The sequence below is a fragment of the Pleurodeles waltl genome, chromosome 12 (genome assembly GCF_031143425.1).
Source record: "Pleurodeles waltl isolate 20211129_DDA chromosome 12, aPleWal1.hap1.20221129, whole genome shotgun sequence".
NCBI classification, from domain to species: domain Eukaryota; kingdom Metazoa; phylum Chordata; class Amphibia; order Caudata; family Salamandridae; genus Pleurodeles; species Pleurodeles waltl.
The window spans coordinates 438,328,664-438,472,842 of NC_090451.1; positions in this window are offsets into that span (position 1 = coordinate 438,328,664).

Below are 144,179 nucleotides of genomic sequence, written 5' to 3' on the forward strand. Positions count from 1 at the left end.
GTTTGTATTTTGTATTTTAACAAAGTGAACTTATAACATACAAATTTGTTAGAAACCATGTATTGTATTGATAGCAAAGGGAATACAAGGGCAAAATTTAAGTTTTAGTAAAAGTACGCTTATAACATGAGACACTAGAGTACAAAGACATTTCTTTTGTAAAGAAAGTTTATGTGGTTAGGACATACATCTCAAAATATCATCCGCATAAGCAGACAGTTTAATTTCTTGAGTACCATGTTTAAAAACTGATATGCCAGGGTTGCAGGAAATTTGTTCTAGGAAGGGTTCCAAACATAGAACAAACAATAAAGGCGAGAGGGGGCAACCTTGTCTACTACCCCTGTGCAAATCAAAGTAAGAGGAAAAATGGTCATTAAAAACACACTTGTATGCAGATTAGAGATACTAATTTTACATAAGAAATTAATTTAGGGCCAAATCCAAATCATTAAAGGAAAGAGAACATGTACTGTCAGTTAATACAGGCAAACGCTTTTTTTTGCATCAAGAGATAAAGCTGCACGATGAGATTTCACACTGACAGCTTGGCTAACAATATTAGAAAGCATTCTGGCATTGTTAGCCGCAAGCCTTTCTTTAATAACACCAGATTGATAATGATTTGACAAGCATAGGATCAACAGAGTCTAAGAGTGAAGCTAGGATCTTAGTGAATATGATAATAAGGGAAATGGGTCTGTAATTTGTGCAAAATTTCCTCTTTTTATCAGGTTTCGGAATAATAGTTATCAAGGCTTCCAAAAAAGAGCCACCACCTTAAAATTGATGATAAAGGAGTTAAAACGTTCTTATAGCTTGGGTGCAAAAGTAGAAGAAAATGATGAAACAAGCTCAATATATAACCTATCCATACCAGGAGCTTTCACTCTCTTCCAATATTTAATGGAATTTAAAATTTCTTGCAATGTAATATTTGCCATTATGTCAATACATTCATCAATGGGTTTGGGTGGTCTAGAGATACCACAGAAGAACTGTTGAGTATTAAGGGACATATTTATGAAAGGTTTGTGCCACGGTTGTGCCAACTGTTTGATGTATCAGCAGCACAAACACTACTCCATCTATAAGATGACACATTTGCCCAAATGTGTCATTATTTTAAGATTTGCGTCAGACAAAAGCTGTGCTTAAACCAGCTGCACCGCACAGAAATTAAAATCTGCAAGGTAGGCGTCACCTGGCAAAATATTATGGAAAACTAACAGTGATATTTATAGATATGGCAATGTGTAGTGCGTCGTATGGATGCAGCATGCAAAGCTTGATATGCGCCAAACTTTCCGCGCATTGGTAACCCAGGCACAGGAACTGACGCAGTGGCTGTGGTATAAAAACCTGAACATCCAAAAAACACTTTGGCAAGCTCAACTACGCCATGGAGGTGGTGATCCTACAGCTCGGTGTTACAAGAAGACCACCACATAGGCAGTGAAGGAGGAGGGAGCGTGTGTTCTGCCAGCGCTTATCAACCTCAGGGAGGATGAGGTGATAAAATTCTATAGGCTCAGGAGGAGGTCCATCAAAGAATTGCTTCAGAAGATTGAGCCAAGTATGCTGCCACCAACTGCTAGGCCCTCCAACATTCCCCCAGGTGAAATTGATGGCTGTTGTTCACATGATTGCCTCTGGGTCATTCCAGGTCAGAACAGCAAGAGTGGCAGGAATATACCAGGCATCTTTGTCTGCCTTCTTGATCACTGTCCTGGATGCCATCATTTGCCTCGCACCCCAGTACCTCCTCTACCTCAAGACACAACAACAACCCATGGAGACCAAGCAAGGTTTCTGTGCCATGGCAGGTTTCCACATGTCTTGGGTGGTATGGCTTGCACACATGTGCAGTTGGCTCCCCCAGAAGAAACTGCACACCTGTTCCGGAATAGAAAACTTAAGTACTCCATTGATGTCCATGCCATTGTGGATCTTCTGGGGAGCATCACCAATGTGCTTACAAAATACCCGCAAAGTGCACATGATGCCTACATCTTCAGGTGCAGCATCATTAATGAGCGCTTCCAGAATGGGCGATATGGGAATAGCCTACTTGTTGGTAAGTAAATCTGAAGTATACAACACACCAATACAAATGTAGAAATGTATGATAGAAAACTATCTCTGTGTCTGTCGATGGAGTTAGGGGCATCTGTATGAGGAGTGTGCTGCAAACGTGCATCATGCATCATGGTACATGTGTAATGCAAATCCCTAGATCTGATAAGTCAAGACACACAAAGCAACTTTGTGTGGTTTTGAATGGCAAACCATTTTGGGCTAATGCAACCCTGTGCAACATGCTGTGTTGCATTTCTGTGTGCCAGGGAGATGTTCCATATGTGGTGGTGGATGGTTCCATTAAACTTCCATCGTTCATGATGTATATCATGTTTACTAAACAAGGGTGACCTGGGAATGCATCCAAAAATTAGATCCCCCAGCTGATGTGTGAGAAGGATAACTAAATGTAGTCCCTGAAGTCACAACGGCTTCCTATGTGTGCTGTATGAGGCACACATACATAGTTCACTATGCCGCATAAGGTTATTTATTTGCAGGAATGTGTCCCTTCCTGCACAAAGACAATCATGCCTGCAACACAGGCACCCTTGCACCTTGGTGCAAGGGTGTCTATGTATGTGCTAGACAGCACATGGTGTGCCAGTACAGGGTGAAAGGACAGAAATATGCTGTTTTGCAAAAGTACTGTGCACTACTTCCCTTTCCAAGAGATGCAGTGCAGCTTAGATAGGTGACTTACAGAAATGCACTGTGCCACTTTCATAATTATCTGGCCACTAGTGTCATGTGCATATAGTGGGAACAACATAAAGCAGTATCTAGCTAATTATTTCCTCCACTGACATTCCCTCACTAATCTGTAAATATCAGTAGCTTCAGAACATCTGTGAGCAGTAATGGTTCATTCCACTCTGTGTGAATGGACTGAACCACATCATCTACACTGTTCAACAAATCACATCAAATTCCCTGTGTATGCCAGAGAAGTCCATATGAATACAAAGGCTACACAATAGATAAGTGGGAGACGAGCAGCTCTTCAATGGTGTACCTACTCTTGGTATCGGTCAAAGTTCCACAAATTCAATAATATGATAACAAATACCGGGAAAAGGAATAAGTGTATCACACATGGCAGTATACTTGTGTGCTGTACCAAGTTTCCAGAGCAACACTAGAAGACGTCTGTTCAAAATCCATGTGTGGCATGCAATGTAAGTGTAGGTTCCAGAAATGTATACATTTCAATGTTGGGTAACTTTGTGACACCAACAGTATAAAACAGACATATGTCTCAGCCATACTGACAGTCTAGCTATACATGCACACATAGGTATTGAGTCACATTGAAATATGTAAGCGACGCAATAGCTCACCAGTTTGTAGTGTAAGTTGCCCAGATGAAAAGCATATGAATACAGCAATGTGAATCTCACAAAGCCTAACACAGTTCTATCAAGCATGCAATACATCAGTCATGAACATAGATTAAAATATAACCTGTAAAAGGCATCACAGTGTACTCAGGATACATATGTCAACATTTCTTGGCCACAGCAGTGTTGGCAGATTCAGGGCATAGAAAAACAGAATCCACTACAAGTTAGAGCCATATGCTTACATGTGAGAAACCAAAGTATTGTGTGCAGGTGCAGGCTTGTAGTAGGCAGCTACTTGTAACAGCATCAGTGTGTCCCATATAAAGATAGCCCACATTGCAAGACCTATGTGTAAATCCATGTGCATCATGATACCTTTTCTGTCAAAAATAAATAGCTGAGGCTGACATATTGTTACATGTTTGATGTTTGAAAGGCACCACATGTATGCACCAAATTCACATGCTAAAGTAAGTGAACAATTAAGCGGTTGTGTCTATGTCATGTAGGCCAGCAACAACATCATTGGTTTTACATGGACATATGTATGTGTGAGTGTCAAACATGTTGGCAATGTCACAACCTACCCAGGGAGAACCAGCTTGCCAAAAATCTGATCAATAATCCATCACTTTACACATGTAGTGCTTGCACATAACATAGAGAGATCAAGAACCTCTCAAAATACCAATCACAGTAAGCCAATAGATAAATATGAATGTCAGGATGTACAAGTATCCAAAGTCTCAGGGCATGCTCATCGCTTATCACATTCTTTTACAGAGAGAACTGGAGGAGACATGTGTAAGCCAATGCCCAATTGTATATGTAGCACATACTGCTAAATACTGTAAGAAATGTGTATGAGTATTGCAATAGACATAAAACATGGACAGGAATGTCACTGTAACAATGATCAAATACATTGACAATTGTAATTTCTTTTTTACTTTTAGCTGACTAAGGATATGGGGCCAGATGTAGGAAACTGTTTGCGACTCGCAAACGGCAAAATTTGCCGTTTGCGACTCGCAAAACGCAGTTTCCTATGCAGAAATGCATTTTGCGAGTCGGAACCGACTCGCAAAATGCATTTCCGACTCGCAAATAGGAAGGGGTGTTCCCTTCCTATTTGCGACTCGCAGTGGGATGCAATACCATTTGCGACCGCGTACGCGGTCGCAAATGGCATCGCAGTTACCATCCACTTCAAGTGGATGGTAACCCACTCGCAAATTGGAAGGGGTCCCCATGGGACCCCTTCCAGTTTGTGACTGGACCCAAAAATATTTTTTCAGGGCAGGGAACTAAAGGTTTCGTTTTTTTTTAAGTGCAGCTCGTTTTCCTGTAAAAAAAAAACTGCTTTATTTAAAAGCAGTCACGAACATGGAGGTCTGCTGACGACAGCAGGCCTCCATGTTTGCGAGTGCCTATACTCGCTATGGGGCCGCAATTTGCGACCCACCTCATGAATATTCATGAGGTGGGTCAGTGCGACCCCATAACGAGTCGCAGTCGGTGTCTGAGACACCGTACTGCATACCAAATTGTGAGTTGCAATTTGCGAGTCGGATGGACTCGCAAATTGCAACTCGCAATTTGGTTTGTTGCTACATCTGGCCCATGGTCCCCAGCCATGGGTCATGACCCCAATTACACATGTGTGGAAGTCCGGTTCCGACGCCTCAACGCTTTAGGGGTGATTGCTATACTCACTCCTGTGGTCTTCAAGATTATCCCAGTATGTGCCATCCTCCATAACATCTGTGTATGTATGAATGTCCCTTGGGAAGTGGACCATAATGAGCAAAAACCAATGGAGGAGGAAGAGCATGGAGGAACAATTAAAAAAAACGGCGGGTATGCGAAGATGTGATCACATTGTCTTTACTTAAATTAATTTTACCTTGATGGATCATTTTTCTGAATATCATAGAAATGCTCAACGTGAACATAAATGTTTGAATTCATTCTTTGTGTTGGCTTTTGTGTCACAGTCACTGTAAACATCAAGTCAACCACATCTCCTCCACTAGGAGTAGGCCTCAACATGTAACAATTATGTCATCAGACCCGTTGAGACACATGGGGCCATGCTTCTAATCAATCAATCCACCTATACAGAAAATCAATGTGATGAAGTGTACTGAATTAAAGTGACAGGTCAGCCATGCCATATTTTCAGTTCCAACATGATCATCATTCGACTCATACACTTAAACAGTGCAGAGCTGCACAGCTAGCAGTCTTGCTGTATTCTGAAACAGCAAAGCGTGTTCCACATGGCATACAAACTACCATACCTGAGACAAACCTCCCATTGTAGTGTGCCTCACCAATGCGTTAGCATTTAGAATGTCAGTACTTTTCAGGAACTAATGTTGTTGCAGACACCATCAGAGATAATGAGTGACAATTGTCACGGACAAAGGCCAAGTGTCATGTGAACATGTAAAAGCTGTCACTTGTAAAGAACACAGACATGCATCTGTGGCTATCCTCAAAATACAGCACATGACCCAATTCCTGGCTACATTGTCACATATACCACATCATGTTACAGTAGATAAATCTCACATTTGCAGTGCATTGCACAGCAATGCAATGAGGAACAAATACTTGTAAAACAAAATTATGAGCAGATGGTATTGTATTGTGAGTAAATAGCCAGAGAAGTATGACATTGGAGATGTTTTATGCAAACATCTGAACACCTGACACATACAGAGATGCCAAAAGTTTGATTTCTCAATGTCAAAAGTCAGAAAAATTGCATGTGTAGACACACTAACTTATTGGACATGGTCAGATAGACCAGCTTTGCATGGCAAGAGTTGTTTAGCTCTGACCTGAGTGTACAAGTGCATAGTTGAGTAGATCACACATCTTGTATCATCCCAAAGTGGAAATGTGATTACAGTGTGTGCCATTACATATGCCTGTGTCAGGGATTGTTGTCTCATTGGGCCAGGAGGACCATACAAACACCTTCCTTCACAGTAGATGTACGGCTATGAACGTTGACAGGGGTAAGACAGAGATCATGTTGTTTGGCAGCATAATGTTAATTGAACATCAATAGTGGAAATGACCATATGACCCTGGTTCACTGCATTGATGCCTAATGGCTCACTCACCTATTCCAAGGGGCTGTGTCACACTCATCCCTGACCAGCATCAGCTTTTCAAGAATATGTGTGCATGATAACACCATGTGCAGAACACATGTGCCTGTACAAGACATACACAATGCAAAGGGTGCAATGTGGAACAATGTGCACATCCTGCGAATGTGTGCTACAAAAGTGTGTTCAACTTCAGACCCTCTAGCACAGTCCAAACTGAGTGTAGTTCCAAACATTGTGCAATGACTGTGAGTGTGTGTGCTGCACATCATGATGTTTGTTTCTGTGTTACATATGTGGATTACAGTATAGTTTCCATAATGTCCTGTGACTGTAAACAGAGGGGCATATAATGAGCACGGCAACACAGTCCTGCTTAGATAGTCTCCATACTGCACCACTATGTATGAAAGCAAATTGTAAGAAATGTTCTGTATCTAACTTATTTGTAACAAAACATACCTTTTTCCCTGTGCTGGTGCTGTATTAGCTGCTTAGGTCCAACATGGGCACACTTGCACCATAAGGCAAGGATGCAACTATGACATTCAGGAATGTATGTGAGCATGAAGGTGCATCTTCCTGCTAACCAGTATATCCTGGGAGCCATATTCTACCATCTATGTTTGCTGCCGAATGAAACACACATAGAAACATTAAGTATGGAGGATCATTTAAGATCTAACTCCATGTAATACCACTCCTAGGAAGGTCCTAGTCACTGGTGCAATTCCAGGTTTACCAGGTGTTCTATGTTCGGTAATGCATATATAACCATCATATGTGAATGGTTACCCACATGTAACGGTCAAGGAGCCTCTCTCTGGTGCAGAGTAAGGCAATGCAGTGATTTGCAATATATTGTGTCACTTATGATTAATGATACTTGTCTGGGCTACTCAAGCTGGCCTTGTTAGGTTTAAACTATAGACAAATAGACATGCATAGCACATCTACCATGGTTCATTGGGCATGCGCCACACATATTGGTTCAGACACATAGCCCTGACTGCAGACGTGTCTTTCCATCCACTTTACATGTGGAACTTGGCTCACTTTGTTTGCAAACACACAGCTGCCTGACAAACACATGTGCCGTATTAGAATTACACCATACCTTTTTGAAAAATCCAGTACAACTGTAAGGTGGCTGGCACAAATACTGTAGTATGAGTGAGCCATCCTGTCCCTGTGCTTCCATAATTGTGTGTTACATCTATAACACATCTTATTGTGGGATTCTTGAGAGATTGAATGAATAAAGATATTGAGCAGATTAGGTATTACAATACCATTGCACATAGGCCCCAGGAGCAATATTCACATGACTGTGGAGGACATTCAGGTGTGTATCCTGGCAACAGCTGTGACACCTTGAGTGTGATCGTATTCCTGTTTTGCTGTGCTTCCATGTTTCTTGCTGTTTCCCTGGCTGGGTGAATAGGAATGCACATACTATCCTTGAGCCCAGACTTACTCCAGGTCCCATGCGCCAGCCCACCAGTCATGAAGTGATGGGGGCATGAAGTATTGACACCCACCCAGAATCACCACCTGGACACTCCCCTCTGTCACACAGACCTGCCAAGTGGTGCCAACTCAATCCACTGCTCTGCAAACTGACATGCAACACTGGGTGCATTAAAGCATTTATGACATAATTTCTGCATCACCACAGGCACCTAAGTCTATTGCAGCCTATTTTAAACTTGAAAATGTCTCTATACATTACAATAATTACTTGATTCCCACCACAATAAATTGTCACTCAAGACGAAACACATAATAAGATATAATGTCACACATAAGCACACTATGACCAATGAAATGCCACACATAAACTTTTAATTTATCTGCTATAAATCCAGGCAAAAGAAAGTGTGCCCAAGGTGTGATTTCCTGAATTTGCAGGTCAAAGCCCAAGCATCACCCCTGTTGCACTGTGCATTGCACCAGTTGTGCCGGTCATAAACTGCGCATCACCACAAATGCCGGAAAAAGTGCTAATATACTGCATTCATCACGCAATGGCAATTTCATTGTGTCATAAAAACAATGCATTTGACGAAAAGGGGCCGAATTCACACAGAAAATTATGCAATGGGTGTGGCATGCTGCATACTAAGAAGTGTTAGGTCACTTTCACTTTCTCTTACTTTCAGTTTGTGCTTGGTGTTGGAGGTGTTATGAGAGTGGCTGGTGTTGTGGTTCATTGTGCTTTTTGGTCTTCACTGTGTCTGCTCTGTCCCTCTTTTGTGTTTACTGTTGGCATGTCAGAAAAGGGAAGGGTTAAGAACTTGGCTGAGGGAGAGTTTGGGGGACCTGCCATGTTGCTGGCCCACCATGTATGAAACATGATGGCTTCAGGGCGTAGAGTCAGCCAGGTTTACCCCCACAGGAACATAAGGACCAGTGGGAGAGGGTGCAGTGGCACCTGTCCAGGGTGTTTGTAGTGGAGTGCACAGTCCACCAGCTAGAGCACCGATGGGCTAATGAGGTGGGCCAAGAGTCTAATTTGGTACACCACCTTAGATAGGAGATTGGTGGTCCTGAAGGTATGTATGCCTGTTCCAGCTGAATTTAGTTGTGTAACTATCACAGTATACACATTTGCTAAATTTGTAATGGACAGTTCATCTACTGTGGTGTCACATAATTTCTTGTGTAAATCTGTGAAATTGCTATGTTGCTGCAGTAGGGACATGTTGTCTGATATGTGGCGTCGAAATTTAAAATATATAGGCTTGCATTATGAAACATGACCTGATTTCACATAGGTGTTTGTGCAGCGCATTACGGAAACATTTTTAAAATTGGCACATGTGATTTGTAAAGAGGAATGTAAGGGTCAGTCTCCTATGTGCTAAACCTTCTTGTGTGTGCTTACCTATTCTACACACATATAGGTTTTAACATGAAACTGGGAATTATAATTTATCATTTAGGTGGCCCTTACAGGACAAAGATGCTTTGCAGCTACTCAGCACTCTGTGCACCAGTGACATTAATAGTCTGATATTGTCCTTACAATGATACATAGGGCATATATCTGGCTTTTCTATACCAGCTCTAGTTTGCCTGGCCTAGGGTCAATGGTTTTGCCATGGTGCAAGCTGGCGTGAGATGATGCTTCCCAGCAGTACACAAAACATTACATGACTGAGGCATGCTTCATCCATGTGATGTGAAATATCTCTGAGCGTCAGTATACGCCTCCCTCTGTCATGTAAGGTGACAAGATGCATCACATACATACAGACAATGTATACATATGTGTTCAACATGTTGAATATACCAGAGCATTGGGATGTCACAGTACTGTTATTGATATATGGACAGTGTGTTTTTGCAGTATTTGCAAAGCAATGTTCAAATTATTGTCCTGTAGGCAGACCTGCACCATATACCAGCACAAAGTTGAGACCTTCATGGACCTCAGTGCTACCAGTAAGTGTAATTAGTACATGGTTGTAGCTCTCTCACGTTTGTGTGTGATCTATGATAGTTGCAACATTGTGATATGTATGGGGTTTTATCAATCGCCTGTAACCAATTTACAGCCAGTTTACAAACACAACTGAAGTTGTACACAGTATAACGGACAAGAAATGATGTCAATGTGCATGTAGGGACAGTGAATGGAGGCCCACATGAATCATGCATCTTTATCTGTTGGGGTAATGTTTGTTCACATATTGTTTGGATACGTATGGCACCTGCACTATCACCTGGCACTAAATCTTCTAGTGTTTGTCACCCAAAACACGGCACAAACTTTACAACCTATGGTTCAACATATGTTACAGCAAAGTGGAATGAGCTAGGCTGAGCTTCTCTGGACCCGGTATGCTTGACTATGTCCATATTTGAGCATGAGACTGGTGCTGATGAGGTGAAACACATTACCCAGACTGCGTTACCAATAGTTTACATTCTCATGTAATCAGAATTACAGTAAGTGTGCGTCCAAATGCAACATATACCATTGTTGTTTTGTATCATACTATGCTCTTACATGCTGCATACGTTTAACCTCACCTGCAAAATGAGTTCAGTGTGAAAGACTATAGGGGTGATCACACATTAATGCAGATCAAGGACTAAAATGTTTTTGTGATCCATACCTGTTCAAGTAGCTATGTGTGAATTCAAATGTCCAACTTGGACAAACTTGTATGACTGTGTTAGCAGGCCTTGAATCACAAACCAACAATTCTTCCTATGATAGATGCTGCAAATGTAGATAGGGCAAATGTAGATAGGGCAAAGTTAGTTCTAATCATTAAGTAGAGTCATGACAGAGGACATATGCTAATGCAAGATGTGTTGCTGTAAGGGTGTTTACACATTGTCAGTGGGAATTTTTTGTTGCACAACACTTATCCTGAGGTGTGGTTGCTGTAATCCAGCCTCAGGGGTTACTGAGCATCCCTCAGATTAGTCCATATCATATATATGTAAAATGGGGTGACATAGGAACAATTACTCAGATGCCACGGAGGCTGTTAGGATGTTGGACTGCCACTCTTTTTACCATGTTGTTGGATAATTCATTATCAGACTGCCTGACTGATGCATAATGTGAGTACAGATATCACATGGCAGGGTATGGACATTTGGCTTGGCAGGTCGTGACAGGATGTAAGGAATCATACCTCAGTGCAACCAGATTTGGTTGGAGTACATTGGGTACATGTTACAAGTGTGCACATGGAAATGCAATGAAATGCCTAATTCACAGCCATATCTACCCTGTGCCCCATTTCTGGGAGGCATTCATACAATCGCAGGGAGTTGGTAATTTTGATGGTTCATGGAAAGGACCACATGCAGGTATACAGCCCATTACACTGCTCACCTACTGGTGGTGTTCCTTCTACTATCTAGCACCAACACTGTCACCCTTGGTTCATGGTGCAAGGTTTCCTGCAAAATACAGCACAAAGTACAAAGGAGAATTGCCGCATGCACACTCAAACTCCTGATATGCATAGCCTTATTTGTAATGTGTGTCAAGGAAAGCAGCCATGTGTACAGACACTGTGATTTGTTAAGACCACCATGCCATTGGTACAACTGTGTGCCAGAAGCTATATGTTAGGGTTCTTGGTATTTCCCTGAGTCTATATTGGTGAAGAGTACAAAAGGTATGTTTTACTGAAAGTACTTACCAACCCTCCATATATGTTTTGATTACCTGGCACAGAGTCAGTCAATGCAGGCTGTACTTGCTTAATATAACTCATTTCAAATGTCACATGTGTGATTAACTAACAGCAACCCCAGTTGCATGCTGCGATACCAACACCAAAGTGTTCATATGTGGTCCCTGTGTCCATTTCCATGTGGCCACAACATCATGCTTGCGAATCAGGAATGCTACAGTTAGAAGTAAATTTGTGTTGATATTGCCATATCGTGTACCTACATTGCCAGCACTTGGGTAAATTTGCCTTGTGAGATTATTAAAAGTATATGTACAAAAGGTGTATTCTTTATTTCTCTTTCTCCATATTTAATTTCGGATGGCCTGCCACATGTAATAGTCTGCAAATGTAAGCCTATTATTGCAGACATCATGTACATTTTCAACTTTAACTGATATGTATTTCCTTTACCTCCCCAGACAACATGACAGCTGAAGAGGTTAAACAATATTACATATGTTTAAAGTGCTACTGCCACATCTGTTATGTCACAAAGGGGTACAAGAAGATGGTCATGTTGTATGAACAAGGAAAGGTGGATAGAACCTGAAGTGCAGCCAGATGGGAACACCAAGGCCAGTCGAAGGCCAAAACACAACAAGAGGGTGACCAAATCCGACAGATTCCAGGACCATCGCCTGCCCATCAGGTGCCAGCCACACAGGCCATACAAACAAACCCCACCATTGGCTCCTTATTTGAAGCACAGGCTCTTAAAGACCTACAGGATCTAAAAATACAGATGACAGCCATTAAGGGGCAGCTGTCAAGCCTACGTGCCATAATGCTGACACTACAGAAGGCAATGGAGTGCATTAGTGCACAAATCTGACTCTCTGACATTTCCCTTTCCCCATTATTTAACTTTTTTTTATAGTTATACTAATTTAGGCATAGTGTTCGTCAGGATTTAGGATAGATATAGTGTAGATTAGTGTAATTTTCTGAAATATTTCTTAGATGGTAGTATTAAGTGTATTTTTAGATGAGTAGAGTTTTAGTGGGGGGTGATGTTTAGTGTCTGTTTTAGAAAGAAAGGGGTGGGAGGGGTTTGTGCATGGTAGTCAAGATAATTTAGGACAAGTTAAGATAGTTTAGGGTAGACTTAAGGTTACTTCTGATAGGCTAGGTAGGTGTAGGTAGTTTTAAATAAGCTAGTATAGTGTAAGGTTGTGATAAGTTTAGTTAGGGGTGGCTAGATTAGATTTGTGTTATAAAAAAAAATAATTTCAACTTTCACTTTTTCATCATCATTTCTTAATTATGATTTGCTAGCATGGAGTAAATTGGGTTGAGTACATGATGTGGGTATTGACCTGCTGGGTTGGTAGGTAAGTGTTGTTTTTTCAGAGGCCTACGGGGAATTGATAGTGTTCATGACAAGTGAGTCAAGTGTGGTGACTTTTAGAACATCAGACACTGTAAATGGGTCTCTTTCTGAAAATTATCTCACAGCACAACACAGGCAGCATACTACTGTTACACTGTGTGAAAATGATAGAGCAAGTATAGTTCGTATATTTTTAGCAATACAGATTCCAAGCTGCATTGGGACACACTGATGCCTGCCTGTTGCGCATCACCCTTGTGCAAATGGCTGATTGTTGTTGGCTGGTTTCCAATCATGAATGTATCTACACCTGCAAATAGACTACTGACAGTGCACCACAGTCAACAATATTTGAATGTCAATATTCTAATTGTATTTTAGTTCCTTTGTTTAAGGACTGCAGCTTGGCAGCAAGTGTTGGTACGAGTGCACGCATGAGAAAAATTTTGTCTTTTCCAAATTATATTCAGATTTAGGGAACTTATGGATCAAGTGCGTTGAGTTGTAGCCTGCTGATGTGTGGTTTGAGAATATTGAGTATCCACACCTGCTCTTAGACCCTCCATCATCATTGCCATTGACTACTTGGTAAGTGTTGCACTACATGCAGTTCACATTGGATAAATACTTTTGTTGATTTGTGCTCATAGGTGTCCCATGACTTCTTCACCTGGGAAGGTGATGGTTTATGCTCTGTCTCCCATGCAGCATTATGTGTGTGCAATGTAACATAGATGTAATGTGTGATTACTCTAGCACTCAAAACATATAAGGCCTCTCAGGGGCAAAGTTACACATTTGCTGTACTTGCCCCAAAGTAGCATTGATCAGTATTTACCCGTTGACACTGTCCCCTAACAGTAAGTGTGTGCATTTCTTGCATACTGACATACAAGGTATTGGATTGACCTTGTGCAACCTTGTGTGGTACAGGTATGATGCTAATTCTGAAGGTGTATATGCATGACTAGCTGCCTATAGTTAGTGCACATATGATATTTTATGTACTTTAGGATCTCTTCACTGTGAACATTGAGGCTATCATATGTGTTTGATCAAGTTGCTATGTCACTGAGGTAGAAATATGTGGATGAGTGCAACTGTGTTATTAGCTCTCATGGCTCACGGACCCCATTTTAGAAGGTAGACGTTTGTGTGTTTATTTTGAGCTTTTCACTGTGTGTCAGTCAAGTACCTGAAACTTATTGTCATACCCTGGCATTCATTTGGAAATTAATGCATTCCTCAATATGCCATTGCAGTGGATGTACTTGTTGGTGAATATCCAAAGAGAGCATGAATTAGTGATTTTCGCTCACTTTCCTTGAGATGCTATGAAGCGAGTTATCTTAAAACACATCCAATATGGTATAAGTATTCTGTTCATCAACAAACATTCAACACTCTGGTTTATAGTAGTGAATTTCCTTACAATATTTGGGTGGCTCAGCATGAGCTTTCTTGCAGTGTTTGCTGAGAACAACAACAACAATGATAGTGAGCAAAGGATGTCCAGACAGAGTCCATTTGAGGCACTTGTCATGTGACATGTAGAGGTGCGAAGTATTTCAGTGAGGAGGTACAAATTGCCACTTGGGAAGGTAGGCCTCTTCAACAGTCTACAAATGGATAAGATTAACAGGTGCACAAACAAAAAGGGGCAGTACTGGATGACAAAGAGGGTGCCATGATGGACACATGACCACCGGGGAACTGGCCAGGGGACACAGACAAGTGTTACCTGATAGTTTTCTAACACAAATTGGAGAAGTCCACATCTTCCTCCTCTGATGGGTGTTGTGCCTCCACTGCAGTTTGGGGTGTTTGTTCTGGAGGAATCTGAGGCACACACACATCTGGGATAGAAGATGTGTGTCCCTCGTCCCTCCCAGCATTGGTCTGTGCCAGTAAGGAAGGCAGCACAGCACTGACAATAGTCTGATGGTTTCTGAGCAATGCAACAATGTCTCCATGGAGGGCACCAGTTGTTGTTGCTATGTAGGAGTTTAACTTGTGTTCCATAGATGCCATGATGTTATTGATGGTCCTCAGCCTGGTGGCAACCTCAGTGGTGTCAGATGTTGAGACCTCTTGTTCTAGCCTCTGCCCCATGACACCAGCAATATGAGCTAGGGACTCACCCATACTATAGAGGCAAGTGTAGGTTCCTTTAAACGCCTCAGGTTATCTTTTTGTGACTGAGGCATCTAAGGACTCCTTCTAGGGTGCCCGCTACGGTCTCCACCCCATCCTGCACCTTATCATCCATCTATTGCTGGACTCTTACTCCTTGCCATTGGAAGACAGCTTGGGGGTCCTTGAAGTCTGGCGCTGGGCTTGGACTGGCAGATGGGATGTTTTCTGTGTGTGGCGGTTCATCTGGAGACCCTGCAACACTGTCATCCCTTGCCATGTCCAAAGAAGGAGATTCCATGGAATCCAGGAGTTGCTTGAAGGTGTCATCATCCATGGGGGTCAGGATTTCATCACCAACAGGTTGGTCATCCCGGACAGGCTGCTGGACAGGAGGCGTTGTTTTTCCATCTGCAAAGAAATTGTAATATGTTAATGATGATCTATGAAAGATGTTGCAAATGTTAATTTTGATGACAAACATTATTATCATTCGCTTTATTTTACACACAGATTGATGTGTTGAACATCTGTTACTAACAGTAAATAAGGAACTGTGACCCTGTCCAGTTTTAGCTTTGCACATAGCAATATCTGCACATTGTACATTCAAACACTGTGTGACAATGGGACCATTATTGTGCCATTGTTGGAAGGTGGGTTTTTTCTAGCATGGTTACCCCATTTTTTGTCCTGTTTGTCAGTGTCTCACTGGGATCCTGCTAGTCAGGACCCCAGTGCTCATAGTTTGTGGCCTATATGTCAGTATGTTTAATGTTTTGTTAGTATGCTTGACTGTGTCACTGGAGTCCTGTGAACCAGAACTCCGGTGCTTATGCTCTCTCTGATTCCAAATTTGTACTTACATATTGGTAACCCAGTATTCCACTACAAACTGGCATACTGAACCCCCCCCTTATAAGTCCTTAGTATACAGTTCCTAGTTACCAAGAGCATAGGGGTTCCAGGAGATCCTTATGGGCTGCAGCATTTCTTTTGCCACCCATAAGGAGCTCATACAAACACTTCTTCAGGACTGCCATTGCATCCCGAGTGCAATAGTGTAAGCACTATTTCACAGCCATTTCCACTGCACCAGTTAACTTATAAGTCACCTATATATATATCCTTCAGACCCTGTAGGCTAGGTGCAAAGTTACTGTGTGTGAGGGCACCCCTGCACTAGCAGAGGTGCCCCCACGTTGTCTAGGACCAATTTCCTGGACTTTGTGAGTGCGGGTACACCGTTATAAGTCTGCACTACATATAGGTCAACACCTCTATGTAGCTTCACAATGGTAACTCTGAATATGACCATGTGAGGTTTCTAGGCTTGGGATATTGTACTTCCAATCCGATTCTGGTATTGGGGGGCCAATTCCATGCACCCTGGGGGCTCCACCATGGACCCCCAGTACCACCAAACCAGCTATCTGAGGTTTTCACAGCAGCCACAGCTGCTGCCACCTCACAAGCAAGCTTCTGCCCGCTTGGGGCTTGGGCAGCCCAATCCCAGGAAGGCAGAACAATACATTTACTTTGGAACAGGGGTATTACACCCTCTCCCTTTGGAAATAGGTGTTACAGGCATGGGAGGGGTATACTCCCAGAGCCTCTGGAAGTGCTTTGAAGGGCACAAATGGTGCCCTCCTTGCATAATCCAGTCTAGACCAGTTCAGGGACCCCTAGTCCTTGCTCTGGCATAAAACTGGACAAAGAAAAGGGGAGTGACCACTCCCCTGTCCATCACCACCCCAGGGGTAGTGCCCAGAGCTCCTCCAGAGTGTCCCTGGTGTTAGCCATCTTGGATTCCAAGGTGTTGGGATACTCTGGGAACATCTGAGTGCACAATGCCAGCAGGTGACGTCAGAGACCCCTCCTAATAGGAGCTTACCTGGTTAGGTGACCAATCCCCCTCTGAGGACTATTTAGGGTCTCTGCCCTGGGTGTTTCCTCAGATTTGGTTTTGCAAGACTCCAGCAGGAATCCTCTGCAACCTCTGCTTCACCGTCTACCATTGGATCAACCGCAGAACTGCTCCAGGAACTCTACAACTACAACAAAATATCTAAGATGGCTACTGAAACTCTGCAACTTCAGCTCCTGCCAGCAACTGCAACAGTTTCCAGGTTGTCCACGCTCTGAGGACTGGCTGTCTTCATCCTGCACCAGAAAGTCCGAAGGAATCTCCCGTGGAGTGACGGAGTCACTTCCCTGCTGGGTCCCCTCTCCTGATGACGAGTGTGGACCTTGGAACACTGGTGATGGACCGAAGCGACCCTGACTGTCCAAAGGTTCCGCTGTCAAAAGTTGGTGGAGGTAAGAGCTTGACTCTCCGAGCCAGACCGTAACCCTGTGTACCACGTTTTGCAGCTCCTAGGGCTTCTGTGTGCTTCTCCAAAGAGTCCTTTGTGCACAGCGTAGCTCAGGTCCTCAGCATTCTATTCCGTGACACTCAGCTTCCTGAGTTGTTTTCCGGCAGCGTGGGATCCCTTTGTGTAGTGCTGCGATGACCGTGATTTGCAACTCCTTTGTCCCCTTGTCCTGGGACTCCTGTGAGTGCTGCCTGGGCTTCTGAGGACTCACTGAAGTTCTGAGAGCCCCTCTGTCTCCTCAGTCTGAGTTGAGAACCCAAGGTCCCTCCTTGGTCCCGGTAGTGCCTTTTCCCTACAAAACATGTTTCTTACGCGAGCCAAGGCTTGTTGGCAGAATCCAATGAGGAAAACCAGCCTGCATTCTGCTACGCGCTGTGGGACATCTCCTGTACCAAGCAGGAACCCGCAGCTGTCTTCTTCGGTGTATTTCTGACTTTTTCTTTTAACAAGAGAATCCACTTTTGCACCCTCATCCGTGTGAGCAGGGGCTCCTGCTACTCCTGGACTCTTCAGCTGTACTTGGACTTGGTCTCCTCTCTCCACAGGTCTTCAGGTCCAGGAATCCATTGTTGATATCTAGCAGTCTTGCTTGGTTTTTGCATAATCCTTTATCACTACTCCTAGTGTGTTCTGAGGAAACTTGCTGTACTTTACTCCTGTTTTCCTGGGCTCTAGGGTGAGGTACTTTACTTACCCTTGGTGTTTTCTTATACTCCCAGTGCCCCTCTACACACTACTCTTGCCTAGGTGGGAAACCGACATTCACATTCCACTATTTTAGTATATGGTTTGTGTTCCCCCTAGTCCCATTATAGCCTATGGTGATTTTCACTGTTTGCACTATTTTATGACTGTTTACTTACCTGATTTTGGTTACTAGTGTATATTTTGTGTAGAATACTTACCTCCTAAGGGAGTATAGCCTCTAAGATATTTTTGGCCTTGTGACACTAAAAATAAAGTACCTTTATTTTTGGTAACACTGAGTATTGTCTTTCTTGTGTGTGAGTACTGTGTGACTACAGTGGTATTTCAAGAGCTTTGTCTGTATCCTAGGTCAGCCTTGGCTGCTCTACCTACAGCTACCTCTAGACAGCCTGGCTTCTAGACACTGTCTACATTTCACTAATAAGGGATAACTGGACCTGGTACAAGGTGTAAAGTACCTTAGGTACGCACTACAAACCAGGCCAGCCTCCTATAGTCATAGCACACTTTGCAAGGAAGTTAACACAGCTTGCTGGCCTGTCCGGACTGTAGGGTGAGTGCATGTAAGGGCCACATTTACCATGTTGTTGGATTTATTTTCATATCACTGCGATACTGATGTAAGTTTCATTTATTGACACTACTACTGAGAACATTACTTCACTCTCAGCTCCTTATAGTGGAGAAGTATGGCTCAAGTGGAGAAGTGTGGCTCAAAGGTTAGAGCGGCAGACCCTGATGCAGAAATCTGGCCTGGGACCAGGGTTCAATTCCCGCCTCAGCGGGTCTTGGGCTCAATTTCCTTGGACCTGATAATTCTTGCATTGGTGCCTAATCTAATTTATGGGTCCCACTCTGTAACTCTGGGCAATAGCTTGCTTAATCTCCACAACGGCCCCAACAGCGCTGGGATGCCTGGCTTCACCTTGGAGATTGTCCAGGAGTGGGCACCTCACAGGGAAAAGCCAGGAGGGATTCCACAGTGGTATGCGTACAGCGCCTTGAGACCCTAACAGGTGAGTAGTGCGCTATACAAGTACGAAGTTTACAGTTTATAATGCCTTACAAGGTGATGTTAGTGTTGCTGCTGTTAGCTGTAATTAATTCTCTCCATAGATTGTCTGTTCCCTGATGCTCAGCCAGTGTGCGATGTCATGGGATGTTGATAAGTGTCCGTAACGGTATCAGTTAGAGAGAGTGGGCTGGACAGTAAGGATGTTGTTCCTGGTGGAGTATTTACCATATAACTTGTAACCTGTAACCTAAGCTATAACATCTTCAATACATCTGGAACTTGTTGATCTGCATGGACTGACTGCCTGACTCCTGCCTACCAAGAAGGAATCTTTTATTTACAACAGTTAGTTTAGTCCTCTATCTGCCTTTCTCACAGTACGCCACACCGATTTGCCTTGCATTGCTGTATTGCATGGAATGTATGCATTCATGTGGCCAAGTGCAACAACTCCACATAGCAAGCTGCCTTGATACACTACAGGAATGTGTAAGGGCATGCACTTGCAATGTTTTAATTATTTCTGTTTACTCCTATGATTTCCTAGTACACACAAACTTCTCCAGATTCCAGACCAATAAGCACTGTGACCCATCTCATCTTTGAAGGGGCTAGGTACCATCATACTTCTAGATATGCAACCACTGAAGCTCACCCCATTTTGTCATTACCCAAGAGGTCTCTCTTACAGATTTCTTCACTTGGTCCTGCTCAGTTGTACCTGTGCATGAATCCTCTGTTAATCATAATTTGGGCCAAGGGCCAGGACTTACTCCCACACAAGGAAGACACCCAGCTCATACACTGATTCTCAGGAGACACAGACATAACCTACATTACTTACAGTATACAATTGTCAACATGCCTACCTGTATTTCAGAGCTATGGCTCATGGTAAACCTCACAAGAGAAAGTTGTGATACTAATCTATAACATTTACCTACTATGGTGGCCCATATGACTACGCCCAGACACCTCAGCCTGCAAATATTCCTAAAACCTACCCATCATCCAGGACACCTGGCTCATCTTGTCACGGTTTTGGGCGGGTCTGATCAGGACTTTGGTTGGGACACCCCTTGAGGTCACCGAATATCCTAAAGAGGTAGTGTACTGGGGCAGAAGAGCAGCTAAAGGCATACACGAAAGGACAGCTATGGACAGGCACAGGAAACAGGAAAGTAAAAGCAGAGCAACCCTTGTGTGAACAAACAGGAAACAGATTACTAATGGACAAACATGCTGGGGTTGTACACAGAGTAAGGAGCAGAACCTCCCACAGTGACAGGGAATGTCAATGCCTCTGTGCAGTTTGCTCTTACAGATAGTCACCCTGCCAACCCCATAGAAAGAAGGCAGCAGAAGTGATTCTGTCTCTGGGACCTAGAGCACAAACAAGGATAGTACTTACATACACAAGACACGCTCTTGTGGGTCCATCTGGAAACACACTGGTGGTTCCTGAGAAAACAGCAATAGCACACTGTCACTGTTAGGCACGAAACACAATGTATAACACTAGACAAGGATGGGGGCTGGAATTGCCTCCTGGAAACCAGGAGCCAACCCCAGTACAAAGGAGGACACTTATACACAGGGGAAAACTGATAGAACACTTACCAGATACAAATAACCAAGAAGAAATGGAAACAGAAGGGAACAAACTAAGAGGCACAGGCAAGAACTGGGAACAGGCTCAGGCTGAAGCAAAGGCAGGACTAGGACTTGAAAACAGGATGCAAACCTCTGGCTGGAACAAATAGAAATAGGACTGGGGAACTGAGAGCAGGCTCTGGCTGGAACAGGCAACGACAGGGCTGGAATACAGGATGTAGAAATAAGCAGTAAACAGGACTGGGAAACAGAGAGCAGGTGCAGGCTGAAACAAGGCAGGAGCAGGATAGAGAAACAGGGAGCAGGCCCTGGAAGAAACAGACAGGTACAAGGCTAAGAGATAGGGAGCAGACTCTGGCTGGAACAATCAGGAACAGGGAAGAGAAACAGGGAACAGGATCAAGCTGGAATAGAACAGGAACAAAACTGGAACACCATCCGATAAGGGGTCTGTAACACAAAGGAACCGAACACCAATGCACGACAGGGATCTTGAGGAAATGGCTGCTTCTAAGCAGTTCCAAGCTGGGCTGCACAGGAGAGGTCTCAGGTGTGTGTATTTTCAGACACTTACAAGTCCTGGAGGAGAGGATCCGGTGAAAAGGAGCAACTGTACTTCTCCCATAGAAAACAGTGGGAAACAGAATCCGGGCTTTCCTGACTACAGGCTGTGCATTATGGGATTTGCAGTCCCAGGAAGCAAATGTAGTACTACACAAGTATACCATGGCCAAAAGAGAAACAAACAGGAGTCAGCAAGGGACTCTAGATAACTGTTCAAGGTGATTCCCAGGCTTCCGACAGTCCCCGTACAGCACCCCCTAGAGGTGGGACGACAGAGTCGTAACACATCTTGTCACTTGATAACTCTCTGTTTAACATCCTCCTTCTGCTTTGACATATGTAGCATAGTCTTTTCTGCTTAAGCCTCCCTCCTGACACCTGCTACGCCTTCTGGCAGACCTGCATCATATGTCAAGTGTAATGCACTAATGCCCTCTTCTACGCCATCCTTTCGCAGCTACTACACAAGTGGAACACTATCAAAGAGCAACAGTGCATGACTGTCACTCAGGCTGTCTTCTAGCACAAACTTCACCCCTCTCTTACTTGAGATCCAATGGCTCCCCACTCATACACTTTGCCAGTTCAATGTGCTCAGCCACACCTACATGGCACTACACTACCAGGGACACACCAAGCTCACACACCATCTATGCTTCTGACAAACACTCATGGGCCGCTGGTATGCGTCACTTGCATTCACCCTCACCCCCAATTTCAGTTTGTTCAAGACATAAGTTAGTGTGGTCTCTAACATGGCAGACAACACCTGTAAGCTCTGACCCATCACATCAAGACAGCAGTGTGCAATGTGGTTTCATGCTAATGACTGCACACATGGCTCATCACATGATACTACTTGTAGATACTCCACATAGTGAAGCCCTGAATCCCATCTCAAGTGAAAAGGTAATCATGTGGCAACCCCATTCCATTCCATTGGTTCATAATCTACTTTTGGCTGCATAGCCCCAAGAGAAAAACATTTGCCTCATTGTGCAAGGGGACATCCATTGTCACAGCAAGGTTTGGCAGGATTCTCAAGTCCATGCATGATGTGCTGCCCCAGTCTATTTTTTTTTGCTTTGTATTGTGGGACTTGTAGTTCTGGTCACTCATGTTAAACATTAGACCGCAGGTTGCAGTATTCAAAGGCCAACCTAGACTGGGACAGCATATCACACACATGGACTTCAGAAACTTGGCAGAGTGGGCCTGGACTGGACAAATTGTTGCTGCTCAAAAAGATTGCATTTAGGGGATGTATGGGTCGACATGTTAGATATTTGTGTCCTTTTCCTTGCACACAGCACAGTGCAGCTCAGCAAAGTGTGTTGCTGCACTGCACTGCATGACCTATTTAACCATATTGTTCATTGATGGCACTTACGCTGTAGATCAGCTTAGACCTCGACTGCAGCACGGTCCTGTCCAGAAACTCCTGCCACAACTCAGTTAGGATGAGTGACGCCGCCGGCCTCCCAATGGGTCAAACTCTTCCTGGTCCTCTAGTCCTCTTCCAGTCCTCATGGCTACCCTCAGATTCTTGGCTGGATTCTCCTTGGTCCGGCACTTATAGTCATACCACCTTTTTTGAAGCCCTGACACTGTTCTTTTTGCTTGGCCAACACTGTTGATCATATCAACTATGGACTACCAAATGGCTTCCTTTTTCCCTAATGGCATTTTGGAGGTGACAAAGCAAAGGTGTTCATTTTTTGTCACCTCATCTATTAATATTTGGTTCTCCTTCTCACTGAAATTGCTCTTCCTCTTCCCCTGGGCTTCTCTCTGGACATCTTCGCTGGTGTGCTCGCTGATCCCTCCATTTCTTCCTTTTGCTGGACTGCGATTTTTTTTTTTTATGTGTCATTTTTTAGGCTTTCTGATGCACAACGCACTCCTCATTTGCGCCATGTAAGGCATTTTTTATGTGCCGCAAATCAGATTTGCTTCACATTTGGGGCAGAGGCCTTATGACACTGTGTGCTATCCTTCCCACCAATGCATCAGCATTTTTGATGCACCCTGGGACCTTACGACATGGCGCTTCACACCAGATATATAGCGCATCCATCTTGCTTCAAACTGTCATGACGCAGCTCAACTTTTTCTGATGCATCGGTGCATTACTGCAGCGATGCATCATTTCTCATAAATCCGTCCCTAAGTGTACATAAGAAGGTATCTTCAGTCTGATGTGCTTCATAAAATGTTTGAAAGGATTTAAAAATACCAGCATTACAGACTGATAAACTATTATTTAATTCATTAATAATATACCCTATAGCTTTACTTTTGGTTTTAATTTTTAAATGATTTGCAAGCATTTTACCCGCTTTGTTCTTTCTGTCGTGAAATTTAGACTTAACTTTAAGCAGCATATTACAACCTTCAACAGTTTCAAGCCTATGTCAATCGGATTTAGCTTTTATCAAATCAAGTAACAATGAAGAAGTAAAAAAACTGTGCTCAAGTGATTTAGTTTTATGTACAAAATTGTTGTATTGGCTATTTAAACTCTTTTTCTTTTTTGCTGAGTAAGCAATGACAAAAACTCTAAAAGAAGCCCAATTATTAGCAAAAGAGGAATCAGCAGGATCATTGAGGTGGATGAATGCTTGTATAAAAACATTAGCTTCAGACAGAAAGATAAGGTCAGATAGAAGAGAATTATTAAATCTCCACCTATTATCTTTGACTGAACAGTAGAGATGTCTAAAGAGGCCAGTACTGGGGTAGGGTCAGAGAAACAAATGAAACCAATCATAGTGTACAATAGATAGTATCACTTTAGTAACTAAAATGTTATCAGTTCTAGATTTGTTGTTATGAACATCAGAAAAAAAGAGAAAACTTGATTTTCATTATTACTGGTGCTCCAAACATCAAATAGTGTCTAGTCAGGGGTGCAGTTTAAAAGGCCTTATATGTTTTATCTAGTTTACATTTTTATTTATATTTGGATTGTGTGCAGGAATTGATCTAACAATTGCCTAACCTCTTTGCTGCCATGCCTTTCCCCCTCAGGTGCCAGGCCTCTTTTTGGCTATTTTGGGCAGTTTGCTCATAACGTTTTATCCACATATGCTATACAAGCCAAATTTGCGTCCTTTTTTTAAACATCCTAGGAATTCTAGAGGCACCCAGAGTTTGTGGGTTCCCCTGAAGGAGACCAAGAAATTGACCAAAATACAGCGAAAAGTGTTTTTTTTTTTTTTTTAATGTGAAAAAAGGGCTGCAGAAGGAAGCTTGTGTTTTTTCCCTGAAAATGGCATCAACAAAGGGTTTGTGGTGCTAAAATCACCATTTTCCCAGCTTTCAGGAACAGGCAGACTTGAACCAGGAAACCACATTTTTCAACACAAGTTTGGCATTTTACTGGGACATACCTCATCTTTACTATATTTTATTAATTTAGCGTCCTTCCAGTTAGTGACAGAAATGGGTATGAAACCAATGCTGGATCCCAGAAAGCTAAACACTTCTGAAAAGTAGACACAGTTCTGAACTAAGCAAGGGGTCATTTGTGTAGATCCTACAAGGTTTTCCAACAGAAAATAATGCTGAAATAAAAATATATTGAAATTGAAGTTAAAAAAACAGTCATTTTTCTCCACGTTTTACTCTGTAACTTTTTCCTGTGATGTCAAATTTTCAAAAGCGATATACTGCCGGACTCTTCTGATTGTGGGGATATATAGGGCTTGTAGGTTCATCAAGAACCCCAGGTACCCAGAGCCAATAAATGAGCTGCACCTTGCAATAGCTTTTCATTGTATACCGGGTATACAGCAATTCATTTGGTGAAATATAAAGAGTGAAAAATAGGGGTCAAAAAAACCTTTGTAATTCCAAAATGGGCATACGATAAGCTGTTGAGAAGCAGTAGTTATATGCACAGCTCTGAACTTTGGGGTCCCCATGCTAGCATGTGAATTACAGGGCATTTCTCAAATAGACGTCTTTTTTACACACTATCTTACATTTGGAAGGACAAATGTAGAGAAAGACAAGGGGCAATAACACTTGTTCTGCTACTCTGTGTTCCCCCAAGTTTCCCAATACAAATGGGGCCTCACTTGTGTGGGTAGGCCTAGTGCCTGTGGCAGGAAACTCAACATGGACACATCACATTTTTACATTGAAAGCTGATGTGATTTTTGCAAAGTGCCTAGCTCTAGGTTTTGACCTCTTGCTCAGGCGGCACCTAGGGAAACCTACCAAACCTGTACATGTTTGAAAACTAGACACCAAGGGGAATCCAGGATGGGGTGACTAGTGGGGCTGTTACCAGGTTTGCTACCCAGAATCCTTTGAAACCTCAAGATTTGGCAAAAAACACTTTTTCCTTACATTTCGGTGATAGAAAGTTCTTTAATCTGAGAGAAGCCACAAATTTCCTTCCACCCAGCATTCCTCCAATTCTCCTGATAAAAATGGTACCTCACTTGTGTGGATAGGCCTAGTGTCTGCGACAGGGAATGCCCCAAAACACAACGTGGACACATCACTTTTTCCCAAAGAAAACTGACCTGTTTTTTGCAAAGTGCCTAGCTGTGGATTTTAGCTTCTAGCTCATCCGCACCTAGAAAAAACTAACAAACCTGGACATTTCTGAAAACTAGACACCTAGGGGAATCCAGAATGGGATAACTTGTGGTGCTCTCACCAGGTTCTGTTACCAAGAATCATTTGCAAATCTAAAAATTTGGTTAAAAAAAAGCACTTTTTCCTCACATTTCGGTGCTGCAAAGTTCTGGAATCTGAGGGGAGCCACAAACTTCCTTCTACCCAGTGTTCCCCCAGGTCTCCCGATAAATATGGGACCTCACTTGTGTGGGTAGGCATAGTGCCCGCAACAGGAAATGCCCCAAAACACTATGTGGACACATCAAAATTGTCGAATACATAACTACCTGTTTTTGCGGGTGAGGGACCTGCATTTTTGGTCCTGGGCTCAGCAGCCATCTAGGGAAACCTACCAAACCCAGATGTTTCTGAAAACTAGACACCTGAGGGAGTATGAGAAGGTGTGACTTGTGTGGATCCCCCAGTGTTTTCTTACCCAGAATCCTCAGCAAACGTCAGATTTAGCTAAAAAATCAAATTTGCCCCATATTTCTGTGTGGGATCACTGCACCGGCACAAATTTCCTACCACCCAATGTTCCCCTCAGTTTCCCGTTAAAGATGATACCCCACTTGTGTAGTTAGGCCAGGTGCCTGTGACAGGGAAGAGTTAAAAACATGTTGAAATTGAGGGGAAACCAAAGCTGGTCCAAAAGGACAGTTTGGAAAAAATGTTTTTAGGCTGACAAGCGGGGCAGAATTTTTATTGGTATAGATGTGACAATGCTGGGTGGTAGGAATGTTGTGGCTTCCTGCAGATTCACTAAGGTTCCATCACAAAAATGTGGGGAAAACATGCGATTTCAAGCAAAGTTGGACGTTTGCAGGGCATTGTGGGTAAGAAAATGGTGCGGGTGCATGTGAAACACACCACCCTGGAGTCACCCAGACGTTTAGTTTTCAGATGTGTCTAGGTCTCGTTCATTCTTCTACATGGCAGCATCCCAAAGTCCAAAAAGTGCAGTCCTCACCATTGTTGGTGGGACAATTCTGAGAGTTAGACAAGCTCTCATAGCCCAAATGTAAAACTGAAACCCAAAATAATCAAATGTCCCCATGCTTGCCGTTGGGATAAGATCTTTTAGTGTGTGGGGGTGAGCTGAAAGACTGTTACCCCTTTATTGTGGGTGGGGGCATAACCATGCCTACACTGGGTGTTAGCCACTACCCCACTTTTTTTTTTGTAATCCCTGGCATCTAGTAGGCTTTCTGCCCCCCGGGGAGTGGATCAGGGGTAATTGCCCCATCTGCCTTCCAGAGGGCACAACAACTTTGTCCCCGTTTATTTGTGGTGGGTATGGCCAGTCTCCCACCCTCTTTTTTTGAAAAACAATCTTCCCTGGTGTCTGGTGGGCTTTCTGCCCCCAAGGAGTGCAGAAATGGGCAACAGTAATGTGACCCCTTGCGGAGCGACCCTTGCCCAAGGCGCTGCTCCCCCGAACAAAACACACATACACACACAACAATCCCTGGTGCCTACCAACCCGGGGGCAGATGGGCCTAATAGGAATAGGCTGCTCTGCACCAAAAGGGGACAGAAATGGCCTAAAATACATTTGCCCCACAGGGGAGGGACCCTTGCCTAAGGGGTCGCTACCCATCTCCAAAAAATAAAAAATGAAAAAATCCCTGGTGCTAAGTGGTTTCTGGCCCCCTTGGGGCAGATGGGCCTATTTAAAATAGGCAAATCTACTCCCAATGGGAGCAGAAATGGCCTAAAATAAAATTAATTTGCCCCTCAGGGGTGCGACCCTTCCCCTAACGGTCGCTCCCCTTGCGTGAAACTGACATACAAATTAAAATCTCTGGTATCTAGTGCTTTCTGACCCCCTTAGGGGCAGATTGGCCTAAGAAAAATAGACCAATCTGCCCCAAGGTGGGCAGAAATGGCCTAAAATAAAATGACCCCCAGGGGAGCGACCCTCTGTAAATAAAACAAAAAAAACCATCCCTGGTGCCTAGTGGTTTCTGCACCCCTTGCGGGCAGATCAGCCTAATTTAAATAGGCCGATCTGCCCCCAAAGGGAGGCAGAAAAGGCCTAATAATTAATTGCCCCCAGGGAGTGTCCCTTATACATAAAGAAACATGAAACAAAAAAAACAAAAAAACTTCAAGATTGGGCTGCAGAAGTGCTCACAGAGGCTTTTCCTTTCCTTTCATGCCTCTGCCTGCCCCCACCTCCTGGTCAACTCTTCCGCATCTCGTTGGAAGCTCATGGAGGTGACCTCTGATGAGGTCCGATTGCACGCTGACATCATCAGACGTCACTGGGGGGGACTGGGTGTGGAAGGGGAAGTGATTCCCCTTTCATCCTGATGGGGAGGGTGTGGGTGGGAGGCCCACGGGGAGGCCTAGCTATCCCCCTGTGGGCCAGGTGCAGAACAAGCTGTTCTCGTCTTTGGCACACAGCAACAGCTTACCCCAGGCACCCTGGAGATTAAAGTCACCAGCAATAATAACACTGGGATTGGAGATATTTGCAAGCTTTATCTTAATAGTATTCTAAAATTCAGGATTTGATTTAACTGGATCATAAACATTAAACAAAGTTAAGTGCTGGCTGTCTAGAGTGACATTAACAAACAGCCATGTTGCCATCACAGCCACATTCTGTAGAAACACCTTGTTAGTTCAGTAGCATATGACATGGAATAAAATCCTGTCCTTGCAATCAATCGCAGGTGTCAAGGATACCTGACCAACCCACTGGCTCTTCAATTTAGGAAACCCAGCAGAATAACAATGTGTTTCTTGTAGAAAGGCAATTTCACATTCAAGATTAGAAAGATGAGAAATTACCTTTGGTCTTTTAATGGGGAGTCAAAGTCCACAAACAATTCATGAGACAAAATTATACATACAGGACACATTAGGAAAAAATAAAGGAGCAATGTTGATAATCTGCAGGAAAGGGGAAAAGGATATTGTAACAACATAGGCCTAGGAAACCAAGGCAAATACATTTGAAACATAATTGAAGGCAAATATTAAAACACATTCATAAAAAGAAGAGAGGAGAAGAAAGACAATTAAAAAAGAAGAAAATATACAAAAGGAAAAAAAGAAAGAGAAGTAGATCAGGGATAAAAACTCAGACCTGGCAACACAAATAAACAAGAAGTGAAAAAGACGTGTCAGCACTCTGACAAGAATGACAACAGAGCAAAAACAAATTGTGTAAACATTAAAACCAAATAAAGGGTAGACATATTGAAAATCATCTTAAAGTTTCAAAACACTAGTCTCCATTGCTCGAAAATAAACATTGTAGAGGAGCACTTTGTGTTTAGTGAGCACAGATGGAGGATTCCATAGCATATGTTTAAATGTCTCATCTGGGGTCTCAGGGCAAGACATTCTTTTCATCTGACATTGGTTGTATGAGAAATATCTTGCAAGATTAATTGATTTTGACCAGACCATGTGACTGTTTTTTTTGCTTTAGCTGCTTTCAAGCCACGAAAATCTGTGAATTCCATAAAAAACATTATAATGCCTTGAGGTTTTCCTGGTGGAGGATTAGGTTTACCCAGATGATGTTCATGGTACAGTTTAAGAGATAAGGAGCAAGGAAGACTGCGTAGGTTGTGAGAAATTCACGAAGATTAGGACCCACAACAGCCTCTGGCAGACCACTTAAATGAAGATTATTGCTGTGACTCCTATATTCCAAGACTTAAGTATGCAAGTTAACTTTGGAGATTTCTTGTTCAAGGAGAGGAATCCTCACAGTTGTATGCTGTAAAGAGGTAAGATGCTGTTCCATCTCAACCATCCTGCCCTCCATAACAATACAACAACCTTCAATTGCAACTGCTTATTTTAAAGTTCCTCAATCAAGGTCTTATTTCTGCCTGCCCTCTATGACAGCAGTAAGCACCTCCTTCAGACCCCATGCCTCAGAATCTGTTTCTAGAATCTTCATTAAAGTCTGCCTCTCTGCATCCAAAGCTCACACTTGCTCCAATGCCTTCAAATAAATGACCTTCTACCTACAAATAACAGCTGGAAGCAGTGCTTAAATTGAGCAGGTGGTTTCCGGTTCTCAGCACTGGTGCTTAATTGTCAATCCCAGGACCCTTGACTGCCAGCCACATTGTGCTGCTGCTTGTCAAATGGTTTGATCAACACAACAACAGTTGTTAAATAGTATATATATATATATATATATATATATATATATATATATATATATATATATATATATATATATGTATAAAATGTCTAATATGTGCCTCCCAAAGTGGTAAAAATTGTTTGGGTGGCAGGTATTAGTCATTTTTAATATATGGAATGTCTAAGTAGTGCTGTGGGTGGTGCAAGCTGCAGTGATCTCCGGTCAAGGGCCCTGACACTTATTTCTTTACAAATTAAGTACTGGCTGGAAAACACCCCATGACTCCTCACTTGGATACCTACGTGTCTTATTTCACCTGCAGGGAGTTAATGGTTTTGGCCCAGATTCTCTATGTAGCTCATTACCTATTTGTTTCACTATGGGAAAATCGTATCAGTTGAGCTGAGAAAGGCAATTATGGTGCTGTGCTGTTGAGCGTCTGTTTTCAAGCAGTCAGACTTGAATGTAATCTCTAGGTTGCAGTATATATCTTATCAGTATCTAAAAAATGTAATTTTAGCATCCATACTTGCTAAATCACAGTGCTTGCAATGCAGATGGGTGTTGCAAGCAGCGGCACGCGGGTTGATGTTTCATAAACGACTCCCAACATACATGTCTGAGTACAGAAAATAATCTAAGGGGCAATGGACTGCTTTTCTTTCCTCTCCCTTCCACTCCTCTTGTTCTGAGATGCTCCCCTATGTGTTTATGCTCCACAACCTTTGCTTGTATTTGTTTTGTGGACTATAGCCTTTCTGAAATTAACTGTGATTTGTTTGATGAGGAGTACAACACTGTAAAACATAAAACAAGAAACCAAACAAAAGGTAGATTTTTTTGTGCCTTGCAATACCTCCATAAATAAAAAAAAATGCCAGTGCAACTTTTATTGCATAGATGGCTTGATCCATACCACAGTAGTGGAAATACATCAGTACTTTAAAATTACTCAGGCTTACAGAACTCTTAACTGCAGGGCTGCAGACATTTACAAAAATAGCACATTCTTAGAAGGTCTATTTCTGATCAGAATATTGTTGGGTAAGGAATGTCCTCATGCACGTTTGCTATCCCAAATAGAAACATACCATTCATAAATCCATATATGAAGGAGTGTTCTTTACTTAATTCGAAGGATTGTAAAATAAAAACTGGGCCGCTGTGCAAAGATATTGCAGTAAACACACTGTTTAAAGCTTGTGATAATAATTCACATTGAGCTTTTGAGTTCTTGAGATCCATATACAGAACCATTGCAAGTCCTCTGTCTGCAACACATTTGAATGAAGTTTATGAAAATGAAACCATTTTATCTACCACTGTTAGAAAGTGGTTCTCTGGTTGGCACAGGTATGCACCTTGTCCAAGCAGGGACCACACTCCTAGTCAGGGTAAGTCAGAGACACACTTAAAGTTAACCTGTGCTCACTCTCTGGTAGCTTGGCATAGAGCAAGTAGGCTTAACTTAAGAGGCAATGTGCAGAGTCCTGGTGAAACACTTAAAACAGTAAAACAGTTTAAACACCACACAAATAGACACCACACCTGGTTAGATAAATAGAGCTGAGCTTCTTTTTATGAGTAAAACTAAAACAAAATGACAAAAATCCAATAGGTAGAATTTGGGATATGATTTTTTAAAGATTAAACTTAGTTATAGTGCTTAGAAGCATGCATAAATCATTAACCGGAACTATCTGGTCGCACTCGACCGGGAGAAAACCAAAATTTCAGGCCGACCGCGATGGAGCACGGTTTGGATAGAATCCCAGACGAGTCCTGCTGAAAGCTTATCTTCTCAAAAATTAAGCCTAGAGTTCCACTCGTGGAGAAGATGTCCACCAGGTGCAAGGAAAGCGCCATTGGCGGTGGTCTGTGGGCACGAAGAGTCAGTTGGGCGTAGCGTAGTGGATGGGCAGACTAGATCCTTGTGGTCATGAGCGGCAATGATTGCTCCTGGAAGAGACTTGTGGTGGCTCGCTCTGAATCTTTGTGTGAGCAGTGCAGTTCCAGAGCGAGTGAGGCTATTTGCGGTCATGAAGAGCCCAGAAGCTTGATCTCAGAAGCCACAAAACCACTTTCAAAGTCCCGGGACTGGAGGGGAGCCTCTTGTGTGTCAAGAGGTGGCTGAAGACAGGTCCAGGAGCTATAGCAGATCTGTTGGAAGTCTTTTGTGTCCCTGTGATTTCAGAAGAACTGGAGGCAAGCCAGCAAGCCCTTGGAGTCAGTCTGGTTATGGGTTGGAGAGATTCAGGTCCAGTCCTTCTTACTATCAGCATGCAGAAGATCAGGACAGCAGAACAGGAGTCCAGCACAGTCCAGAAGAATCCAGCAGAGTGTCTGTCCTTTCAGCAGCAGAGCAGACCTTCTTCCTTGTAGCGTATCCTAATGTCCAGAAGTGTACTACTTTGTAGGGTTAGAAGTCCAGTTCTTCTACCCAGTGGTGCTTTTGGAGTAGGGGTGACTTCAAAGAGGGGGTTTGAAGTGCACACAGGTCCTCTCTTACCTGCCCCGGCCCGAGACACAGTACAGTGGGGTTTGCAGCTCTTTTTGTGGGGACAGGCACAGCCCTATTTAGGTGCAAGTGTCAGATCTTCCCTCCTATCCAGCCCAGTATGGCCAGCCACCTAGGTGATGTCTCATCAGGATGTGATTGACCCATCAGGCACACCTCTTTTCCCTTTGTGTGTGACTGTTTAGAGGTAATGCACAAAGCTCACCTGTCTCCCAACCCAGATGTGTATTGGAGGCAGGAAACAGGCACACAGGGCTTAAGAGCAGGAAAATGCCAACTTTCTAAAAGTTGTAATCATAAATCTAACTTTACCATTAAGGAGGATTTATTATTACAAGCCATTATGTACAAAACACGACAGTCCTACTCCTTCTCAATCAGGAATTACATTTAATAGTGTAATAAGCAATCCCCAATGTTATCCTATGAGAGGGGTAGACCTCAAAGTGGTGGAAAATGAATTTGGCAATTTTTCACTACCAGCGTGTGTAAAACTAAAAAGGATAAGTCCTGCCTTTTTCTTACACTGCACCCTGTCCTATGGGCCAACCTTAGGGGTGTCTAATGTGTAATAAAAGGGGGGTTTAAGGGTTTTAAATGACAAGACAACATGGCAGTGACAACTGCACAGACAGGCCCTACAGTGGCAGGCCTGAGACATGTTTAAAGTGCTTCTTAAGTGGGTAACGCTGTTACCACCGAAATTTCACTAATTAATATTCATGTATTTTGAATGTTAAATCTGCATAGAAAATGAGTTCATGTAGAGAAATAATACATGACTTTAAAAATGTACCTACTTGAATGACCACTGGTAATCACAAAGTGTCTTCATTAGCTGTTTATTAATGTAAAATGTTGTGCTCATGTTTGGATTAATGTAGTACTATATCATATTAATGGTCATGTATTATGTATTTGCTTTGTTATTCATAGGTTTTAATTTAGCGCGGTCTTGGGCCTAGTTACACTGCCTCATGTCAAGTTGTATTGCTTGGAGGTATCATAAAATGGCTGCTTAGAGGATTAGATTGTAATTTTCCATTGCATTGACCGAATGCTAGTGGCTAAAATTCTTTCCCATGAGAACTGCTTGCTAGAATATGTTATACTAGTTATTGCTACTTTGTAAAACTTAGAGTGTGTAGAGGTGATGTTCCCAGGAACTAACAATGGATGCACTGACTTGAGTATAAGCTGACACAAATTTGTTACCTGACGAGCCTAAAGATCGGGAACGGGAGAAGAGCAGCCAATCATCGACATGTGAACGACAGATTATTAATATCTTAGATTTGAGGTTCTACTTTCATTGGACTAAACGTAAACGTACGATTCTTTGACCAATAGCAACATGGGAAGAAGTTTTAGGGAATCTAACTTGGCCAGAATGCATCTAGAGGAGAAACGCCATTAGCCATATTCTTTCCAAACTGCACAGAGAGACATTCTCATTTTTCCTAACTTTGTTGCCGAGAAGCGACATTCTATTATGTCCGTTCCTGAGACATTTCTATCTTGAACTTTATATCTGAGTCCCGATGCCATACTGACGAAACAGATGTCCAGTTGACAAAGACTGTCGTAGCTTGCTGAACCATACTGAGACAAGGTATAAGACTATGTTACTGATTGTCATGTCCATTTGCTCTTGTTTTTAGGTACCAACCACTAATTTTGACAGAGTCATAGTTAGATGTTTTCCTAAATTTGTGTTGACTAAATTGTTTTACATGAAGCCCAAACATGCCATTCTAACCAGGTTAGTTAGGATACTCATTGATGATGCTTGCTAAATATTAACAACAGTTGATGTATTTTCTTTTCTGAATCTAAATGTATGCTATTTCTATTGCACAGTTATTCTTGCTATTGATTTGTACTGCAACTCTAGAATGTGTAGTGATCCATGCTTTGGCTACATTGAGATTCTTTAGAAGATTTGATCAACCAGTATTGTTTCTGTATTTTTAGCATTTGATTCTGAGACTGAGTTACGTGATATTAGCATTGTTAATATAGGGAAATAAACATTGGTGGTTATTCATTGCCAAAGGGGTCATGATGTGTCGAAATTACTGACTCCCAAGATTATTGATGTTATTGAATGGTATTGCTACTGATTGTTATTGAAACTGAGTCTATTGGTGGCAACTACTCTAAGCGCAGTGAAAAACTCCATCGAACCTCTAACGCATCCCCTTATAAACTAATGATAACAAACCAAATGAGGTCAGATGCGCTAACAACACTATCAATGCTGCAGGCCGACCAGTAGTATTTAATTTACAGGCCCTGAGCAAATATAGTGCACTTTACTAGGGACTTGTAAGTAAATTAAATATGTCACTTGTGGATACACCAATGTTACCATGTTTTAGGGAAGTGAGCACATACACTTTAGCACTGATCAGCAGTAGTAAAGTGCCCAGAGTCAGAAGGCCAACAAAACAGATCAGCAAAAGTGAGATAAGGCAGGCAAAACGTTTGAGGGAAGATCACTTTAAGGTTGTCAGGCCTAACAACCACACAATGTTTGACGGAAATAGACACTGAAAAAAATTGATGTAACCATTTTAGTAAAAGTCACTGAGAAACGCTATTAACAAAAATAAAAATGGCCTGATTTAGAGATTTGCAGAGGATTTAATCTGTCACGAATATGGCAGATACCTTGTACAGTTTATTACAAAACCATTATATCATATGGAACTTGTAATAAGGTAGGTGGGATATCCGCCACATTTGAGATGGAGTAATCCATCCGCCAAATTCTAAATCAAATCCTAAATTAGTGATATCATTTACAAAACAGTGGAAAAGTCAGATTTAGAGATCTGTGATAATGGAAAATCCTTTCATCCATGGATGAATAGTTGAAGTTGGAAGGTTTATAGTATGGTGAATGCTATTCTGCTAGTAGATTTACCTCTGGATTGAGCACTTTCATTAGACATTAGATGATAGACCCTCACCAAACAACTGTAAATCAGGCAGTATGTGCTTCCATTGCCAAGAGAAAGCTCAGGTCGACTTACTAACTTGTATGGTGTTATGGTCTTGCCCTGCTGTAAAAGGTTAATAATAATTAACAATAATAATAATAATAATAATTAATAATAATAATGACAATACCTTTATTTCAATTGAAACCATAAAAGCATACAGCAATGTAAAACATTAGAAATGAACAGTACATGATAAAATATTTGTTATGTAAAGGTTAAACATTCATTAAAACACTGCTGGTGACATATAGTGGTCACACAATGCTCCATTGCATCACTGACTGTCTCCATATCTATTTCATAAAATTGAGTAATCAAAAATAACGATTACACAGAACCCCAGTATTTTTGTTACATCTACTTTTAAGCCTCTGCAGGAGAAAGTCAAGTGCAAGGCATTGAGGAAAGACAGCTATCTCCTTAAAGCAACTTTAAAAGAGCCTGCAGACCTAGGGGTTTTAGTGTAAAAACATTGCAATAGCATGTTGTCCTCTAGGGCTTGCTAAATCCTGCAAGTCAGGGATCAACTACAAGGTGCAGAGCAAACTGCAGTGATCTGTGTGATACATACCATAAACCACGTTTATAAACAGGAGGAACAGGCAAGGTAGACAAGGCCTTGGTAGATCCGCCTAGAGCCATTGGAGAAGATTCTTACAATTTGTTCCATAATATTTGACCTTATAGTTCAGCTCCAATGCAGGAACTTCTATACCGCACACACAGTCTTCTTCTTAGTTTCAGCATGTCTAAGTGCAGCAGAGCACTGTCTTGTACCAACCTCCCTATAGATCAGAACTAACCAATGTTTCCTTGGGCAAAAAAAGCCAGGGTAAAAAAAGAAGTAATGCAAAAGAGTTTTGTCTGTCTGCAGGGATACTGGACACACAGTGCTCCGGTAAAGGTACTCCTCCACTTGTTACAGAAAGACTTGACAGGAAGGGTGCCAAACTTTAACATGATGTAAAGTTTCCTAGCTAAATGAGCTAAGATACAGTTAAGGTTTTCTTCAAACTTACAGTAGTTCTCAAAATCCATAAAATCTACAGAAAGGGTTCCTAAATTCTTACAGCTGACTTTCAGGCACCAGACATGAGCCCAGTACAATTCCTTCACACAAGCCTTAACTAGAGATTGCAGATGAAACTCAGTACCCCAATAGTCACCTAAGCCCAGTTTTGTCAGTGATGTCTTATAGTTACTTATCCATTTTATCTTGTTCCCCCTGTCCATGTCAACTATGTCTTTAAAGGTTTTGTAATAGTCATCCAGACCCGGTGTTGACCTCAGTCTCTGCCAGTATGCAATAGGTCTACGTTTTGCCTTGCTCGAGGTGGACGTTACACCAGTGTCCCACAATAAAGGGAGAGTTGGGGTGCTCTGAAGTAAATTCAAAAGTGATTTTAAGAAATTGTGTTCAGCAGAAGACAGGGATACTAACTCAATGTGACACCACAATACAGCTCCTTACAGAGCACTCCTTACCACCTTTGCCTCATAAATGTTAAGAGCAGTTGATATCTGCCTAGTAATAAAGGAATTGTCCATCCTTAAGATCCCTGAAGCATAATGAGACAAACTAAGGCAACGTTTCTGAATTTGGGGAAGCCAGGAAATAGTTGAAGGAAGCATGATGCCCAAGTAATCGAACTCAGACACCCTTTCCAATTTGCAACCACAGGTTAATGTCATACTTCAGTGTTTTTCTTTAGATAGTTCTCCCCAGTCACATCCATCTCAAAGTTATATCCAGTGACAGAGTTTCCACAGTATCACAAAGTCTCTGTGAACTATACATTGGAGAGGGTTTGAAGAAATGAGAAAACTTCTATTAAGATGCAGCACTTTTTAATGTGAGAGAAGTGTTTTATCCAGGCTAGTACAGGAGCCTAGTACCATTATGTGGTTGTCTCTCAAAATTCTTCATTGCCTTTGTTGGGTGCTCTGGACATAAAATTCACAGCAATCACCGAAGGTTGTTTCTAAAGAGTGGACCCTGTGGTCCTGAAAAATCGTTAGGGTATTATGACCAGTCCTCAGCAAACCACTAGATTGGTGGGCTCCAATGTCTCTTTTACCCCTGCTGCACACAGACTTGCCACAGATCCTGAATGATTCGGTTTGGGCCGCTCAGCTCGAAAACATCACATTACATACAAAAAGTAGCAAAATGATACAGACCTTTAGTTTCTGTCAGAAGACATCTGTCTCCACTGCTACATTAAACAAACATGTCTCTTCCAGAGAAGGGAGATGTAACCACTTGCATTCCTTGGAGCCAGAACCTTCTGAGAAACATCTGATGACGCAGAAAAGAAGGGTCCAACATATATTCACATATTGTATAATCAAAAGCATATCATGTGGTGTGATTTTAGTAAAGAAAATAATGAATGAGGGAAATTGTGCCCTCGGGGTAGTTCGCCATCATTGTAAACAAGCTTTATTAATCATGAAGAATTGAAAATTGTAGTAATCCGTCATAATTGCAAATGTATGCCATGATTTCTTGGTTGAAGCTGTTTTGCTTAGCTTAAATTTAGTAGAGGCTTTGGCCTAGTTGCCTGGTCTCAAATTCTAACTGTGTGGCTTTTTCCTTGAACTAATGAAACATATATTCTTGCTTGAAGTTGTATTTTTCCAGCAGAGATGACTAATACACTTATCTCCAAGGTTTCGTACTAGGCCGGTTTCATCCCCTTTGATACAAGGTCAGTCTGCAGGTGCGGACAATGAAGATACAGATACCAAAATAATTGGCAAACCATGTTACAACTTGTGTTCCAAGGCTCCAAGGACAGTGTATGCATAAATGAGCTCTAGTAAAAAGACAATTTTCATTGGACAATTTGAAGCCAACCTATGAACCCTCCAATGGAAGACCCTGCAGAATTTGGAATGTTTCTTACTCAAACCCACTGGACAAAGAGAAGTCAGCCATTTTCCTTGATGCCAATTTGAAGCCAGATGCCAGACTCCATTTTGGACGACACCCTGATGCCCTTTTCTCTATCTGAGAGAAAGAGACTTTAAGAATTCTCACCCTAGAGACTTTAACTTTGATTTGCCCCGTCTTGCCCATGAAGTAACTTTGCCCCATTCTCCTTGCCGCTGCAAGGAAGCTTGCCCTTAACTTTGCCCCTTTGAAATTTGTCCCAGGCTGATCGAACCGGTACCTGAAGGACGAAGACTTTCTTGAATGCTGATTGTATTTGGTAAATATGAAAGGATAAATGTATTATGCATTGTGTTTTTCCTTTTAGGTACCAACTGCTATTTTGATAGGGCCCAAGCTAGAAGTTTTCCAAATTTGTGTTGACTAAATTCGTTTTGCATGAAGTCCCACATGCCAATGCTAATTAGAGGTTAGTAGAGGGATTCATTCGATGCACCATGTTAATTTGAAATCTTGTTATGCTGACCAATGTATGAAATTAGTCAAATACAGTTAGTCATATTAGTAATTTGCATTGCGATAACTGAGTGTATTATTATTCAGATTTTACGTAGATTGCGTTTCTTCCGCCGCTATGGCCAGCTAGTAATGTTCATATACATATATCATTTGGTTTTGAGACTTATATACATTGTGCTAGCTTTGTTAATATAGGGAAATAAATTCACTAACTTTTAATAAACTGGTGTGGTTATTCATGACTGAAAGGTCATGGTGCGTCGAAATACCAACTGTTATTGATTTCTGATGTGCTATATTGATCTATTAATGGAGTATTGATTACCGATTGCAATGGTTATCGATTATTGATCTGAGTGACCCGACTATTCTAGGATGAGGAGAGCCCGACTCGGTTAAAAGATTCACCGACCTCCAACGTGTCCAGGTACAGGTAATTTATAAGGGCTGGACGCATTATCACATCCCTACTACCTGATCTAATTAACACCTTGATTAATTTCCATAGCTATAACTCACATGTCAGTAACGTCTTAAACATGGTTATGAATACCTTTTGAATTACTACCACAGATATTGACATTATTTTGTGGTGTCTATCTGCCCGAGCTAAAGTAACAAGGCTTAACCTTCCATAGAAATATATAATAATTTAGAAACAAGAAAACACCGTAGTAATGTCCGATTCACACGTTTCAGATAAAATCACTTGACTTTAAAAGATGGTTTATCTTTCTAGTGGCACCAGGGAGATTTATCAATATACTTTTAACCCAATTTGGTGATTAGGTGACACATTGTCCTGAAGACATCTGTGAAATCTGTGCCCGAGAGCTTACAATGGTTCAGCCCCCTCTTAAAGTTAGTGCAGCTTTCTTCCAGGCCATTGCCCAAATGCATAGTTACACTTTTAAGGTGCCCTTACAGTGCCTGTGGCCATGGCTTCATGTGGTAAACAAGCGGAATCTGGACCTTTCTTTGATGAACTTGCAAATGTGACATGTGGTTCTAGTCAAGGTTTGCAGGACCAAACTGTCAGATAGTTTTGTTGGTTTGTTTTATGTTTTGCAAAAGTGAAACCTCTTGAATCTCATGATGCATTAAGTCGTTTCAGTGTGCATGGTAACCCCATTCCCCCCCATCCGCTCATAAACAATATATTCGTAGGGCCTACCTCTGACTGAAGGCGTTTTGAAACAAAATAATCGTAAGGACCTTTCCAGTGCTGAAATGTTCCTATACGTGAATTTCAGGTGAAAGGCAATTCAAATCAAAGGTAGTTTATAATGTGAACTTTGTTCCTATGAAATGTTGGAGATAATTGTGTTGGTGACTAAAATACATCTGGATGCCTACTCGAGTGGTTGGCTGATGTGTATTTACATTTGCTGGTTTGGTTAGATTCACCACAATGACCAGAGCTACTTTTACTTTGTGGTTGGGTGAAACATCTGCTTTACATTTCTACAAAAATGACTATGAAATTGCAAGGTCTGAACTACATTTTGACATGGTGTTTAAATAAATGGAATTGTATTGTAATTGCACATATGTAGCGTTTTCTGCGCCTGACGTTGAATCGCCTTACGGCTGAAAGCATACTTCAGTGAGTTCATCCAGTGGTTATTGGTGATTATTGTTAGTTATTTTGAGGAGTTGTGTGTATTCAATTAATCCATCCCATGCATTTACTCGAGTTTTGTTTGTGGTATGTTAAATTAATAGGAGCTAGATGTGATTATTAATGTAAGCCCATTCAATTTGTTGGTCGAATGAGTTGATATGGTGGAGAAGATTAGTTATTGTTTTGTTGCAGTGATATGGTTTCAAAGAAAGAGAGACTGTGATTTACCAGGGCAAATGTGGGCAAGTTACAGAAATAGAACAATAAATGGTTTTAAGGTCGGTTTTCATGCAGATTTTAGGAATATTGTTGGAAGATGGTTTTTGAGATGACATGCAATATGAGGATGTAAGATTGTAGGAAGTGATAATGTTATTTGGATGTGACATAGCTTATTGTACAATAATATCTGTATACATTCACTGTTCCCATGTGGGTCCTCCAAGCACCCACCCAGTCTTTCTTTCTTCCCTTGGTCAGAGCGATGGGCACATTCCAGCGGCGTGTCTAGGGAAAAGAGTAACCCCCCTAGCAAAATCAGTTCTGGGACAAATTCCCACAACAGCCTTTGGTGCCACCCTAGTTACTTAGACAGTGACAGGTCTATGTGTGAATTACATCTGTCTGTGTCAGGGGCTGACACACTGAATCTTGTACAGCCTGCAGCCACATCACCCAGGCCACCATGTAAGGAGGAGGTCACACTGCTCCTAGCCAAGGCCCTTTTGCTACCTTTCCTGAGAGCAATTCACACGTCCCAGCAGACTGTCACATGACAGTTGGAGATTATCTCTGAAAGGGCCATGAGAGGCTTTAGCAAAAAATGCAAGCTTTCTAAAAGTATATTATAATGAGGGCAACCCGACAACATCCTGAGAGCTTGGTTTTCAGACTAATGAAGGTAATGTGCCAACAATTGTTTTACAGTCTCAAAAAATAAAAAAATAATTCTGGATTGTAAGTTCCAATATTGTGGCAGTGTAGAATTAAACTGGAGGCAGAAATGCCAAGCTACTGATCATAGGAATTATCCAGGATAGGAACATGCGTACACAACACTTGATTTGACAAAAAATATATACATTCTTTGTGCTCAGAATTGATAATTCAGAATATAGGGTACATAAGCTATAAACCCTGCATACATAAATCATGTACAAATAGAATAGCATTAACTTATTTCATTTTTACTACCATAGATTAATGTATGAACAGTCCACTCTCTTTATGTATGTAATGAGTCCACTGTGTGCATTAATTCATCTAGGAATAGAGCAGGTTTATGCAACAGTATGTAGACAAGCACATGCCCGCAACAAAATTATACATCACCTTGCCCCAAGCGCTTAGTAAGTCATTTAAGGGAAAATGAAAACAATGTATTACTGAATAAATATGATCAGGGGTGGGTATTTTATGCTATGTGTCAATGAGAAAAGCCACACAAATAAGGTAGTGGGCATCAGCAGCGGCTCCTCCGCTTTGGAGGAGGTGCGTCACCCCTCTACCAGCAGCAGCTGCTGCGAACCCTTAACAACGAAATGATAATAAACATGTTTATTATTGTTTCTTTGTTAAAGGGGGCGGTCATTGGGGTCTTGGGCACTCTGTGCTCTCTCCAGCCTGGCACTGTGTTGCCAGGCTGGAGAGAGCAGGCACAAGTGCCCAGTCTGCCTGGGAGCGCCATGACTGGGAGCTCTGGCCAATCCTAATGCTGCTTTGAGCAGTGTCAGGATTTGACACAAGAGAGGCTGGGAGGCTGGGAGCCTGTGCCTCCTCAGGATGAAGGCAAGGCTACGAAGCAAGGCAGGTATGTTTTTAAAATAGTTTTTTTATATCTATTCCCTCGCCCACCCCTGTGCGCCGCTCTGCCCCTTCACCACACAGCGAGCCACGTCTGGTCGACATGCATTTAAGCATCCACACCTTCAGATAAGGGAAAATAAGTTATCAAACACAACACTAGTGAAGAATTCAAGGGATTTGTCTAAATGGGCCGCTCTCCAAGTAGCAAGCAGTCATCAAATTTCACAGAATCCCAAGCAATGCAGGAAATACAGATTATCTCTATCTTGAAGTGCATAATGTAAAATGTTTCCGACATTCAACATATAGTTGTTAGAAATGGGGTCTCTAGTTGGCAGTCGGTTTGCATCCTGTCCAAGTAGGGACCCTCATCTAGTCAGGATAAGGGATATACCCGCTCAGATAACCCCTGCTCACCCCCTTGGTAGCTTAGCACGAGCAGTCAGGCTTATCTCAGAAGCAATGTGTAAAGCATTTGCACATAACACACAGTAATAGGTGAAAACACTACAAAAGGACACCACACCAGTTTTAGAAAAAGCAGCCAATATTTATCTATATAAAACAAGACCAAATACAATAAAAAATCCAACATACAGTAATACAAATATGAATGCTGCAAGATGTACTTAACAATGCAGTTCCTTGAAGTCGATAACTCCACCTGGGGCTATCACGGCGTCGTGAACAACAAAACCAAAAGTTCAGGCTGACCTCGGCGTCGCGAGCCAGCTGCGGTGTCGGGAAGACCCACAAACAGTACCTTGGATTCGCAGGGAGTCGTGATCCTCGCGGTGAGCTCCGGAGAGTGGCGTCGCTGGCATTGGTTCCGGAGTCGGTGCAGGAGTCGTCGGGCCCTTGAAGTCATGCACCTCGGGGTCGAACTCTGGGCTGATGAAATCAGGTGCGCTGGCGGGGATGGCGTCGGGGCTGCGGTGCGAAGCGGGACGATGCGACGTGCGGTGCCCACAGGTCACGGTGCAGGCAACGACTCAGTGACTGTGTCCAGTGGCGTCGGTCAGACCAGGGCTGCGGGGTGAATCAGGGCGGTGCAATGTGCGGTGTCCACAGGTCACGGTGCAGGCAGCGGCGTCATCATTGCAGAAGCGCTGTTGTCTGTAGGCCCAAGCCAGCGGTGCGGGACGGTGCTTCGTGACCCTCACGAGCAGTGTCCACAGGCCACGGTGCAGGCAAGGATGCCTGGTGCCTACACTGGAGCCGATGGAGCTGGCGTCGGTGGACCGGGGCTGCGTGCAGGACGGGACGGTGCTTCGTGCTCCTCACGAGCGGTGTCCACAGGCCACGGTGCAGGCAGCGGCGCCGGTGTCAGCAGGAGCAACGTCGTTGGGGATGCCCAGGCTGCGGTGTGATCAGGTGACGCCGGAGTGCGGGCCCACAGGTCGCGGTGCGAGCAGCGGCTCGATGAAGTAGTCTGATGACGGCGTCGGTGAGACCAGGGTTGCGGTGCGAAGCGGGGTAATGCGACTCCGTGCGGCGTCGGCAAGTCACGGAGCAGGCCAGCGGCGTCGTTGGCGGCGTCGCTGGCGGCGTCGCTGTGGTTTCTCCTCTTGGACAGCACAAAACACACAGTTCCCACTGCAGCAGGTCGAGGAAACTGAAGTCTTTGGTGTCCCTGAGACTTCCAACAGGAGGCAAGCTCTACTCCAGGCCCTTGGAGAATTTTCTCAAGCAGGACACACAGCAAAGTTCACCCTTTGCACTCTTTTCAGGCAGAACAGCAACTGCAGGCAAGTCCAGCAAAGCAACACAGCAAAGGGACAGTACTCCTCTTTCAGCTCTTCAGCTCTTCTCCTGGGCAGAGGTTCCTCTTGATTCCCGAAAGATTCTAAAAATCTGGGGTTTTGGGTCTTCTTCTTATACCCAGTTCTGCCTTTAAAGTTGGCAAACTTCAAAGCAAAGTCTCAAGTGTTTGCAAGATCCTTCCTTGTCCAGGCCAGGCCCCAGACACTCACCAGGGGGTCGGAGACGGCATTGCGTGAGGGCAGGCACAGTCCTTTCAGGTGTGAGTGGCCACTCCTCCCCTCCCCTCCAGCACAGATGGCTAATCAAGATATGCAGGCTACACCCCACCCCCCTTTGTGTCACTGTTTAGAGGAGAGGTGTGAACAGCCCAACTGTCAAACTGACCCAGACAGGGAATCCACAAACAGGCAGAGTCACAGAATGGATTAAGCAAGAAAATGCCTACTTTCTAAAAGTAGCATTTTCAAACGCACAATCTTAAAATCAACTTTACTAAAAGATGTATTTTTAAATTGTGAGCTCAGAGACCCCAAACTCCACATGTCCATCCGCTCCCAAAGGGAATCTAACTTTAATTAGATTTAAAGGTAGCCCCCATGTTAACCTATGAGAGGGACAGGCCTTGCAACAGTGAAAAACGAATTTAGCAATATTTCACTGTCAGGACATATAAAACACATTACTATATGTCCTACCTTAACAATACACTGTACCCTGCCCTTGGAGCTACCTAGGGCCTACCTTAGGGGTGCCTTACATGTAAGAAAAGGGAAGGTTTAGGCCTGGCAAGTGGGTACACTTGCCAAGTCGAAGTTACAGTCAAAACTGCACACACCGACACTGCAGTGGCAGGTCTGAGACATGATTACAGAGCTACTTATGTGGGTGGCACAACCAGTGCTGCAGGCCCACTAGTAGCATTTGATTTACAGGCCCTGAGCACCTCTAGTGCACTTTACTAGGGACTTACTAGCAAATCAAATATGCCAATTATGGATAAACCAATCCACAGTACAATTTATATGGGGAGCACTTGCACTTTAGCACCGATTTGCAGTGGTAAAGTGCGCAGAGACAATAAACCAGCAAAAACAGAGTCCAAAACCAGGAGGTGCGAAGGCAAAAAAAGACAGCGGAGACACGCAAAAAAGCTGCCAGGTCTAACAATTGTTATATAATATTATTTGGAAATAAATATTGAATAAACGTATATCCTCCCACAGATACCAGATGATATCTCCTGTTGTGCAAGTGCTCATAAGACAATGTGATCTGCTTGAAAAGTGCATAGTCAGTGAGGCAGGTTTTCCAATATTTACATACATTTGCAGTGGGATTTGGTGGGCCATTTTTTCCTTTTGCATATTTGGAAAATGCTACAATTCTAATTTAATTACACACCCATTGGGGAAGATTCTTTAAAAGCCTAGTGCCTTTTACTCCATAAAGAAAACATAAGCAAGGGAAAACAAATGTTACAAGTCAAGGAAGAATGTTTCTTACATTGACGCCCTTAACTTGAAGTCTACATTCACTGTAAAATACTATCAAAAGGTGATACGAGTGGTAGGGAGGGGTACATATGAGGTCTCAAGGTATGGAATGGAGTGATGTGGGCCCACACCGGACGAACGCAGGTAGTCTTGAAAGGAGAAAGGGAAGCTTTAGGAGATTCACAAAAGTGTGCGTCACAGGAGGTACGGGGAGCAGGAAGCTTACTTCCTCTAGATACTTGGAAGTTTGATAAATAATTAAAAGAAAATATTCATAGATGTATACTGATAAGCTCTATAACTGCTGCCTGTACACTGAAAAACATACTATATAATGATTGTCTGAGAAGCCCCACAGATCTAGCAGGAGTGCACAGTTTATGTCTTGCGATCTTCATCTGGGAGCACACTACATAGACACTGGTGGGCATGAAGAATTATGGTCTGACAAAAAAATGTTAATTTAGTTAGCAACTAGGTACACAGTGGCTGAAAGTTGTGTATGGGGGGAAGAGTACTATAGTCATACAGCCTAGTAGGTAAATGGGGGTGCAGTGAGACAGCTGATGCCCAGCTCTTCAATCCCTTACTGGACTGGGTTGCTCATCGTTAACCCTATGCTCCTTGGCTACCTGCTCAGTACATCTCTTCAGACAGCATGGTACAAACAAACAAGGCCTTTCAGTGTGGAAACAGGCTGCATGAGATGCATATAGAGTTTCATTTTTTATGTGTGGTTAACAGAGTCATGGTACAACCACTTCTCAGCCATGCAGAACCCCCAGCTTTGAGCCCTGGATCAGGGATCACCCCCAAGGCTACCCTGGAAGCATTGCTGCTGCTCCATCCTCTCCTGGCTTAGTCTCGTGATAGAGAGTGAAGTTTAGCAGTGTCCCCATGTGTCATAAAAACGCATCTGAATCTGACAGAATATGATTTATTTGATTCACGGCACTAACAGTTTAAACGTAAAAAGTTGCACTGATGTGTTTATGAATGTGCCTTGTTATAATTCAGAGTTTGCCTTAGGTGGTATTTGAATTGAATTGATTGTTATTAGGATAAAATTGTTTTTGAAATGTAATTTAGACTCTAGACTAACAGGCTACAGTAAAATAACAGTGAATTTCTAATATTTAATGAATTAAAAATATGGGCAAAAATGAGAGAAGTGCAGTTCTCTGTTATTCTTAATGAAATGCTTTAACAAAGTTGTATCTTTTAAAGTGAAATGTACTATTCATACTACTGAAGCATTATTAATGTTGAATTTATAAGTTTGCGTATTTCCTGTGTATTATTGAAACATATTAATTAAATGTATTGGTATAATTTCTTGTGTTAGCATGAGTGAAGCTTGTTGAAGCTTGTGATTTGTGACCATGCTAGAAATGCTGTTTCATTTTCAAACATGAACTTTCTTGTGGGTTATATTCTAATAAGAAAATTAGCAAGTTGGTAATAAGCTCTATTGTTTAAGCATGGAGAGAGTGTAGCATAGTGTGCTTGACAGGACAGAAGAACAGTGTGGAACGTGGACTATGATCGTAGACAATTGTTTCAAACTTGCGTGAAGTCTCACGGATGGAAGATGTTGCCATGACAGACCTGGGAAAGAATTGAGATGTTAGAACTTGGAGTCATATGATTGATTTTATTGGATGATGACTCTTCAACGTGACATGGACTATTATCTTTGATAAAACAGAATGCTTTGTGCAGTTTAAAATATTGATGGACCTTTGAATTTTGAACAGTCCCTGGCATTTCTTAGCAGCTTGCAGAGAAATGCAGATGCTTATTGATGCCTTACTGACCCTAATGCTTTGCTGATGAGGAATCCCTGAATGTAGTATTCCCTGGAAAGGTATCTCCCTCCCTACTTGTCCCTTTGAAATGCTTTTGTAAACTTAATAATCCTTCCATGTCCCCTTCAGAAGACTCTTGGCCTAGCTTCCGAGAAGCTGACGCTATCCCTTTTGACCTATAGTTTTGCTTATTTTAGTTAGTAATCTATGACCCGAGATTAGCTTTTTCTAAATTATTTTTGCCCTTTTTGTGCTTATTGTATTTGCCTGCATGTATTCCAGCCCACACATGCATTTCCCTTATTTGGTCAGTTGTAGGGTTTTCCACTGCCCAGTCTAAATTTCTGACTTTGTTAAATTTAATTTACAGATGATTACGGATCCTGAGCAACATTGGATTTCTGTATTTCAGATATTCCTTTTAATATTGTATATTGTTCAACTAAACTTCTTTTGTCACCTTGGGCAACCCCTTGTGATAATGTACGTTTATAACTTCGAGCTGAGAATAATTTATGTGTCTTTGATTTTAGAGCGTGTCATCAATATCTTAACTTTATTTTTTGTTGGATTTTTCCTTGCATGGCCAAATGGGTCATACTGTCTAAATTTATTGAATGATAATTGTAAGTTGCTTGATGGTTCTACCACCTTTTGACTGTCTCTCAGAAACGATTCAAATACATGAACCACTTGGCCAACTAGACTATAGGACAATGAGATTGAGGGGCTTTAATGTGCAGTGAATTTTGGATGTTTGAATTGTACTTGATTATGGTGCTTAGTGTAGTGCAGTGATGCTCCCTAGTACTGGAGCAAAGAGGAGGCCCTTTTGTAGCTATTACACATGCATGGGTACTCATTTTGGTACTGTTTTATTTCTATTTTATTCATACGGATGGAAGAAATGTTTGAATCCAGGCAATCGAGACATTAGGGTACCACCTAGTGTAACTTTTTGTGTACTTTTTTCAGTGACTGAAGTAGAAAAGGTCTCCATTATTGTTCTATCCTTTGTTAGTTTGAGTGCTCCCTACCTTGTATTGTAATTGAAATTAAGCAAAGCAGTCTGAAGCACCCATTGTAGCAGTTTTTGGTACTGCTTGTGTATTAATTTGTGCTTGTGTATATTCATGTGTCACCCCTTTTATACAGGTTATGAAAATGTACAGACCAAAGCACAACATCTTAGTTTTCTCTTCTTGGACAGCTTCACTGTTGTTTTGGGACAAAAAGATTGGCTGTTAAAGATACCCCTATTGCTTTAGTATTGACTGGGGAGCTTCTGTGGTCTCTAGTCAGTCACAGATACCCAACAGGCCACCCGAGGTAGGTCAAATTTCGAATTACTGTTTTCTGAGCAAACCAATATTTTTGTCTCCCTATAATATATGCTTTTTCTTTACTTGTGTGAATTACATTTATTTTATATTTATAAAGTACACCTTAGGGTGGTTGTCTTTGAAGTGTCTCTCTCATGCTACCCATGAGACACACCCTTATGTAAAGTATTGTTTCTCACAGCAGGAAGCACTGAGGCTGGCTCAAAGCTGGAGCCCCCACATCATAGGCACAAATAAGTGTGGGATCTCAGCACCTGGCTAGAATTTCCTCACCCTGAAAAACAGAAACTTCAATCCCACCCTTCAGCCCACCACCCACAAAATAACAGTGCCCAGGAAGTAACATTTTCATCTACCAGTTAAACAGGAGACCTCATGGAATTTCTAAAAATAGTCCTGCCTTTCCCTCCTTAATTCAGTGTCTGCACCACCTCCTCCCAGCTGCAGGAATGCAAGCAATACACTTCCGCTGTCTGGAAAGCTATCCTCACATCCATCCTGTGCCACGCCACAACCACAGGCATCAAAAAATAGATCCCATCTTGCACCGATACTTAACTCTACAAAGCAGACTATGAGGGTAAACATCCGAAAACACTTGCTCCTACATCTACAGAATCTCCTTTTTCATGTTTGCATGAGATGTATGCATTATTTACCCTGCGTATTCTCTTACATTGCTTTGATTTTGGGAATACTGCTTCATTTGCTACATATGCATACCGCCTTTTAATTTATACTTCTAACTCAGCAGCGAGCAGGCTGTTTACCTGATTGTAGGGCCTCCCAAAGCACCTAAAATAGCAGTAATGATGCGTCTCTCTACATTTTTTGCATACTCAAATTGCATACTATTTCAGATATCTATTTAATGTTCTAAAACCTTGCAAACAAATGTTGGCCTGGACTTAAAATGTAAGGTTCCATCCTCTACATGACTCCTCTCCCGAGGTCGATGAGGAATTTGCCTTCATTTCTATTATTCTACTGCAGCACATTACCCACACCTCATCATAAAGATCACACCCTGTCCTTCTTTGAAAGCTATGCCCTGTAAATAAGCAATACCTAATCTCATCTAGCTCATCTACTAATTCTACCAACCATTTGCATGAGGCAACGTACCCCCCTAGTAAGGATCCCACCTAGCTACTACAAATGTAATCCACCTCAAAGACAATGGAGTAATTGCACAAGACAAATCCTAATTACTACAAACAGCCAATAATAACTGGATTAACCACTCATTTCAATTCTCGAGCAGCTTACTGCCTGGCATAAAACATATCAAAGCCTTGTTAGAGGTAGTACACTCAATATACATCCGATTACAATACAATACATAGCATTTAGTTTGAGAGAAGGACTCCAGATCCTTTGGTTTCCATTCCTCGTGCAGTAGAGACACTAGACCCAGCCTGTCCTCTGCTTTACTACCCCTTATGCCAGTTCGCTGTTTCTGTTCTATGTCTCTAAATGTATTTTCCATCTTCATCTTTTCCTCTTTGGTTTAACAAATTTAGCTCCTTGTTATTGCAAGGACAAAAAAAGTCCAAATAAATAAAAACACACCTCTTATGCTACCTTGGTTTGTTCCTGCACATGCTCCAGTGCAGTGCACATGTTTCAGTCCCCCCAGGACAGCCCATCCTTTGGTGCTTACATGGCTCATAAAATGTGTACCACAATGTGTGCTGTTTAAGCGTTAGTCAGATGCAATGGCAGTACATCACTGTTATACATGCAATTTTCAGTTGGTTTAATTCCTGGTGCTGAACCCAATGCTGCACATTTATTCAAGGACCTGTGAAAGAGAAACTGACATAGTATCCTTATTTTTGCTTCTCCACATCAGGTTTTTGTGTGATCCAGGGCAGTATCACCTTATGTTCCTGAACCACATTTTCCTATAACACACATTGGTAGCACCTGATCCAGTGTAGTCTGTGCTGTACAATACAAGTAATGAATCCAAATGTGAAATTACTCATCATTTTTTAGAAGCATGACCGCCACTGTGAGTTTTATAGTGCATGTAGCTCTACCTCCTTACCTGAAGTCATAAGGAAGAGGATTACTCTCTGTCACCAGGACTGGCTGTGGGCGATAGCTCCAGTCCCTGACCCAGCTGTGCCACCACCACAAACACAGCTGTAACCCATAAGCTTTGACCATGTTCACCAAGAACCAGTTATTTTGACGGGGCACTGATGTTAGGGAATTGATTCCTATTAAAAGGTCCATGGTCTTCTTTGTGATTGTGACCAGTTGTAATGCATCCTGTTATGTCAATTCCTTACTAAGAAATAGATTACACATGACATTTAATATGGTGAGTAAATTCCATAAAAATTGGAATCTCACCAAACTTCAGTTTCCTTTTCCAGATCCTCCCTCCTGTAGATGTTGAACCACCCTTTTTCAGAAAACTCCAGGCTGATATTTGCAAGTATTTCTGGTCATCAAAATCTCTGAGATTCGTTTGGAAAATGATCAACAGGGCAATAGGCAAAGGTCCATGGGGCCCTCTAACTTTAGATTATATCATTGGGCAACACAGCTAAAGAGGATGAGACCATTTCTGGCTGCTGAACAAGAGGATCCTACATTTTGGACTATCAATGAAATCATAGTGTCCACATTTCAAAATGGCAACTTATTAAAAATATTTCCTGACATTGAGTTATTTTGTGAAATTTATCATTGTAGAAATACTAATGAATCCTGAAAAGAGACGTGTTTTTTTGTTTGCATACCATGTGTCTTTAAGTACAGAAGCTCAGGGTTCCTGTTCTACCCAATCTGAAAGGTAAGAATGGTTTGAATGCAGTCATATTAAAAGGGGATTCATATATCAGTAATACCTGTATCTGGATAAGAATCTTTAGTCTGCAGCACACAGGGGAGACTCAGACATTAAAGGATTGTAGTTCCAGAAGTATTAGAAAGAGAAGGATTTGTTTATTGTAGACTATAGCGAAAAAGTTTCAGTATTGAATGGCAAGGTACAGTGATCTAGTAGAGAGGAGATGCTTCTCACAAAGATCTATGCCATTCTCCTTGTAACAGATGTGGAACACTGGACAAAATACTTTGTGGGCCACTCCTTAAAAAAAGAGTTATTTGTCAAAGTCATTATGCTTTCTGCATACTGTGATCAAGCCTGTTAATTTTAAAAAGGTACACTACCATGCCATCTCTCTCTGAACAAATTATCAAAAATCACTTGTCATGAAGTAGATAGATAGATAAAACACTTTATTAGGTCATGTATGACCATAAAAGTGCAAATAAAATATATTACACTTAAAACAATTCTACAATATAAACATAAACCCCATGATGGGGGAAAACGTTCTTCTGTTAGGGGTACGTTAGGTATCTCTGCCCTAAGGATATGTTGCAGTCTCCATGTCATGGGCAACGTGTTGCTTTCCTCAGTTGCCAGAAGTCCTGCAAATTATGTCATCAAATATACTATTAAGACCAGTCTAATCTAGTGACATAAAACGAGGTTTCCAAGTTAGATATTTATCTTCCTAAACTAAAAACCTTTGGCGCCTGCACCAGAATGACATCAAAATCTGCTTACCGAAAATGCTATTACCTCTGTTGTATCATATTTAAAGATTCTTAGAGCCTGCTGATGCTGTTTTGGCCCAGGCTGCAAGTAGATTGGACGGATCCATCTTCTTCTCTGTTCATTGTACTCTGGGCAAGTGAATAAAACATGGGCTTCAGTCTTGTTCACTAGACCACAGGCTGGGCAGAAGCTTGAGGCAATGCCCCCATTACACCTATTGGTGAGAGAGTTTAGGGGAAGTGAGCCAGTCCTGAGTCTCATGTACAAGCTTTTGGCCAGGGCAGGAGCATGAGGAGAGCTTTATCTCCAGAAATATACTTGTCAGGGCGCCATGGGTGTCCAACAGAACAACTTGCTCATTTATGAGCTCCCAATAGCGTTTTTTAAGTATTTGAGTATCAGCTTTGCGTAGGCAATCAGGCTTGTTCCAAAATCTGGCCAGGTTCAATCTACTGAACCAGTCGTGCACTGACTTCATCCAGGGTATGCGGCTGATGTTGGCTGGAGTAATCAGATCCCTTAATGAATCCCTAGAGCGACTCAGTTCATTAGTAGACCACAGATGGACCCAGTAAGCAAAAGGCCTCAGAGCTGCTAGGTTTGTCACTTTGCGTAACTTTAAATCCATGTAAAGCGGGGTGATTGGAGTGCCTATCTGTACTTTTAAGAGTTTCGTTATGAAGTTGTTCAGGTTGCTGTGCTGCCACAATTCTCCACCAAATAAGGCAGCTCCTTGCGCCTTGGCTCGATAAACTGCTAACCCTGGAGAGACAGATTGTCAGCTGGTGGCATTGTGAACCCCGATGCTGGCATTGGAACTGTGCTCAATTACTAGAGAGGACTTGGATAATTGGGGGAACCATTTTAGGTTGCTGGTTAATTTGAACCCCCAGGTATTCAAACAATTTGATCCTTTCCAGTGTTTTGCCACCTGCTCTGATTGGTCTTGACTTGGTTCCCCTTTGACCCAAAAACATGTATTTCAGTAAGGAGTCATCAGCGAAGAGTAGTATGGGAACTTTTCTGTTGTTCAATGAGGGGGCATCATTCTTGCAGTTGCATTCGTTCATATAGAGGGTGAATAAAGGAGGAGCTAGTACACACCCTTGACGTACACCGCGCCTAATGGCAACCTTATCTGATAGTTCACCCCTTTTGCCCCATCACACTTGAGCATAGTTCTTCAACTATAACCTTATAATCAGTGTAAGCAGGTTTGATGGGATCCCCATATCCGACAGTACTTGCCATAGCATGTTACAGGGGTTGGAGTCAAAGGCAGCCTTGAGGTCAACAAAGGTTACCTAGAGCTTTGTTCCAGCTTGTAACGTGTTTCCAGTAGAAACAGACCAACCTAAAGGCTTGGTCCCTGGTGTTAGTCTTAGGGCAGAATCCTGCCTGTAGAGGGGGCAAAATTTGCTCATCTTCTACCCACATGAGCATTTCTAAGATTTGTATAGCAAAGATTTTCTGAAGGTTGTCAATGAGGCGTATTGGTCTATAATTAGAAGGACAGCTAGCATCTCCTTTTTTAAAGATCAATATGATCTCAGCGCCCCTCCAGGTCTCCAGCATATCCCCCCCCTTGATATTGCATTGGTTAATAGGTTTATATAGCAGCACCAGAATAATGTCTCAGATTTATATAAATCTCCTGGGATTTTGTGTTGGCCAGGTGCTTTGGCAAATTTTAGGACAATTATTGCTCTGAGAATGTCAGCTGTATTGAACTCTAAGGGGCCCATCTCCTCTATTGCACCCTGCCCACAGTCAAATCCCCCTCTACGCACTTCAGTCTCATTGTGCTCCTGCTCCAGGGTATACTCTTGTGCATAGAGAGTGGAGAAGTGGGAGATCCAGCTATCAGGATCTATATGATAGTGGAGAGGATTTGTGTCGTCTGATCCTGCTATTTTTGCCAGCTTCCAGAAAGCCTGTGTATCTCTTGTTTCTGCTGCTTTTAGCATATCACACCATATTGAGTCATCCCTATCTTTTTTTGCTAATTGGAGGATTCTACCATATTCCCGCCTGGCTTCCTAGAGTCCCTCTCTATCACCCACTTTCAGAGCCTTTTTCAAGTGGTATTTTGCAGTTTTACAGTCTGCATTGAACCAGGTAATGGCCTTTCCCTTGTTGCCTTCCCATGGCTGTCCCTAAAGAACATTTTTTTTAACTTAAAAAAATTATTGTGCACTTCTTGAATTGGGATATTTAGGGGGAGATATCCCTCATACTCAGAGAGATGAGATACGAAAAGGTCATATTTCTCAGAGTACGAGTACTTGTTGGCCACCATAATGGGCCAGAAGAGATAGTGGCCGTTGCTAGCCATGACAGGCTTGGAAGCTGTCATCTCGTAGGTATTGTTAGCTTTCCTCACAGAATCCCCTGTTAACAGTAGAAACAGAGAGTTATGGTCACTGTCTAGGTGCCTTTCAACTGTCATATCTCCCAGGAGGCACCACAGTCTTATATCTAATAAGATGTAGTCAATAACACTAGATTGAGTACCCATCTTGAATGTTTTGGCAATCACCAGGGTCAGATACTGTGCAGCCATTACAAGTTCTTAGACCCCAACGGCCATCATTGATACGATCTTAAGGGAAGAGGCTGAATGATTCCTACAGGGATTCCCAGCCATAGATGGAATGTTCCAGAATTTATCCTCTTAGGCAGTGACCTCCTTAAAGAGGAGGGGCAGCTCAAATGTTGTATTGAAGTCACCCGCTAATTTAATCTTTGTCCCAGTATCCAGGTGTTCTAATATCTCCCCTAACAGGGATAAAGTAGGGGCCTCATCACTGCCTGACCCTTGTCGTTCATAGATGTTAATAAAGGCAGTGCAGAGGCCCAAAGGAAAGGTTATAGTAATGCCCCAGATTTTGGATGAATCTATTTGCATGATCTTATGATGGCTAGGTAAATTGTTCCCTACTAGGATCAACAGCCCCCTGCTAGCCCTCGAAAACTTCTGGAGTGGCTTAGCCTCTCTACAATAGGAAGTGAAACCATTGATAAATATTTTTTCTGTGGCCCAGGTCTCTTGGAACATGCAGATGTTGCATTTCTCTATATAAGAAAACCACTCGGCTTCACCTAATTTATGCCTAATCCCTGCTAAATTCCACGACATCAATGAGAGGTGATTGCTGGAGGTGATATCTCTTCCCTTGACTGAGCTTCTCTGTGGCTTCACCCGCCCCCAAAACCTGGGGTGCTATCAGGGGTAATCTGTAATTCTACCTTTTATGGGACATGTGGATGGATCATAATGATCCCACCCCGGGGTGATCCTCTGAAACTGCTAGGTCTCTTTTGTGTGCTATCACATTGTTGATTGCCATAGGACTAACAGTAGGAGACTCATCAAGGGGCGGCCACGCAGTAGATTAGCATACATGCCATTTATCTCAAGCCATTATCATCTGTGTGACTCCTACCTCTGTGGTCATTCCATCCTTCTGGATTTAACTGTTTGAGATCTTAAGTTACTTGATCAATAGAAATGTAGAAGTAAGCCTATTTTGATTATTGTTAATTGGGGGGGGGGATTATGTAGTACAATGTAAGGCCAGACTTATTTTTCATTGTCTGTTAGTTCTTAGAATGCAATCAGACAGAATTAGATGTTTGAGATAAATTGCCGACCTTCTTCTTATGAAAGAAAGTGTTGTTTAAAAAAAAAAAAGAAACTGGACATTCAAATATTCGATTGGTCTTTGAATTCTTTTTAGGAAATACCTTTGGGTTGTGGGAGCAGATTACTAGAAAGCGCTAGTGGATTAATGATATTTAACTTAATAAATTAAAAAAATATATATTCATATGTAAAAGCCTTCATTTGGAAACATTTATTTGAAAATTAGCTTTGGGTAAATATGGATAATTAATATAAATCACTTTGGAGTTTGTGATTTGCATTACATTTTTGTAATTTAGAACAATTCTGAAGCATGTGTTTGAAGCTAAAATGTTTAGAAAGTCCAGCAATAGGGTATGAGATGCCAAATACCAACTCTGCAAATGGAGCTATTAGAGCAAAATAAGGAAACAAATTCAAAACTATTCAGAAAAAAACCAAGAAAAATGTAATAAGGAAAGAACAAAAAGAAATGATTGCAATTAGATAAGGAGGACTGGAGATATGGATTTTTGAAGTTTTAAGCCAAAAAGCACCATGAAAACACAAAGGTGGTAATTATGACTTTGAGTACTGCTAGTCACAAGACCGCCAGTGATGGCGGTCTACAGACCGCCATATTATGACTGCTGGCGGCTCTCCCCCATAAATTGGTAATAGGCATGGAGGTGTTGTGGTGGTGGGGCACTGGCTGCGGTGCAAACACTATGGACCCCGTTCCCTCCCTGACGACCACCGTGATCACCAGGTAAGGTGATCGACTGACAGGGGAGGAGGGTGGTGTGTGGATTGGTGTTGTGTGTGCGTGCCTCAGTGCATGTTTGGATGTCTGTATTGATGCATGTATGAATGTGTGTATGGATTTATGAATGAATGCGTGCATGGTTGTGGGGGGGTCGGAGCAGTTGTGTGGTATGTGCCTGTGTGCAGGTGCATGAATGGGTGCCTTGTGTGTGTGTGCGTGTGTCTGCGGGTGTGTGCGTGTATGAGAGGGTGGGGGTTGGTATATGGAGTAGGGGGTGGGGTTGGTGTTTGGAGTAGGGGATTCGTGTATGGATTGGCGGGCTTGTGTTTGTATGTGGGGTCAGGTGCTTGCCGGGGGTGAGGGACCCGCCTACCAGTGACAGAGAAGGAATTCCCTGTTACCGGTAGCCCTACTGCCATGATTTTCGTGGCGGGGCTACCGCTGTGGAAATTATGGTGGTAGGCCGGGGCACAATACTACCGGCGGCACTCTGGGGGCCGCCGGGTTAGAGATGAAGATCTCCAGCCCGGCGGTTCATACCACCGTGGCACTATGAGTAGTATTGTGGCGGGTTGCCAGCGGCAAACCCACCAAAGTCATAATGTGGCAGTATGTACCACCAGCTTGATGGCGGTGATACCGCCACTTTACCCTGGAAGTCAGAACACCGCCAGGGTCATAATGACCACCAAAGTCAATGTTTGCTGTAAACCAGACCTAGAAATGCTTTCAGGCTGACCAGCATAGAGCAAATGTCAAGTACGCCTAACAGGTCACACCAGTAAAAAAATTAAACCTGGGATTTTTTTGGTTCTGAGGGAGGCCAAAGCAAGGTGCTGAAGCCACAGAGTATCCTTCAAAGTTAGATAAATTGGGCCATTTGTACAAAATTTCAGTATTGCAATTTCCAAATAGTGAATCTGTGGAAATCGCTATTAGGGAATTGCATAATGATATGTATGTAACCGCTGATTCCACCAATAGCTATTCATATGAGTTAAGATTTGCAATTAGGAAATCACAATTTTAGAAATCACAAAATTAGGAAAATCACATTCTGGATGCAGAATGATGATGTCAGACTAGGACATTTACAAATGCAGGGTGTGGCCACAACCCAGAGGCCTAGGAAGGTGCTGGAAGGGAGAGGGGCACATGTTTGACTCCTGGCAAGATAATATCTGGGACTGCATTGCACCATGTCCAAAGAAGATGGCTTAAAACTTCAAAAATCCATATCTCCAGTCCTCCTTATCTAATCTGGGAGGAGAAAGTGGAAGGTCAAATTCTGTGCAAAGGAGCAGGAGCTCCTAACAGAGGAATGTGTGGCACATATGGGCCAGCTGTTTCAGAAGGCCTCTCTCTCTGTTTCTGAGAGCCAGAAGACCAACATATGGGACAACATCTTGGAGAAGGGGAATTCCTTGGCATAACACAGAGGACCAGCCCAAAAATCTGCAAAAGGTGGAATGACCTGAGATCCTGCACAAAGGAAAAGGTGGCCAGCAGGATGGCAGATGGTTATGGAACACGTGTTGGACCCTCCAAACAACCCCTTCCCACTCCCATGGAGACGCTAAGTGAGTGGACAATGAAACCAGAAAGTGTGGTGGAAGTGTTTGACATTGACACCTCTAACTCCGCAGGCACCAGCCAGGGTAAGTCAACTCCCCTTTCTTTACTTTACTTACCTTGGAGAACATGCCTCCTCAGATCCCAATAATAGAGCATACAGCGAGAGCATTAAGGGAAGAAGAGGATGTGTGCTGCACATAAGTCAATGCGCACTTTCATTAAACATAGTCTGGAAATTTAAGAGCTGATTGAATCCTCATTCTTTGACTGGCTATTCCTTCTGGAGACCTGGACAAAGGAGGATTCTGGCCCAGATTTTGGCAGTCATTACAACATTGGTGGTAAAAGCCGCTTACCGCCGTGCAGAAGACCGCCAACACACCGCCGCGGCCGCGGAAATCTGCCACAGCCATTATGACCCACAGCAAGGAATCCGCCAAAATTCAGACACCCACACAAGTCCGCCACATCAAAGGTCAGTGATAAACTGGCGAAAACAAAACCTCCACTGTCACGCCAACAGAAATACACCCACACTATCACGACACACGAATCCACATGGCGGTCTTTCAAACGCGGTATTCCATTGGCGGTACACACCGCTGCGCTCAAAATACACACACACATACAAAACACAGCCACATTGGACAATTCGAAATACACACACCTGATACACATACACACACCACTCCCACACACCCAATACAATATAAAACATACACCTACATCACCCACAAACCCCTATGACCACAATTGAGAAAGAAGCACAGAGAGAGACACCACCATCAACAATACTAGCATCCACAGGCACACAACACCATTACCCACATAACTTCCACACACCTCACACAACACCCCACTACATATCAGCACACTTATCACCACACACACCACCCCACACCACCCCATGACACAGAAAAGACACCCCAGGATCTCAGAGAAGGAGCTCAGGGTAATGGTGGAGGAAATCGTCCGGGTAGAGCCACAGCTATTCGGATCACAGGTGCAGCACACCTCCATTGCAAGGAAGATGGAGCTATGGCGAAGAATAGTGGACAGGGTCAACGCAGTGGGACAGCACCCAAGAAATCAGGATGACAGCAGGAAGAGGTGGAATGACCTACGGGGGAAGGTGCGTTCCGTGATCTCAAGACACCACCTTGCGGTTCAGCGGACTGGCGGAGCAGGTCTTGGCAATTCTGCATCCTGAGGGCCTCGCAGGAGTAGCAGGAGGAATAGACTCTGGTAAGTCAAACCTTAACTATTACATCCCCCACCCTACCTGCATGCCAAACATACACCCACCCTCACCCCCATCACTCCTACTCCTTACAAATGTTCCACTATCACAACCCACGCATCCCAACACCAAGCCCTGCATGCAACAACAAGGCATGGACACCCATCACTAAAGCATGGCCACTGCACATACCCATACACCCCCCTAAACCATCATCACACAAGGTCCCACACAGGAATGCAAGCACTGGGGTACACGGTCACCCACCCATTGCACACCATGGCACACACAGATGTAATAAACATCCTTTTATACCCCTGCAGGAACCCTACCCAACGTCACCGGACAGGAGGGTCCACACTTGTCCACACCACCAACAGAAGAGGCCCACAGTGATGACAGCATATCTGTCCAACTGAATCTAGATGACCAGCCCGGACCATCGGGGACCTCGGGACAGTCGGTTCCCATCACACAGTCACAGGCCACTACAGAGCTTCCCCCCTCTGGAAACACCAGCACAACACCCACCCAGCAGGCCCATACCTCCGTCCCCAGGACACGTCAATCAGCAGTGTGTCCACCACTACAGGGAACCCAGGCAAACCCACCACCCCAACAACAGGGACCTGGGGGCAGTGGTAGTGGACACACGGTCCAGTTGACGGAGGCACAGGAACACAGGGGAACTGGGAGGGCTGCTGTGAGACAGGGGAAGGACAGGCCAAGGGAACCCACTCTCCACAAGGCCCTCTCCAACATCATGGGAGCCTACCACTACTCCCAGGAGACGATGGCAACGGTACTGGCCAAGTTTCAGGAGACCCAGCGGCTGCAGGAGGAACAGTATTTGTGCTTCAGGGAGGAACTCAGAGCCATCAATTCCACCCTGGGCACCATCGTATGGGTGCTGAAGGAAGTACTCAACACCAGGAGGGACACTGTGGCACAACAAGGGTCCCCTGACACTAGCATGGACGATGAACTGCCCACCACCTCCGCCGGCGCTAGTGGACAGGAGGCACCGCCACAGGACCACCACACCAGCACCCCACCCCCTACAGAGGGAGAACCACCCCGCAAACAGTCCCTGAGATCCAGGAACAAGACAGAGAACAATGACAGGACCCCCACCAAGAAATGAGACCACCCTGAATGTCATCCTTCAGTCCCACTTTGTCACCCTGTCCATCCTTAAACTGCCCCAGCTCCACTTCCTATGCCCATTTGGGCAATGCACCTGTGAGACTAATAGACTGGACTCTGCCATGGACATTCCTCCACCATCACCCCTCACCATTTTGCTTCCCCCTCCAATATTTTGCACTTAAATAAACACCCTTGAAGCACAAAACAATCTAGAGTCAGTCTGTGATTTCGGAATAGTGTATTAGCAATTACAGTGTCAAAAAGCTCTTTCATTTGTAATGTCAACACACCTATGTCACACATCTCTAGTCCATGAGGAATCAAAGCAGATGTCACATTGTGGGACCCACATCTGTGAAATCGTTAGGGAAAGTGACAACTCAGTGACCATACACTGGGTGAAAACGACAGACAGTAGAGAGGTAGTAGTGTTAAAGTACATGTAGTAGGCAGGTTTGTATTCTTACCTGTGTCTCACTGGAAATATTGCTGGATCACTGAGTCCCTGTTGTCCATGTCTTCTTCTTCTGCTTCCTCGTCTTCACTGTCCACAGGCTCCACAGCTGCAACAACACCGCCATCTGGACCATGCTCCTGCAGAAAAGGCACCTGTTGTCACAAAGCTAAGTTGTGAACCATACAGCAGGCCACGATGATCTGGCACACCTTCTTTGGTGAGTAGAATAGGGATCCACCTGTCATATGGAGGCACCTGAACCTGGCCTTCAGGAGTCCGAAGGTCCGCTCGATTATCCGCCGTGTTCGCCCATGGGCCTCATTGTAGTGTTCCTCTGCCCTTGTCCTGGGATTCCTAACTGGGGTCAGTAGCCATGACAGGTTGGGGTAACCAGAGTCACCTGCAAATGGCGAGGGACAACTGTTAGACACACACTAACCTGTAGGGATAACCCCAGATCCAGACAACCATTCCCACTGTCTTGCTTCCAGGTGCTCACCTAATAGCCACACACGGTGCCTCTGGAGTTGACCCATCACATAAGGGATGCTGCTATTCCACAGGATGTAGGCGTCATGCACTGAGCCAGGGAACTTGGCATTAACATTGGAGATGCACTGGTCGGACATACATACCATTTGTACAGTCATCGAATGATAACTCTTCTGGTTTCTGTACACCTGTTCACTCCTGTGGGGGGGGGGACCAAAGCCACATGTGTCCCATCAATGGCACCTATGATGTTGGGGATATGTCCCAGGGCATATAAGTCTCCTTTCACTGTAGGCAAATCCTCCACCTGAGGGAAAACGATGTAGCTCCGCAGGTGTTTCAGCTGGGCAGACAACACTCTTGACAACACGTTGGAAAACATAGGCTGGGACATCCCTGATGCTATGGCCACAGTTGTTTGAAATGACCCACTTGCAAGGAAATGGAGCACTGACAGCACCTGCACTTGAGGGGTGATTCCTGTGGGATAGCGAATAGCTGACATCTAGTCTGGCTCCAGCTTGGTAAACAGTTCATGGATTGTGGCATGGTCAAGCCTGTATGTAACGATCACATGTCTTTCCTCCATTGTCGACAGGTCCACCAGCGGTCGGTACACCGGAGGATGCCGCCATCTCCTCACATGTCCCAGCGGAAGGTGCCTATGAAGGACAACAGCGAGCACAGAGTCAACCAATTCAAAGGTAAGTACCCACAGCTTACACAGAACACAAATCATAATCCGAAAAGTGGCCTGTATGTGTGTTGAGTCTAGGCCTAGGTATGTGTGACGCAGTTAAAAATGAAGCCATGTGGGGCCCTGAAATGGCGGCTGCCTGACCTCTAAAGTGGGACAATGGGATGTGAGGTAACTGCGCTGACGTTGTACACCGTCGCGGTAGGCGGTCGAAGACCGCGGCACAATTGCTGCATTGGTTAACATTGGACCCTATGGGTCCCATGAGCCAATGACGATGTACGCCGGCGGTGACGGTATGCACCGCCGCGGACGTGACCGCCATTTTCTATCTGTTCAATCACTCGATACCTGATCTTCGACAGAAGAGGACCTACACTGCAAGTACTGCTGTGACCTCGGTCTGGAAGAGACAATGGCTCGAGTGTCTGGGGAAAGGGCCCCTTCATTCACATCAGAGGAGTTGGAGAAACTCGTGGACGGGGTCCTCCCCCAGTACACGCTACTGTACGGTCCTCCAGACAAACAGGTAATTACACTGGGAGCATGCAGTATGGGCTATGCCTGTGTGGAGTGGGGTGGATGTAAGAAGGGGGGGATATTGCGGCGTGCATGAAACGACGGTGAGTGCATGGCAAGGGTAGGGATGGGGGCCAATGACTGTGACGGTGCAGTTGGTAATAAGTTTCTCTTCCCCCTGTACAATTCATGTAGGTCAGCGCCCACCAGAAAAAAGATATTTGGCTTGCCATCGCCAAGGAAGTCCGGACCCTGAGAGTCTACCACAGACGGAGCACCCACTGCCGGAATAGATGGGAGGACATTCGCCCCTGGAGCAAGAAGACGGCGGAGGCTCAGCTGGGGATGGCCTCCCAACGTGGGAGGGGTGCCTGTTGCATCATGACCCCCCTGATGTTCAGGATCCTGGCGGTGGCGTACCCGGAGTTGGATGGGCGCTTGAGGGCATCACTGCAGCCCAGCGTGAGTACACTCTCATCCTGCTGATTTTGCGCGCAGTGGAGGGGTCTGGGCGGGGGAGGTGGGCTGTGTTGGTTTCCCTGGGCCAGGGCGAGTTTCGTAGACAAGGTCCCTCCGTAAGGCAGGCCATGTGGCACCCCAACCCACCTCTGTAGAGTGCAAAGTACACCTAGTCATGCCCCTGTGTCATCCATGTGTGCAGATGTCGTCCATAGCCTAGTAGGCCATTTCCCAGGGATTGAACAGTGGAGCCCAAGAGCGCGGCGTAGTGCCGGGGCTTCTGTGTCTGTCGTGTTCGCCAACGGTAGCGGTAATGCATGCACTCAACATGTCTTTCTTCTGTCGTACCCCCCTTTTTGTGGTCTCCCTGTTCTTGTGTGCATTAGCATCATCAGGCAGAGGAGCAGTGGCACCGGAGCACCAGGGGGCTGCATCCCACACGGCCATGGAGGGCCACACTACGGACTCGGACTTCACCAGTGGGACGGAGGGCGAGGGGAGCTCCATGGCTGGGACAGGAGCTGAGACAAGCGACACGGACTCATCCTCTGATGGGAGCTCCCTTGTGGTGGCGGCAACATCTGTGCCCCCCCCATCTACAGGTACAGCCGCCGAACCCCCTACCAGCACCGTCCTCCCAGCAGCCCCTCAGCCTTTGCCTCATGCCCGCTCACCCAGGAGGGTGGGCATCACCTTCGCCCCAGGCACCTCAGGCCCTGCCCCAGTCATCCCTGCTGCCCTCAGTGAGAAGGCCATTGACCTCCTCAGGTCCCTCACTGTTGGGCAGTCTACCATTTTGAATGCTATCCAGGGTGTGGAAAGGCAGTTGCAACAAACAAATGCATTCCTGGAGGGCATTCATTTTGGTCAGGTGGCCCTTCAGCGTGCTTTTCAGACTCTGGCCTCAGCACTGATGGCAGCCATTGTCCCTGTCTCTAGCCTCCCCCTCCAACTTCCTCCACCCAGACCCAATCCCCTGTACCCCAGCCTATCACAAGCACACCTACAGACAAGCATGCACACACGTCAACACACAAGGGAAGCTCTGGCAAACATAAGCACGACACATACCACAGGCACTCAGGCAAGCATCACACACATGCAGACACACCAACATCCACTGCCTCCACTGTGCCCCCTCCTCCTCGTCTTCCTCCTCCCTCCCAATCTCATCTACACTCACACCTGCATGCACTACATCTATAGCCACTACTGCCATCACCAGCACACCCACCACCACACCCGCTCACGTGCAGTCACCACCCCCACTACCATTCACACGTCCCCTGTGTCCTCTCCCAGTGTGTCTGTGACGCCACCTCCCAAGATACACAAACGCAGGCACACACCCACCCAACATCCATCCACCTCACGACAGCCTCCAGCCCATGCACCTTCACCCAAAGTCAGCAAACGAACACCTCCTACAACCACAACCTCTTCCTCCACTCCCAAACCCCTTCCTGCTACCCGTCCCAGTGTCTCCCAAAAACTTTTCCTGTCCAACCTTGACCTCTTTCCCACACCTCCCCCACCCCGTCCGTCTTCTAGGTCCCGAATTAGCACCTCAGCCACAACATCTCCGGGACTAGTGGTGCCTGCAGCCACCGGAATCTGGAGTGCACCGGCCACCAGGGCAGCAAGTGTTGCACGGAGCCGCAGCACGGACAGTCCCCCACCTGTGAAGCATCAAAAGTTGCCCAGTGCCCGGCGGGAGAGGGGGAAGACTCCAGCCACCAAAGCCGCTCCCAGGGTTCCCGGTGGGAGTGTGGAGTCAGCTGCAACACCTTCCAGGGTGGGGAAGGGCCACAAGAAACCAGGAAAGTCTGGGAAGAGCAGCACGGTGGAGGAGACCGTCCTCATCCCCGCTGCCCAGGAGGCCACCGCCATCATCCCCACTGCCCAGGGGGTCACCGCCATCATCCCCGCTGCTCTGGAGGCCACAGCCATCAGCCCCGCTGCCCAGGAGGCCACAGCCATCAGCCCCGCTGGGACAGAGAGGACCGCCAGCACAAGCCCCGCTAGGACAGAGAGGACCGCCAGCACAAGCCCTGCTGGGACAGAGAGCACCGCCAGCACATGCCGCGTTGGGCTAGAGAGGACCGCAAGCACAAGCCCCGCTGGGACAGAGAGGACCGCCAGTACAAGCCCCGCTGGGACAGAGAGGACCGCCAGGAGAAGCCCCACTGGGACAGAGAGGACCGCCAGCAGCTGAGTCACTGCAAAGGAGCCCACCGCCCCAAGCACCGCTGAACAGGGCACCGCCGCCTCAAGCACCGCTGAACAGGGCACCGCCGCCTCAAGCACCGCTGAACAGGGCACCGCCACCTCAAGCACCGCTGAACAGGGCACCACCACTCCAAGCACTGCTGAACAGGGCACCGTTGCCTCAAGCACCGCTGAACAGGACACCGCTGAACAGGGCACCGCCGCTCCAAGCACCGCTGAACAGGGTGTAGTGTGGTTAGTTTTACGTATTCATTGCGCTTTAGCTTCAGGCTTTAGGCCTTTGTGCACTTTGCCCTGAATATATTTTATTCATTTGCTGACAGCTTAGAGCCTCTGTGCACTTTGCTCTACATGCTTTTTATTAGGCTTCGTACTGTTATTTTTCAAATAGCCAGTTCTACGGTGTTGTTTTTTTATTCATATCACACTGTTTTGCCTACTTCAGCACTGGAGTTCTCCATAACATATTTACTCTGTGCTTCAGTCAAGGATACAGTCTGGTACATTGCCGATAGACGTGGTAAGAGTTTAGACTTGGCATTCCTGCGTAGGGACATTTTGTGATCACGATGACATGTTAGTTATAAAATCACTTCCTTGTCCCAATACACGCAAGAGGGAGATTCCGACCAGGGAACCACAACTAGACGCTGACTGCCTTGTTGCAGATGCTGAACCAAGATCACAGGTCTTTGCTCAGGTATGAGGGCTGATGTCTCCACAGTGATTCTAATAGGCAAGCTAGAAGCTTAACATGCTGTGCTCTAAATAGAACAAGCAGAGGGAGAGTAGAAACTGTTAGACAATATGATAGCTTTGTTCTTATGTTTTACTCTCCTGGTGACTATTTCAATCCTACTGTGTTGTATCGTTCTGGTTATTGCGGCTCACGCCTTAATATCTAAAATACAGTTGTTTTATTAAAACATTATATAAAACTTATACTGTCTTTGTCATTTGTATATGAGATCATATTGGAAATAAGAGAGTTGGTTTGGATCTGAGTAACCACGACTTCCCTGAGAAGTTCCAAAGATGTCATGCGCTCGGCTGCCAAATCATTCCTTCCACATGGGAGAAATGAGGCACTGCTAGTTAGCCGGAGCAAAAACCGGATTTAGGGTGACAGAGTTCTTTACACGTGGGTCAGACTCAGTCCCCCACACCATTATAGATCCTGCTACCTAGAAATCCAGTAGTCTCATTTAGAATAATGAGAGCCCACGCGTCAAGGGCACCGCCGCCTGAAGCACCGCTGAACAGGGCACCGCTGCCTCAAGCACCGCTGAACAGGGCACCGCCGCCTCAAGCACCGCTGAACAGGGCACAGCCGCCTCAAGCACCGCTGAACAGGGCACTGCCACTCCAAGCACCGCTGAACAGGGCACCACCGCCTCAAGCACCGCTGGTCAGGGCATCACTGAACAGGGCACAGCCACTCCAAGCACCGCTGAACAGTGCACCGCCGCTCCAAGCACCGCTGAACAGGGCACCGCCGCCCCAAGCACCGCTGAACAGGGCACCGCCACCTCAAGCACCGCTAAACAGGGCACTGCCACCTCAAGCACCGCTGAACAGGGCAGCACCGCTCCAAGCACCGCTGAACAGGGCACCGCTGCCTCAAGCACCGCTGGCCCATGAGCACCAAGGGCCCTGACGCTACTGAGTCCATCACAAGCAGGATGAAGCACTCTGGGCACCATGCCCCCTCCAGGACCAGTGGAGAGATACATCCACTACCTCTGTCCTTAGCAGGATGATGCACTCTGGGCACCATGCCCCCTCCAGAACCAGTGGAGAGATACATCCACTACCTCTGTCCTTAGCAGGATGAAGCACTCTGGGCACCATGCCCCCTCCAGAACCAGTGGAGAGAGACATCCACTACCTCTGTCCTTAGCAGGATGAAGCACTCTGGGCACAGAGCCCCCTCCAGAACCAGTGGAGACTGTCATCGACTTGAGAGACTGTGGCTTTGCATTCCCCAGGTTGCAGCAGTGGGCAACCCACAAACTGTATAGACTTGAGAGACTGTGGCTTTGCACTCCCCAGGATTGAAGAGTGGGCAACCCACCCACTGTAGAGACTTGAGAGACTGTGGCTTTGCACTCCCCAGGATTGAAGAGTGGGCAACTCACTCACTGTATAGACTTGAGAGACTGTGGCTCTGCACTCCCCAGGATTGAACAGTGGTCAACCCACCCACTGCACAGGCTTGAGAGACTGTGGCTTTGCACTCCCCAGGATTGAACAGTGGGCATGTGGCCCTCTCGTGGATTTGGCGTCGTGCACTCAACCGGCTGAGGTGCCCCCCCTTTCCCTCCCCCTGAGGTGCCTGTTTTCTTGCTCTCTGATGCCCCTGCAGTGTTCTCTCCGTCATGGTCGGGGATCTTGTGTGGGCCTCACCCATACCATGTGGGCCCAGTGTTCCACGGACTTCATTGGAGCACTACCTGGACTACTAAGCTTGGTGTATATTTTGTTTATGGTGTATATAGATATTTTTGCGTACTTGATTTTAATATATTACAATGGTTACACTCATTTCCTTTTGTCCTTGCATTCTTCTGGGGGGTTTGGGGGGTGTATCTATAATGTATAAATATGTATTAGTGTGTGTATTGTAGTGGGTGAGGGTGGGGGTGTTGCATGTGTGTGTCCCTGTTTTTTCCCTCCCACCTCCCCTGTGTCGTAGGTGCAGTACTCACTGTGGTTGTCGCCGCTGCCTCAAGCACCGCTGGCCTATGAGCACCAAGGGCACTGACGCTACTGAGTCCGTCACAAGCAGGATGAAGCACTCTGGGCACCATGCCCCCTCCAGGACCAGTGGAGAGATACATCCACTACCTCTGTCCTTAGCAGGATGATGCACTCTGGGCACCAGGCCCCCTCCAGAATCAGTGGAGAGATACATCCACTACCTCTGTCCTTAGCAGGATGAAGCACTCTGGGCACCATGCCCCCTCCAGAACCAGTGGAGAGAGACATCCACTACCTCTGTCCTTAGCAGGATGAAGCACTCTGGGCACAGAGCCCCCTCCAGAGCCAGTGGAGACTGTCATTGACTTGAGAGACTGTGGCTTTGCATTCCCCAGGTTGCAGCAGTGGGCAACCCACACACGGGGTGTTGCATGTGTGTGTCCCTGTTTTTTCCCTCCCACCTCCCCTGTGTCGTAGGTGCAGTACTCACTGTGGTTGTCGCCGCCGGGGTTCGTGCTCCTGGTAGAGGAGCAGGAAGACTATCGCAGGGAGAATTTGGAGCTCCAGCTCCATGGTGTCCTGGTTCCCCATGGGGTGTGTAGAGGTGAGCGTTTTCCCTTCGAAGTCCTGTTTCCACTGTGTTTTTATCCGCGGTGAATCCGCCCCGGAAAAGGTGGCGGATTGGTAGGTTGTGATACTGTGGGTGGTACTTTGTCCTCCGCCTGTCTGTTGGCGGAGACTGCCAAGCTGTTGGTCTGTACCGCCGTGGCGGTTGGAGTGTTAAGGTGTCTGTCTTTGTTGACGGTTTCCGCCACGGTCGTAATTCCAATTTTTTTTACCGCCGACCTGTTGCCCGTCTTACCGCCGCTTTAACACCGACCACCAGGGTTGTAGTGACCACCTTTGTAGCTTATATGTCACCAGGTTACATGGTAGCAAGACTTGACAGGGGCACATGTGGGGGAGTTAGCTATTATTTTTAGAGAGCAGCTGAACTGAAGTTTAGAACCAGTTAAGACTATAGGGAAAAGCAATGAGATGGGCTGGTTTCAAATTAAAAATAACCAGTCAGTTGTCTTGGCAGGCCTATTGATTTATCGTCCACCAAGACCTAAAAAGCAATTCATTTCAAATTGGCACATGTGCTGGAACCACACATTGTGCGGGACAATCGAACCATTTTGGAGGACTTTATTTTACACTAGGAGACCTTGACAAACCGTGATACCCAAGCACTTCTGGATCATGGGAAATTTTGGCCTTAGCCAGCTGATGAATTCCCCTACCCATTGAGTTGGACATACACTTGATGGGATTTTAACCAATGCAGTGACTTTGTCAGTTGACAATTGTACTTTGCTCAGCTGGACTGACCACAGTGTGGTCAATTTAAAGTGTACTTGACACACAGGGCAGTATGCACACTGAGCTCGGGGAAGACCTTCAGGAAATTTGGAAAAATTCAAATGGAGAATTTTACAGAAGCACTAGAGCACTTTAAAGTGAAAGATCTCAGAGGCCCGGGATCTATGGTAGAGAACTTCAATAACTGGGTGAAATCGACAATTGAGGTGGTTGCCCCTCTGCATAGTGGCAGTTTGAACAAAAATAGAACCCATCTGGCCCTTGGTTCTCCGAAGAACTTAGGGATTTGCAAAGGCAGTGTAGGATATTGGAACATCGCTGGACACTGTCCCTAAAGATGGAAGAGAAAAATGCACATAGGGTGCTTATTTTCAAATATAAATGCAAGTTCAGGGAAGCCAAAGCAGCATTCCCTTCACAGAGAAACTGTTTTGTCATCAATACACCCAGATAACTGTTTACTATAGTACACACTACAGTAATGCCACAGATCCATCAAGCACTAGAAAACTCACAAGAATTCTGTAATAAGGTAGCCATATTTTTCAAAGAGAAAATGATGATGATCTATGCAGACTTTTCTGACTACTCCCAGAACTCTAGCAGGCCAAGGACAGGAGAAGGGGTGAGGGGCTAATCTTGGAGCAAGCCATCCTTGGATAAGTAACCATTTTTTCCCCTTTACTGGCAGTTAAAATTAAGACTTTACTAAATTTGTCCATCTCAGGTTCCCCTAATGACCCCTCTCTTCCCAGGGTCTTGCAGCTGGTCCCGAATTTAATGGCGGAGGCCTTAAAGAAAGTATACTCCCAAATCTTGCAATTGGGGGCATACCCGTACAAGGAGGCAGTGGTCATCCCTATGAAAAAATGCTAAATGGGGATTCTAGTGATGCAAACAATCTGCACCTGATTTCACTGCTACCTGCTCCTGCCAAGATCTTGGAGATGCACTTGAATCAGGAATTATCCCAGTATCTTTTGGATCACGATCTTTTAGACCCTTCACATAATGGGTTTAGGACGAATCGTAGCACTGAATCAGCATTTATAGCAACCACTGATTCCATCTGTGTGCAGGTTGACCAGCGAGGGGCAGCTATTTTAGTACTATTAGGCAAGCAGGGCTGAGGGATTCGGCTCTGGATCTAGTGGAGTCCTTCCTGAGGGCGACAACTCTAATAGTCAGCTGTGGAGATTTTAGAGCCAACCCTTTTCAGCTTCACTTTGGGGTCCTCAGTGGTCCACACTCTGTCCTACTTTAGTTAATCTATATGTGGCCCCTCTAGCAAACCTAGTGCACTATTTTGAGTTCCAAATGTCCTCTTATAGAGATGATACCCAGATCATTGTGTTCATCAACAATGACTGGAGGGAGGTGGTAGACAGATTCAGGATGTGCTTAAGAGAAGTCACTAAGTGGATGAAACATAACTGCCTCAAGATGAATGGGGAGAAAACAGAGATTTTGGTCTTCAGTATGGACAGTGCACTTTGGTCCAGCTGCTGCTGGCCTGATACTTGTGGCAGGAGACCTGTTCCTACATCTACAGTCAAGAATTAGGATGTGATCTTCGATGATACACTGACCTTCAACACCAATGTTAATAAGACAGTTAGCTCCTGTTTCTGGATTATTAATACTTGAAAACAATCTTGCCTTTGCTCCCCAAAGACTTAGGGAAGCAGTTGTAATTGCAGTGATTACATCCTGCATTGATTATTGTGATTCCCTTAATCCTCACATCAATACATGCTCACTAACCAAACTCTAAATTATTGAAAATGTGGCTGCACGCCTGGTTTGGGCAAAGTTTTGTTCTGTCAGGGAAGTTTTGCAATCCCTTGACTAGCTGTCGGTACAGAAAAGCGTGTCCTTTAAAGCCCTGTGTTTGACCCATGAGTCCCTTCACCTTCACAGCTTGACTCACTTGAGAACAGCCTTCAAATTGTATGCTCCAAGTAGACCCTTATGATCAGCAGGATGTAGAAAGGTGGAAATACTGAGAAGCAGAAAAGTTAGGTGAGGGAGATAGAGCCTTGTGTTTCGCATCTTCTCTCCCGAAAAACATCAGGGGCATAAAGTCATACCTTCTGTTCCAGAGACAGGTGAGAACTGGACTAATCGCAAATTAGCCTCCAGGACATTTATGTTTTCTGCTGTTGACAGTTTCCTCATCATTGTCTTCTTCTAGCTCAGCGCTTCAATGCCTGCAGGTTTTTGCCCTCTATAAATATCTCAAAATCAAATTCAAATTCATACTCCACATAACGTAATGTTTTTAATCCCTCCAATGAAACAGCAGAGCCAATCTGACTCCATTGAGATGCTTGCACTACCTTGACAATGCATTGTGGGAGTTGTAGTACACCATAATTGCATGCCATACTGTGAGCTGAAGACTACACTACACAGATCTGTCTATCACCATCATGTCACACACATACTGTTGTATAGCTATTTTAGCCATATTTTAGTCACGTTATTTTAGCAAACTAGGCTAGCCATTGTGTACTTTAGCCCAGTTATGTTTTATTCAAGCATTGCTTTATTTTTCTAGCAATAGCCACATTTGTGGTGGTGTTTTATGTCTCTCAATCTAGTTGTTCTTTCGCCTAGGAAACCATTACGTTCTCAGTAGTACATTCATTTCACTTTGTGCTTTTTTCAACACTACAGTCAGGTAGGTTGCCGGCAAAAGTGGTATGCTGTGTCTCCAACATTCACAGAAACATACACCCTCATACATGCAGACCATTTCTTAAAATGACAACTGCTTTATTATAAAAACACTCCTTTATCTCATACATGCTAGAGGGAGATTCCAGCTGATGACCACAACTGCATGCTGATTGCTGATGGCCTCACTACAGCTGCTTGCTTATACGGCCGACCCTCTGATCTGCATGGGGACGGCATCTTTCAAGGCTACAGGCTTCCTTACTAAGGTATGAAGGATGATGTTTTCCCAGGGGGAAACTTGAAGGGTGGATTAGTCTTATTATGCTGTGCTCTAAACATAGCATAGGTAGGAGAACTATACCTCACTGTTAGTGACAGTATGGTGGGACTATTTTTGTGTTTCACTCTCCTCGTCACCCGCTTGTTTTTATCGGTTATATCATCCTAGTTATTGCAGTACAGGCCATTTTATCTAAGATGCTGTTACTTCAATAAACCCCTATTGAGCTATATTCTGTCCCTGTTGTCTTTGCCTGTGTGAGACCAAAGTAACTGAGAAAAAGGGATTCCCCTGAGGAGTCTTTCTAGTCATGCGCCCAGTTGCCACAATCATCTCTCCTCTTGGGTGGCGATGAGATACTGCTAGTTAGTCAGAAAATAAGCCAACAGGGGTCATATGGTGTGGAATGTTACTCAATATCCCACTGCTGCACAAATCCAGTAGCCTCATTAGCATAATGAGAACTTACGCTACAAAACACTTACAACAAACTTGTGAACAAACACAAACCATTTATCACACATTGCATCTTGGACGTGTCAGCAACAATTGAGGCTGAACAATCTACTGACACACATCCGAATGTCAAAATCGAGGCCACCTCATCAGCAACACCTATGCCCATCAGACGTACTCCAACTGCTAGGAGAACAACCGTTCCATCACTTTCAGGCTCTGTGGATGTTGATGACAAACCCAAAGCAGGGACCCCAACACATCAGTGGGCAGGACACACAGACACCGTAGGGGAAAGCCAGCTGCAGTCCACAAAGAGCATCTGTCAGGTGACCTGGCAGATAGCTCTCCTGTATTTGGGGGAATGGAGAAGTCCATCATTTCTGTGCAGCACCTGCAAACAAAATAAATTATGACTGTCAATAGGCATCTGCTCAATATGTCATGTTTGATGCAGCAATTGCAAAAAGGGCAGGACCTTTGGATTACTGCTACAGAGGAGGAGCAATGGATGCAGAGATACAGGCACATGCAGTACCTGGCATGCTTCGATGCTTTCGCCCATTCCATAAATTGATTGGCAATAGTAACAACAACTGTGGCAGGGAAAACTGTCAACACACAGAATGGCATGGGGCACTGCTGTCAGGATGTTGCCCGTGGCCTAGTTCAGGTGACCACAGCCCTTGAGAACATACAGACCCACAATCTCTCCGTCCCCAATATACTGCCACCATCTGAGAGTGAAGATGGCTCGAGCATCAATGCCACATCCCTGCAGGAGGCATATTGTACCCGGCGTACACACCAGAACACTTCTGGGTCTGATATCTCCCAGCTCCCACTGGCCAGTGATGCTGACAAGGCACCCAAACCCGGAGGCCTAAAGAAGTGACTACCCTGAAAACTCTGATGAGTCCACTGTTTATTTGTTTGTAATGGTAAACTCTGTTGCCTAGTTGAAACAATGTTACATCTGCAATGGATATAGTTGCTTTTGGAAAGTAACACAATTGTAACAACCTGAATAAAGGGTGATATTTGTGTTATGCACCATGCATTGCTATCCTGTGTGATGTCCATTTCTTAGATGTTGTAATGACTCTTGCCTCAAAAATAGTTGTTGGCAATCTCTGTGCATCATGCATGATCTTCTGCTGCTCGTATCCCATCCTGATGCACATGTAGTGGTGGTAAGTCATCATCTGAGTCAGATTCCTCCTCAATGGTGATGTTGTGCAGACCCTTGCTCATAGTTATGTTGGTTAGTATGGCACATGTGGCGATGATCTTACAGCTAGTCTCAGGTCTGTACAGCAGTGTTCTGCCGGGCTTATGGAGGCAATGAAACCTGGACTTTAGTATCCTGAATGTTGTCTTTTGTGCTTTGTTGTACTGCCTCTTACTTCTTGTTCCAGGAGCCAGGTGTGGTGTGAGAATCCAGGTAAATGCACTGTCTACTTAAGGGCATTAGAATGTAAACAATTAGGTCACATTACACACACAGTTCTTCCCACTGTATTTATGGAGTCAACTATTCTCTTACCAAGTAAGAATCCATTGCCGAATTCACCCTATGAAAGTCGGTTTTGCATTCCATTGTGGCGGGACATGAAGGAGTCAAGTGTGCTGCCTGGGAATCTGGTCACAAGGTCTGTAATGATGCATTTTTGGCATCACAGACTACCTGCAAATTGAGTGAGTGTGAGTTTTTCCTGTTCATATATGTGTATTCATTTGCTGAAGGGGGACATACGGCAATGTGTGTCCCATCAACGCAGCTGATGACATTGGGGATCTGTGCTACCAGGTAAAACATTAGTTTCATGGGTTGCTGATATTGGGAGGTATTGGTAAAAAAATGTATTGGTTAACCATGTTAACCATGATATCCAGGAACCCATGGAGGAACCTGGAAACAGCAGTTTATGACACTCCCTCTGCCGCTGCTATGACCCCTTTGTAACTGCCATGTGCTACGAGGTATAAGCAACACAGTACCTGCACATGTGGTGGGATTGCATTGCTCCAGAGTGTTGGGGTCTTTAGCTAAGTTTGTAACTCACCAATAAATTCCAGGATTACCTCACTACAGAGTCTGTACCTCTCCAAAATCTCCTCCTCAGTCTGGTCAAACAGAGTGACTGTCACCCTAAATATCCTCTCTTCTGTCGTCCTCCTTCTTTGCCTGTCAGCCAAAATTCTCATCCTCCTTGCCAAAACATACAGGGTCACCATTCTGAAAGGTCCTGATGCATTTTGGGTACCTTTCTATAGATGGCTCTGGATTATCACCAGATACAGATTGATGGTAACTGCATTTCCTAACTGGTCATTTTACAGCTATTCGCAATTAGGAAGTGCTTTGTACATGCAGTAGCGATTCACTATTTAGAAATCTCTATTTCAATTTCCTGTTTTGCGATTTTCAAAATGCAATTTCTACTGGATATAAATCATATTTTGCACCACCGCAAATGCCTTTCATACATACGGAAATGGCACTTTGCATTTCCTAATGGCTTGAAATTGCAATTTGCACCATTAGGAGATGCAAAATGCCTTCGTACATATGGTCCATTGTTTTTAGGTTCCAACTGAAGCCTTTCATTTTTGGAATAAAAGGCTCAAAGCCAAACAAAGCTGGATTTTGTGGCCATCAAGTTCTCTTTAACATATTATTAACTTTGCCACTTCATCCTGGTCCCAAGTTTCACCTTCAGACTTAGGGCCTGATTTAGAGTTTGGCAGAGGGGTTACTCCATCACAAATGTGATGAATACCCCATTCATCATATTACAATTTCCATAGTCTATAATGGAAAAGTAATACAGTGGACAAGATATCCATCATGTTTGTGGTGGAGTAACACCCTCCACCAAACTCTAAATCAGGCCCTTAGTCTCTTTTTTCTCAAAACCTTCCAGTGGGTTATGTGTGCGCAACGCACCAGGCCAGTGACCCCATGAGGCAGGATACCTTCAGTATGAATCCAATTGAAAAAGAAACCCACCTTCAGGCAAGGGTTCTGAAATAACAGAATCCCTATAAATGAACAATAAGACAATAAACCAAATATTAAAACTACTAAAAGACAATAAGTCCTAAATGAAATTCAATTAACAAAATACAATTTTTTAGTTCAGCTGCTTGATATATATAAACAAAGTCATAAAGGAATATACAATACCCCCTAAAAAAGACAATTGCAGGTAAAAGCATACAGCCAACCATACTCAGTCATACAAGTTAAAAAATCAACCTAGACACAGAAATCACCAAATAGCAATATAAATGTGAATTGGAAAGCAAAATACCCCTCTCCCCCTAATTAATCCAAAAAGTTATATTACAAAAATATGGCAGTTCTATGATATTACCAATCTACATTTCAAAGAAAAAAACATTGTTTTGACATTTTTTACAAGCCAAGTCCTCTAATATTTAGAGTGGTATTGTACAATAGAAAAGTCTTTCCTTATAAGTTGATGGTTTTTTCCTAAAAGGATCACACTTTCCAAAATATAAGGGAAATTGGGAGAGCAACTCCAATCAGCCATCTTGGTCCAGGTGTGTGGTGCCAATGCGCGTTTCGGTGGAAAGTGACCACAAAGGGACACTCACCTTCATCAGGACACAAACCATTTAAATCTCTGTCATCCCAAGGGAAAACTATTAATATTATATTGACCAAATTCCTATGATATAAAGAAATACAAAAGGACTTATATCTAATGGCTAGACAACCAATGACAACATATTAAAGCATGAAAGGACAAAAGAAAAAAGGAAAAAGAGAAAAGGAGGAGAGAACCACAGACAACACACTAGATGAGTCCCAATATCATAGACATCAATAGTGTGTATGCAAGTGAAGACATTACACTCGAGGAGCCAGCCTCTAAGGTGTATGTCTGTGCATACAGACTCAAAATGAACAATAAATAAATTTTTAAAAATGTACAGAGTGGTACAATGAAACACCCACATACCAAGAATAAGTGCATATAGGTGGAGTGAAAGCCTACAAATAGGTGACCTCAAGAGAAATTCTTATTCAGCCAGCATGTACTATCTGACAATAGGATCTCCGACTCATAATTATGTCCTCCAAGGATCAAACCTCATAGGCAGATCTGTCATTTAACAAAAATTCTGAGATTTAAAACGAAAAAAAAATCAAAACCATAAAAACCGTTAGCAACATCAAATCCTCTCTAGGTCAGACCAACAATTATTCCAAATTATGACCTCACATCTCCTAAATGGATTATTATAACTCTTCGAAAATGCTTACCTCCACCACATTGGGTCCCTCATGAAAATAGATGAAGTGACGGCTCAGTGATTACATCTTGAAGAAAGTTAGAGAGGAAGGATCCCTCGCCTAGACAACGGTGAGAAACTGCAGCTGTTTGAAGACTCGTTCGGACAGGACATACCAGCAAGAGGAAAATGCCGGATGGCTGTAGATGACGATGTCTAGTCTCACTACCTAATAGTCAATACGACGTATCAGAGTCCCGTCTGTACTGCTCGCCATCTCTGTCCTAATTAAATATGGATCCGAGAAGGCGAGCAAGGGAGTCTCAAGCCTATATAATGGCTACTAGATGGGGAAAACGTGAACAGCGTACAATATACAAATTACAAAAAAAGAAGAAAAAAAGACAGCTAGAAATCCGTCACAGAAATGCATTCTCCCACGGTATCCTGCCATTAAGTCCTTGATTTACTGTATCTAAAAAATAAATCCAAAAAACTTCTCTTTTCCTCCTATATTTATCCAAATCGCCTTGAGATGTTCTAATCTTTTCTAGAGTAGTCCACAATAATTCATTATGTTGATGTCCCTTATCCAAACAATGATCTACTAGTGGAGCCTGGAGTCGCTGATCTTTAAATGCTGACTTATGTTCACTGAAGCGTTACCTGAATTGTCTGCCTGTCTCACCCACATAACCTAGTTGGCAAGGGCAAATGATGAAATATATAATGTTAGCACTTTGAAAATTGGTCCTTGTCTTTAACTTGATTGTTTTCTTATTATATTTCAAAGTGTCTGATACTATGGCATGGGCACATGCATGGCATACACCATAGCGATGATTGCCCAGAGCTGGATTGGTTCCTGTAACGCTTCTCTGTAAATATACATTCTCTCTTCTGGGCCTCGCTTGAACCAGGTTATTCCGTAGGTTAGAGTTTCTTTTATAGGGAAACATCGGACTCGGGAGAGGGTCATATTCTTTGTTGGTATTTAAGATATTCCAGTGTGTGTTAATGGTTCCTTGTATCTTATTGTTGATATTCGAATGCCTAATGACATAAACCATCCTATTTTGTTTTTCTTTTTGATGGGATGGGATACAAAAAGAGCATTCGGATTATAGTATTTAGCCTTGTTCGGGTAACCTCTCTGGAGGAAATTTTCTTTAATTGTCTTAGCATTTCTCTCATATTCACTTATGCTGCTACAGTTCCTACCAATCCTAAGGAACTGACTGAATGGAATACTCTTTCGTTGACAGCTAGGGTGATAACTGTTGAAATGCAGTAGGGTATTACTGGCGGTTGGTTTTGTGTATAAATTAACCTGAAGATGTCTCTCTATTTCAAATATAAGAATGTCTAAAAATTCAGGGGGTTATTCTAACTTTGGAGGAGTGTTAATCCGTCCCAAAAGTGACGGTAAAGTGACGGATATACCACCAGCCGTATTACGAGTTCCATAGGATATAATGGACTCGTAACACGGCTGGTGGTAAATCCGTCACTTTTCCGTCACTTTTGGGACGGATTAACACCTCCTCCAAAGTTAGAATAACCCCCTCAGTCTTCTGGTTGTTGACATGAGGAGTGAATTTGAGATTATTATCACATGCATTGAGCCATTAAATAAATTCTTGGAGAAGATCTATCTCACCCGTCCAGATGAAGAAGATATCGTCAATGTAAAGGCCCCAGTGAGTGATGTTCTAAAAAATGGAGCAATTTCATTATATATATGTTTGATTTCAAATTGACCCATATATATATTTGTCACACTGGGAGCACACGCGGCTCCCATACTGACCCCCTTGATCTGTCTATATATGCTTCCATCAAATTCAAACACATTTTCTTCCAATACAATTTTAAGACAGCTAAGAACAAAATCTACAGGGACACTGGTATTGACCTCCGTCAATAATTGTTGGACCGCCCTATAAGCTTCCTGTTGGGGAATATTAGTATAGAGCGCTTCAACATCCAAGGTAACTAAAAAGGAGCTCTCAGGATTGAATTCTAGACCTTCTATCTTGTTTATTATATGTCCAGTATCCCTGATGTTAGAGGGAAAGTTTGTAATCAAAGGTTTTAGGAAAAAATCTATATATTTGGATAAAGATTCAGTCGCTGAACCAATGGTGGACACGATAGGTCTAAGGGGAGGATCATCTATCTGATTGTGAGTTTTGGGTACCCCATAAATAACAGGCAGTTTAGGTTTATCAACCAACAGAAAAACATCCTCCAGTTTAGAGATGCTGCCATCTCTAATACCTCTTTCACACACTGTCTGGATCTTAAGACCAATCAGTACATTGGGATTATCCCTGATTCTCTGATAGTGTTCCAATATTGAAAGCATTGATCTCATCTTTTATTTATATTGTTCAGTATTGAGTAGAACTATTCCCCCTCCTTTGTCACATGGCTTCACTGTGATGTCTTTATTCTTCTGAAACTTCTTTATGGCTTCTCTTTGCTTTATGGTAAGATTGTTGGTAGGAGCTGGAACATATCTGAGTACCTGTTTGATTTTATCACAAATTAGTTTTTTCTAAGATAGCTACTTCAGGACCTATTTGATCTAAATTAGGAGTGAACGTAGACTGGGGTTTAAAAACCACCAGGCTGCGATCATCACTGATCTCTTTGTTCTGAAAGAATTTCTTAAGTCTAACTTTGCCACAAAAAGCCTGAAAGTCTTTCAATATTTCAAATTTGTTGATCCTCTGGCTAGGGACAAAAGTGAGGCCTTTGCCTAAAAGTTCTAAGTCTGTCTTTTGCAACTGAAAATTAGTAAGATTAAAAATGGGTAATGTCTTATCTACATTTGAGTTTTTCCAATATTGAAGACTCCTTGTTTGCAGAACCTGATGGGATTGATCTCCCTGGTGATAAGGTCTTCCTCTCCTTCTGTTCTGTGATCTTCCTTGAGCCATTCCAGCTCCCTCAGCTGTCTAAAAAAGCATTTGTTCTCATAGCTTTGTCCTGTGTGAGGTCATGCCTATTAGATCCTCCTTCTCCATCTGATTCAGAGGTGTCTGAGAAAGTGACTCTCTGTTTCTTGTACTCATCTCCTCTGAATATAAATTTTCCCTCAGATAAGGATAGACTCTCTCTTGTGAGAAAAGACGTAGATCCTTTCTAAGTTTGTCCGTCTTTCACTTAATCAAGTATTCATGATATGTCTCTATCTCTGCCTCTACTTTCTCGAGGCCTCTCTTTGCTTCTTCCAAAGAGCTTTTTTGTTTGATTTTAGTTTCAAGTGCGGTGATTTCATTTTCAAGAAGGCTTATCATTTCTCTTGCTGTCTCTATGATCAACATCATCCAATCTCTTGAACAGGGATTCACTATCAAGGACCATTTTTTCAAGAATTTTCGAATATCCGCAAACAGCCCAGCGATATTCCTAATCCTTAGGCCCATTGGAATGACTCTAGCCTTTAGATATTCTAAAATAAAATTGGCATGTGCTTCAATTCTTTTCATTTTCTTTTTGAGATTAACTAGTGTAAATCCATCTTCATCGTATTCCTTAGTAGTCACACTTCTATTATCACCCTCAATGTCCTTACCAACTAGCGCTAGAAATTGATCCTCAGAGAACCCAAATGTTTTTAAGGAGTCCATGGTGGAGAGATAGAACCAAAATAGAGAAAAAGGAAAACTAAAAACACCAAACAGAAAAGAAAAAAACGATAGAACACAAAACAAAAATGGCCACATAAAAAAAAAACACAACCCTAAACAGCAAGGCTGCGGGAACAAGTTCAAAAATACGCAAGGGCTCCCCAAAAGCACAAATCAGAAGTGGAACAGGGAACAATAAATCATATTGAAAAAGAAACCCACCTTAAGGTAAGGGTTCTGAAGAAACAGAAACCCTATAAACGAACAATAAGACAATAAACCAAAAATAAAAACTACTAAAAGACAATAAGTCCTAAATGAAATTTGATGAACAAAATACAATTTGTAAATTGTACCTTCAGTATGAAACCTTGATAAAGCCTTTTTCTTTACAGCAAAAAGCTCTGCATGGGAGAAAGCTAGAAACCATGCTTTCCTATTGTACACTGACCCTAGGTGTCATCGGTACCTCGTCCAGTCTTGAAGCGATCGAAAAAATGACCAAGACCTAATAATTTCATGATACTGGGAAAGACACTCTTGGGCTCTCCTAAAGCATTCAGGTCCTCAAGACAGGCTTCAAGGCACCAGTCTCAGCCAGCTGGGGGACCCCTATATCTATTCACAAATGGTCATTTAAGTCTTCATCGAAGCAGAGAGCCAATGAGTTGACCCTTGAAGAGCAGTCCCAGACTCTGAGTGGCAATGCAAATTGAGTCTTCTCTTCTTAGCAGTTAGGCTGAATCTTCATGATGTTCTTCTAGGTCATAGAAGTTTCTGTGAAAGTGGGAGTTAAATAGCATTATTAATACTGCGACCCAGACTCATTTTGAATCTCTTCCTCACCCCCTGTGATGTAAATCTTCCAAGATTCCCGCAGTCAAATGTATCCAAACCCTAGCCTCCTTTCCCTTGCAGGAGTCTGATATTTCCTTTCAGACTCACCCCTATTGAAATGAGTGAACCTCCCCTTCTCCCCACCTGCTTTGGACTCAGATGAATGTCTGAGAGGGTTCTGGAAATTAATAGTTTCTTAATCTGGGAGTTTCATTTTGGATTTCCATTTCAAAGAAAGAGCTCTTGTGGCAGTAATTTATCTTGCCATCTGTCCCTGTTCCCTTCAAGATGACCTGTCCATGCAAAGGGGACTCTGTTTACTCTATTTTGGCCTTCCTGCTCAGAAAAGCAACAACCTTGTCATTGAGGAACTCAGTTCAGCGTGTTTGTAAAAAGAATATGCATTTTACCTAGATGAACGCTCCTTTATCAAAGTTCCCCCAAAATTGACTTTTTCAACACCTGTGGTTCTTCAATCCAGAGCTTCCAAAATAATTTAACAGCCATGTGACTTGGACATGTTATACATGAACAATATATAGGTGCTTTGCATTTTATTGTTTTCTTTGGAACTTAATAATTCAAAATTTGTAAGAGATCATTTGCAGACATTAGGTTGCTATTTTTCAAACTATGGGAGTTATTTAGAGATAGTGGATATGGACACGCTGTCAAAAAACTGATGTTCACCCAAGATTCATAAAAAAATACAGCCTGCTATACTTAGAGTTTAGTAGCATGGCTGATGAACCACAGTTGTCTGCCCATTTACTTTGCCACGTATATAAACTACAAATAGCACAAGGCAACACACTGGCAAGCTATACTCTTGGATGGCCAAATATTGACTAACCTGACATATTTTTCCATTATAATCAGACATGTCAAATGTAACCCACATTGTTGCGGACAACTGAATTAAACAAAAATGTACAAGTTGTATCAGAAATTGAAAGTATGTGGTATATATAAAAATATAAATGATCATAAACATATTCCTGACTTCATAAGGTCTGGAGAAAAGGAAATTTAGGTGTCAAAATGTAGTCCATGGCAATCAATTAAATAACATTTCGTAAGGTCAAACATTTTAATCTTCCTCATTACAGGGTTCTGCCACCTCTGATACTGTAAGATATAACCTCCATGGACAGAGACTGAGCAAGAAGGTCCAAGTGGTGAGGTCTAGAAAATAGATTGAAATAGGGACAACAGGAGAAAATGTTTGGATCTGGGAATGGTGGGGAATGGACAGAGGAGTTGGAGTCCTGGATTCCAAGGTAGCAATACCTAAATAAGGCACTCTGTGGTTGACTGCTTGTGCGAAACAATTTGCTCCAGGATTTTGTCTGTTCTGTTCTGCCTTCTGCGCCAGAAACTGTTGGACAACCAGTACTACACTCTGCCACATGTACCAACGTTTGTATTAGTGATTTCCTAATTGTGATTTCCTGTGAATCGTAATTAGGAAATCGTTAATATAAATGTACGAAACCCTTTAGAGTCTCATTTGCAATTTATAGTGGGTCGCAAAAGGACCTACCTCCTCAATATTAATGAGGTAGGTTGCAATTTGTGACCCATTAGGAATCATAGCCATCACAGGGATAGTGGCCTGCTGGGCTCAGCAGACCACCATAACTGTGATTGCTTTTAAATAAAGCAATCTTTTTTTTTATTAAACGCAACCTGTTTTTCTTAGAGGAAAAAAGTGTTGTTTCAAAGGAATAAAATGAAACATTTAAGTTTAAGTTTTTAAGAGTAGGCAGTGTTCCGAGGGACACCTTCCCATTTGCGAATGGGTTACCTCCAACTTTGTATCGGCAGTAAACTGCGAATGTTTTGCGATTGCATTGTGGTCACAAAACATTCGTACATACCAATCCCATTTGGTATGAGGAAGGGACGTCCTCAACATGCCCCTTCCTGAATGGCAAAAGCCAAATTTCGATCCAGTAACAATTTACTGAAACGCAATTTGGTCTTTCAACATCCCAAAAAGCATTTTTTTAGTCGCAAACGGGCCTATTCTGCAAATCGCCCCATTTGCGACTAGAAAAATGCTTTGTACATGTGACCCCAAGGTCCATGAACACTTGTAATGCCTCCTCAGAAATGAAGAGTGGAGGCATGAAAGCTGGTGGAGAGGTGCATGGGGCAAAGAAGACCACAGACCAATGCCCCCTGGGTGGAGGCCAGCTCTCCCTGAGGGTTTCTTGAGCAAGGGGGTAGAGGTGTACTGGTAGTGGCGGCTCCAGATGAAGCTGGCAGTCTCAGTGGCCACCACAAGGGACTAGCCAAGGTCAAGTCAGTCAACTTCCAACTCAGAGTTTAACTCTGTGCCACTGGATTAATCAGTGGCAATTGAGTAATTAGAGTAATTGGAACTTCCTTCCCATCTCCATTGGCTGCTTCAATGCTACGTGACTCAGGTTGGGTAGCTTAATCTGAAATACAGACACCCATATACATCCCGTTACATTGTCAGGAAGATGTTCTATCAGCTGTCATGAGAGAAAATATTGTAGATATTATGCCAATTCTAGTGACAACATCTAATTTCTTTACAGACCCACCACTAAACTGTGACTAAAAACACAATTCATAAATTTGGACACAGAATAGCAAAATGTTGACCATTAAAACATAAAGTTTACTAGTATGTGAGCCATTTTTCCACAGTAAAATAATCTCTTGTTTCCGGGTCACTGAGAGTAATTTAACTGCGCCATGAGGCTGAGACACTTTGCTCATTGGTTATTTGCAAAAATATTTGTTTGAGAGATAAGAGGATAATATGGTATTGACATTAGTGTTGTGGGTGGCTGGAAAACAATAGCTGTGGTCAAATAGCCTTGGACAGTAAACTACCCGGCAGCAAAGGCCAGTATGTTGTGCAATCAATCTCTATCAACTCCTTCCAACCAACATATTCTTCAAGACTTTCAGATCTTTACACAGCAACATGACGACAGTGCACTCCGAATGCCACCGACCACCTACGATCAGAACAGTCTGCGCTGTAGCCTTTTTTCAGTCTTACATGCCATCACGCTCCTCTTATCATATGCACTTGCACACTTTCCAGAATTAGATACCGTTTATAAGCCGGGCACACACTACGACCTTTAACTTGTGGAGGCATGATGAGACAGTGATTAGGCGAGTAGTAGGGGTTTCCCCTTGAGGAAGTAAGTATTGCCTCTCATTATTTCGTATTTATTGATATTCAGAGCCTATAGTGTAGTGCAACACGATATCATTTGTACTCTTCACCTATGAAAACAGCTTTTGACTACTGCGGGTGCCTTTTGTCTTTGTGTTTCCGTCCATGGGGGAGGGGAAGAGAGAGAGAGAGAGAGAGAGAGAGAGAGATTTTCAGTACTTTAAACAAGTGAAGGGTGTCTATGCTACGTGTATGTGTAAAAAGTGTCTTTCACAGCCATTTATTTCTATTGATTTGCTATGCTTTTTCTGCCCTTGTGCTCCTAGTACTGCTCTTGTTTCTGAACACAGGGCTCGTGCATTAGTCCAAGAGGGAAGCCAGCTCTCTGACGAATGAATGTCTCTTCATGTTTCTGTGTTCTGTCTTGCTTTCATCTTTCAGGTACGATTCACAACCAGAAATGATGCAGCCACAGAGAGTACCACATACTTTATTCATTAATAAATGTGAGTGCATGAATCCGAATGAGAGGTGATCAACGAAGAAGGGATCACAGTTCTACAGAAAGCCTTGGACCCTCAACGTGGCCTTAAGACCAGCTGACACACCGATCTAAGGGATCAGGGAGCTTTAAATACCCCAACAATCCCAATATTCTCTTTTTATTGTACGATAATAAGACACTGAATAAGCTTCAAAATTATGAATTTATTGTAAGAGATTTTTAATACGGTCTCAGGATTCCTCACCTCATGAGCAGGTATATTCACTCATTTCATCAAAGTGCTCTTTGTAGCCGGGGACATGGCCTAGCAGGTGATACAAGAGGGGCCACTTTGAGTTAGCTCTGGCGGCCAGGGCTCAAATCGTCTCCAAAACCTTATACTGCTGCAACTGCAAATTTCCACTGACCTGCTGACTCACTCCATATCCTGGCTTTGGTGGGAGTTGATGGATCTCAGCCATGGGCCATTAAGCCTCTCACTGGATGAAGGGATCACAAAATGCACCTCGCGTGGTGGGCTGGGCAGCAGTGCACTGTGCGTGTTGGCTTCTGGTTTCAGCTGCGGACCTGTTTGTGGGTTCGTAGGCTGGGTATCACCTGTTTGAAACCTATGTGAGTTGGGGGCTCTAGTGGGGGCCCTGGAGGTGTGTGACCCACAGTGCTGGTGCAACTGGGGATGGCCAGTTGTGGCCTGTGACCTGCAGGAGCTGCTGGGGCCTAGCAGTAACTTTTAGATGCAGCAATGAGATCATATACCAAGCACTGGAACTCCCTACTTAATGTGGGTAAGTCATGACAGAGGGTGCTACAACAGACAATACCACTGCTGCAAAGAGGTGTATATATGTAAAATTCCTAAGAGCAAAACCACATGAAAAGATATGCAGTAGTTTGGAGCACAAAATAAATACTTAAATTTAGGACAATTTAAAATCTCAACCCCAAAGTCATGGATTTCTGAACAGTTTTTATTTTTTACTAATATATAAACAATATATAAAATTGATACAATGTCCATCTTAAAAATTCCAGATTCCCAATCATTGTCTCTGTAAGTCTCGTACACGATTGTGTGTGTACAAACAGCCAACACTTGTTTCGTGAGTTACGCATTGGCCTTACGGTGTGCCAAACTCTCTGTATGTGGATTTAGACATCAGGGATACTCAACCCTTATCGAGGGGTCCTTTTTCATGCCATATTGTTGTGGGCAATGTGTTCTATTACATAAGTTTCTACAATTATTTATCTTCTTGACATGGCTTGATATTGATTTTCAATTATCTGATGAAGGTGATTTCCCTTTTCGAATTATAGTTGGTTCATGCTCTTAATTCTCTGTTTGGCCATGACTATTGATTGAACTAGTTTGGTATTGTGTCTAAGGCCTGAAGAAGTCTTTTTTATAATACAAAACATATGTTGGCTGTTTGTACATCCATTAATTTAGAATTTAGATTTGAATTGTCCTAAATTTGATTATTTGTTTTCTACTTCAAACACCAACCACGGCCTGAGGGGAGCACGGATGAGAATTATGGTGGCTGTGAACGTACAGCAAAAGCTCTGCCTGCCCTGGGAGCATCACACTACTGACAACCTGGTCTCCTAGAGTGATATCATCTTGCATGTGAGTGACTGCTCCTTAAGTTTTGAAATCTGCTCCCTCCTCCATATTGTTGATGTGACTTGGCTGACAATGGATGGGTGCTGCTATCTTGTAAACATCAATGGTTCCTTTTAAGCTACTAATATGGGGGCTTTCAGACTTTATTTGGGGAGCTGGGATTGTTACCTGTGGTGGCCTTGAAGAAGAAGTGCACTGGGTGGAGGCAGAAAGCACATTGTAATGACCTGTTGAATAAGCTGCGACTCATCCTCTATAAAATCAGCGCTCCAAGACAGTATGAGCCCCATCACATTTACACATTCAGGCCTACACATTCCTGTCTAACGTGTAACCATTGGTAAATCTGACACCAGGTAATCCTGATTGATCTTTGAGCCCCGAAGGTGCTCCAAGTTGCTCCCATCTGAACTTGCCCCCTCCTTGAACGTGAGAAGAGAACATTAAGTCATTACTTTTGGAAATTAAGTTGAGTCTCGCAACCATAGATGGTTAATTTGACTTGCTGACCTGGAGGATGGAGGACATGAAAGGTAGGCTTGGTAAGCAATGTACATGCCTGACTGCCACAGAACAACAGATTTCAGATGTGGAGGACAACCATACTCAGAAAGCCAAAAATTAAAAAGGGATGCAGGGGAACTACATAAGATACAGCTAAAAAGTAATGACCTAGAAGCCAGGTCACAAAGAAACAATGCCCATATTTCTGGGACACCAGACCCCACTGCCATGGGTTGCATCAAAAAATACATTGAAAAATTGCAGTTGTCGATGCTCGCTGAGGCCAGCAAGAAATTTCTGATTGAGTGAGCCCACCGTTCGTTGGCTCCTAAGCCAGTTTCAAGCACCCTACCCAGGTCTATAATTATAGGGATTGAAATCAGCTCCTTCAGCGTCTGTGAGAGGCAACAGAAACAAGGTATGAGGAAACGTGGCTTTCCTTTTTCCCGGATTTCACACAATCAGTTCAGGAGACTCAGAAGAAATTTCTCCCTGTGAGGAAGAAGTTACAAGAGCACAATCTTTCCTATGCCATGCTTTTTCTGCAATGTCTCTGGTTCACCTGGAGGGGCAAGGCTATGGTGTTTACTGATCCAGCGGGCACTTTTACTTTCCTTCAGAAATACACTCTGGCACATGAAACTGCATTGGACCGGCAACAACTAAACTTCCAGTCACTATTTGAGAAGGTTGAATGATGACATTAGTGTGGGTCATGGCTCCTTTTTCCCTCAACGTGAGAGCTCATGGCTAATATGAACTGCATGCTGATCCATTCTCTACGGCAAACTTATTGGCTGAAACACATGCCCTCTCAAGTCAGCAAAGTATACTCTAATGCCGTGATGTACCTATGTTTACTTGTTGAAATAGGTTTTCAGTGTACTAATTCATCAGCTGCTGCCCTGGCTTTCCCCGGTTTTCTCCCATAATGGGTGCAAGTTTTGATATGTATTGTGCATCATTGCTCTTCAGATTAAGTTGTACATGGTTTAAACATTTTTTGGTTAGCACTGGTAATTTTGGTTCTGGTGTGGATGGGGGGATTTTGAGGGTATTCTAAAAAAGGCAGACAAATGTATTATGCAGGTGGCAAGACACATGACTATCTCACGCTTACTCCCTCCGCCGATGTGGACTTACACTGATTATGGCTAGCAGATATGATCATAATTCATGTCCCTTAAAATTAGTTACGTGGAATGTGAGGGGGCTCAATAATTCCTGCAAATGTAGGCAAGTGCTTGCTTATCTGAACAGGCATGCAGTAGATATTATACTACTATAGGAAACGCATATCTCGCCTGGCCCTGTGATCAACTTGGCATCCACATTGGGCACCCAGAGATATTTCTTCTCCTATTCCTCCAATTCTAAAGGGGTTGCAATCCTTATTTAAAAATTGTGCTCATCAATACAATCACAGACCCAGTAGGTAGATACATTATTTTATAGGGAACAATCAATTATACGCACATCACTCTTGTGAATACTTGTGGCCTGAACACAGACAATCCTGACCTTTTTAATGCAATACTAAAGCACTGTGTAGAGATTGACCCTCGTACACTCCTATGGGGGGGGGGGGCAACCATAACCTTGTCCTGAATGCGGAGATCAACTGCTAAGGCCTTAGTCAATTATGTTTAACTAGAGCTTGAGAAGCTTTCTTGGGTGCTATGCTACATTTTGTTCTGGTTGACCTCTGGAGATTAAAACACCCAACGGCATGTGAATACACATTTCACTCCTCAGTACATGACACCTCATCTCATATAGACTTCTGGGTGGGGTCTAAAGACGTGCTTGGTTGGATGGGAGAGATGTTACACCTCCACAGGACCCTGTCAGATAACTCTCCGGTAGTGTTTCATCTGGAAATACCCACTAGCTGGCATAAGGTGCATTTGTGCTTCTCCTCCAACCACAGAACCTGCTAGGTGCTGTTTTTAAGGAAGAAATTTGGCAGGCCATAATGGCCTATGTTGCATTACATTTGTTTTCCTTGGCTACCGCCCTGTGGCAGGCCCTTAAAGTTGTAATTCGAGGAAAATGTATTGCAAAAGGGATGGCATTTTAAAATTGATTGAGGCTAGACTTTCTGCATTGGAACTGGAGCTTCATAACCTAGAAAAACAATATGAAGCTGCTCATGATATGGCAGCCCTTAGCCCCATGTAAACCACTTTACATGAATTCCAGGAGGAGATAGACAGGAATTGAAATTCCTGAGTAAGTATAGTCAGGCCCCAAGCTATGGGGAGGGAGAAAAGCAGGGACACACACTTGCAGCCTTGCTTAAGCCTAGATGGGCGTCAAATCACAAACCTTCCATACACATCTTAGATGAGAGTATTCTGTATGATCCCTCCTGTGTCCTAGATGCATTTGCTGCCTTCGACAAAGGATGATATACATCCAGCATGCAGGCAGAGGCTCCTGAGATCTGAGATCCAGTCCTACCTGGGCAGAGTAGCCCTTCATTGGGTGGGACATGAAGACCACCAACTCTTAAACCAACTCATTACTGTAGAAGAGATCAAACATATGATCAAACAGCAACTGAATGGGAGCCTCCAGGAAGCGATGGCTTCACTGCAGAGTTTTATAAGGAGTATATGGAGGAAGTTGAACTTGTGTTATTGTTTATGAAGAGGCTTGGACAGCAAGGAGGCTCCCAACGACTTTGAGAGAAGTCATCGTTATAACTCTCCTTAAACCTGACAAATTCCCCAACAGGTGTGACTCTTATCAGCCCCTCTCCCTCATCAATGTAGATAGCAAGATCCTCACCAAAATACTAGCGAGCAGGCTTCTTCCGTTGGTGCCTCGACTTGTCTGGCTAGAGCAGTCCGGCTTCATCCCAGGTCGCTTCACTGCCAACAACCTATGATCTCTCTTTGCTATCATGCACCAATTGAACCCTGAGCTGAAGGTAGTTGCCACCTCTTTGGTTGCTGTCAAGGCATTTGACACTGTTGAAGTGTCATTTGAACTGGAAGTGTGGGACAGAATGGGACTTGGTATGGCCTTTGTGAAATCAGTCAAACATCTTCATATGGGCACAGTAGCTTGGATACGAGTAAATGGAGGAGTGTCTTCTACAGGCCTGATCAGCAGAGGGACATTGCAGGGCTTCCCCTCCTATTTTATTTTCTCTAGCGGTGGACCCTCTGGCCTGTGCCCTTTGAGTGTTTCACTGCAGACAATAGAAGACTATGGACCTTCGATATACACGGCTGTTGATGTTTGCAGACAATACCATACTGGTGCTCATGGGCCCTAACATGAACTTATGCCCCATAATAGATGAAGTCATACAATATGGCTGCTCGTTGGCCTTCTGATCAGTTGGTCGAAGTCCATTATGGTGCCCTTGATGGGAGACACAGCATGCCCTAACATCTCATACCTGCTGTAGTGGCAAATGGGCCCTGTTTGGCACTTGGCATCATACACTACACAGATATTCTGACTATCCTCCGGGAGAACTATGGGACTTACATGGAGACATTAAATGCATGACTTGATCGCTGGATCGCCCTACCCTTGTCACTGACACAACAGAATTGCCCTGATGAAAATGGTGGTCTTACCAAAACTCCTGTACCTGTTTCAAAACCTACCAATACTATTAAATAAAGTGTTCTTTACCCAGCCAGACTCACTCATGATGAGGCTAGAATGGGCAGGCAAACAACCTAGGCTCAACCGGCATTGTTTGCAACTTCCACATAATATGGGAGGGTTTGCAGCATCCCATTTTGAAGTGTATTATCTGGTGGCACAGGTGTAGTTTATGCAACTCTGGATACACACCAGTCTGTATACACCACACATTAGCTTCATATGGGGCAGATACATCTGCTGTTACTACAAGCTGTGCTATACTCTCAATTAACCAGACTTTCACACGAAATACATATGGCGGGATGTACCACATGGGCGCTGGCTAGACTGTCTTCCCTGTGTGCTGTCTTAGTGCCTTACTCGCCCCATATACCAATTGCTCATTATCGCTTGCTCCATTTAGATTGGTCCTCTATGCTATTGTGCTGCCTTAGTAGAAAACAAATGAGCTATTTGGGAGACCTATTCCTGGAGCATAAATTTAAAACTCATCAAGCTTATCTGGGAGATTCTGCCAGCTCTCTGGTGGATGTCATCACCTATAGCAAGTTATGTCATGGAGTCCTTCACCATGTTCCCAGAGAAGCCACAAGAGTGGTCACTGCTGACTATCTTATTATCCACTCCCTATCCACACATGCTTGTTACCAGCTTGTAAACTGTAGTGCTGGAGCAGGTCAAGGGTGCCTCCCTCATGCGCGGATGCACTGTTCGAAGGACCTGGGCATGGATATCACAGATGAGATGTGGCGCTATTGCTGTCAGCAAACCAAGGATATCTCCCCTAATGAAAGTTGTAGATTAACACACTATAAATATTTGCATAAGATGTACTAGACTGCAAGAGTACTGGCTAGGTATAATCAAACAAATAGCACCAGATGCAAATGTTGTGGTGCTTGGGAGGTCAGACTTCTTTCACCTCGCATGGGCTTAACCGGAAATAAACCAATTATGGGTGCAGATTTATGGCTGCTGTGATTGATATGACTGAACACTCCTTCCAAGTCACTCCTGATATTGTTCTTCTTAGAGATGTTGAGAAAATACCCAAGGGATACCATAAACTCACCACCACCTCATTTCTACTGGGTAAGCGCAGGATTATAATGGTGTGGGAAGGTTAGAGAGTCCCCGTTTTTTATGACTCACTCAAGGATATGGCCCAGTGTGAAGAATGGTCTGCGCTGCACAACCAAGAGTCTTTTGGGAGGCATTCAGAACGTATTTATCTGCATTGGTCCCCCGTTGAGGACTGTACTATTCCACATCATTCTCTCTCCACAGCCTTTAGGTTGTCTGTTAATCATAGTGAGTCGTGCCTGTGGGTTGCCTTTTCTATATGATGTATGAGGAAATGTATGGTAAACCTCTGTGGTGGGTGTGTCATCCATGTGTACATTAATGTGATTATTGTCCTATTTATTGGAGTCAATGTCGCTACTCAGATGTAACTGCCTTTATTTGTACTGATCTTCCTTAATGTCCAATTTAAGAAAAAGTGAATCATCATTGAACCCAAGAGCATCCCTAACAAAGTTGTCAGACTGATGATACAGTCCGATGATGAAGCTAGGTGCTGTGTGAATTTGTTTTAATTTTCAATAAGAATCCTGGCACACCAATCGTCATTACTAGTGGTTTTCCATAGCCATAAATTAGTGGTTTTCCATCATTGACTGGATTTGCAGGGCATTAATGGCATTGGCAGTTAGCAGTTCACTGCTTGTGTTCTCATCAGTGGGATGTTACAATGGGCCTATTTTGGAGAATTTTTCATGTTTGCCTTGCTACTGTCATTGCCATGTACTGATGTGCATTTCTAATACTTATTGGTGATGGGGAGTGATATGGTGTAAGGTGCAATTGCAGTGATGTGATGTGGATGTAGCAGTCATGCAAGGGCAAGCAGTGTTGCATTGTGGCAGATGTGGTACTTGTTGCAGTGTGAAGTATTCATGCACTAGGTGGGCCTGTGAGGGAATGGTGTCAGTAGGGTGCTGTGGCATGCAGGGGTGGGTATTGGGTCCATGGTTGGTCTGTGCTTGTGAGGGTGGTGTGAGGGGGTGAGAGGGTGTCGGGTTACATGCTGTGCATGGGGACATGTTGGCCAGGGAGTACAGTAAACTTACCAGTGTTCAGTCCAGTAGGTATTCCTGTCAGCCCTTCTGGATGTGGTATAGCCAGGAACGTCTCCTCCCATCCTGACATTTCTTGGGGGTATGGTGGGGGCCCACCACCTGTATTCTTGATGACGATTTGGGGCCTGGAAACCATGGGCTGTACTTTCCCCCTCAGGTCATCCCACCTCTTCCTAATGTCCTCCATAGTGTGTGGATGGTTCCCTACTGCATTCAACCTATTGACTATCCTCTGCCATAGGTAGTTCTTCTGGGCTATGGATGTCTGCTGGACATGTGCTCCAAACAGGCTTGGCTCCACTCTGAGGATTTCTTCAACCATTACCCTGAGCTCCTCTTCTGTGAATCGTGGGTTTTTTGGTGGTGCCATGGTGGTTGTGTTATGGGTGGGTGTGTTTGTTGTACAGGGATTCTGGGTGTGCTGTTTGTTTATGTGGGTTTGTGTAGTGGTAGATGTGTGTGCTTTGTGGTGTTTGTGTGCATTGGTGTGTTGTGTGATGCGTGTTCAGTGTGATGGTGCCTGTGGTATCTAGGTGCCATGCCTCCTTTCAGTGTGCTCTTGCCTTGCTCTGTCAAAGTTTCTGGTTGCAAAGGGTTCTGGGTATGTGTGGGGGTGTGTTTTGTAGTGCTGTAGACAGGTGTGTGTATGTGTCTCAGGTGTTGGGTAATGGTATTGTCCAATGTGGTGCAGTGTTCTGGTGGTGGTGCCTTTTTCCCCCACGGCAGTTCTGACCGCCAATGGATTTCCGCCGTATTGGGTCCACGGTGCTGATTTGTGAATCGTTATTTGGTGGGCGGGATGTTCTCGGCATGGTGGTGCTGGTAGTGCCGCTGCCTCCTTCACACTGTCGTTTCGGCCAATGGTGTCATTTTGGGCGGAGTTGTGTGGGTGACTCATAATTTGGAGGTCTTCACTCCGCCATCACTGGCGGTCTTTCTGCGGCTGCTTCCACGGCGGTCTTCGGTGATGACCGCCAAACTCAGAATGACCACCTGAGTGCCCAATAGCAGAGGTTTAACACATACTGTATTCATTATATGGAGGAGTCCTAACTCTTTGTGAATTGTTGTCTCAGAGATCGATTATGGAACAGCTAGGAGCCACCTTAGAAATGTATTCTCTTGTCTCTGCAACAATTTGTAGCTTCCAAGGACCCATAAACCTGCTCCATATTGTGCTGCAGGTACAAATTTCATACTATAAAGGATCAACATTTCTGTGATGGGTTTCACAGCTAATTTAGTAGCAAAGCTAAACATCTCCTCACTAGTTCTTCTCATATTATCACTATTATTTTTGCCACTCCATGTGTCATGAGAAAATAATTGCAGCCCTAAATAGTTTGATGTAAATAGGAAATGTCTCAAACCTCCCCTTGCTGCAGCTCATTTTAAATGTCTTTTTTAGTTCACCTTTACATCTTATGCCTCCATAAATTCTGTGAAAGCATTAATGAGAATCTGCAGACCTTGGTGAGTTTGAGGAATTAAAACTGCATCATCAGCATGTAAAAGTATTGGTACGGGCTATTAGCCAACTCTCAGAACATCAATACCAAGGGGTTGGCTTTTTTCGTTTAATCGTTAATATAGAGACACATAAGAAGCAAGCACAAATACCTGCCAACATCTGTTATGAATTCATTTTACACCCTAGTAAAAGTAACTTTAGGACAAGGTCCACATTTGTGTGCAACTTCACTTTTACTGTGTTTTAAGTGAATTTTAAGGTTTTTAATATTCGGTTTTTTACTTTTTTTTTATTTGTTTACGATATACCACATGTATCAATTCTCTCTGACCAACCAACCTGAGCATCCAGCACCCACTGTATATGGCATTCAGTCATGCACAGTGGGGGTTGGGCACTGGAACTAACATGTGGATAGCCCCTGCAACCACCCCTTTACTGGTGTTCAACCCCCACAGTGTTTGACATTTGACCGTACATAACTGTTTGGACGGCTGCACTTAGTTTTTGATCAAACCAGATTCACAACACTCTGTAGGGGGACAAACCCTTCTGCCAATGGACTTTGGCCATGCATGTAGGGTTTGGCTACAGGATGTCACTGTCTGTACCCTGTTCACAATGTGTGGCCAACCCCTGCTGAACAAAGCCTTCAGCTGTGCAGGTGGCCAACAACAGCTATGCATGGCCTTCATCTTGAACAGCAGGGTTTTGCTGATGGTACACCCAGCCCTCTGGATGTGGCTAATGTCTACATGTGGCTGTTGGCCAAGTGCAGCTTTGTGAACTGAATACTTTTTTAAAATGTTTATAGGATTCCCAAATACAGCATTGGATTTGTGACTTCTGTGATAACAAATATGTGTTTTAATATTGATTTTATTGTCATCGAAGGTCCCTTTGGAGCCACCTACATAAGCCTTGAGGTCAGAGTACATTAACCCTGCCCTTTTTACACATTTCTCTTTTTATTTCTCACAACACGGTACTCAGTGCACTGTGTTGCATCTTGATGTCCACTACACAAATCTTTCTCTGACTACCAGCCAATCAGAGAGCAGCAGATTTGTTAATCTGTAAAGCATGAGGGGGAAAAGAGTGTCCTCATCCAATGGCGTCGATTATTCTTTTAATTGGCTTCACTAATGACCTGCAGATTCTCAAAATATTGGTCCAAATATCCCCAAACCTTGCAGATAAATGTAGACAAAACAAAAGGTATTTTGTATTTATACTAGCACATTTTCTCAGTAATTGCTTGAAAACTACTGATCAGTTTACACCACACCAGGCAAAGGCACTTGAATGTGTAAAGTTTTTTAAAATGTTTTTTTCTGTATCAAGATGCAACAAATTATATGTAAGGTTAAATGTTAGTTTAGGCTACAGCACCTTATTTATGCTGACTTTCCCTGGCATCAGCAGCTATCAGGGCAGACTCCTGAATCTGTGAAGTGTTTTTACCCACAGACACACTGTAATGCAGGAAATAAGGGGTTAATTAAAACTCACTGGCAACTGTTGATATTTCGAGAAACCTTCTCCCAATAACAAGGTGCTGATCAACAACAAAATATTATCCACATTTAGCATAAATGCCAGGGGCACTTTGTGTAATTTCCAACACCACTACTCTTTTGAGAAAAATAGGGAAAAAGTGCTCCAGACAAAACTGTCAGTTTGTTTCTCATAAAATGGCATCAATGAACAGTTTACATTACCAAAGTCATCTTCTTCCCAGCATTCGGGAACATGCAGAGCTGCATCAAAATAACGAATTTTTTAAAGCGAAAGCCCATTTTTCCTATTTTTTGTTCTCTCAGCCTACTTCCAGTTTGTGGTGGAAACCAGTGTGAAACCCATGGGCGATACAGAAAAGCTAAAGATTTCAGAAAATTTGACACAATTTTGAATTTGGCAAACGGCCATATGTGTAGATCCCTCAAGGTTTTCCAACAGATACTAACTGTTGAAATAAAGAAGTATTGACATTGATGGGTAAAATGAGATCACATTGACAACATGCTTATCTTTAACTATTTGTCATGATGGCTTATTCACAAAAGTAATATACCATTACGTCCACTAGATGCTTCAGGTTGTAGGGCTATATAAGGTTTGTAGGTCCTCTAAGAACTCAAGGAACACAGAGCCAAAAACTTAGCTGCACTGTGCAAAGATTTTTCTTTGCTTACTAAGTGTAGACCAATTCATATAGTGAAATAGATAGAGTGAAAGATGGGTGACAAGGAAACCTATGTATTTCTGAAATGGGCACACGATATGGAGTTTAGAAGCAATGGGTATTTGTACTTGTACTGGTGTATGATTTAGAGGATACTTTTCAAAATGTCGTCTTTCTTATACTCTGGCTTTCATTTGAAAGACTCAAATGCCGCAAAATCCAGTTGGTAATAACAAATGTTCTGCTATTGCATGCTTCAATGGTCCCTCACTTATGTTGGTAGGCTTGGTGTCTGCAACAGGAACTGGGCCAAAACATAACATGAAAGCATCACATTGTTTAGCCGAAACTGACCCCTTTTTCAATGTGGGGAGCTCTAGATTTTGGTCCCTAGCTAGGCCATCACCTGGGAAACATAGCAAATCTGTGCATTTTTTAAAACTAGACACTCCTAGACCTAATAGGTATTGACGGTGGGATGACTTGCTTGACTCTCACCAGATTTGTTTGTTACCCAGAATCCCTTGCAAACCTCAAACTTTGACTAAAAACACAAATTCCCAACACATTTCTGTGATGGAAAGTTCTGGAATCTGTGGGGAGCCACACACTTCAGCCCACCCAGCATTTCTCCAAGTCTCTGGATAAAAAGGATACCTCACTTATGTGGGTAGGATTAGTGCCTGCAACAGGAAATGGCCCAAAATGCAACATGGATGCATCAAATTTTTCCACTGAAAACTGAGCTTTTTTCCCACTGTGGGTAGCTGTAGATGTTGGATCCTAGTTCTGCTGGCACCTAGGCAAATCTAGCCAACCTGTACATTGTTTAACACTAGACACCTAGGGGTACCCAGGATGGGCTGCTTTGTGATGCTGTCACTATGTTTACCCATAATCCCTTGCAAATCTCAAACTTTGATTAAGGAAGCATATTTTCCTCAGATTTCTGGGATGGAATGTTCTGGAATCTGTGGGGAGCCACAAACTTCCATCCACCTGGCATTTCTCAAGTATCCCCAATATAAATGGTACTTCACTTATTTGGGTAGGCCTAGTGCTTGCAAGAGGAAACACCCCAAAATGCAACAGAGACGCATCACATTTTTCCACCGAAAACTGACCCTTTTTCTCCAAAGTGGGTAGCTGTAGGTTTTGGAAGCTAGCTCAGCTGGCATCTAGGGAAACCTAAAAAGCATGTAAATTTTTTACGACTAGACACCTACTTGGTATCCAGGGTGGGCTGACATGCATGGGTCTCACCAGGTTTTTCTAACCGGAATCCCTGGCAAACCTCATACTTTGACTAAAGAACACATTTCCTTACATTTGCGTGATGGAATATTCTGGAATCTGCGGGGAGCCCTTAATGCCCATCCACCTGGCATTCCCAAAAGCCTCCCAATAAAAATGGTATCTCAAATATGTGGCTAGGCCTAGTGCCCATTACAGAAACAGATAAAACCAGGACAAATGGGAATACCCGGGAGAGGACTCCATTGATCTTGGTTTGAGCTGTTCCTGTAGTGCGACTTGGCCAAGCGTTTTTGTAAGCACAAGTGAGGTGATGCAAAGTCATAGGAATTTGTGGATTCCTGCGTTTTCCAGAAGTTTCCATCACAGAAATGGAAGGAAAATGGGTGATTTCAGTCAGTTGATGGTTTGTGGGTAAAAAAACCTTGTGGGATCCATGCAAGGCACACCACCCTGGACACCCTTGGTTGTCTATTTTAAAAAAATGTCTTTGGTTTGTAGGTTTGCATAGGTGGCACTACAGCACGGTCCCAAATACAGCACCTACCCCTTTTGCTTATCTCTCAACTAGTGATATAGGGCCTTTTCTGTTGTTTTCTCTTGGGCCACCTACACAAGTGGGGTACCATTCTTATTGAGAGATATGTGGGAACTCAGGGTGGTAGGAAACCTGTGGCGTTTCCACAGATTCCATGTCTTTCCAGTGCAGAAATATGATGAAAATGTGTTTTTCTAAACAAAGTTTTATGTTTGCAAGGGTTTCTTGGTTAAATTACCTAGTGAGTGACAAGGGAATCATGCATCCCTGGGAAAAAAATTGGAAAAAATAGGAGTTGTTATTAAGGGCAATTTTTATATCTTGGCTAATAAAGAAGACTCCCTCGTCCTGGGGGAGTACTCAACATCTACCATGCTGAGAATTACTCCACCCACCAAATTTAGAAATGACCAGCAAGCTAGTGGTCAATTAAAAAAACATTGACAGAAGCCTCTGAATCAGCGGTTCCTGGGCAGTAAAAACTGATCTGTATGTCTCCACAATTAGATCGATAGACACAGAGGTCATCCACAGATGGCCCTTACTCTGGGAAATTGGGAGTGATGCAACCATGCCACGGATGGAGTAGTCTTCCCCACGGTTACACTAATGCTCCATTCACATATTGTTTGGGCAGCCAGACCATTATCCTCACAATAAGGGTACTCTGTTACAAATGTGAAGGAGTATCCTTCCCACCCCAGATATAAATCTGGTACTAATTGTTTGAAGTTAATCCACTGGTTGGTTTTAGCACCTCCAGAAATCCTAGCTTCAAAGCACAAATACTTATCAAGGTATCTGAATACTGAAACCAACATTTCTGAAGTGATTTATGAAGCCATATCAAGGCACCAACCTCTTTATGGCCCATTCACATGCCATTCATGCACCACACACAAGACTTTCATACCATCAGCATTGGGCCCAAATCCAACAGATCAGTACACTCACATCAATATACCACCACCATGCAAGGGCCCATCACATTTATACACCACAGGACAGAATCCACATTTATGTACAGACAAGTTGACAGATCATGCATCCACCACTTTCAAAAATGGAAAATCAGTTTGACAACATTTTTACCACCTGTCAAGTAACCCCCTTCATTCTGAACATTACCGAATGCATGCTTAGTGAACCTTTACTAAAGGCTCACATGAGGCTCAGGAAGACATGTCTTACATGCATCTTTAGCACATTCACTGTGGTAAGTGCAACCCATTCTAGTTTGTGGATGCAAGTTGAGGGTGTCCCAGTATGCCTCAGAGGAACTGTTCCTCAAAATGAGTGAGCATATCTACCTTTAAAACTAAGGGGAATACTGCCAAAATTCCCCAAAGAGAACATCATAAACTATGAAGAACTGTAGTTTTTGACACACAGGGTAGTCCATGAGAATGTTGCATATTTCCCATCCATCATTATGCACAGTGCTGTAATCACTTATCATACAGTAAACTGAATATCTACTGAGTTCTGATGGAGGATGTACATGGCAAGCAAGATAAACATTTTACCCGTACATTTAGTGTTGGGTGCAGAATTCTCTGTAATGGTTTGATTTTTTGGTAAAATGCACTACCACCCGAGAGGGTATCCTCTTGCTGATGCAAGAGCAGTCGGGTGATCCATGGAGCAACTTAGTCAAAGAGCCAAGTGTTCAGCTTTGTGTGAAAACCACTAATTTTAGAGACAGCACATATGTATAGCGCTAGGTCATTCTGCCCTTTTGGAGACAATTAGGAGACGTCTCTTCTTGCTCTGGTGCTGCCTATGCTGACTAAAGGTGTCTGGTAGATTTCTGAAATCTAAGGTGGTAATGAGGTATGCTGGACCAGTGCTGTGTAGGACTTTGAATGTGTGTATCAGGAGTTTGAAAAGAACTGTGGATTGGGAGTCAATGAAGCTGTTTCAGGTACTGGGTGTGTGCATGTTGGGATGTTGAGGGAGGAGGCAGCTTTCTGCATTCTGTAGGGTTTGCAGTCACCTGCTTAGTTGAGTGAGGGAGTAGTTCAGGATTGGGGCGAGTGTGGCGCCAATGGGTTTGAATCCATCGCGGAAGATGAAGTGATGGCAAGTGTATCTGACTACCTTTACTATGTGTCTGCTGCCGATGCAGTATCCCTGTGAAAGGACACCTACCCTAAGCTTTTCTTACCCATCCATGTCTCTGTCCTCATCATAGTCCTGACTACTTCTGTATACTTGCCAAGTGAACCTGTACTAATGCCTCCCATCCCTAGCTACTTGAAGCTCAAGAAAACATGCCTCACATTCACCTTCATTGCACTCACTGGGCTAAATGCAACTCCTTCCAGTTTGTGGATGCAAGTTGTGGGTGTCCAGGTATGCCTTCTGAGGCCTCATTCCTCGAGCTGAGGAAACATATGTACCATTGAAACTAAGGCAAACATTCTTGGAAATACTGCATAAGCTACCTAAATTAAGAAACCATGCAAATGTCCTGTGGGACTCTTTCACTGACATTCCAACTTTTGCTCTGAAGTGTGAAAACCCAATTACTAACTTGTTTCATACCCAATGTTGTTGAAAAAGGGTACAGGACATAATGGGCCTGATTACAACTTTGGAGGAGGCGTTAATCCGTCCCAAAAGTGACGGATATACCACCAGCCGTATTACGAGTCCATTATATCCTATGGAACTCGTAATACGGCTGGTGGTATATCCGTCACATTTGTGACGGATTAACACCTCCTCCAAAGTTGTAATCAGGCCCAATATCTTATATGATGATTTTTGTGCAGTCCCTTTCATTGCTTTAACACACTTCTATACTGCATATGCCACATAATCCGAAGATGGTAGACATATGTGGTATATGCATTATATGTATAATTTCTATTATAAATGTTTGCTTTCTCCAGGGGGGCACTATTTCCCCCCCGGGGGAAAAAATCTTCTTTAAAAATGTACATAGGGGGATCAACCCATGTGATGAGGTTTGAATTATTTTTATTTTTTTATTTTTAAATCTGTGGCTCCCCTAAGGGACCACACATTAAAAAACAATATTGAGGCCCCAGGGGGTCAATTGCATTACAAATACATATATATATATATATATAGTCAAACAGTGTTAGTTTCCATAGACTCTTTAGTCGCGCCTGCAACCCAAACCGCTGGGTGAAATTACACCAGATTTAGCAGAAAGATAGCTTATGGTCCACAGATGAGTCTTTTTTTTTTTTAATCCATTCAGTAGCTTAGGAGAAATTAAAGGAAATCCAAATTTGTATATTTAGGGTCAAGATGACTTTGTGAATGGGGGCGTGGCTTTGCGCCATGGCGGTAGCAGCTTCTTCCTGAGGCTCCCGCCCTTCTCTCCTCGCCCTTGGGGCTATACCACTCAGTTCGGCTCCAAATTCCACACAGAGGGAGCGGAATGCGTGGTGCCCCCCCGGACTAAAGCTTTTCGGCATCTGACCCCCAGAAGCCACTGTTTCCGGCTCCGACATGAGCGGGCCCGATGCGAGGTGGAGGAGCGATCGGGCGACAAGATGGAGGCTACCGGGCACTCCGGGGCCTAGGCGGTCGGCGGACAGAGGGAGACACGGCGGCCCAGATCGAACCTTGCCGATCCAAGACGAGCAGAGAGAAGAAAGGGACAGGCAGTCCGGACGATGCCAGGAGAAAAGGCCAGACACAGCAGAGTCACTGCGAGAGGAGGTGAGGAGGCCCGGCATCAAATCGGGAATGGAGGCGCATCCATCTGACACAGCAGACCGTGATAAACCCGCCGGGGGGAGCTGACCTGGGGTACTGTAGCCCGAGGACCCGAACAACGAGAAAGCCATTGAAGGTGAGGAGGGGCCTGGCATAACGAGGCTGAAACCCATCCCGAGTGAGACCGCTGGGGACAGCGTGAGAGACGGGCCGGGCCTGCCATGTGGGGTTCCCGGGCGACCGGAGCAGAGGGGCGCCCCCCAAGCTAGAACGCTGAGAGTGGTTCGCTGGGAAATACCAGCCTAACAAAACCGGAATCAGACCCTCCTAATAGATGAGCCAATATAGATCTAGCGATCGAATAAAGAAGGGGACTATGGCGTAACTAAAACTACAGACTGTTTCCACGTTTGACCCTTAGGATCCAATACGTTGATAAAACTAGCCAACAGCTCAAATCTGAAAGACCAACAGATTATTCATCGGACCAGTTTAACAGTCTCTGTATAGGCCATTTGGCTTAATAAAAGACAGGCCACCTCCTACCAGGTGCTGGATCGTAGCCCCACTGGTGGGCCCTCCCTGCACCCAGCATCATCTGGAAACAGATAAATAAACACTCATTGGCTCCATATTGCCCTTACATTATCAAGAGAATTGCATCCTCTTAAAAATAAGCAACCTCCAGCAAAAGTGCCACACATCTCCAGAGATGGGCAAACCAAGCAGAAGGCGAGAAGCCGATAACACCAGGGATGTCTCAGACAGTACACCCCCAGAACAAGAGAGCGTGAGGAAATTTTCCTCTGTGGAGGAAAGAGCTCCAAAAGAACCTACCCTGCAGGATGTAATGCAAGCTATCACTGCCTCCAGAATCGTTCTTGAGGAGAAAATAGACTCTCTCACATCAGACTTCTCGGTGTTCAGAGATGATCACTGGCGCCTTGCAGAAAGAGTGGCCTCTGCAGAAAGACAGTTGAAGGAAATGGGGCCCGAGCTTCAAGGCGCTTCCAAAACATCGCAACAAATAGAGAAAATAATAAAGGACTTGGAGCTGAGGGCGGAAGATGCTGAAAACAGATCGAGGCAAAATAATATCAGGCTCATGGGGCTACCAGAGAAAGTCGAAGGAACCAACATGCTTGACTTCCTTGAAAAATGGTTGAAGGAAAATATAGCGGAGGAAGGCCTATCCCAGTTTTTTGCAGTGGAGAGAGCACACAGAGTCCCAGCACGTTCTCCCCCACCGGGCACCCCTGCTAGACCTGTAATAGGTAAACTATTGCACTATAAGGACAGAGACCACTTACTCACCCAAAGCAGGAAAAAGGGAGACTGTACATTGGACAACCAAGTGAATCGAATTTTCCCTGATTTCTCTCGAGAGGTATTAAGATAAAAGGCCTCTTTCAGGGAGGCCAAACAAACACTCAGAAATCTGGGGATTCCATACGGGATGTTATTCCCAGCCAAACTCCGAATAATAACTACAACAGGCTCACAGTTCTTTAACTCGGCGGAGGAGGTCTGGAGCTGGGTGGATAAACAACATCTCAACGAGAAAAGACTTAGGGGGTCATTCCGACCCTGGCGGTCAAAGACCGCCTGGGCCGCAAATGACGGAAGCACTGCCAACAGGCTGGCGGTGCTTCCTTGCCCATTCTGACCACGGCGGTAAAGCCGTGGTCAGAAAACCGGGGCCGGCGGTTTCTTGCCGGTTTACCCCCGGCTGGGTGAATCCGCCATGGCGGCGCTGCAAGCAGCGCCGCCATGGAGATTCTGACCCCCTTACCGCCAGCCTGTTTCTGGCGGTTGTCACCGCCAGGAAGAGGCTGGCGGTAACGGGTGTCTAGGGGCCCCTGGGGCATGGGCAGTGCAGGGGCCCCCTAACAGGGCCCCAGCATGCTTTTCACTGTCTGCCTAGCAGACAGTGAAAAGCGCGACGGGTGCAACTGCACCCGTCGCACGCCTGCAACACCACCGGCTCCATTCGGAGCCGGCTTCAGTGTTGCAGGCCTCCTTCCCGCTGGGCCGGCGGGCGCTACCTTGGGTAGCTCCCTCCGGCCCAGCGGGAAAGTTGGAATGGCACCAGCGGTCTTTTGACCGCAGTGCGGCCAAATGGCGGTTCCCGCCAGAATGACCCCCTTAATCCTGAAAAGCACCATCTAAACTTTAAAGGAAAATCTAGCAGCAGTAAAGCTACAAGACACTCTAGCCCATCCCCTCTGGAGATTCTAAACGACCGTCAAAAAGCAGTGGAAGCAGCTGCGTCCCTCAGCTGTTCTGAGCAGAGCTCACCTAAGCAAACGCACAGAGACGCAAACCAATCAGACTCGGAACATGAATCGGATCTATCACTCACGACTAACCATAAGGGCCCGGATGTAACCCCAGGGACGTCAGACATCATAATCTGAAGAACAATCTTGACTTCCAAACAGAGTCCCTAGGAGTTATGATCTACATAAACCTATGTAATAATCAGGATTACACCTACAGCTTCTAAATCTGCACTAAAAACCTGACATTGGAGACTGGCCTAGTGATACCCGATAATCGAAATCCTGGAGCCACTGAATTCCAGTCTTTCTTCCACCTAGGGGCCGAGGAGAGTTCGCCCTGCTGAGCTTCGGGTTCCAATCTGAAGGACCCCCCCTCATTGTTGGACAGTTGACATTTTTTCCGCAAGTTTGGGCGAGAGAGGTTTGACTTTTGTCCTAGGGATGGGGAGTTGGGTAGTTGATATGTCGGGGAATTTTCTGGGGTTCAATATCGGTCCGAGAATCATCACAGAAACTGCAAAATGGAGCAGGGAGCAGGAAATCACGAGGGAGCTCATCTTAACACAAGGCTACCAGAAACCACCCCTCAGTAGAACAACAAAAACACCACTATAGCTACACGTAAATCATATAAGGTCCTCACCTGGAACATCAGGGGTATGCACTCTTTGGTCAAGAGATATAAGATATCATCTTATTTGCAGAGAAGGGATATTCAAATAGCCATGCTACAGGAAACTCACTTAACATCAAAAGAGAGCAAAGCCTTACAGAAAAGATGGAGAGGCCAGGCATTGACAGATAGCCTCATAGATCCAGAGGGGAGATTCATGGCGATCAAAGGCAGGCTGGAGGTGAAAGACCTGGCCCTAATTAATGTATACGCCTCCAACACAGGACAGGGTGACTTCTTCACTCGACTATCCAACTTGCTAGCGGCATACCTGCAAGCTCCGGTAATAATAGGAGGTGATTTTAATTGTGTAAGCGACCTCAACGCAGATAGATTACGTCCTCCCCTACCGCATTCCCTGGGGCCTCATTGATGCCTGGCGTAAATTGCATCCTAATACCAAAGACTACTCCTTTTTCTCTGCCCTCCACGAGCTCCATGTTAGATTAGACTCCTTCTTATGCTCACCAGACATACACTCACTTATAACAAACACAGAATACTTGTCTCGTACAATTTCTGACCATAACCCCCAGTTGCTGTCTTTAGGATGGGGGTCCCCCATCCCATGTATACCCACGTGGAGACTCAGACCCGAATTACTAGAGGATCCCCCCTTCCGAGATGATATTCGCCAAGACATAGTATGTCAAATCAAATCAAATCAAATAAATCTTTATTCGACTTTCAACAAGTCATAAAAGTCATAAAAAGTCATAAAAAGATCTCCAATTATGATACATTTCAATATATAATAAAAAGTTGAGTAAATAAAATAGTAAAAGAGTAAAAATCACACAACAATAAACTGTCTAGTGTATCGATTAAAAAAACCCTATCACAGTAAGTTATAATAAGATCACCACCCCCATAGCTTTCCTTATCTTTAATACAGAACATAGAAAGTTAGCTAAAGTTCTGCACATCTCTAAAGAAGATAGTAACTGGAGGCAGGCGTAAGCTGTGCGGCACTGGGGGAGATTAATTGACCTTAAAAGTGGAACTACTAAGCACTTCCTCTGGTGGGCATAAAAATTGCAGAATAAAACCACATGAATTGTGGATTGAGGTGTCTTTGCATCACAGGGGCATGGTTTTAAGGAGGTGGACCAATCGTTCATAATTGGAAATGAAACTAGGCGATGAAAGGTATCTAGCCTGAATCTAGTGAGAACGTAACGATGGCGAGGGTGTACCACGTTTGCCAAGTACGGCTGCATGCCCTCACCTGTCAAAATTATTTGGTTATGAATGACTGAGGTTTTTATATATTCAGCCCCCCAACGTATGTCTTCTAGATACTTTAATGCCAGAATACTCAAGTCCTTCCTAGATATCTTCTCCAGCGAAACTGGGTTTGTATAGTAGTCTTTATTACCCATTTTTTCGAAAAAGGTCCTAATGTACTTTAACCATGGTAGCCTTGATGTATACAATGAGTTCGTACAATCCGTCAGGATGGCCTTATTAAAACCGGTATGTTCCGAGGTCCAGACTTTATGACATAATAACAGTGGCTGGATCTTTATCAAGTCTGCAATGAAGGGAACCCCGAGTTCCGAATGAGTGACATACGATGAAGTGCCATTTGGTACCCTCAGCAGATGTCTTAAAAAATCGTTTTCCACTGTCTGCACTAAATCACAATTTGTGTATCCCCAAATTCCTGCCCCGTACGTGACGGCAGGGATACACTTGGCTTTGTAGATCTTTATCATGTTTGGCGGAGTAATCCCCCAAGCCTTTTGGAGAAAAGTCGTAATGCCATCGTTGTTTTGATCAAGTGCACTCTCTTCGTCTTCCTACAGTTGGCCCAGGAGCCCAGTTTATCAAACGTTATACCCAAGTATGAAAAGGTTTGCGCAATTTCGACCTTGCTTTCCGCAATAGTGGTGTTGTAAGTCTTAACGCGGTTCCCCCCACAGTTCATAATAAAAGTTTTGGAGCGATTGACAGTAAGACCCAACTGTGACATGTATGTGATGCAGGTTGTTAGAAGTTTCTGGAGAGCTATTGGGGTCATGGCCATTAATACTGCGTCGTCTGCGTAAAGTAATGCCGGAACGGGTCGATTGTCTATTTGGGGTAGATCTTTACACTTAGTGGCCAATTCTTTATCTAGATAATTTATATACATTGAAAACAGGACGGAGCGAGAACGCAGCCTTGGCGCACTCCTCTGTATAGACCAAAGGGGCGAGTACATTCCCCTTTTAGGCCATACCTCACTCTTGCTCTGCACCCTGTATACATTTCACGAATAAATTGAATTAAGGCCAGTTCTACCCCCATACTATTTAAAATATCCCATAGTTTATCATGAATTACACAATCGAAAGCTGATGATAAGTCAATAAAGGCCAGGTACAGATTGCCTGCTCTGATCTTAGTATACTTTGCAATAATGAGACTTAAGTTTGAGACCACTTCGTAGTGTATCCATTGCGCGGCACCAATTCAATATCATCTACCAGTGTAATGCTATCTTCCCTAGCTGCTAAAAGGGGGGATAGTAGGAGATTCATGCTCTGGGGGTAGTGATCACTAATTGCGATGTCATGCAAGGTGTAGTTTGTAAGATAGGGTGCGAAGTGAGTTGACATTAGGACATAATCGATCACAGTATTTATGCCCCTTCCGTTATACGTTGGTTTAAACTGTAGTTCGTCCAAGAATAATTCATTTACAAAGGATAAGTTATTGGTTTGAGCCAATAGATTCATTTCATCTCCTTGAGTGTTATGAGAGAAATGGAGGCTTGCACCTACACCTTCCAAGACCCAACCACATATCTTATCTGAAATTTCTTCACACGGATGGACGTTAAAATCACCACACCAAATCAATAGGATCTCGCAGTTGTTTTTTCCCCATATTTTTTCTAGGTCACTTCCCATTTGCACTAAAATGTTGGAGAATTCTCCTGGGGCAACATTGTTATAAAAATTAATGATGACTAAATGGGTCTTGTGGTCCAGGTTACTCTCTATCATTTGGTAGTATGAACTCATAAATTGCATCTCTAAATTCTGTAAGGATAATTTATTGGAGATATATGTGCACAGTCCCCCTTTAGGTCTACCATACCTGGATTGCTCGGCAGGAGTATGAAATGTTTTGTAGCCATTTATATGGGCGGGAGTTAAAAGCCATGTCTCTTGTAGGCAAAACAATGAATAGTCTTCTACAAAGTTATCCAAGATCTCATTGCCTAACTTGTTAGCTAGACCTGCAATATTCCAAAATAGTAAGACTATTTCCGATTTCTGATTAAGATTCTGTTTAAAATTGCAGTGCTGGTCCTTTGGGGAATGAGGGGGAATATCACCGTGAGTTGTGTTTGGTATATTTCTGGAATCATCGCACTGCCTTAGATGAGGTGATATCTCATTCCTTATAGGGACCATTTTATGTGATGTACCTTCCTTTTGTAGGTCCGTCCCTGATGTATGTATTATCTGGGCTACTCTATCAGGGAGAGCTAACTGTTTGATATCGACTCAATCTATATTTTCCAGCATTGAAAGGGGATAGAATCTATTGCACGTTATAGATAAGTCTGGGCTGGATGAGGGTGCTACAGCTCACTGTGGATAAATGGAGTTGTTCCCCACTGGTCTTTGGTAGAAATAACCAAAGTGTAGTAATGAGATTCCTTGTAAGGTAACTTGTCTGGCTCCTAAATCATGAATAATTCTATTCACTAAATTCGGTGAGCCAAAAGAGAGAACCACACAATCTCCAGTCAGCGCTTTCTTGCTGTATCCTTTCCATTTAATTCTTCTGACCATTTTTATATCATCAAAAAGAGTCCTCACCGTTCCAGGGCCCATTCGGGCCCAGATCCAATTGAGGGCCTTGTTTCTCAAGGCCATCCATGTTTCTCGTTGTTGGCCATCTATCGGTGGGACGTTGGCCAAGACCACAACATATGGTGTAGCCTCCGGGGGGAAATGTAACAGGTCATTAGGGAGGTAAGCGGGATTCGGGGATCTAGTCCTGCTAGTTGTATTTCTCCCTGGATTTAAATAGGGATAGGTAGTCCCTGCCCTACGCATAGTACTACTTGCTGTCTTACATAGTGTGGGATTTAGAGCTTTTTTATCTGGAGAAAGATTATGTGGTGTAATAGGAGAAAAAGAGGGTTGGGTAGATTGGTACAGAGAAGGAGCTGTTGGTTGAGATTGTGACTCAGTCTGGAAGTTAACGTTCCGGTGTATGCGGGTTGGCCTATTGTACGGGATAGATTGTGTGTTATTCTCATGTTCTGAGGACCGCAATGTATTTCTGGGGTCCTTACTTTAAAAATGCTTATCTTCCCGTTGTAAGGACTTTATTATTTCAAGACGTGCCTCAAGGGTGCACTCCACACCCTTTAGGCGCTCCGACATAGAGTCCAGAGTGGCTCCGATGGATGATTTCAATGAATTTGCTATCTCGTGGAGATTTATAAGGAGCGATCGAATAGTGTCTCCTGCTGAGCTTGAGGGTTTCTTCCGGGTTAATTTTTTAGAGTGTTTTTTAATTGGGGTAGTTATTAGGTCTATCACTGGCGTTTTTTTTTAGTTCTTGTCCACCAGGCCCGTCTCCGGTTTCCTTGGTCGCTTAGCAACAGGGGATATTTCATCAATGGAATAAATTAAATTCGAAGAGTCTTTAATACAACCATTTGTGAGCCTTACTCTTGAATGTCCATCCCCAAGTTCACTAGATGGGGAGTTATGTTGTGATGGTACAGACCCTAATGATTCGTGAGATCGCTCTTTAGGTAATGACATTTTCCCTTCAACGGTGGCGATTTGCTTATCTGTCATTCCCATCGCCCCAGAGATGTATTTTAATATAGATGAACTGTCTTTTAAATTTGTTGAGTTATTTAATTTTGAATGTTTTCTTTTACCCATGTTTTATGTAATGGCCGGTTGCTCAGGGGGCTGTATTCGTATGCATAAAACAATTTCCTTAATACAAAAAAGGGCTCTAGTCACTAGAGGACCAGCTTAGGGCACAAGATTAAAGAGGGGGGGCCCAGCCCAACCTCTTCCAGTCGATGACAGACGAAGGGCAGACGCTTCCTTCGTGAAATAGGCCTCACTGCCAGTCCAGTCCGGTTGAAATGACAAAGTTTAAAGGGCTCCTGCCCCCTCGGCAGAACACAGCGCGACAGATGGAAGAGAATATTTAAGAAAGAAATGAGAGAAAACAAATCACCAACACAGTACCTTCAGGCAGCCAAACACTTGTAAGGTGCCTAGTCAACAAGTCCGGAAGTCTTTTGGGAAAAATGTCAGGGGGGTGGCCCTGCCCTGCCTCTTCATGGCAATGACGGGCAAGGACGGGCCCGCCCTTGGCACGGGCTTCGCCCGGGCGCCGCCCGCAAAGCGTCCCGCAAAGCGGGAGCGCAAGGGAAATTTAAAGGGCTCCTGCCCTCTGCAATGTCCTCCAAACAACGGCCTTCACGCGACGGCGGGAGCGCGAAAGAAATTTAAAGGGCTCCTGCCCTCTGCAATGTCCTCCAAACAACGCGCTTCCCGCGACGGCGGGAGCGCGAGGGAAATTTAAAGGGCTCCTGCCCTCTGCAATGTCCTCCAAACAACGCGCTTCCCGCGACGGCGGGAGCGCGAAAGAAATTTAAAGGGCTCCTGCCCTCTGCAATGTCCTCCAAACAACGCGCTTACCGCGACGGCGGGAGCGCGAGGGAAATTTAAAGGGCTCCTGCCCTCTGCAATGTCCTCCAAACAACGCGCTTCCCGCGACGGCGGGAGCGCAAGGGAAATTTAAAGGGCTCCTGCCCTCTGCAATGTCCTCCAAACAACGCGCTTCCCGCGACGGCGGGAGCGATAAAGAAAATGAAAGGGCTCCTGCCCTCTGCAATGTCCTCCAAACAACGCGCTTCCCGTTACTTCGAAGAAAATGACAGCTCCACGACTAACGGTCTGGCAGAATGGGATGCCTTTAAGGCAGTAATAAGAGGGAGATGCATTGCCGAAACAGTAGGAATTCGTAGGACCTTATTAGGAGAAACTGAGAAAGCCGAGGCTATTCTGAGAGAAACAGAGAAAAATAGGCCTGGGAACCCACATTTACAACCCCGAATACAAGAGAACAGATTAAAAGTAGCACATTGTGTCGACGTCTCAGATGTTTCGACCATAAGCAATACCTTGTAAGAGTGCATGGCGAAAGAGATAAAGCGAGTAAACTGCTTGCCTGGGTAGTATCGCAATCAGAAAAATCCCCCCCATAATGAGCCTGACCACAAGAGATGGGACCCTAATACATGACCCTGAACAGATTAACACCCAGTTCTTGGCTTTCTATGAATCACTATACCAAAAAAGATCCAACCTAAACAGGGACCTAATTGAGCAATATTTATTAACAATAAACTTAAAAACCTGGGAACCAACACCCACTGGCGCACTAGAAGAAAATATCACACTAGATGAGATCAAAGGGGCTGTGAAAGATCTGGCAAGAGGAAAAACACCTGGTCCTACCGGCCTGCCAGCTGAGTTTTACAAAACCTTTGCTGAAATACTCGCACCCCGACTAGAAAAAATGTTTAAATGCACCAAGGACCAAGGCCTATTACCCGAAACTACTAGGGAAGCCATTATAGTACCGCTGCTTAAGCCCGGCAAGGATCCAACTGGGATGGGGGCATACAGACCCCTCTCCATGCTGAACCTCGATTATAAGATACTCAGCAAGATCTTGGCAACCAGACTCCTCCCTCTGATGCCCTCTTTCATCCACCCAGACCAAGCAGGCTTCATTCCAGGATGTAACACAGCAGGAAACATCCGCAGGCTCATCGCAGTTATGAGTGGAATAACCCCCACAAATGAGTCTCCAGGCATCTTGGCAGTAGACATCGAAAAAGTATTCGATAGTCTGGAATGGGACTTCCTTTATAAGGTTATGTCCCAAATGGTAATTGGCCCTGAATACATTGCATGGGTGAAATTACTTTACACTAACCCCGCAGCTAGAGTCCGTACGGGATGTATAATATCGTCCAGATACACAGTGGAACGCGGAACGAGACAGGGTTGCCCCCTCTCTCCCCTGTTGTTTGCACGGGCAATGGAACCTCTGGCCACGGCAGCCAGGGCGGGACAGGGAGGACCTGGGATACTGGTCGGAAACGTACGACACTTCATAGCCCTGTACTCAGACGACCTCCTGATCTTTTTGAGCGATATACAGAGGGATCTCCCCGTGGCTCAACTAATGCTATCCAACTTCGAAAAACACTCAGGCCTTAAGGTAAACTGGGACAAAACAGGTTTATTCTCCCTGGTGAAGCATCATCAACCCCCACTGAATTTAGGAATGGTTAGATGGATACCTGATGGGCTCCCATATCTAGGGGTTAAAATATATCATGAGACCAGAGACATTCTTGATGGAAATTTAGGCGGCGCCGTCCGCTCCATAAAATCCTGCATGACATTCTGGCAAACAATCCCTCTATCGGTGATAGGTCGCATCGTGATTCTTAAAATGATAGTACTACTGAGACTGTTATACCATTTTGCGGCTCTTCCGATATGGATTCCTAAGTCTTTCTTTAGGGACCTGAATACAACAGTAAGCTCATTTATATGGGGTAACGGCAGTAAAAGAGTGGCTCTGACAAAGCTCCAAAGACAGATGTCAAATGGGGGCCTAGCAACACCAGACTTCGAGTCGTATTACCTTGCGGCTCAATTACAATGGCTAGCACTCTGGATCTCTGACAGCTTGGTGTTAAAACCTAATGCAGAGACCTCGTTGCTGCAGAAGGCCAGACTGTTTGAAATACTACTAGGCTCCACAAAAGAAGGAAAGCAAGACAGCCCAGAAGTGAAAATAATCGCTAAATGTTGGAAATCATACTTACACAAAACTAAAACTAAGACTCTCTATTCAGCGGAACTTCCTCTCAGTGCGCTGCAAGTTATAACTCAGAAGAGGGCTGAACTCAAGCTTAGAGACTGGCTAGAAGCCGGAATTAATACGGTAGGCATATTATTCGAGAACACTAATTTGAAATCTTTTGAGACCCTTAGAGCACAATATTACATCCCGGCGAAACATTTTTTAACATACGGGACCATCAAAGCTAGTATATGTAATCACTGGCGAACAAAAAATATTGAACCAGCAGCGCAAGAAATGTGCACGTACCTGGCATCCTCAAATCCCAAGACTAGGGTTATTTCTACTTTGTATGCTTTGATTAGAGCAGATAATACAGTCCCCCTTCCCTATCTAAAACAACAATGGGAAAAAACTATTAACCGAGACATCTCTGAAATAGAATGGGAACGTGTATTACAGAACCTGCCTAAAGCTTCGCGGAATGCCAGATTTAAACTGATTATTTCTATGTCCTACATCAAGCCTACCTAACACCCGCTCGCATTAACAAATACTTCAGTAAAACCACAGAGAGTTGTCCAAGGTGTAGATTAATAGATGCAGAATTTAGGGCCAGATGTAGCAAAGGATTTGTGCATCGCAAACGGCGAAAATCTCCGTTTGCGAGGCGCAAATGCCTCTTTGCTATGCAGAAATGCATATTGCGAGTCGGGACCGACTCGCAATATGCATTTCAGAATCGCAAATAGGAAGGGGTGTTCCCTTCCTTTTTGCGATTCGGAGTGGCATGCAATACCATTTGCGACCGCATATGCGGTCGCAAATGGTATCGCAGTTACCATCCACTTCAAGTGGATGGTAACCCACTCGCAAATTGGAAGGGGTCCCCATGGGACCCCTTCCTCTTTGCGAATGGACCCAAAACTATTTTTTCAGGGCAGGTAGTGGTCCAAGGGACCACTACCTGCCCTGAAAAAATACCGAAACTAAAGGTTTCGTTTTTTTTTAAAGTGCAGCTCGTTTTCCTGTAAGGAAAACGGGCTAAACTTAAAAAAAAAAAACTGCTTTATTGATAAAGCAGTCACGAACATGGAGGTCTGCTGACGACAGCAGGCCTCCATGTTTGCGAGTGCCTAGACTCGCTATGGGGCCGCAATTTGCGACCCACCTCATGAATAATAATGAGGTGGGTCATTGCGACCCCAAAGCGAGTCGCAGACGGTGTCTGAGACACCGTTCTGCATTGGAAATTGCGACTTGCAATTTGCGAGTCGCTCCGACTCGCAAATTGCAAGTCGCAATTTCCAACTTTGCTACATCTGGCCCTTAATCACATGTTTTGGGAATGCCAAACACTGACATCTTACTGAACTGAGATTTGCCAAACATTGTCCCAGATACTAAGTAAGATTGTGTCATGCTCAATTGACACCTGCCTCTTGCATGCATTTACACATTCTACTAAACATAAAGCCTCAGACAGATTTCTAGACTTAGCCCTAACACTGGCGAAAAGAGAAATAGCCAGCAACTGGAAAAATCATGTGGGCCCTAAGCTAATAAACTGGAAAAATTAACTAACTAGGTGGGCTACTGCCGAGGGTACACTGCTGCAAAAAGAAGCCAAAACCGGGATCAGACCTCCTGAAGTATCAGAAAACTGGGAATTAATGATGGATTCACTTAGAACTGAGCCAACCATACAGCACTCCCCCAACACTCCATAAACAAGTCCAAGCTACCTAAACGAATACACAAAAACATTCAACACTCAAAAACAGAATAAGGCCTTCCCATTGACAAAATCGGAAGACCCCTACATATATAAATAACTCCCTAAGACTCAATTGAGTTAATCGAAAGTCTCTAGCTTCTCTGTTGCAAATGTATTATCACTAAATAAGTACTCGGACCGAGGGGTTAGGGTGGGATTGGGGAGGGGGGGAGTTGGATTTTTTGCTATCAAATAAATATTGTTTACTAAAAATGAATCCCTACCAGTTTAGGCGCGCAAATAAGTTAAGACAAATGTGCTAAACAGAGAGATGTGAAGATGGAAGTAAAGTGTAAGCTGTTTTGAATTGTTTATAAAATCAATAAAATCTGGTTTAAAAAAAAAAAAGATGACTTTGTGAATACTGCCGATCTCTTGTAGAAAAAAAGTTTTTAAAAAACATACAAAAATAGAAAACGGGGCCGGATACTTTTACTCTAACCAACTTGCCTTGGTCCAGGGGTCCTCAAGGACATCCCCCAGCCTAAAAATAATTTTCTTTTTAAAACTATTGTGGTAAAAATCACAAATATTCATAAATTTCTCCTCAATTTGTTTTTTTTTAAAAGCAAGCGCAGTGTCCTGTGTTTGCTTTTTATATTATTTTGCATGGCCCCCCAAGGCTTGGTGAAGCCCAGGGGATTGTCACCTCCCCAAGGCTTTTCATATGAATTATGTGGGGGGCACGTGGCCCCCCCATGCCCCACCCAAGGGCAAAGTTTTAACTAAATATTAATGGGGGGTCCTACGGACATCCCTGGGCCCCAGGGACTGCCACTTTCCCAGGGTTACAAAAATAAAGTGTGCGGGGCTGCATGGTCCTTTGCACCCCGGGGATCACTGCCTCCCTGGGACACAGTTGCAAATACATATAAGGGGGAGTCCTATGGACCCCCTGGGCCCTGGAGACCAACAACTCCTCAAGGCACTAAACATGAAAGGTGTCATTACGAGTTTGATGGTCTTGTATGAAGACTGCTGCGGTGGCTGCCACCAAATATCACCATATTGGTGGTAATCCAACCGCCGTATTAAGAGTTATACTGTGAAGTCCACCCAAAAAACAGCCAAATTTTAGAAGCCGCCAGGACACTGGAGGACTGAAAAGAGGCGGTTCCACCACCAGCACTAGATAAATCTGAAACAAATCCAACTCCAGTGAAAAGGTTCCTACCTCGAGGAATCCAGAGGATACTAAATCCGTAATAAAACAAAGGACAGACAAAGAAGAAAAAGAAGAAGAAAGAAAAAAAGAAAACAGCCATAAACGAAAATTACCAAAAGACAAAACAAAAAACAAGAAAACAGGCAAACAAACAAATGAACCAACAAACTAAGACACTAAAACTAACACTCAAAAAAACAAGCAGAACAACATACAAAACAGCCAACAAGCCAACCTCTAAATACTTTCAATTAATATATACATTTAGATTTTTTTTTTATATTATTCCCAGTAACTCCAAAACTACCATGATATACAAACATATAATATAGTAAATAGAACTGATATAACAATGATAAATAATATAAATCCTGAGACAAGACATAAAATTATAAACCACTCACACTCACCAATCACACATAACACTGCTAAAATATAATCCAGACAAAATAATATTCAACAGGGACAAAGGACAATGTAAATGATAGATGGCCTAGAATACAGGTCATACCCTATATAAACATTCTATAACAAAACAAAACAACAATGAGGATCCAAAGAATAGTGTCCATATGTTGACCTGATAAATATTCTTAGGCACCAAGTAAATTCAACGGTGTCTAAAAAGGAAATTCTTTACTCATTCCTTAAATTAATTATAATAATCTAAACCTCATTAGGTCCAAATAATTAGCTAATAAAGCCATAATGTCTTGATTGCCAACTTGTCCAAGAACAGGAATATCTTGGTCCCAGTCAATGTATGCCAACGTGCGTTTCGGTGAACCATGACCCTCACAAGGGTTAAACACCTTCCTCAGGGCACTTACAGTTCACATTAGTATAATTTTTCCCAGGAAAATTTTAATACGCCTCCAAACTGATGTCTAGAAGATAAAGAAATCAAAAATATCTGATGGCTGAACAAACGACAAAAGACAAAGACTATAAACAAAAAAACAAAACAAACAACATATATGATGAAAGAAGTGTGACAGACCACACAAATAGAAAGAAACTTATTAAAAACAGAAGATTTAATGTGCAACATGCCGGACCAAGTGCATACCTAGTACCATGCCCTACTTTGTGATAATTATATAACAAAAATACCAATACTAGCTCCACCTCTAAAACAACACCTTTGAGAATTATAATGCCCTTGGGCCCAGTGCACAGAAAATGATTAGTAAATGAAATATTTACATAATCATGCACATGCTGATACATAATAATTTAGCATATACCAATAGAGCCACTTCAGGCAAACACTAACTGCTAACAATCAGGAAAATGAGGTCTTTGCTTCCGATTATATTTTATAAGATACCTGGAATTAATTCCAATCCCAGTACCCCCTAGAAAGTGAGCCAAAACAAAGGAGAGGAGCCATAACTTAACAATAATGTGCACTCCTTATCTCCCAGATAATATGCCTTAATCACAAGCACAACTTCACCATTATTTACCTTGTAACTGTTGTTGAAAATATAACGCTGGTAGAGAAGAGTCCTAACTCAGTCTCCCTCTTGACTGTCTATTGCCACTTAACATGAATATCGTGGCTCGCTCAAGGGAACAAGGCTCCTAAAAGTACCATAAGATAAGGACGAAGCGTTCTGAAGAAAACATCTAACGTACAGGATCATCAGCCGCCTCGGTTCTCCAACGTTTCCAAAGATGCGCGCAAGTCAGCGACCCTCTAATGAATGCCGAAGGAGTAATAAACATAAACAACGGACTAAACAAACTATGCGACCAAGCCTTACAGAGCTGTCACCATCTTTTGGGAGATTTCTTGAGTGTTAAATGAACACAATGTATAGCCACAGATAATAAAACATGCCAAGATCTTAATGGCTATTGACTGAAAACTAAAGATTCATAAAAATACAGAAGGCAAAAACCTGGCATACAATGAAAAAAATACAATACAAAATTTAACTATCATTGCTCTCATAGCCCACTGTAGAAGTATTGAAAAATACAAGGAAGTATGTATGAAAAGGTGAACCACAGAGTATTTAATAAAGATTAAAGAAAAGCATTTCCCGAGGGAATCCTTTCATTTAACCCTTGTTGGACAGTATCCAGGAAGTATATCAAAAATACTTCTCTTTTTTTCCTGTACTGATCTACATCTCCCTGTGTTTCCTTAATCTTTTCTAGAATACTCCACCTCAGATGTTCAAATTGATGACCCATTTCTCTACAATGATCAACCAAGGGGGCTTGCTGACTTGTGTTCACTAAAACGTGTCCCAATTTGTCTTCCTGTCTCACCTACATAGCCCAAATGACAAGGACATGCAATACAATATATTATATTGGAACTCTGACAATTAGTCATCATTCTCAGCTGTATCATTCTTTTTTTGATTTGGAAAATGTCAGAGACCAAAGCTTGAGCACATGGATGGCATGTCCCACATCTGTGGTTGCCTGAGCCAGGGTTATTACCCAAAATACTTTTTTGTATGAATGTATTGTCATTTCTGAATCTCGCTCGTACCAGTTTCTCTCGCAAATTGTAATTCCTTTTATAGGCAAACATGGGTCTAGGAAGAGATGTAGATTCTTCATTTGAATTCAGAATGTTCCAATAACGATTGATGACTCCCTGTATTTTGTTATTAATATTAGAGTGTCTAATAACACATACCATCCTAGCTTGTGGTTTACTTGTATTTTTCTGAGATGGACAAGAAGAACATTCCAATCGTAATATTTTGCTCTTTTGTATGCATCCCGTATGACCCGATAAGGGTACCCTCTCGGTAGAAACTTCTCTTTCATTATCGTAGCATTCCTGTCATAATCATTGATGTTACTACAGTTCCTTCGAATTCTAAGGAACTGACTGAAAGGAATGCTCTGTCATTGACAACTCGGATGATAACTATCAAAATGAAGAAGTGTGTTCCTAGCAGTGAGTTTTGTATAGAAGGTCACCTGGAGATGTCTCTTTATTTAAAAAATAAGGATGTCCAAAAATTCTACTTTTTGGCTATCTATGTGTGCAGTAAATTTCAAATTTCTATCACATAGATTGAGCCATTCAATAAAATCCTGAAGACAAACCTCATCTCCCTCCCATATGAAATGTTTGATCTTATCATAAACTACTTGTTCAAAAAACCCCACTTCCGGTCCAACCTGGTCCAAATTGGGCGTGAAGGTTGATCGTGGTCTAAAGATACTCACATTCCAATCCTCTATATTCTCTCTGTCCTGAAAAAACTTTCTTAATCTAATTTTCCGATAGAATGCCTGTATATCTTTCATCATTTCAAATTTATTTACTATCTGGCTGGGTACAAAAGTAAGGCCTTTCCCCAAAAGGGTTGTGGTCGCCTGATCTAACTCCGACCCAGTCAGATTGAAAATCGGAAGAATCTTATCTGGATCTACGTTTTCCAATGTTGTTGTTTCCTCGTTTGTAAGAAATGATGAGACTGATCCCCCTGGTATTGGGGACCTCCTCTTCTCCTGTTCTGTGTGCATCCTCAGGAGCTCATCCAGATCCCTCGGTTGTCTAAAAAAACAGCAGTTCTTTTTGTCTTCTCATTGGTGAGGTCATGTCTGTTTGATCCTCCCTCACCATCAGATTCTGAGGTATCCGAGAATGTCACCCTCTGCCTATTATTTGTCAAGGAGTTAGTCGCCCCACTATCAACCTCTTCCACTTAAAAATGTGGTCTCAAGTAGGAATAAACCCTTTCTTGTGAGAAGAGTCGTAGGTCCTTTCTAAGTTTATCTGTCTTTCTTTTGATCAGATATTCATGATATGTATCTATTTCCGCCTCAATCTTTTCTAAAAGTATTTTGGTTTCCTCTATTGCTCCTTTTTGTTTGATCTTTATCTCAAGAGCGGTGATTTCACTTTCAAGAGATGAGATCATTTCTCTAGCTGTCTCAACGATCAACATCATCCAATCTCTTGAACACCTATTGGCTATTAATGACCATTTCTCTAGAAATTTACGAATATCCGCAAAAAGACCTGGGCTGTTTCTAACTCTGAGACCCATAGGGATCACTCCAGCTTTTAAATATTCTAAGATGAAGTTGGCATGAGCTTCCACTCTCTTCATCTTCTTTTTAAGATTAATCAAACTGAACCCATCCTCATCATATTCTTTTATTACCATGCCTCTATTGTCTCCATTTGTATCTTTGCCTTTTAAGGCCAGAAACTGGTCTTCTGAAAATCCGGAAGTTTGCAACGAATCCATCTGTGATAATCCAACAGAAAAAAAGAAAAAAAGAGAAAAAAAGAAAAAGAAAAAAGAAAGAAACAGAAAAAGAAAAAGAAAAGAAGAGAATAGACCAGCACTGCCAGCCCAACAAAAATCCTCTCATCAGATTACGGTCCACACAACACCACTTTGAATAGTTTGAAAATCCCACACCTGACACACATCCACACACTCAACACACCTACACACTCCAATAAATAACACACCTCTACACAACCCACAATCCTTTGCAAACAAACTGCTACCCACAGGCACAGAGGAGCAATAGCTAATGCATATTTCCTAAAACATCTTTTGACATCTATACACATTTCACCACGCATTCATCACAAAACAGCATAACACCCACATTACTTTTATTCACAATAACCATCACCCACTCACATCACAGAATCTACACCTCATGAGATGTTTTTTTCAGCCTTTTTCTTTTAACACTACCTCACAGTCCTTACCACTACAACCATGTTCCCACAAAAACACCCACGTTTCACTGATAATGAGTTGTGGGTCATGGTGGGTGACATTTTCAGGGTAGAGCCACACCTGTTTAAAGCACAGGTCCAGCAAACATCAATAGTCTGGAAATTGAGTTGTGGAAAAGAATAGTTGACAGGATCAATGCTGTTATTTTTTTATCCTCATTTACCTTCCAAATTTCCCTCACATGACCGGGCGGTGGGGGGGGAGCAATGAAGGTTCTCACACAACTGCTCATCACCCATCTCCGACCTCGTCGCCCCTGCCTGGGAAAAACTTTCCACCCAAGCTCCAGTGCGGAAAGCAGAGGAAAGAATATAATCATAGGATCACATCCTATCTATTCATATCTCACCACTTCCCAACCATTGCTTCAGCGGATTCCAAAATCTGATCCTCTTACAAACTTTATGACAGTCTAACTTAAGATGGTAATTTAGAAAGTTTTTCCATTCGACAAAAGTAGGGGGAACAGGGCTGATCCATTTCCTACAGATCTCCCTTCTTGCCACAAGAATCATATAAAACAACAGTTTAGCTCCATCTCTACCCATCTTCTGCGCCTCATATGAACAGCCAAACATCACTATCAAAGGTCTTACCTTTGGGCTTGTGGGAAGAATCTCCTTAATTGCATCACCCACCTCTTGCCAAAACTTACAGAGTAAAGGGCATTCCATAAAACATATGTAGATCGTCAGCTGATACAAAACCACACTTCTTACACCTCACCACATTATCCTGTCTCAGGCTGGACAATTTTTTGGGAGTCCAAAAGGCTCTGTGAATAGAAAATAGATAATTTCTTCTTAACACAGCAGGTTTAACAGTACTATACAGAAGTATAGTGGATACTTGCAAAAGGTCTTTAAGCTGTGGCTCCAGCAAGCACTCCCTCCAGATTTCTTCCAGGAGGGTAAATTCACCATCCACAATGTCCATCATCAGCCAATACCATCTAGCTACTTCTTTCTTCATCGGAGTATCCAGCTGCATCTGGTCCACAAGTCTGTTAGTACTTCCCACTTCCTGTGCCACATTCCCAGCCCAAGTCTTCATCTGAAGGTATTTAAACGTAGACAGCCTTCTTCCTACCTCCATATTAAGGTTATCAAACTCCCTAAGTTCACCATTATAACAGAGATGTCTCCATTGCAAAAACCCTGTCTCTTTCAGAGGAATAGCCAGGGCGTCTTTAGTCCACTCCAGGGAGCCAGGAGAATCCCATATCAGCGCATACTCATTATAATATGACAACCTTGTGATCTTCCTCACCTCATACCACAACACTGCCCAATCATGTAATATCTTAAATGATTTTTTTTTAAAGAACTTCGAATCCCCGAACTTATACAAAAAACTTCTCTGGACCTCCTGGCCTTCCATCTTAGCAATTAACACCTGCCCCAGCTCTGAATGATCTAATGTATTAAAACTCTGTCTTTCATTTTTTATCAGATAAGCCCATGCGTAGTACTGCATATCAGGAGCCACCAGACCACCTTTTTCTTTCTTACTCCTAAGCTATATCCATGATATACGAACACCTTTAGATGCCCAAATAAAACTGCTAATTTTCCCCTGCAATACCTTTAAAGCATCCTTGTTAAACATTAATGGCAATGCATTGAAAATAAAAGTTAATTTGGGAACAATCACCATTTTTACAACATTAATCCAACCTATTATAGTTAGTGGAAGATTAAGCCATTTTCTCAGTAAAAGGTCCACCTCCCTCATAACCCGAGCACGATTTGTTTCCGGCATTTTACATATATCATGTGTTACAGTGATCCCCAAATATTTAACTTCTTTCCTTACATTCACTACATCATTTAGTTCCATATTCCATGCCATAATTTTGGTCTTTTGATTGTTAACAGCATAACCAGAAATTCCCCAAAAATCCTCCATTAACTCTTGTTGAGCTGGAGTAGCCTGACTTAAATTCGCTGTGTAAATCAGTAAATCATCTGCATATAAATAAACCTTCCTGACCAGATCTCCACACCAGAAAGGAAGCATTTTCTTATCTCTCCTAATTCTACAAGCTAATGGTTCAATATAAAGGTCAAATAATAATGGGGATAATGGGCACCCCTGTCTCGTCCCTCTTTCTAATTTTACTGGAGGAGTGAGCATACCATTAACCAAAATTCTTGCACTTGGGTCATGATAGATTTTTTGCAATGTTCTAATAAACTGGCCTCCAATTTTATATGATTCACATACCGTAATCAAATAACTCAGATTAACCCTGTTGAATGCTTTTGTTGCAACCACCATTACCATTACCACCACCAAAGGCATATGCGTTGAAGTGGCTAAATCAATCGACCCTACCAATCCCTGTGTCAATTCATGCATATGCCTACCCTTCAAAAACCCTTTCTGGTCTGTGTGTATGAGTTTCCCCATCACCATCCCTAGTCTAACAGCCAGGAATTTAGCAAAGATTTTATAATCACAATTTAACAGTGATATTGGGTGGTATGAATCACACTTCCGGGGGTCTTTGCCGGGTTTTAAAATTAACGTAATAATCGCCTCTTTCCAAGAAGGAGGAAGATTCTCATTCCCCCCATAATATTATCACATAATTGCTTAAGAACATTTAAAGTACTACTACCCAGAACTCGATAAACCTCCATGGGTAACCCATCTGGTCCAGATGCCTTCCCCAATTTGCCAGCTAAAATGACCCGTTCTACCTCGCTCAGGTGCAACGGATCATTAACCGCACTTCTCTCTTCTTCATTCAGAGTAGGTAAATCTAATTCCCCAAGCCACCCCTTCAATACCTTCAAAGGCGGCTTCAAATCTTCTGTGTACAAGTCCTTAAAGAAATTGAAAAAACCTTCTTCCACCTGCTCACCACCTTTTCTAATCTCACCCGAGTCTTCATCTCGAATTTCTGTCACCCGATTCCTAACCCAATCTGATTTTAACTTCCAAGCCAACAATTTACTGCTGTTCTCGCTGTACTCAAAATGTATCACCCTATTAGCTTCACATCTCAATCCAATCCTGCGATCCAATAGAGCTGCCAACTTCAAACTAGCTGTCTGACGTTGCTTATATAAATCGTCAAACTCTTCACCCTGCTCCTTACTTAACATTCCCTGCTCAAATTGTCATATTTGAATCTCCAACCTGCTTATTTCTTCATATATAATTTCCTCCTGTGTGCAGCTATCCTAATCAGACATCACCTCAAAAAGGCCTTAAATGTATCCCAAACTATCGCTAAGGGAGCTGAACCCAAATTTATCCTAAAAAAATCCTCTGAATCCGTCCGCAATTCCGTAACCACCTCATCTTCCAAAAGCAGAGTTCTGTCTAAAGTCCACCTTTTTTCCCTCCTTTTCGTTGGCAACCTAAGAACTAAACTAACCGCCGAGTGATCTGATAAATGGGCCCCCATATGTGCTACTGGCTCAACAAAGTCCCTCAGAACAGTATCCAGAAGGATGTAATCAATTCTGGACTGATGCCGATACTTCTTATTAATATAAGAATAACCTCTCTCTGACCCCCTCTTATCCCTCCAAACATCATATAACCACCAATGGGACATCATTACCCGAGTCTGACCCTGCATTTTCTCGTTTATTTTGGACCTACTACCCGCTGATATATCTTACTCATAGTTCAATACAACATTAAAGTCACCTGCCCATATTATTGGATCTAAACATTGCAAAAGAAGATCTGAAAGTTCCCTAAATGGGCCTACATCATCCCTATTAGGACCATAGTATCCTACCAAGGTAAAGACATATTCAAAAGCAGATAGCTTCCACAACACCCACCTCCCTGAATTATCTATGGGACTTTCCAGAAAAGTAATATTGGCATGATTCTTAATTAGAACAGCCATCCCTTTACTACCACTCAAACAATTTGAGCTAGCTATCTGTTGAACCCACCCACATGCCTTAAAAACTTCAAAACATTCCTCCCTAGAAAGATGGGTCTCTTGTAAGATCAAAACATCAAACGGGCATCCTTCAAATATTGCACCAACCTTTTCTGCCTACTATTTACCCTAAGACCATTTACCTCCCAAGACAGGAGTCTCAAATTCTTTACTGCCATTTTCCGACATCAAAACCACCTACCTTTTTCCACCCCCCCACCAATCACTACCCCGCTCCACAGGTCTACCGACCACAATGAGGATCTTTTTTTCCCTGTTATGCTCCCCACCCAGTGCTCCCCACCACCACCCCTCGCTCCCCACCCCTGATCTTCTTACAACAAGGAGGATTTTTTTCCCCCTGTTATACTTCCCACCCAGTGCTCCCCACCACCATCATCCTGCACCTCACCCAATCTCCCTCCTCCCCTGGGAACCCACCCAAACATTAACCTGACCAAGGTCAGAGGAGGGTCACCGCTCCATAAAACCTCCTCACCAGTGGAACAATCAAATCTTAGGTCAGACCTGCCTCTTTCCTGCCCTCTTTCTCAATTTTCATAATCAACTCATCCACCTCCTTCCAGTCCGTAAAATTATACATCTTATTATTTGCCGTAACTTTTAGAGAAGTAGGAAATCTGAACTGAGCTGTTGCCTCAAGTTTTTTCTCCCAGTGTTTATTCAAAGTCACAGACGCCAGGTCCGACCTAATTTCAAAAGGTGATCCGTTACCATCAACAATTTCTTTTTTAACTCCAGGGCAAGAATATGTTCCTTCAGAGAGTATGTCTGAAAATAAACTAGAATTTTCCTTGGTCTGTCCCTATTGGAAGGCATTTTTGCCGGGACCCGATGCATCCCTTGAATATCTTTAACAATGTCCTCCTTTGATATTTCCACATTCACCTCTTGCTTTATCAGTCGAGCCATAAAACCTTTTAAAGTCACCTTCTTCCAGCCCTTCCGGGACCCTGAGAAACCTCAAATTATTCCTCCTCAGATTATTTTCCAGGGATTCCATTTTTGCCATCACCCCTGTTTCCCCTTCCTTTAAATATCTTATTTGCTCCTTATTTTCTTCTACCGCCACCCTTATCTCCCCCACCTCCTCCTTTAAAGCAGCTGTACGACCTGCCAAATCGTCAATTTTCTTCCCTAAATCTTCACAAAGACCCCTAATCTCCACCTGATTGGCATTAGAAGTCTCAAAGCCACTCTTCAGTTCCACAGATAATGCTTTCAACATATCTGCAATTGAATGCCTTGATCCTCTCCGACGGGTTGGGAAACTTGTACTGCATTCCCCTCTGCTTTGCCTCTCTATGGATCTCACAGAAAGAATGTGCTGTAAAACACTTCCCCCATCCACCCGGAGGTCTAGGCCGCTACCCTCTGAACTAGCAGCAGACTCTAATTTGTCCAATTCATCCGGCTCTTGCATATTCGTTCCCCCGGCTAACATTCTGGGAGAGCCTGGCAGTACTCGGAAATAAGTCCTAACTAAAGGGGTAACATGGGCTTTGCTGTAATTCAACCCTTCAAAACTCTTCGCATCCAGTCTCTTTATAATGGAACTGTTATCAAGTTCTGCCTTAATCTCACTGTAGAGGGTTTCTGGAGGGAGGGATCAGACTTTCGATTTCCACTCTTTTCTTACTTTTCTTAGCGCTATGGAGGGAATACGCCACTTGACCAAAACTATTTTTAAATGCCACCTTCCCCCCTTCTTTCCCGAACCCCATCTGCCCCTTTACCCTGTCCACCATAAGGTCAGAATAAGTTTCTACAGGATTTATACTAAAAATAACATGACCCTGGAGCAAAAAAACCTTCAAATCTTGTTTTTTTCCTACCAGTACCGAAAATCACCAAGTTCTCAATATGCTGAGAATTCCTCAAACTCCTGCTCTTCCTTCCTGAGAAATCCGATCCTGTGCTGACTCTGCCTTGATTTCCCCGGTAGGAAACACGAGCTGCCACCTCCCTGACTGAAAGAGTTCCAGGGAGGCTCTCAGCAACAGAGCAGCCCCGCGTTCTTAAGTGTCCCGTATTCCCGCCAGCTCTCTCGTCGTCCACACTGCAGCGAAATCAAAAAAGGAACAAAATGGACCCCTTCCGCCAACTCATAAAGCCTTCGCAATCACCCGGTAAGGCTTGATTGTTTTAGCACAGTATTCCAGGAGCGCAGCCCTCCGCGACCGGCTCCTTAGACGCCCGCCATGTTCCCAACCAGGGTAAATGATTATAGCTCCTATCCGTGCACAAGGGAAGACATCGGGAAGAGGTGGAATGACCTCCGGAGGAAGGTGCTTTCCATGGCATCTAGGCATCAGCTGGCAGTACTGAAGATTGACGGTAGTCCCCCACCTCCTCTCCCTACTTTCACATCTTGAGAGGAGAAGGTCTTGGACATACTGCACCCTGAGGGCCTGACAGGAATACCTTTGGGAGTGGAGTCTGGTAAGTCCCACAACATTCATGGCACCCAATTGTTTTGTACTGCATGCTCCTTCAACCCCGTACCCCCCCTCAGTTAACAAACCACCTACCACCCCTCTGTCAAAATGTCCTAGTACCTCTCTCCAGCAGGCCACATGTTCACTAAACTCATCTGGCACCACCGTTCTTGAGAATGGCATGTAAAGTACTGGGAACTGATAGCACTACAACTCCAGAAGGCAATATCTCACCATTATGAAAACCTGAACGGTGCATCAAAAGTGAGCTTTCATGCTTGTGAAATTAACTACTAATCTAAACCATCATGAATGTCCAACTGTGAAACTGTTAATGGCAATGACAGCAATGCAAAGGCCCACTCCCAGTATCATTATAAGCAAAACACAGTTACAGCTGAGTGCCCCATCCAACTGCCCTCAGAAAAAAGATTTCAAAGATTAAAATTTACTCACCTAGACTTGAAATCTAGATGCCAAAAGGATGCACATGCAGTACATCCAGATAGAGACAATATTTATTTCTTAATCCCATACAGTGTCCCTCCTCTGTCTCTATTCTGCATTCTCCAGCACTTTTTGTGTCATGTATCATGCCAGACATTTCAGCATGCAACAAATGTGAACACCCATGTAAATAGTCAGACAATATAAGATTGTATCAGCAGTCCAATCACTACCAACATAGTTTAACATGTTTAAACATGTTGTTTGGTATTGAAATTACAGAGTCTCATGTTTTACTAAGTAAGATTTTGCAGCAGCTACCATTGTCATTTCTGGGGATCATGTTAAGGCAACCTGTCCATCTCACACAACATCACTAATACTCTAAATGAAACATCACTTCTTGTATAACTTACAGCAACTCTGTGTTCCACCTCTCCCACAGGTAACCTTGTCATTGCCACCATGTAGAGGATACCGGAGACTGCCACTACCCCTCTGAAGGCCTCAGTGAGGACAACAACTCTTAATGTGTGGACACTGAGGACGAAGCTGACTCATCAGGGACACCTGGTCAGTCAATACCTGTTAGCCTCACCCTTCTCACATCAACTCCTCCAGCCCTGTTCCATCAACATCACTGACAACCATTCATCCCCAAACCTGTGTCCTCAGAAATGTTTCATCTATTGTGTGCCCCCAAGTACAGGTACCTGAGTCTCACTTTGTCACCACTGACAATGATGGTCCTGCCACCACTGGGAGCGGGCACTCTGTGCCAGGGGATCAAGCACATGGGGGTAGGGTGTTTGGGAGGATGATATGGGCCAGAAGATGGGGGCTTCAAGAGACAATATTGATCAGGAAAACATCTCCCAAGTCTTGGGAGCCTGCCAAAATTCCCAAGGCATGATGGGCCAGGTAGTCACCATGATGGGGGAAATCCAACAGCTGCAAAGGGACAACAACCAGGAAGTTATGCAGCAGTGGCAAGCCCTAAAATGCCATCCTGGCTTCCATTGCTGGGGTGCTAAGGGACATTAATACTACCCTGAGTAGGTCTGCCACACAACATCAGGCCTCTTCTACTAGTAATGACTCTTCATGCCCTTCAACATCTCCTGACTGGATCCCCTTGTGCTACAGGTACACTCTGTTGACTGTTCTGAAACTTAACTCAATTTTCCTGTGGTGCAAGGACACTGGACTTGTGTTTCCTAATGGTGTCACAGCTACCCTGATGATTACAGCCACCATGACTGAACCCTTCACTATTTACAAAGTGTTTTTTTGCTTATTATTCACACATATTGTTTTGTACTACCCGATAAATAACACTTTAGCACACTTCCTGTGTAAGTGTCATTAATCAACCATGTACAACTGTCATGTTTGCCAACTCTAGTATCAGTAGGTCCCTCTGTATTGTACAACCTTTGTTATGAACATCACCCATGTACTCTATCACCAGTTGACTCATTACAATGGGGTTGTAACATAGACAGAAGCCAATACAGCTGTATTCTGCATCTCCAAGCATATATTTCTAGATTTGAAAACAGCAGATAGAATAATACTGCTAGTGACTTATGATTGTCAGCTTAGGTGTCATACACTACTAATCCACAGGATAGAGACATTAAGGACATGTCAGTCTTACTACCAGCGAGGAGGCATACAGATTGGTCCTTTGTAACAGCATGTAAAGCCTTATCATATACCCATACCTTAGCTTCCTAATAATCATACCCCACGATAGAGCCAGAGATCAGTACTGATGTCCTCAGTCCAGGGACCTCTCACGTAAGTTGGTCATGTACATGTAGGCTTGCCACTCACCTATGTCAGTCCACGGAAACATGCACATTGGTCTGCAAAGTAGGAATGCACTGATAGCTATATTACAGGTAGGTCACATACAACAGAAACCATTATGATGATAGAGGCTCTGGTTCAACATTTACACATGTTAGACACATATGGACACACATTTGACACCATTTGACCACCTCCAGTACCAAACAGATCGTCTTTGTGGGAAAGCACACTAGCACCCCAGTGTCCTGACAGTCTGGCCATATTAGTTACACTCCACATACTCATGCTAATCAGTACCTGGTTTCATCCATGTCCACTTCTCATGCCTGCTGCAGTTCCCATCTGCCACTGACACTGTATATGACTTGCCAATGATGAAGAGTTAAACAGAAACTATGATAAGTGGTGATAATGGATTGGACATAGCTATAAACATAAATCAATTCTGACAAGTCATTTACACAAGTGTGACTTTGCATGTGCAGTAATAAATCACAACAGTGTATACTACTTTGTTCTGTATACAACACCAAATTAGAAACTGCATGGTCAACTGGCATTAAAGCTACCTACGACCTCATAGATGATGGTAAATAGGAGGTGATATGCCAGCCATCACTTCTAGGTTATAAAATGAAATCTCACCATTGAGAAGATATCACATACCTTGAGTCAGTTGAAGTACTGATTGATGTGATCTGCCCTGAAGTCTCCAGCTTCATCTTCATCTGGCTCATTATCACTTGACAAATCTGCATTTCCGCCCACAGGTTCTCCACCCTCCCCCTCACCTGGTACGAACGGTATCTGACGTCTCAGGGAAAGGTTATGGAGCATGCAGCAGGCAACAATTATTTGACATACCTTGTTGGGTGAGTAGAGGAGGGCTCCTCCAGATATGTCCAGGCAGCAAACTCTTGCCTTCAGGATCCCAAAAGTCCACTCAATGACACGCCTTGTCCTTCCATGGGCCTCATTGTAGCAGACTTCCCCTGGCGTGGTTGGGTACCTCACTGGTGTCAACAACCAAGGATGGTTTGGATAGCCTGAGACCCCTGTAAGATTTAGGTATAACAACACAGGCATAGATCTAGGACATGCACATTTGTGATAGCAAGAAATAAACTTAGCAAACACACATGTCAAATGTGACTTACCAACCTGCCAGTCCCTCTCAGTGGGATATTGCTGTTGCGCATGATGAGGGAATCATGGACTGATCCTGGATACTTCTCACAGACTTGTAAAATGTACTGATCTGCCAAACACAGCACTAGGACGTTGATGGAGTGGTAGAGTTTCCTGTTCCTGTGTACCTGTTCATTGGCACTGGGGGGAACCAAGCAGTATGAGTGCCATCTATGACTCCAACCACAAGTGGAGTGTCCCATTGCATAAAACTCTGCCTTCACATAGGCCAAATTAGCAAATTGGGAAAACCTGATGTAGCTGACCAGGTGTTTCAACAATGCATGCAGCACATCCTTCAAACCTAGACTGAACATGGGCTGAGGCATCCGTGCAGTTAGAGCCACTGTATTCTGAAAGGACCAAGTGGCCAGGAAATGTAGCACTGGCATGACTTGAATGATGGGAGGTATGCTATTGGGATTGCGAATGGCTGGCATCATATCTGGCTCCATCTGATCACAAAGCACCATGATTGTCTGCCTATTCAGGCAATAGATCTGTATTTTATGTCTGTCCTCCATGGTGTGCAGGTCTACTAGTGGGCGGTACACTGGAGGTTGTCTTCCTCTCCTCATGGCAGGCTAACTATGTTGAAAAAACAAATAGATTGTTGGTGACTTTTACAATGTACACATGGAGAACATTTTCATAAACAAGTCAGACATATCTGTTCTTGTTGTCAATATATGACATCTAACGTACAGTATCTTGCTATGCATCCTATGACACTCACCTTGGTTCACATTCCCCAAATCCTCCAATGTACTATACATACATAATGATCTGTGACTGTCAGTGTTTGATAGTCCAATTTAGTTTACATGTGAAACATATTTGTTGCATCTATGCTACATTACCAATGCACATAGGATGTTGAGAAGAGGTGTACATTTCCATTACCACCAATCCCTCTGTTGCACAGCTTTTACTACTCACATGCACAATTAGACTGGTAAACATGAAGGCAGCACTTACTGATATTTCACACAATATAGGGAATTGTTAATGATGCAGATTCCAAAACTTTTCCATACTTATAATTGCATCAAAATGGCAGCTGCCTAACCTACTGAACTGGACATGAGGAAGTGACCTAACTCTGCAGACGGATGTCATCATGGCAGTAGGCGGTTATAAGGCAGTGAACATTTCCACTGGAACACACTGCTGCCTTTGGCAGACTTGGGCCAGTGGCTATATCTGCCGGCGGTGACGGTCCTGTATGTGGTGCATTCTTTTACAGTATTGCTCACTTGATTCCTGACACTGCTGCCAGAAAGACCTCCACTACTTGAGCTGCTGTGTACTGCCTCTGGGAGCTATCATGCCACACCTGCAGGTGACAGGGCCCCAGCCTTCACCCCAGAAGAGCTGGACAAGCTTGTGGAGAAGGTCCTACCCCTATGTGAACAGAGCTGGACAAGCTTGTGGAGGAGGTCCTACCCCTATATGAATAGCTATATGGTGCACCACAGGAGCAGGTGAGTCCAATTGTATGCCAATGTGTGAAAGGTGGAGTGTATGATGGTGTACATAAAACGTGAAATAGTGAATGTTTTACCACTCATGTCTGGGTGTATAGAAATGTGTACATGTGCATAGGCAGACATACAGTAGTGTCACCTGGTAGATAGTGTGTAATCTAACTTCCTTCATATACAGCAGAGATTGCAGCATGGATAACAAGATGGAGTGAGAAATGTTGTTGTAGACAAACCATGTTATGGAAAATCATATGGCCTGGTCATATGTGTGTAATCGATACCAGGTACTGATCAGGTATGTTCTATGGGATACTCCACTTCACACATGGGCTGCCACTAGATGCTAACTTGTGAAGAGGTTTGAACTTAGAGGATGGGAATGTTTGCCTACTTGCTGTGACTGAATTGTTCTGACCACGTGTATTGGTATGGTGCATGTGGACATAACTTGCTTCTTTTGTCTGTGTCATCCGTGCAGGTCCACATCCATCACAAAAAGGAAATCTGGCGTGCCATGCCAAGCAAGCATCCACTTTAGGAAGCGGTGGGAGGACCTGAGATGCTGGACCTGGAAGACCAAAGAGGCCTAGCTGGGTATGTCCTCCCAACGAGGGAGGGGTGCCCATCGGACTTTGATCCACCTAATGGTCTGCATTTTGGCAGTGGCCTACCCTGAGTTGAATGGACGTTTGAGGGCAGCACAGCAGTCAAAAGGGGGTTTGTATTGCCTACATAGATTTAAATCCCTCTGGCAGTTCGGTGACTCATCTGTAAGTTCTAAACTGTAACAGTGTGGTAAGTGCTACAGATGAAGGGTCTCCTAGGAGCACATAGAAGTGCAGTTGCTACCATTGATGCTCAGGTGTGGACATTATATTGTGTATAGGGAAATATGACTCACCTATGTTAAGCCTATAACAGCATGTTATATATAATATCTATATATATATATATATATATATATATATATATATATATATATATATATATATATATATATATATATATAAATATATATATAGATATTATATATATATAGATAGATAGATAGATATATATAGATAGATATATGTATATATATATATATATATATATATATATATTAAGCCTATAACAGCATGTTGTGATGCACATGTGACTGTGTGATATGTGTACCTCTACAGTGCTATACATATGTGTAACCTATAGTGTCCTTGTTCCCATCTACTGATCCGTAGTCCAGATACCCTGTTGGTAAGTTGTCCATCTCTTTAGTCTCAGTCCATTCCTATTCCACTGGATCTAGCTTTATGTGCAACACAGGGTCTCACAAGTGAGAAACAAGCCAAATATTCCTGAGTTGTGAAATAGATGTAAACTTCATGTGAGGATGTTATCTCATTCAGAAGTCAAATGGCATACTTGCTATACTTACTCAGAGTTGAGAGGAAATGGCCCCATTGTTAAGTGTGGACTGTACATTGGCAAATGTGATGTATGATCAAGGTAGATATTCCACATGATGAAAATCATGGTGGTAATGATATATTCCTAATGCGAGCCATATCATAGACACTTGAGATCAGACTATCATACCATGTACATGTGATTGTGAAGGTATGTGGCTAGCCTGCTATTCACTTAACCACTTGAATTTTGCACATTCTACATAGGGCAGGGCATTTCCTATATAGGTACAACATACACTGTTCTTGGCCAACATCATGTGTACATTGGTATTTCCTGCCATTTTTAAAGTTTAAGATTAAGGTTTGGCATACTTACTTTTGCTAATCTGAATTGTTTTTGAAGTATTTAAGTATGGATAAGCTCATTTAACCATGACTTCTTAGTGTTGCAGGTGTTGTAGTTGTATGTTGGTGGAATGGTATTTGTTGTCAGTCAAATTGAGGGACTCTAGTTGTATGTGTCGATGGTTACTTCAGAAGTGGTATATAGCAGTGAAACTGTACTCCAAAGATGTAATGTGACTCATGTCAGAAGTGTTAATAATTATGTTGGTCATTTGATCTTGTCATGTTGAGGTTGCTACTCAGCATGCTTAGTGGAATTGTATGTGGCCTTCATACACACCATAGGTGTCCATTGTATTGGAGGTATCCCTGTGGTTGTCTGTGGGTGTATCCTGTGTGCTAAGTAGACCCCAATTGCTGTACATGATTTTGTTTTCTATGTGAGAATGACTAAAATGAGTAGATCCAGAATGTATATATAAACTTTTGCAAAAACACAGTTGATACATGTGCTGTTAAAATGGATTAGGAGTCTGTTACACTTCAAAATTGGATATGTCAAAAGGAGTAGATGCATCTGAGTTGTTTGCAATTGTAAATTTTATAGACACATATATATTTTATAGATGTGATAGCTAAGCAACATGCTGTGTAGTAATTGGAATGTGATGAGGTAATTTTCATAGAACATGACATCTGGCAATGGACTGAGCAAGTGTAGATTTGGAGGAGGTATGAATTTGAACTCAAAGTAAACACTGATTTCCATTTGTGGATTGTTGTTTCACAGTGATACTCTGTATAGGGACGCACTTTTTATGTCGACAAATCATCTCGTGCAGGAATAGTTTGTGTTTTAGCTGTACTGATAGGATGGTGATGAAGTGGTCAGATAGTAGGCTCATGTTGGGTTTAACATTGTTGTAATGTGAGGTTGTGGAATGTATGTTGGTGTTGGCTCAAAATGATTTCTACATGGGGTGTTTTACACATAGATGTGATGTTACTGTAGTTCCTGGTGTAATGTAAGTGGTATGTGAAGAATATGATGATGCTATCTCTGTTTCTCTGCATCAGCATCAGCAGGTGAAGGAAATGGGGCACAGCTGAGTGGGGAAGCTGCTGGCCTTAGGGCCCGAAGTCATGATACGACCGACACGGAGGGGTCCAGTGGCAGGGAGGGTGTGGGGAGTGCCTCGGGGAGACAGGATCCAGTTCTTTATCTTCAGATTCCTCCTTTAGTGACACACCCTGGCAGTGGCAGACCCATCTAGGACCACCCCAGCACCATTTCAGTCTGCCTCCCCCTTTACTACCACGTCCTCCCTGTAGCTCCCCACCCAGTTGGCTGTGTCCGCTCACCCAAGAAGGTGGGTGTCTGCTTTGCCACAGGCACCTCTGACCCTGCACCCTGTCAGCCCTGCTGCCCTCAGTGAGGAGGCTAGTGACCTCCTGAGAGCCATCTCTGTGGGTCATTCGACCATCGTGAATGCCATCTAGGGACTTGCAACTCAGATCCAACAGAGTAATGTGTTCCTGAAAGGCATTCATGGTGCACTGGCTGGCCTACAGAGATCCTTTCCGGCTCTGACCTCCACACTGACAGAAACCAGTCACCCATTGTTTCCCTTTACCCCTCTACCTTCCTCTTCCCAATCCCAAACCCCTCTTCCCTGACCCAGCCAAAGCACACAGACTGACATGCATGCATCCACCTTAACATCAAAGGGTAGCTCAGACAAAGCTCAAAAGACACACCACAAGCATTCACACAAGCAACATGCAGATACACACACAGCAACAGTCACAACTTGCCCTGACACCCCCAACACCCCAGGATCACTGGCAGACCACCTGATACGCCTGCAGACACTATACCAACATTCACAGATCTAGCCACCACACCAATCCTACCAAGTGACAGTGCCATTGCAGACCCTCAAACATGCACCCCAGTCACCACACCCACAGACACCATAACCGCTGACACACCTACATGCAGCACATGCACTATACCTGCAGTCACCGTCCCAACAGACAGCCACCCACCCACCACGGCATCCCCCTGTACCTTCACCCCCTCACCCCAAAACATATAAATACCTGCACTCGTCCACCCAACAGATTCCCACCACCCACATATATACATCACACAAACATATACCCAAGACTTCCACACCAACACCTCAGACAGACACTCCCTCTCCCTCCACACACAAACTCTTTTGCTATGACTATCCCCGTATGTGTAAAAAGGCTTTCCTTTCTGAGTTTGCTCTTCCCCCTACTCCTCTCCCACCCCGTGATAGACATAGACGTTCTGTGTCCCTCCCCAAGTCAGGCCCTACCACCTCTAAGACCTCCCCTTCCCACCTGCAAGTACCCCTCCTAAATAAAACCCTCCCCTGAAGCTACGATTAAGCCATGACCCCCCAAAACCAGATCCCAAAGTCCCCCTCTAATACATAAACCCAAACCCCCTCCTCCACTCCCCCAGATAAACCATGAGGTGCCTGCCTGCCCCATAGATGCCCCTACCTGTGGAGGTTATATGGCAGTGCGGAATCAAGTCCGGGGCACACATATGTGCATTGTGTGCATTAAGACTGTTTTTAAGGACTGGCCCATAGCCTTCGTTGTTCCAATATTTTGGTTTAGAATTAGAATTTAAGCCAAACTGTTGTTTGTTTCCTGCTTAAATCTTTGTCATGCATTTCTTTCCCTAGTATGGAGTTGTTCCTGGCTGACTATAGTTGTGTGTATGTGTGTGAGTCCATGTGCTGCTTGGGCTACCCGTGTTGTTTAGCCAGAATGCGAGGTTGTGTGCAGTGCTTGTGTCTGAAAGTGGGAGGGTGTGTGTTGTGTGATGGACAATTGTGTGTTCAAGATTTTTTGTTGTGCTCATATTGAGTGTTGTTTGTGTTGAGATGTGTTTGTTGGTGTTTTGTGTGATTTTGTGTGCTTTGACTGTGTGCATGTGCATGGTATGTTAGATACCATGTTCTGTTTCTGTGTAAGTCGATTGGTAAGTAGTATGGTTGTGTATTTGTGTGTATTTTCTGCCCATTGGTGTTACATTGTGATGTATGTGTGATGTGTCCCTCGGTAGTGTCCCCTGTGGGTCCCTGCAAGAGATTAGAGATGGTGTGGTTGTGCTGTGGTTGTGACTTGTTGTCGTGTTGTAGGGTACCTTGTGAGTGTGGGCCTGTGCAGTGTTTCCGTGCGTACCTGTGTGTGTTTGTGATGTGTGTATGTTTGTGTGTTTGTGTGTGGTGGCCGTTGCTTGGTTGTTGTGTTTATGCAAATGTGTGTGTGGCTGTATGTGAGTGTGAGTGTTAGTGTGCTGTTACGTGTGAGTGTCACCCTCACACCCCCTTCCAGAATGTATGTTGTGTGAGTGTACAAAATTTGACAACATACAACAATGACAGGTAAGTGTGTGTACTTACAGTTGCTGTCTTCCTCATCGTAACAGATTCTGAAGTCTTTGGGTGAGCAGGAGCAGCAGGAAGACGTCTAATTTAGGTTCCATGGCAGCTCCGAAAAAGTATGGCTTCCTGAAGGTGGGTGTCTCCTTTTATGCTGTTGGTTTCTGCCTCGATTTCCATGGTGGTGCGACCGCAGCGGAAACCTTGGTGGTGTGTAACATCGTAATCTGTCCAGTGAAAACATGGTGTCTGCTGGCCTGCAGGTGGCTACCATCATCTTTTGCGAGCAGACCGAAATGGCGGTGCCGGCGGTGCTTTGGCTGTGTTCTGTACCAAATACCGTTAATGTTGTAATTTGGTGGTCTTCTCCGCCAGCCTTTTGGCGGTGTGACAGCCACCGCCAATATGGCACTCCTGAGGCCGTCAAACTCATAATGAGGTCCTAAGTGTGCGGAGGGGCTGTGCAACCCCCCCCATTCCCTTGGGACCAGCACCCCCCCAGGGCAAGGAATAGATATTTCATGGGGGGGCCTGCCGACCCCTCCAGGCTTCAGGGACCACCACCTTCCCCAGCCAATAATTGTTTTGAGAGTGGGGGACTGCCACCTCCCTGAGGCTCAAATAAATTAAAGTAGGGGTTCCATTGTGGACCCCCAGAATGAGGGACCACCACTTATCTGGGGCTAAATTAAACAATGAGCGAGGCCCACTCCTGGAGCCTTAGATGTCTCTGGGGACTACCACCCTCCAGGGCTAGCTCCTGCTAACTCCCGAGGTGCCCACCCTAACAGCTCTCACCAAGCAAACATAGTTCCGCTTTTAGAAACCAGGAGCTGTTTGACAGATATGCGTGCAGGGAAAGAGATGAAAACATTGCTCCCTCAAGCGGAGAACTGCTTTTTAAAGCAACTCCCTGCTTGCGGGAGCAATGCCGTCTCCCACAGGAGACAGGAGCTGGCTGGGACCACGGGGGCCTTGAGGCTACACCCGCGGTCTGCCAAAGTTGAAAAAATAGTAAAAAGTTAATTTCAAGGTGGAACTACAGATCTGCAGTTCCACCTTGAATTGTGTCTAATGAAGACGTTCAAGGAACAATCACATTGGCAAAGTTACAGACACACCAAGTCACTGGAGAAATTTTGCAGCTGTAGTGTAGGGGATGCACTATTAATTTTCCTAATGAGATATCACTCAATAATTAGCCACTAGACAGTACTCCAGTTAGGAATACATTTTGCATGAAAACGGTGGCCTCTTCTTAGCGAAAGCGCACAATTAATTTGGTATGATGCTCATCTCACAGAAATTGTTATGAACTGGTGCTGAGACCCAACCCCTCCACCCATGACATGGGGTTGGGTGATTATAGGGGGTGGGTTGCAGGTACTGGTTTGCTGTGCACATAGGGGGTTGAATTAACAAATAGCAATTAAAATTACTTTACATTAAAAAAACATAGAAATTCACTGAAAAAACAAAGAATACAGGGACATTATAGTAATGAAATAGAATGAAAAGAACATTGAAATTCACTTTAAAAAAACAAAGGTTACAGGGGCATTATAGTTAGGCTCATATTTTAAAAGAACAAAACCATAGAAATTCCCCTGTTATAGTTAACGTTATCAAAGAAAATACCACTCGTGCTTTAGGGTAACTATATCTTGTGAGGGCCGACCCCTCATTTGCTGTTCCTGGTGTCTAGTGGGTTTTCTGGCGTTAGATCGTGGTGCATGGTGATCCACTGCCAGACACTGTTTCAAGAAGGCCTCATTTGAAAGAGGAGAATCTCCCCTTTTCAATCAATGAGGCCTCCGTGAAATGCTGGGGAGGCATTTTTTGGGCATTTTTTTCCCCACTGGAGAAGGCGAGATCACCTACCTGCATTTTCTCCCTGACACCATAACCACTGACACACCTACATGCAGCACATGCACCGTACCTGCAGTCACCATCCCAACAGACAGCCACCCACCCACCACGGCATCCCCCTGTACCTTCGCCCCCTCACCCCAAGACACATAAATACCTGCACTCACCCACCCAACAGATACCCACCACCCACATATATACATCACACAAGCATATACCCAAGACTTCCATACCAACACCTCAGACAGACACTCCCTCTCCCTCCACACACAAACCCTTTTGCTATGACTGTCCCCGTATGTGTAAAAAAGCTTTCCTTTCTGAGTTTGCTCTTCCCCCTACTCCTCTCCCACCCCATGATAGACATAGACGTTCTGTGTCCCTCCCCAAGTCAGGCCCTACCACCCCTAAGACCTCCCCGCCCCACCTGCAAGTACCCCTCCTAAATAAAACCCTCCCCTAAAGCTACGATTAAGCCATGACCCCCCCAAAACCAGATGCCAAAGTCCCCCTCCAAAACATAAACCCAAACCCCCTCCTCCACTCCCCCAGATAAACCATGAGGTGCCCACCTGCCCCATAGATGCCCCTACCTGTGGAGGTTACATGGCAGTACAGAAACAAGTTCGGGGCACACATATGTGCACTGTGTGCATTAAAACTGTTTTTAAGGACTGGCCCATAGCCTTCGTTGTTCCAATATTTTGGTTTATAATTAGAATTTAAGGCAAACTGTTGTTTGTTTCCTGCTTAAATCTTTGTACCTGTGTTGTTTAGCCAGAATGTGAGGTTGTGTGCAGTGCTTGTGTCTAAAAGTGGGAGGGTGTGTGTTGTGTGATGGACAATTGTGTGTTCAAGATTTTTTGTTGTGCTGGTATTGAGTGTTGTTTGCGTTGAGATGTGTTTGTTGGTGTTTTGTGTGACTTTGTGTGCTTTGACTGTGTGCATGTGCATGGTATGTTAGATACGATGTTCTGTGTAAGTCAATTGGTAAGTAGTATGATTGTGTATTTGTGTGTATTTTCTGCCCGTTGGTGTTACATTGTGATGTATGTGTGATGTGTCCCTCGGTAGTGTCCCCTGTGGGTCCCTGCAAGAGATTGGAGATGGTGTGGTTGTGTTGTGGTTGTGACTTGTTGTGGTGTTGCAGGGTACTTTGTGAGTGTGGGCCTGTGCAGTGTTTCCGTGCGTACCTGTGTGTGTTTGTGATGTGTGTATGTGTGTGTGTTTGTGTGTGGTGGCCATTGCTTGGTTGTTGTGTTTATGCAAATTTGTGTGTGGCTGTATGTGAGTGTGAGTGTTAGTGTGCTGTTACGTGTGAGTGTCACCCTCACACCCCCTTCCAGAATGTGGGGGTCATTCTGACCCCGGCGGTCATGGACCGCCGGGGCCAGGGTTGGCGGGAGCACCGCCAACAGGCTGGCCGTGCCCCGCAGGGCATTCTGACCGCGGCGGTTTTGCCGCGTTCAGAAGGGGAAAACCGGCGGTCTCCCGCCGGTTTTCCGCTGCCCTTAAGAATCCTCCATGGCGGCGCAGCTCGCTGCGCCGCCATGGGGATTCTGACAGCCCATACCGCCATCCTGTTCCTGGCGGTTCGCCCGCCAGGAACAGGATGGCGGTATGGGTTGTTGTGGGGCCCCTGGGGGCCCCTGCAGTGCCCATGCCAATGGCATGGGCACTGCAGGGGCCCCCGTAAGAGGGCCCCACTTTGTATTTCAGTGTCTGCTTTGCAGACACTGAAATACGCGACGGGTGCCACTGCACCCGTCGCACCTTCCCACTCCGCCGGCTCAATTCTGAGCCGGCGTCCACGTGGGAAGGATGATTTGCACTGGGCTGACGGGCGGCCTTTTGGCGGTCGCCCGCCAGCCCAGTGCAAATCCCAAAATACCCTCAGCGGTCTTTCGACCGCGGAGCGGTATTTTGGAGGGGAGAACTCTGGTGGGCGGCCTCCGCCGCCCGCCAGGGTGAGAATCACCCCCTGTATGTTGTGTGAGTGTACAAAATTTGACAATATGCAACAATGACAGGTAAGTGTGTGTACTTACAGTTGCTGTCTTCCTCATCGTAGCAGATTCTGAAGTCTTTGGGTGAGCAGGAGCAGCAGGAAGACGTCTAATTTAGGTTCCATGGCAGCTCCAAAAAAGTATGGCTTCCTGAAGGTGGGTGTCTCCTTTCATGCTGTTGGTTTCTGCCTCAATTTCCATGGTGGTGCGACCGCAGCGGAAAACTTGGTGGTGTGTAACCTCGTAATCTGTCCAGTGAAAACATGGTGTCCCTGGCCTGCAGGTGGCTACCATCGTCCGTGGCGAGCAGACCGAAATGGCGGTGCCGGGGATGCTTTGGCTGTGTTCTGTACCAAATACCCTTAATGTCGTAATTTGGCGGTCTTCTCCGCCAGCCTTTTGGCGGTGTGACAGCCACCGCCAACATGGCACTCCTGAGGCTGTCAAACTCATAATGAGGTCCTAAGTGTGCGGAGGGGCTGTGCAACCCCCCCATTCCCTTGGGACCAGTACCCCCCCAGGGCAAGGAATAGATATTTCATGGGGGGGCCTGCCGACGCCTCCAGGCTTCAGGGACCACCTCCTTCCCAGGCCAACAATTATTTTGAGAGTAGGGGACCACCACCTCCCTGGGGCTCAAATAAATTAAAGTAGGGGTTCCATTGTGGACTCCGAGCATAAGGGACCACCACTTACCTGGGGCTAAATTAAACAATGCAGGGGGCCTCACTCCTGGAGCCGTAGATGTCTCTGGGGACTACCACCCTCCAGGGCTAGCTCCTGCTAACTCCCGAGGTGCCCACCCTAACAGCTCTCACCAAGCAAACATAATTCCGCTTTCAGAAACCAGGAGCTGTTTGACAGATATGCGTGCAGGGAAAGAGATGAAAACATTGCTTCCTCAACTGCTTTTTAAAGCAACTCCCTGCTTGCGGGAGCAATGCCATCTCCCACAGGAGCTGGCTGGGACCACGGGGGCCTTGAGGCTACACCCACGGTCTGCCAAAGTTTAAAAAATAGTAAAAAGTAAATTTTATGGTGGAACTACAGATCTGCAGTTCCACCTTGAATTGTGGCTAATGAAGACGTTCAAGGCACAATCACATTGGAAAAGTTACAGACACACCAAGTCACTGGAGAAATTTCACAGCTGTAGTGTAGGGGATGCACTATTAATTTACCGAATGAGATAGCACTTACTAATTAGCCAGTAGACAGTACTCCAGTTGGGAATACATTTCGCATGAAAACGGTGGCCTCTTCTTGGCTAAAGCGCAGAATTAATTTTGGTATGATGCTCATCTCACCGAAATTATTATGAACTGGTGCTGAGACCCAACCCCTCCACGCATGACATGGGGTTGGGTGATTATAGGGGGTGGGTTGCAGGTACTGGTTGGCTGTGCACATCGGTGGTTAAATTAACAAATAGCAATTAAAATTACTTTACATTAAAAAAACATAGAAATTCACTGAAAAAATAAAGGATACAGGGACATTATAGTTATGAAATAGAATGAAAAGAACATTGAAATTCACTTAAAATAAACAAAGGTTACAGGGGCATTATAGTTAGGCTCATATTTTAAAAGAACAAAACCATAGAAATTCCCCTGTTATAGTTAAAGTTATCAAAGTAACTATAACTCGTGCTTTGGGTAACTATATCTTGTGAGGGCTGACCCCTCATTTGCTGTTCCTGGTGTCTAGTGAGTTTTCTGGCGTTAGATCGTGGTGCATGGTGATCCACTGCCAGACACTGTTTCAAGAAGGCCTCATTTGAAAGAGGAAAATCTCCCCTTTTCAATCAATGAGGCCTCCGTGAAATGCTGGGGAGGGCATTTTTTTCCCCACTGGAGAAGGCAAGATCACCTACCTGCATTTTCTCCCTGCTCCCATGGGGAAACTGTGACATCAGCGTGCCTCACGGCAAGGAGAGACATAGAAGCATTTCCACATATCACCTACCCTTTTTGTTTTTTATGGAATCCTCTGCTGATTGCACCAGCGGATCCTTTTTAGCTACTGACCGACACCAGCACAAAGGAGGTTACAGATACTCCTTCCTTGTATGAGTTGCTCTGATCCATCAGGGTTCCCCTGCAGGTCCCATATCTTAATACCAGGGTGAGTTAATAATCTCTGCAGAGCTTTTCATCCTGCATTCTGTTACAGGACAGCATATTCTTGCTTGCAACAGTTAATAGTTTTTTTTCAGCTGTACCAAATCATGAGTTTTTGTATTTGATAACCTATGACAGAGTTTCTCTTCAAAGCCTGAGGAATCATAACTCAAATTATAATAAATCATTTGCCAAGGGCCGTATTATGACCTTGACTGATGGGTTTCCTCCATCACAAATGCAACAGATATCCCGTATACCGTATTTTGATCCCATTATATTCTATGATGATCGTAATACGGCGTACGGGATATCCGTCACATTTGTGATGGAGGAACTCCTCCGTCAAAGTCATAATAAGGCCCTAAGAGTCCTTTTTAATAGGAGGCCACAGCAAAAGTGTCAACTAATTGTAATAATTATTCACAGCATTTGGACCACCAC